The following is a 143,712-nucleotide window of genomic DNA, read 5'->3' as shown; positions in this document are numbered from 1 at the left end:
GGGCCCTACCTGCTTCCCTGAGGGACAGCACCCCTCAGCCTTCACGGCATTTGTCTCCACCCTCTGGAGTGCCTGCGTCCCACACTCTGGCCACCTTTCCTCACCTTGTTTGGGTCAACATGACGCCATCCACGTAGGAGACTGGCGTGACGTGCTACGGCTGGGCCAGGCCCTCCAGGCTTAGCATGAGAGTGGGAAGAAGAGCTAACTCAGGGCTGGGGCAGGACATAAGGGAGTATTGCCCATTCCACAAGCATGAGAACTCTTTCCAATCTTTTTTTTCTGCTCAGAATAGAAAAGAAAGCATCCGCCAAATCAACGGCTGGGTACCATTCACCCAAGGCCTTATTCGTCAACAATGCAGTGCTTGGCTCAGACTGGTCAATCCTTGCAACACTCTCCCATTCTCTAGGACCCATTCAATTTCTGCAGGGACCACAGTGGTCAGCTGCATGGACACCACTCCTATGTCCGTCAGGACTTTGGAAATGGCACTAATCTCTCCCTCCCCCTGATCCAGCAGGCCTACTTCCCTTAATCTTCCTTTTCCTCCCTCTTCCAAGTGCCAGGACACTCAGGCATCTTCCCACCACTCAACCTGGCCATCACTTCCCCCAGACTCCTCAAAGTCATCCTAGGAATGAGTCTGCCTGTTCCCTTGGGTCTTTTCAGGGTGCTAAATCCTGAAAACACCTGCAATTCAATGAATTCTTACTTACCTAGTCTTGACTTCCTTGCTCATGCACCTTCAAAATTCAACCCCAGGAGACTTCTTTGGCTCTGGCCAATATTTGCTGACTAATTCAACCTTTGGGGTATGTACTGGGTGCATAGCGCCTACCCCAAATGCATGTCCAAGCAGACTTTCAGAATGTGACTTACATGAAAATGAGCCCTTGCTGATGCAATTGGTCAAGATGAGCCACATTAGATTAGGGTGGGCTCTAAATCCACAGGGACGCACCCCCAGAAGGCCGCAGGAAGACACACAGAATAAGACGGTGGAGCCAGAGATTGGAGTGACGGATGCCAAGGAATGCCAGAGACTGCTGGAAGCCAGCACTGAAAGTTGCAAGTATCAAGTAGGAGCCCGTCTTAGAAGGTACGAGGGCACACGGCCGTGCCGACAGCTTCGTGTCAGACTTGAGGCCTCCAGAACTGAGAGACAGTACACTTTGATCGTTTGAAGTCACAGAGTTTTGGAAATGCGCTCTGACAGCTTTCAGAAACAACCCCCTTACCTGGCCTGGCGTGTCCCAGGCCGGGCTAAGCTGGGATTTGGGCCTCGTTATTTCCCTGCAGCCAGGAGGGGGGTCCTTTCCAGAGGGGCCCACCATCCTTGCGGGCATCCCCCCAAAGGTCCTTTTCCCATATTTCAGTGACCCAGATTGTCCAAATCAGGGCAGTAACCCAATCACAGGCCTGACGAGGCCAACCAGCTCCGATTTTCGGAAGCATGACAAGCCCGGCCATTGGCTCCCCTGTGGGCCCCTCAGCTGGACTGGCTTTTCCACGGCAGGAGGTGAGGGCCTGCAAGAGAGGATCAAGGATAAAAGGGGCCCTCGCCCACTCCTGCTTGGCCAGCCTCGCTTGCAGACAGCTCTCAGCTTTTCATTATCCCCACACAGGATGCTAACACAGCATAGTAATCAACAGCCCAGCCCCTGCCCTGCTGTTCCGGCTCATAAGTTCAAATGGCAACCCCATGGCGGCCCCTCCACATGCACACGTTCCCAGCTCAGCTCCAGGAACCCTTCGGCACGGGGCCTCACATATGCCAGGGATGGTGTGTGCCCCAGTTCTGCTCAGTGTGGCGGTCCCCTCCGCTGTAGGTGGTAGGGAGCCAGTACCCAAACTGACTGGCTGCCTGTTTGTTTGGGCCACTTGTGGCACCACCTGTACCAGTCAAAATCTTCTAAGATGTGGATGCCCAGCTGGGACTGGACAAGCCAGAGGCTCACTGGGGCACTGCCTGTGAAGGAGAAAGGGGCTGGTGCAGAAGCACTGGGAATTGCTTTATAGACTGAAAAACAGGTCTGACAGCTGGGACAGGGCAGGGGAGGGAGGATTGGGTGGGACGAGTCTTGGGCTGCCCTGCAGCTCTGGGAATGCTCAGGCCAGGCCAGTGGGGAGTTAGGGGTACACCAAGAAGGAACAGGCAGGCAGCTGCAGCGTCCCCCGCCCCGTTCCGACACTGGCTGGGAGCTCTGTGATCACAGGCTGCGTAGAAATGAATTTGGCCTCGAAAAAGAGGCATTGGAATTTCCTGAGATAGGAATGGCTTTGGTATATGTGGTGGGACCCTAACCCTAACCCTAACCCTAACCCTAACCCTAACCCTAACCCTAACCCCTAACCCTAACCCTGACCCTGACCCTGACCCTGACCCTGACCCTGACCCTGACCCTAACCCTAACCCTAGCCCTAGCCCTAACCCTAACCCTAACCCTAACCCTAACCCTAACCCTAACCCTAAGCCTAACCTAACCCTAACCCTAACCCTAACCCTAACCCTAACCCTAACCCTAACCCTGACCCTGACCCTGACCCTGACCCTGACCCTGACCCTGACCCTGACCCTGACCCTAACCCTAACCCTAACCCTAACCCTAACCCTAACCCTAACCCTAAGCCTAAGCCTAACCCTAACCCTAACCCTAACCCTAACCCTAACCCTAAGCCTAACCCTAACCCTAACCCTAACCCTAACCCTAACCCTAAGCCTAACCCTAACCCTAAGAGTTCTCGCTAAGCAGCTGAGTGAGGGTGGGTGGTGCTGACCACAGCAGAAGGACCAGTCATGTGTTGACGGGGTAGGGCTTTGAGCCAGGGCTCGTCGGCCCGACCTCTAGAGAGGGGACAGGGCTGAAGGCTGAGTTCTGCTCTGTGGGCATTGCTTTGATCAGTCATGCCTACCCAGCAAAACCCCAGAAAAACTCTGGACACCAACGCTCAGGTGACCTCCCAGGATTGATAACATATTGATGTGCCGGGAGGTGACGCACCCCACGTGGAGAGGACGAGGAAGCCTGCATTTGAGTCCCTCCCCAAACTTGCTCTATGGCTCTCTTCCTTTGGCTTCTGATTTGTGTATTTTTTCTGTAATAAAACTATAATCATAAATCATAACGCTTTCTTGAGATCTATGAGTCATTCTAGCGAATAATTGAATCAGAAAGCCCTGAATTTGCAGCCAGTTGGTCAGAATTGTGGGTGGCCCGGGAACCCCAAAGTTGGTGGCTGGCGTCTGAAGGGCAGCCTCATGGAGATGGCCCTTCCCCTGTGAGCCTGGCCTGCCTGTGCTGTTGAACTTATCAACGCAATTTGCACAGGGCAGCCCAGGGCTCCCAGTCAGCATGCCCCTTGCAGCAGGTCCCTGGAAGGAATCTCAGTGGCACCCATCCACGGTTGCCATAGTGATGGGCTTCTACATCTGAGATGAGAGTATATTTATAATCTGGCTTCTTTGGGGTCTGTTCTTACGGTGCAGTACATTGATTCATTTTCAAAAGTTACATAATCTTTCATTCCTGGGATGAACGCTTCCCAGTTATAATGTATAATACTTTTTATATAATGCTGGATTTGATTTAACAAAATTTTAAGGAAGTTTGCCTCTATCTTCCTAAAGGTAAACTGGTTGTAGTTTTCTTTTCTTGTGAAGTCTTTTTCTGGTTTTAATATCAAGGTAATGTTGGCTTCTTAAAATGAAATGAGAAATATTTTCCCCTCTTCTACATTCTAGAAGGCATAGAATAATATTATTTCTTCCTTAACTTATTGGCAGAATTCACCAGTGAAGTCATTCGGGCCTCGAGTTTTCTTTGTGGGAAAGATTCAAGTTAGAAATTCAATTTTTGAAATAGATGTAGGGCTGTTCAGGATATCTGTTTCTTCCTGAATGATTTTGGTAGTTTATGTCTTTCAAGAAATGTGACAACTTTATTGAAGTTTTTAATGTATTGGCCTAAAGTTCTTCATAATATTGTATTATATTTTAATGTCTGAGGACCTGCAGTTGTATGCTTTATTTTATTTTTGATATTAGTAATTTGCATCTGCTTGCTTTTTCTTCAATTACTGTCACTTGATGTTTATCAAGCTTTTCTATTTTCTCAAAGAACAAGCTCTTGACTTCATAAATCTTCTCTATTGTTTTCCTGTTTATTATCTCATTGATTTCAATTCTTATCTTTACATACTTCTGCTTATTTTGAGTTTGGCTTGCCTTGTTTTTCTAGTTGCTTAATATGGAAGATTACATCATAGATCTGAGGCCTTTTTCTTTTGCAATATAAGCATTTAAGACGATGCATCTTATATGCATTCAATGAATTTTGATATGCAGTGTTTTCATTTATTCATCCAAATATTTTGCAATTTCTCTCTGCTTTTTTCCTTTGATCTATGGGTTATTTAGAAGTATGTGGTTTAATTTCTGAACATTTGGGGAAATGATCCGGTTATCTTTTTATTAGTGATTTCATTGTGGCCAGAGAATACAGTCTTTATAAGCATGATTATTACCTGCCCTGGGATAGCTATTATTATGGTTATTCTGATTGGGATTTTAGAGATTCTTAGATTTGTGAGCTTATAATTTTTTTTATCCAATTTGGTTTTTTTGTCATTATTCCTTCAAGTATTTTTTTTAAGCGCTTTATCCTTCTGGTACTTCACCTACATGCATATTAGATATGGTGATATTGTCCTATAAGTCACTGAACCTCTTTTATTTTTTTATTTGTGTATGTTTTCTCTCTTTGCTTCATTTTAGATAGTTTCAATTTTTAGTCTTCAAGTTTACTGATGTTTTCTTCTGCATTACCAAACTTACAGTTAATCCCCTCTTGTGTTTTATTTCAGATATGTATTTTTTTCTTTTAGAAGTTTCTGCATCTTCCATTTCTTTCTTCATTATGTTCATGTTCCTTTACATCCTTGAATCTATCTACAATATGTATAACACCTATTTTTAGGTCTGTGTTTGCTATTTTTATCACTTTTCATTTTGGAGTCTGTTTCTATTGTTTTTTTTTATTTACTGTACATGCTTGGTATGTATTTTTCTCTTTTTTCTTTATTAGAGAAGTTATAGGTTTACAGAATGGTCATGCCCAAAATACAGGATTCCCATGAGCACCCCATCATTAACAACCTGCATTGGTGTGGAACGTGTGTTACAACTGACGGCAGCCATTTCTGTAAATTACCACTGACGATAGTTTATGGCTTAACTTAGTGCTCACTGTATAGTAGAGTTCCATGATATTTTTAAATTTTTTATTCTGTTACCATATGAACAATTGAACATTTCCCCTTTTCATCACATTCAGGTATATACTCAGTGCTGTCAATTACATTCACAGAGTCGTGCTACCATCACTTACCATCCATTACCAAAATATTTTCATCATTCCAAATAGGAACTGTGTACATTTTATGCCTTAACTTCCCACTTTCTATCCCCATCCCACCCTCTCTGTAACCTACACTCTAGGTTCTGACTCTACATGCTTGCGTATTCTAATTGTCCCAAATCAGTGAGATCATACAATATTTGTCCCTTTGGGTCAGACTCATTTCACTCTTCGAGGTTCATCCCCATCGCCACATGTCAGGATTTCATCCATTTTTATGGCTGAATAATATTCCATATACGTATACACCTCATTTTGTTTATCCATTCTTTGGTTGATGGACACTTGGGCTATTTCCAGCTTTTGGCAATTGTGAAAAAAGCTGTTATGAAAATCAGTGCACAAATACCTAAGTCCCTGCTGTTAATACTTTAGGATATATACTGAGTAGTGTGCTTTCCAGCTCATATCACGTTTTCATAGTTAGCTTTCTGAGGAACCCCCAAACTATCCTCTATTGCAGTTGCATCATGTTATATTGCTTACGTGAATGAAGGTTTCTGTTTCTCCACAACCTCTCTAACACCATTATTTTCAAATTTTTAATAGCAGCCATTCTAATGGGTGTGAAATGATACCTTATTGTGGTTTTGATTTGCATTTTTGCTAATGGCTAATAATATTGAGCATATTTTATGTGCTTTTTAACCATTTCTTTATCTTGTTTGGAGAGACGTCTTTTCAAGTCTTTTGCCCATTTTTAAGTTATGTTGTTTGTCTTTTGGTTGTTAAGTTAAAGGATTTCTTTATGTAGCCTGGATACTGGATATTAAATCTTTGTTGGATATATGATTACTAAATATTTTTTCCCATTATGTAAGTTGTATTTTACTTTCATGATAAAATTCTTTGAGGCACAAAACTTTTTTAATTTTTATGAGGTCCCATTGATGTATTTTGTCCTTGTTTTTGCTTGTGCTTTGGGTATGGAATTTAAGAAACCAGTGCTTAACACAAAGTCTGAAAAGTTTCTCTACATTCCTTCTAGGAGTTTGGTAGGTCTAGCTCTTATGTTTAGGTCTTTAATCTGCTTTGAGTTGCTTTCTCTATACGGTGTGAAGTAAGGGTCCTCTTTCTTTCTAAAACAAAGGGAGAACCAGCTGTCCCAGCACAATTTGCTGAAGAGAATACTCTTCCCCAGTGGAGTGGTCTTTGCCCCCCCTTGTCAAAACTAATTTGGCTTTTTCTGAAGGCTGATTTCTGGCCTCTCAATTTGATTCCATTCATTTATATGTCTGTCATTGGACCAGTACCATGCTATTTTGATTCCTCTGGCTTTGTAATAGGCTTTAATTAGGAAGTGTGAGTCTTCCAGCTTCATTCTTCTTTTTAAGATGACTTGAGCTATTTGGGGCTCCTTGCCATTTCATATAAATTTGATGATTGGCTTTTCCATTTATGTAAGGAAGGCTGTTGGAATTTTGATTGGGACCTATAAACAGCTTTGAGTAAAACTGATATCTTAATGATATTTAGTCTTCCAATCCATGAACATGGAATGTCCTTCTAGTTATTAGGTCTATTAGATTTACTTCTTTTAGTAATGTTTTATAGTTTGCGTGTATAAGCCTTGATATCCTTGATTAGATTTATTCCTAGATATTTGATAGTTTTAGTTTCTATTGTAATTGGAATTTTTTCTTGATTTCTTCTTCTGACTGTTCAGAAAACTGTTAAAACACTATTAATTTGGGGGTGTTGATCTTATACCCTGCCAATTTGCTGAATTCATTTTCAGCTCTAAGAGCTTTGTCGTAGATTTTCCAGTAGTTTCTGTATGTAGAATCATGTGATCTATAAATAGGGAAAGTTTTACTTCTTCCTTTCCAATTTGGATGACTTGTATTTGTTTTTCTTGCCTAATTCTTCCGGCAAGAACTATGAGTTCAATGTTGAATAATAGTGGTGACAGTGGACATTCTTTTCTTGTTCCTGATCTTAGAAGGAAGGCTTTCAGACTTATACTGTTAAGCAGAATGTTAGTTGTGGGCTTTTCTTACGTGCCCTTAATCATGCTGAGGAGGCTTCCTTGTATTCCTAGTTTCCTAAGTGTTTTTATCAAGAAGGGGTGCTGCACTCTGCCGAATGCCTTTTTTGCATCAATTGAGATGATCATGTCTGTTTTTCCCCTTTATTGTATTAACATGGTATATTATATTAATTGATTTTCTTACGTTGAACAAACACTTGATCATGGTGTATAATTCTTTTAGTATGCTATTTGATCCTATTTGCTAGAGTTTTGTAGAGGATTTTCGCATCTATGTTCATAAGAGATATTATTTGTAGTTTTCTTTTCTTGTGGTTTCTTTATCTATCTTTGGTGTGAGGGTGATGTTGGATTCATAGAATGAATTAGAGAGTGTTTCTAACTTTTTGGAAGAGTTTGAACAAAACCAGAGTTAGGTCTAGTTTGGGAGACTTTCCCTGTGAAGCCATCTGGTCCTGAGCTTTTTGTTGTTGGGAGGTTTTTGATGACTGGTTTAACTTCTTTACTAATGATTGGTTTGCTGAGATCTATTTCTTCTTGTGTCAATTAAGCACTTTGCATATTTCTAAGAACTTGTCCATTTCATGTAGGTTATCTTATTTTTTGGTGTACAGTATTCCATAGTATCTTCTTATAGTCCTTTTTATTTCAGCAGTGTCAGTAGTAATACTCCATTTCCATTTTTTGTTTTGTGCCCGCTCTTTTTATCTTTGTCAGTTTAGCTAAAGCTTGATCAATTTTATTGATCTGTTCAAAGAATCAACTTTTGGTTTTGTTGATTCTCTCTATTGTTTTTGTTTTGTGTTGTTGTTGTTGTTCTCTGTTTCATTTATCTCTGGCTAATCCTTATTTCCTTCTTTCTGCTTGCTTTTGGTTTTGTTTCCTCTTTTTCCATTTCTTCCAGTTTTGAGGGTAGGTCTCTGATTTGAAGTCATTCTTCTTTTTTAATAAAAGCATAAAGAGCTGTACATTTCTTTCTCAGGACTGCCTTTGCTGCATTCCATAAATTTTGATATGTTGAATATTCGTTTTCATTGACCTCAAGATATTTCCTAATTTTGTTTCTGATTCCCTCCTTAACCTATTGGTTGTTTAAGAACATGGTGTTTAATTTCACATATTTGTGAATTTTCCATTTCTCTCTCTGTTATTGATTTCTAGCTTCATTCTGTTGTGGTCAGAGAATACACATTGGATGATTTCAATATTTAAAACAATTTATTGAGACATGTTTGTGAGCTAAGATATGGCCTGTCCCTGAGAATGACTCATGTGGGCATTAGAAGAATGTGTGACCTGTCTTTGCTGGAGGAAATGTTAGGTCTAGTTGGTTTATAGTGTCGTTTAAGACTTGCATTTCCTTCTGCTTTTCTGACTAGATGTTCTATTCCTCATTTAAAATTGTGTAGTAAAGTCTCCTACTATTAATATGAAACCACCGATTTCTTCTTTCAAATCCGTCAGTATTTGCTTCATATATTTTGGGACTCTGCTATTAGGTGCATATATATTTATAATCGTTACATCTTCCTGTTGAATTGCACCTTTATCGGTGGAACGACCATCTGTGACCCTCATAACTATTTTTGACGTGAAGCCTTGTTTACCCGTTATTAGTATACATACCCCAACTCTTTTCTTGGCTACTATTTGCAGGATATATTTTTCCTATTTTTTCCACCTCAATCTACTTGTGTCTTTGACTTTAAGGTCAATCTCTTTCAGATAGCACATAGTTGGGTCATGCTTTTGTATCTGTTCTACCAATCTCTGCCTTTTGACTGGAGAATTTAATCCATTTGCATTTAAAGTCACTATTGATAATGTAGGACTTTCTTCTGTCATTTTGCTATTTAGCCTTTGTAAGTCATAAACTTTTTCCCCCTCACTTCTGTTAATGTCTACTTTTATATTTGACTTATTAGTTCTATTTGGATATATTTTCCACGTATTTTCCTTGTGATTACTATGGGGTTAAAATTTAACATCCTAAATATATGACAATAATATTTGGTTTGATACCAGCTTAACTTCAGTAGCATGCTTATATGCTTTCCTGTACCCCTTTGTCCCTCGCCATATTTTTGGTACTTGTTACCACTTGTATCTTTGTACATTGTTCAAAGATGGATTCATCATTACTTTTTATACATTTGTCTTTTAGAACCTGTAGGAAGTAAGAAATGGAATTACATACCAAATAAATCACTATAGTACTACTGGCATTTACAATTACATAAATGATTACCCTTACTGCAGGTCTTTACTTCTTCATTTGCTTTGAACCACTCTCTAGTGTCCTTTCCTTTCAGTCTGAAGAATTTCCTTGAGCACTGCTTGTAGGGAAGGGCTGCAGTAGTGAACTCCCAGCTTTTGTTTATCTGAGAATGTCTTAATCTCGCCTGCATTTTTGAAAGGAAGACTTGCTGGATATAAAATTCTTAGCTGGCAATGGCTTTCTCTCAGCACTTTAAGCATTTCAACCTACTGCCTTCTTGCCTCCAATGTTTCTGACGAGAAATCGGCACTCAACCTAATTGAGACTCCCTTGTATGTAACACAGCTTTTCCCTGGTAGCTTTCAGAAATCTCTCCTTGTCCTTTCCATACAAAAGTGTGATCAATAGATCAATATATTCTTCATATTTACCCTGTTGTTCTCTCTGCTTCTTGGTTGTACATGTTCAGATCTTTTTAAGTTTGGGAAGTTCTCTGTCATTATTTCTTTGAATATTCCTTCTGCCCCCTTCCTTCTTCTCCTTTTGAAGGTTTTCATAATGCATATTATTGGCATACTTGCTGGTGTCCCAGAGGTGTTCTTGGCTATTTTTGGTTTTTATAATTCATTTTCTTTCTGCTCCTCAGCATGACTCATTTCAAGTGTTTTTTTCTTTGAGCTCACTAGTTCTTTCTTCTGCCAGCTTCAATCTGCTGTTGAAATTACCTCCAGGGCATTTTTCATTTCACTTATTGTGGTCTTCAACTCCAGTGGCTCTGTTTGGTTCCTTTTTAAATTTTCTATCTCTTTACTAAGATTCTTCTATTGCTTATTCATTGTTTCCCTGATATCCTTCGGTTCGTTCTCTGTACTTCCCTTTATCTCCGTGAGCATTTTTATGGTCCTTTGTTAAAGCTTTGCTATGTCCACATTCTGGTCTTCTTTGCTGGTGTCTGGTGGATTTTTATCCTCTTCCCTCGGATGGGCCATCACGCCCTCTTTCTCTGTCTTCACTTTCTCGTTGTGCCCTACACGTTTAATGCTCTAAAATGCTCACTTTGGGATCGACGCCCTGAGATGCCTGTTTCTTGATTTTGTGACCAGCTGGTGATAGGACTGAGGTTTTCTTGATCCTCTAGCCTTCTGTCCGCTTGGGCCAGTGCAGTGAGCAGGTTCTCCTGACCTTTTGAGCCTCTGCCTTGTCCCGGGCCTTTACTTGTTGCTTGTTTTGGAGATCCCTTGCTTCCAGGAGCTTGGCTGTCCCCTGTGGTTCCCAGGAGACAAAACGCCGTCTCCCGGGTGCTTGGAGCTGCCAGGCCTTTGTCCCAGACCCTCTCTCTGCTTCTACACTTTCTTATACTCCTTTCATTGTCTCAAGCTGTGTTTTCCTTGAGGGTAAATTCTGGGACATGGGTCACCCCAGAGAGGACTTTTCCAAATCAGACTTTCCAGCTGAAACAGGGGTGGGGACCCAGGAAGGGGCACAGACTCACTCCAAATACCCTGGGGAAGGGTCAGGGAGGGCCTCCGCCCTTGACCCCTGCACCCCTGTACCCATGGCCTGGGTTCTCAGCACTGTCTTGTGATTCCCCGGCCATGCGGCTGCCTGGTGGACGGAGGCTGATGGCCCTTGTCCCTGGAGCACAGCAGCTCTCGGGACCTGGGCCTGCTGGAGGGGACGATAAACCTGAGGGCAGGTTGGGTAAACCCTGCATGGGGCAGAGGCTGGCCAGAGCTGAGTCCCCAGGCCCACGCCACGGCCCTCCTTCCCCAAAGGGCCACAGATGTGCAGGCAGCAGCTGGCCGTGAGTGCGCGGACTCGCTGCGCCTCCATTTCTGTCCGGCAGAGAGCCTCGTGGGGGACACAAGATTCACCCAAATCACAGAAGGGCGCCCTAGTGAGGTTGGCTGGCTGAGGAGGAGTTGAGGGGGCTGGTGCCGTGACCTCCTTAGGGAGAAGATGGGGGGTGCTGGCCCTGTCTCCAGCTGCCCAAGATGCCTATACCGGCAGTGGGCAGTAGAGGCCTGCCCCATGCAGGCACCTCTGCTGTCCAGGGGGCTGCAGAGCCCAGAGCTCCAGGGCCTTCCGCCTCTGCCCTCGACTCCCGGCTCGCCCTGCCCTCCACGGTGGCTCTGGTCTCCGTGGTGCAGGACTCTCCCCGGGCCTGCCTTCCACGCGGGTGGGGAGTGTCTCCTTGCCTGCTCCTCTAGGAGTCTGGCCTGTGACGCTATGGGATTGGGAGCCGATAAAACTGCAGCAGGTGTGGTCTGGGGAGCAGGTCTTCGGCCACCCGGGGCAGCACGGGGTGGGGGTGGGGCAGAGAGGGGCAGGGTCAGCGCGGGGCGGGGCAGCGCGACGCTGCTATGGCCCAGGAAGCCTTTAGTTCCGCGCTGAGCAGACTCGCCCCGGCCCTGGATGGCGGATGAGGTGCCGGAGACCCGGCATCTGCCCGCAGAGGAAGGATCTGCTTAAGGTCACAGCGCCGTCGGAGGCATCGAGCCCACGCCGCGGTCAGGGCTCTGGGGTGGGGGGATGGACGGAAGGTGAGACCTGGGAGGCGCACTGAGGTGGGCTGGCCGGTAGCAAGGACTCGAGTTCAGACCCTAGATGGAGACCAGGATCTTTGCTCACGCGTGCACTCTTCCCTTCTGCCCGCTAGCGTGCACTGGGTGCCAGCTGTACTTAGGACGCTGGCCCAGGGCCAGGTATGCAGCAGGCAGGAAGCCCGGACAGGCAAGCCTGTGCCTCCCCGCCTCGAGGGATTTCATCTTCTCAGAAAACCGAGCAAAGTGGGTGGCGCCCGTGGGGGACGTTCAGCTCCTGGGGCTGGAGCGGGCGCTGCCTGGTCAAAGCCTCTGTCAACACCAAGGAACCCACAACCGAGTTTTAAATTGGATTTCAACATCAAAGAGACAAACAAGCAGCTTTCATCTCATTGGCAAGCTATTTTTAAAGTAATTTACTCACCCGAAAGCACGCCTGCGCGCTCGCGGGCCCAGCACGCCGCGGTCCCCGGGGCTTTGAGTTCATCCCCGTCGCCGCAGAAGGTCCTTGAGCTTCCTTCACCCGCATCTTCAAATGCGGCGCGCGTTGTCTTGCTTAACGAGCTCACAGAGGAGAGTTAGAAACAAGGACAGAGGCGGCCGCGCGCCGGCACCTGCGTCGGGTGGACTCTGCGTGGGGACAGTGACCTTCCTGGCCATGAGCTGACCCAGCAGGGGCCTGGTGGCTCCCTGGGGGTTTTGGGCCACCGGGCTGTATTATTGGGGGTCACCTGGCCCCCAGCTCCCGCCAGCCTCCAGGTGACCAGGGCCAGGGGAAGGAGGAGGCTTCCAGGGCCGGGAGTGACCTTCTCCCTGCCGGAGCTGCTGAGTCTCCACCAGCTCTTCTTGGGCCGCAGCGGGCAGCTCTGTCCACAGCTCTGCCCAGCCCTGGGTGAAGAGGTCGCCCCATCACTGCCAGGCTGCAGCAGGACAGGCCGAACACAGCGGCCTCCTTGCTGCAGGCTTTTCTGAAAATCGCTGCCAGAGACCTCTCACACGTCTTGTCCTCAAGAGGTCCTGTGTGTCGCTGTGGGTCTCTGTGCTGATGTGCCAGGGCCGGCTGAGGTGGAGGGCTGGCCAGGGAGCCGTGTGGGCAGGGTGGGTTGCGCAGCGCGGCTGCAGGGACCCCAAGGGGCTTTGGGTGTGCTTGTCTCTCCTCTCACCCAAATCCACTTTGAGAAGCCTCATGGCACTTTCTAGGTTCTCTATTTCGAGCTCAGAATGACCATTTCTTGCAACATTTACCTTCTAATTTTGGTGCCAATGATGCTGAAGCTGGGAATTGGAACACGCCACGTGTCTCTGCCCACTTGCCTCTCCTTCTCTGAAGCAGCTATGTTCTGCTGCATCTGACAACTGCTAGAAGTGGTTGCTTAGAGGAGCCAACGATGTGGAAGATAAAGTGAGCGGGGCCTCGTGTTCATTCACACACATGTGCATGTGGTATGCAGGGTTCCATGGTGGCCCTGCACATCTGTGTAATCCCGACCCTTGAGGGGGGGGGGGACCTGGGAGGGTGACAGTGCCATTCCTGTGACTAGATTATGCTCAACAGAAAGGGGAAGGCATTTTGCAGATGTCAGTAAGGTCCCTATTTGGTTGACTTTGAGTTAATCTAATAGGAGGTTGTGCTGTTTGAGCCTGACCTAATCAAGCGAGGACATTACCCTAAGACTCTCCAGCTGATCTTTAAAAAAATTAAATAACAATATTAGGAGCTGACAATAGAGGGAGCACATCGCCGAGACTGGAGACTAACCACCAGGAGTTTGGAGAGGTTTCTACTGACAGCCTGCAAGAAAATGGGGACTTCAGACCTATAACTGCCAACAATCCAGCTCAGACAACAGTAACTCTTTGGAAGAGGGAGGCTAACCTTAGAGGAGATGGCAGCCTGGGTCAATGGCTTGGGTTCAGCCTGGTGAGCTCTGAGCAGAGGCTCCCACAACCCTGGACTCCTGATCCTCTGAGACCATGGGTAATAACATGTCCATGCTTTATTTGTATTAGTTTTCTGGAATTGAGCTTTTCCAGTGAGCATAATTCTCTGGAGAGTCGTCCAAGTTGTTGCATGTATCAGCAGTTTGCTCTTTGCTATTGCTGCACAGTATTCTATGGTATGGAGGAATTTGTTGATTCATTCAGTTAGATTCCTGTTTCTGAATATTATAAATAAAGCTGCTATGAACATTCATGGACATAGCATTTTTTCCAGAATAAATGCCTAAGAATGCAATGGCTGGGTTGTACAATAATTGCATATTTGGTTTAATAAGAAACTGCCAAACTGTCCTACTGAGATGCTATACCATCTTGCTTTCCCACCAGCAATGTCTGAATGACCCCATTTCTCTACATCCTCACCAGCATTTGGTATTGTCACTATTTTTTATTTTAGTGATTTTAATAGGTGGGTAGTGGTATCTCATTGTGATTTTACTTGTACTTCCCTAATTGCTAATGTTGTTTGATGTTGAATCTTTTCGTATTCTTATTTGCCATCTGCATATCCTCTTCAGTAAAATGTATTTTTTTTAATGTTGAGTTTTGAGAATTTTTTTTCTTTGTATGCTGTATGGTGGGGGTCATATTTCATTCTTTTCCCATGTGAGTATCCCTTTATTGCAGCACCATTTGTTGAATTTTTTTTTTGTTTTTGTTTGGTTTTTCATTAGTTTGTTTTGCTTGCTTGTTTGTTTTTGGGGAAGGGCATGGGCCAGGAATCGAACCCAGGTCTCCCGCATGGCAGGTGGAAATTCTACCACTAAACTATCCTTGCATCCCCGAGAAGTTTTTATATACTTAGATGTTAATCCGTTTTGGATATATGGTTTCTTTCATTTTGTAGCTTGTCTTTTTCATTTCCTTAACAGAGTCTGTTGAGAGCAAAATTTTAAATCTTGATGGAGTCCAATTTATCAAGTTTTTATTTTATATGTCATGTTTTCGAGTAGACCTAGATCCCAAGATTTTCTCCAATTTTTTTCTAAAAGTGTAATGGTTTTACATTCTGCATTTGAATACAGGATGCATTTTGTTAATTTTTGTATAAGTTCTGGAGTTATAGGTGGAGGTTTTTGTTTTTGTTTTTGTTTTTGCCCACGTATATCTAATTGCTTTAGCATCATTTGTTGAAAAGATCATCTTTCTTCCATTAAATTGCTTTTGCACGGTCGTCAAAGAGCAGTTTGGATGCAGTTTTCTCTGCTACTCCTGGGTTTTCTGGTCTGTTCTGACAAGCTTTGTGCCCCTATCCTTCTACTAATACCTCACAGTCGTCATTGCTGCAGCTGCATGATATGTTTTCATATTGAATAGATTGATTCCTGCTGCTTGATTCTTTTTCAAAATTGTTTTAGCTATTTTAGTTCCTTTGAGTTTCCATATAAATTTTAGAATAGTTTGCTATCTATAAAAAACTCGATTTTTGATAGAATTATTTTAAACCTGTATATCAACTTGGGGAGAACTGGCAACTTTACTATTTTGAGTCTTTGAATTCATGGATATGGTATGTCTCTCCATTTATTTAGATCTTTTATTTGTTTCATTGCCATTTTTTAGTTTTCAGCACACAAAATGTGCACATATTTTGATAGATCTACTACTGAACATTTCATTTTTTTGGAGCAATTTTAAATGGTGCTGCATTTTTAAGTGAACATCTATGTATTCCTGCTTTCATATAGAAATGCAGTTGGCTTTTCTATGTTTATCTCGTATCCTGTGACTTTAATGAACTCAGCTATTAGTACCGGCTTTTTTTTTTAATCTTGGGATTTCCTGCATAGAAAGCCATGCCATCTGCAAATGGAGATAGATTAATGTCTTTTATTATTCTCTTCCCTTTTTAAGCTTTAAATTACTTACCTTGTCGTGGTGGGTAGGACCTCCACCACTACGGCAGATGGCAGCAGTGGAGGAGGACGCGCTTCTGCTTCGTGATCTTAGGAGGAAAGCAAGCCGTCTCTCACCATCGGGTAGGATGCAGGTTTTTAAAATGCATGCTCTTTATCAATTTTGGCTAATTGCTCCCCTGTGTCTAACTTTGTGAGAATTTTTATCATGAATAGGAGTTGAATTTGTCAAATGCTTTTTCTTCCTCAATTTATGTAATTGTATGAATTTCCTTCTTTAGCTTATTGCTGTGGTAAGTTACTTGATCAATTTCATTACGGAACTTGACTTAATCTCACGTGGCCATGACATGTAATTCCTTTTATACAATGCTGGTTTGTTTTGCCAACATTTTTTTTTTTTTTTTTTTTTTTAACATTTTCTTGTTTTATTGTATTCTGTTTCTCCGTTTTTGTTACATGGGCTGGGGCCGGGAATCGAACCGAGGTCCTCCGGCATAGCAGGCAAGCACTTTGCCCGCTGAGCCACCGCGGCCCGCCCTGTTTTGCCAACATTTTGATGAGAATATTTACATCCAGGTTCATAAGAAACTTGACCTGTAATTTTCCTGTTTTGTACTGTTTTTGTCTGGTTTTGGTGTCAGGGTAATAGTGTCATAAAATGAATTGGAAATTGTCTCCTCCTCTTCCATTTCCTGGAATATACTGTGCAGAATGAATGCTAATTTTTTCTTTAAACATTTGATAGAATTCTCCAGGGAACCATCTTGACTGAAGGAAAGTTTTTAAATAATGAATTAAATGTCCAGAATAGTCTCAGGGTTGTGCAAATGATCTATTTCATAGATTGGGTGAGTTGTGATAGTTTGCATTTCTCAAGCACTTGGCTCGCTTCACGAACTAAGTGGTCAGATTTGTGCTTATATTGCCACTCTGTGTCGCCTTATCCTTTTGGTGTCTGCAGTGACATCTCTTGCCATTCGTGATATGGGTAGCTTGTGTCTCTTTCTTTTTTCATTTGTCCGTCTTCCTAAAGATTGATTGATTTTATTGGTCTTTCCACAGATCTAGAACATTATCCATTGATATTCTCTTTTGTTTTTCTGCCTTCAGTTGCATTGATATCTACTTTTGTCTCTCCTTTCTTCTTCCTTCTTTTTGCTTTGGGTTTATTCTGCTCCTTGTCTTCTAGATTCTGGAGGTGGAAGTTTAGATGATTGATTTGAAATTTTTCACCTTTTCCAACATATGTGTTTAATGCAGTTGACTTTCTTCTCACAACCACTGTAGTAATATATCACAGATTTGATACGTTGTATTTCATTTTCATTCAGTTAAATGCAGTTTATGATTTCCCTTGAGACCCCCTTTTGTAACTATGGGTTACTGAGAAATGTGTTATTTAGTTTTCAAGAGTTTGGATATTTCCTTCTCTTTTCATTGTTGATTTCTAGTTTGATTCCATGCTGTCAGAAAACACGCTCTGATTTCAATTCTTTTCAATGTGCTGAGGTTTGTTTTATGGCCCGCATGTGGTCTGTCTTGGGATATCTCCTGTGAGCATTTGAGAAGTGCACTCGGCAGTTTTGTGCGGATTGCTTTGCAGACGCAGTAGTTTTGCCGGTGCTGCCACAGCAAAGCACCACAAATGGTGTTGAAATTCACGTCGACAGAAACGCGTCGTTTCACAGTTCTGAGGCCGCAGGTCTGAAATGAAGGCGTTGGCAGGGCGTGCTCCTCTGAGGGTGAAGCAGAGAACCCGCTCTGCGCTCCTCTCCTGGCTTTTTGGGTGGCAGCAGCGTGATCCCAGTCTCCCCTCCATCCTCCTATGGCATCTTCTCCCCCTTCCCTCGTCTGCTCTTCTCCTTTCTTACAGGACACTTGTCATATTGCATTAGCTTCCTGCTCCTCCAGGATGATTTTGTTTCCACTGATTCAACTGCAACGGCTCTAATTCGAAAGAAGGTCATATTCGGAGGCTCAGAGGGTGAGGATTCCAAGATGGCTTTTGGGGGACACATTTCAGCTGATGAAGTCGTCCATTAGATCCGGCATTGGTAGAAGATGTTGTTGAGTCCCATAGCCTGCCTGCTTTTCTGCCTTCTTCTCTCAGTTATTGGAGAAGGATGTGGAGGTTTCTGACAGCATCGCGCCTTTGTCCAGGTCTTCTCTCCATTTTACTCGTTTGGGCTTCGCAGTTAGAAAATTCTGCTGTGTGGTGCCCAGGCTCTCAGGATTGCTATGTCTGTCTGGTGGACTGAGCTTTTCTGTCATTATATAATGTCCTTCTCTGTCTCTGACAACTTTTGTTGCTCCAAAGTCAACTTTAGATGATAATAATCTAGCCTCTCTGTTTTTTTTAATTAATGTTTGTTACATCTTTTTCCATCCCTTTACTGTAAATCTGACCATACTGTCAATATTTAAGGTATGTTTCCTGTAAAAACATTTACTTGGATCATGTGTTTTAATCTACTCTGGCAATCTTTATTTTTCATTTGATGCATTTATATAATTTTCATTTAATGTGATTATTGATACATTAGGACTTATAGCTGCCATTTTATAATTTGTTTTCTGGGTTTCTTTCTGATTTTCATTTCCCCATTTTCCTTTTCCTTCCTTTCATTTTTAAGGTCTCTGTGCTGAGTTACTTGTTTTGCATTTGAGTGTCTCTCTTGGTGCATCCCCTGTGCTGAGTCCAGGCTGCCCTGGCTCTCCGCTGGACCTCCAGCTCTCCCTGGGGTGGTGTCACTGCTGGCGTGGCAGGACCCCAGCCCCCCCAGTCCCCGCAGCCCTCCAGCCCCCGCAGACCCCCAGCCCCCCCAGCCCCCGCAGACCCCCAGCCCCCCCAGCCCCCGCAGACCCCCAGCCCCCCAGTCCCCGCAGACCCCCAGCCCCCCCAGCCCCCCAGCCCCCGCAGCCCCCCCAGTCCCCGCAGCCCCCCAGCCCCCCCAGTCCCCGAAGCCCCCCAGTCCCCGCAGCCCCCCAGTCCCCGCAGCGCCCCCAGCCCCCCCAGTCCCCACAGCCCCCCAGCCCCCCCAGCCCCCGCAGCCCCCCAGTCCCCGCAGCCCCCCAGCCCCCCAATCCCCGCAGCCCCCCAGTCCCCCCAGTCCCCGCAGTCCCCCAGCCCCCCCAGTCCCCGCAGCCCCCCAGCCCCCGCTGCCCCCCAACCCCCCCAACCCCCCCAGTCCCCGCAGCCCCCCAGCCCCCGCAGACCCCCAGCCCCCCCAGTCCCCGCATCCCCCAGCCCCCCAGTCCCCGCAGCCCCCCAGCCCCCCAGCCCCCCCAGTCCCCGCAGCCCCCCAGCCCCCCCAGTCCCCGCTGCCCCCCAGCCCCCCCAGCCCCCCCAGTCCCCGCAGCCCCCCAGCCCCCGCAGACCCCCAGCCCCCCAGCCCCCCAGTCCCCGCATCCCCCCAGCCCCCCCAGTCCCCGCAGACCCCCAGCCCCCCCAGCCCCCCCAGTCCCCGCAGCCCCCCAGCCCCCGCAGCCCCCCCAGCCCCCCCAGCCCCCCAGTCCCCGCAGCCCCCAGCCCCCCGCAGCCCCCCCTGCCCCCCCCGGCCCTGACTGTGGTTGCTGGAGCTGGTGTATTCCTGGTTCTCCGCGGTGTCTGGCTGGAGTTGAGCAGCTCTGGTGGAAAGTTTTCTGTGACGTGGCTGGAGCTCTTCTGGCTCTTGGGCTAGAGAAGACAGGCTTCTTTTGGGGCTTGTTTTGTCCTGTGCCTTTTGGCTTCTTCGTTGCCAGCTTCTTCGGCTCCACGCTTGGGATGCACGGGGTGAAGGGGACCTCCCAGCCAAGCTGTTCCCTGCGTCCCCTGGTCCCAACCGGCTGCTCCTCTCAGACTCTTCTTGCGTCTGCCTCAGGTGCAGTGTTGGGGGCTCTGAGCTGCACTTTGTGAGAGGAACAAGGGAAGTATCTCCATCCTCCTGGGGCAGAAGTACCCGCTTCTGCTTTTGTAGGACCCTGGATTGTGGCCATTTGTCATGCAGCAATAGAAAACTGATGCCCTAAAATGCTTTTAATTGGGATACTTTATTAATTGTGATTTTATTTGAAGCAGGAAAGCAGCAAAAACCCCAACATTATGACTGTTTGAAAAATGGTGTTTTCCAGAAAATGTTTCTTGTCTACATAAAAAGGGACAGTCCCATGCCTGCATCTGGAGGTTGGTGTTACTTCGAAGTGAGGGCGCATTTGCCTGAACTCGGCACTACAGCGGGATTCAAGCACGGGCCCCGCCCGGTTGAAGGGCATGTGTGCTGGTTTGAAAAGGGTTATGTACCTTGCACAAACTATGTTTTAATCCTAATCAGATTTGTGGGAGCAACAGTTTCTTCTAATCCCTATTCAGTACTGTATGTTGGAAACTTTAATTGTCATATCTCCATGGAGATGTGACTCAATCAGTGTGTGTATTAAACTTGATAGGTGGAGATGTGTCTCCACCCATTACAGGTGGGTCTTGATTGGTTTTACTGGAATCCTTTAAAAGAAGAAGCATTTTGGAAAAGCTAGAGAATGACAAGAGAGAAAGACAGGAGAACAGAGAAGGACGACAGAACACTGCAGAACCATGAAGCAGAGAGTGCACCAGCCAGCGACTTCTAGAGATGAAGAAGGAAAATGTCTTCTGGAGAGCTGGAGAGTGGAGAGAAAGCTAGCAGATGAGGCCGTGTTCACCATGTGCCCTTCCAGATGAGAGAGAAACCCTGAACTTCACCAGCCTTCTTGAACAGGTATCTTTCCCTGGATGCCTTTCTTTGACTGGACATTTTTATAGACTTGTTTTAATTGGGACATTTCCACTTAAAAACTGTAAACCTGCAACTTATTAAATTCCCCCTTTAAAAAGCCATTCCGATTCTGGTATATTGTGTTCCAGCAGCGAGCAAACGAGAACAGTGCGTGTCTGTGGATGTGCTTCTGTGGGGCCGGGGCACTGCAGGAGGGCTGGAGGTGCGCCCTGGAGGCCCAGTGTGAGGGACCCACGCATGAGGTGAGGTGCGGGGCATGGCGTGGCTGGGAGGAGGCCACCTGGGCATTCCAGGCCGGCGAGGTGACTTGGACAGGAGCCACTTCTTCCACTTGCAGACGGGGGTGTGGGGTCCGACGTCCCCTTCCGCCCATCCGGGAGCGGTGGGCAGTGCCTCCCGCACACAAGTCCACCTCCTTGAGGTGTGGAGCGCATCAGCCCCGCAGTCAAGGCTGTCCTTCTAGAGGCGTCTTTCTCCCTCACCACTCCGCTGGTTAGCAGGCTGCTCACAGATGCCCCGAGTGCACACTTACTGATTGGAAAGCCTTTTCTTCACGTGAGCAGGGACGTCACAGAGAGGCTGAGCCAGGGGCCTGGGACTCAGGTCACTTTGGGCTGGGAGTTGAGTCAGCTCTAACTGCAGCTGACCCGAGGGGAACTGGCACTCCCGAATCTCGGAGGCTTCCTGGGGCCTGGGACCCCAAACTTTGTCCCAGAAGCCGGATGGATTATTTCCTCAGCAGCCAGCCCAGAGCGGGTTGGCTGGGTGAGTAGGCCAGGGCCTGGGTGAGTGGGCATCCAGAGGTCCCTGCCCTCCGAGGGACCAGGTGCTGCAGGCGGTGGGGGGCATTGGCCTGTAAGCAGCGGCCTGCAATGGCACAAAGGAAGGAGGGGCCGGTGGCGGGGACAGGTGAATCCTGGGGGGCAGTGGGTCAGCCCCACGCAGGAACTTTCAATGGCCACGCAGCCCTCGGTTTTCCCCAGAGTGGCCCAGGCAGGAAGGGGACGGAAGCCAGAGTGAGTGGGGCCTGGTGGCCAGAGGGAGGCCGGGTTGGGCCCTTCTCCACCTTGCCCCAGGCTGGCCTAGGACAGGAGCTCGGCCCCCGGAGCTGCTGGGCTTTTCTGGGGTGCAGCGGTGGGTGCTGCCGCCGTGCCTGCTGGGAGGGTGGGAGGGGCAGTGGGGCAGCTGCTCCCGGGCCTTGAGCTGTGGGGTGACCTGCGGGCGCTCAGCTCGCCCTGCTGCCCGGGGAGGACGCCCTGTCGCCCCCTCACGCTGCAGGACCGAGGGCCCAAAGACTCTTCCAAGGACCCCGTGTCCCTGCGCTGCCCCTCCGGGCTCGCTGACCCCTTCCTGGACGTTTCTGGGTCCCAGAGTCAGCGGGTCTTCCCTGCGGCACTGGTGCAGCCTGGCTGACGTGGTGCGCCCCACGCCTGTCCCGGGGGCTCCCTCCTGCACGGCGAGCAGAGCTGGGGTGGGGACCAGGCCCCCGGCACCCCCTGACTCACCCCCCGACTTTCCAGGGCAGGACCCCCCTCACCCGTACACCTGTCCACGTTGATGCATGACCATTTCCCAGCCTGGTGCCGGCTCGGACAGGCCCCCGGAGTACACAGCACTGGAGTCTGCAAAGGTGGGGGTGGGGGTTACAGCAGGTGTAGGTGGGAGAAAGGTGTGCATCCGGCACCCCCAAGGGCAGGTGGGAGCAAGCCTCCCGACTCCTCCCCTACCCCTTCCTGCAGGATGCTGGAGTGGATCAGGCGATCCACATTGGGGAAGCCGGGAGGGACCCTGTCCCCTGCCCAGGCCACAGCTCCTTTCTGGGCTCCGCTGCTCAGTGCAGAGAAGATGCCAGAACTGGGCTTGATCTCTAATCCCCCCGACGAGCCGTCCATGTCCAGACCTGGGCAGCTGTGAGCGTGGCTTTATCGGAGAAAGGGTCTCAGGATGAGGCTGTGCTGTCCTGGGGCCCCAAGTACAATGTCCTTAAAGTGGGCGATGATGAGATGGAGATGAGGTGGAGGGAGAGGCAGAGGGAGCCCTGTGGCAGCTGGGCTGGGAGAGAGGGGATGGTCCCCACTGCAGCCAGGCCTGCCAACGCCTTGACATGGGCTCCAGAACCGGGCGAGGGTGAATCCCGATGCCGTCCGCCCCCCAGGGTCTGATACTTGTGGCTGCACTGCAAGACCCTGAGGACCCCTGTCCCGCAGCCCTGGGGTACCTGGTCCCCAGCCTGAGGGCAGCTGGCAGGGGTGGGGGTGGCGGGGGTCCAGGCAGACACAAAGGGGACACCAGAAGGGCCCCGGCTTCTGGGGCGCCATCGAGGGCGCAGAAGGGAGGGGGGCAGAGGCCGTGACCCTCCCCTGCTCACAGTCCGGTAACACACAGAGATGGTGGTCCTGGGCCCCCTCCTGGGTGGACGTCGGCACCTCCTGCCTGGCGCCCTTGGCATGAGCCCCGGCGTCCACTGGCTGTCCCTGGCCCCGAGGTTCTTGGCTGCCGCCCTGTGAAGCACAACCGTGTCCACTTGCCCTGGGGGAGCTCATGCCTGCAGAATCCTCCCTCCATTGTGTTTCCTTCAATCCAAAGGGATTTGGGGCCTTTTCATCTCCAGCAAAGAAAAGCAAAAGTGTTAAGAACAGCCACCGACAGCCGGCAGGTCCCACCTCGTTAGGGGCTCCAGCCGCAGCTGTCCTGCCGCCTGATGACAGGCTCCCTGGTTCTTCCCACGGCACCAGGCGCTCTCGTCCCCCCAACCAGAAACTCAGCCCAACAGAACCCCACGGGATCCGCCAGTGCCCGAGGGGCGCTTGCAGCAGCTGGGAAAGCGCTTCCAGTCAGGGGGTATTGGGTGTTGGGGTCGGCATCCCAGTCTCCTTGGGGAGAGGGGCCTGGAAGATGTGCGGAGAGGCGTCCCCCTCCTGCCCCACTGAACCCCCGTGGGCACGGGCGCCCCGCGCCTGCTTCCTGAACTCCGGTCCTAGCTTTGGGGTGTTGGGTCACCCTGGGCCTTCCCCGCCCCCCTTGCCTGGTGAGCCCCTGGGACCCCGGCGCTGAGCCGGCCTGCGGGTGCCGGGAATGGCCTTGCCTGCTGTTGGGCTGCCCCTGGGCCCAGGAGGCTGACACCTGCCGACCTGTGATTTCAGGTGTGCCGCGTCCGCCCTCCTTCTGGCTGCAGAAATTACAGTGTCATTTTGACAGAACAATCGAGGGCAAAGCAGAATAGGAGTTTCAGGGACACCTTAGAGAAAATGCTGTATTTTTAAAACGGGAGGTATCTTTTCCAAAGAAATCACCACCACTGGAGAGCAGGCAGTGTTCTTAAGAGACTGCAAAGTAATTGAACGACAAATTACACCTTCCAGATGGCGTTCATATTTAGTGAATTCAGAAACCGTTCCAGAAAAAGGGAGGGAGTATTTGCGGGCAGAAACCGCAAAAGCACAATTATCCTGGCAAGCGGGAACCGCCGCGGCTGCGCGGGTGGCCTAGCCCCTGCGTGGAGGGACAAGGGGCCGGGACACAACTTTCGCCCTTGGCCCAGGAGCTGAGTGTTCATGGGCAAACCAATTTGTTTCAAACTAGAGCATTTTCTTCAGTCACCAGGTGAATTCCAGAGAAACGTGGTTCTGCTGGTGCTAGAAATGGGCGTGTGTCCAGTGCCCGCTCTCTGCTCCCCTCCTTCCATTGGCTCAGTCCATCCTGGGGGAGCCCCGGGGGGAGCTGGGGGGGCGGGTTCGGGCTTCAGAGACAGGCACACTTGGTCCAATCTCCCAGTTTCACTTACCTTGATTAGGTAACTGCCTCAGTTTCCTCGTTTGTAAAATACAGAGAGCGAGTAACTCCTACAGGGCTTGTCAGGCTTGTGGCAAAAATGAAATGGGGTAGAGGGTGGGGGAGGGTGTGTGCGCTGACTGCCAGCTGTTCCCCTGCCTGCCGCTGCCCCAGCCCTTCCTGTGGACCCCCCTCCCCAGTCTCTGCCCCGCCCCGCCCCCCAATCACCATCCCCCAAACCCCCCGCTTGTATAAAGGTAAACTCCCATGGGGCCAAGGAAGGTCCTGCCCGGGGATCTGTGTAGCTGTTGATCCCCAGGGAGGGCACGCCCCTGGCCCCCTGCACAGTGGAGGTCAGTGCCTGCTGCCCTGACCCCAGGCCCCTCCGGGAGGAGGCGCTTCTGTCCACGAGGGGCTGCTGGCTATGGCACCTAGGGAGCCCCTCGCTGGACCCGACCCCAGATGGGGAGAACCTGGCCCCGTCCGGGGTGGTGGCCCCAAGGCTCATCGGTTGGGGCCAAAGGTCGGGGCCGCTTGAATGGCTTCCGGCCAACTTGGAAGGGTCATCCCGGCTCCAGTGCTTCTGGAAGGATCCGCCGAGACTTTGGGGCCTGCCTCGCCTCTCCTCTGCCCGCGTGTTGTCTGACCCCACGGAGGCTCCACGTGTCCCGAGGGCTGCCCTCTGGCCCCGCCTTCGCCGGGACAGCGTCTTCCTGCGTCCAGTGAAGGAAGGACGCTCTGCGCCCCGCGTCTCACCCATTTCAAAGAATTTGCTTTGTTTATTCTTCCATGTCCATGCACAGTTATTTATTATCAAGCATCGACAGGCGCCTGCGGTCATCTTAGTAACAATCAAGTTTGGTCATCAATTTACGAAGTTTGAACATGAATTTTCTAAAGCCTTGGAAGGAAAGCACTGAGGGGGGGACACATTTGGGGTGAGCAGAAGGGGCCGTTTGGGGTGAGCGGGGGGCCGTTTGGGGTGAGCAGAAGGGGCCGTTTGGGGTGAGCGGGGGGCCGTTTGGGGTGAGCGGGGGGCTGTTTGGGGTGAGCGGGGGGCCGTTTGGGGTGAGCGGGGGGCCGTTTGGGGTGAGTGGGGGGCCGTTTGGGGTGGCCCCCAGCTCCCATGGCCTTCCGTCCCCGCACCTGTGCCGCGTGCGCTCCGGAGTTGAGTGACAGATGACGCAGCGATGGGAGCAGATCCCATTTAGCCAAAAGTAATGGACGTCGGGCCACAATGGCTGGGAGACTGCAGACCGCTGCGGACAGGGTGATGTGAGGCGGAAGGCTCTGGGGCAGGCGCTGGCTGTGACCTGCGGTGGCGCCCCCGTGGGAAGTGTCTGCAGAGCAGAGTGACCACGGGAAGCCCCGGGCCTGGGTGGACAGGGCCGTGGGGGGAGCAAGGGCCCGTGTGTCCTGGGGGTGGGACCCCTGCATCGCCAACCCTGTCCTTCAGCCACGGCGACCGGTGGCCTCGTCTCCTCTGTGCACTGATGTCCACTCTCCCTGCTGAAAAATCAGATTCTAACCTTACCTTACGGATGGGTTGTTCTTGGCTCTCTAGAAGGACTGGCTGGCGGCTGGGTGACCTCGGACGGCGGTGCCGTGCCGGCCCATGGGTCGCCCGGGGCTCTTGGCCGGTTCTGGAACAACAGTTCTGGAACATTCCAGGGTCGGTGTGTGCGAGGTTGGTCCCGGGCCCCCGGGTAGGTGACGGGTGGACCGGCAGGGGCCCTTGGGGTGCGCGGTCTGTCTTGGGGTGCCCCATCATCTGCCCTGTGGCCGCCTGCAGGTGGGCGGAGAGCTCCCCACAGGGACAAAGGCGGAGACGCCGATGCCCGCAGCGCTGTCTCCTTCCAGGGCGGCGAGTCTGGGTGCGCGGGCAGCACCGGCTGTCCAGGCCCCTCGGCGTCTCCACCCCAGAGGGGAAAGAGGGGCCGTGGAAAGTAATCCCAGAACTTGAGGGATACATACTGACTTTAAAGAGAAGGTGCTGAAATTAAAAGAAAAAGTGACCTAATATTCTCCCTGTGGAAGGAAAATGCGGAAGCTACCGATAAACAGAAATAGATGAGTGACCTTCCCCAAGACCCGTCAGAAATGTTTCAAGTCCAAGCAGATGCTTTATGTTACTTCATATTTTAAAATAATCAGGGTTTTATTTTTTGTGGGGGGAGCATGGGCCGGGAATTAAACCCAGGCCTCCCACATGGCTTCTCCTACTGAGCTGCCCAGGCACCCTACACTCAGCTTTAAATGAGAGATTGAACGTCGACTCACAAAGAAGACTCTGTAGTTGCAAACAACCCTGTTAGTTTTGGATGGTGCTTTTGTTTCATTAAATCTGGAGGCCCCGTGGACTAGGGCCGTGTTTGTAGGTTTCCCTCGCAGATGCTCCAGCTCCTGGGAAGAGATTGGATTCAGGTGTCTTCGTGAGTGTTCCACACACTGAACTTATTAGCACAGACTCATGGGCCCCTCCGTCCCCCACCTTCCCTCTCTGAGCTCATTTGGCCATTCATTCCTTCGTCCTTCATTCATTCGGGAGTGTCTCAGCACAGTGTGAGACCCAGGGCCCCTGCTGGAGAACCCCCAGTTCCTGCACCAAGGGCTCGCAGTGCAGTGAGCCCATTTGGCTCTCTACACTCTGGAGAGACTTTCTCTAAGCCCCACAGGCCGAGGGGGGAGTCCCCCCCACACACCTCCACCTGGGAGCAAGCTTCTCTGCGATTGCCCGTGGACTCAGTGGGCGAACACGGACCCTGCCGAGGCTGCAGGCTGCCGTGGTTTGAGAGCCGCCGCCGTGGGAGCTCACAGCTTCTGTTCAGGGACAATCATCGTTGCAGGAACGTGGCGCTTACCAGCTTTCGCTGCAGAATTACCCAGTGACATTTCTGGGGTCTGTGGAACTTGGAGAAACGCAGCAGAGAGCCAGACCTGCGCCACCATCCCTTTGACACCTGTGGGCGACGTGCACTGTGACTCAAGGGCGGGACAGAAGCTGGCCACATGCTCTGGCAGGGCACCCGGGGGGAGCTGCCTGGAGCCACGGGGGGTGGTCCCAGGCTGCACCGTCTCTCCAGCCCCCCGGTGGCCACGAAGCCCACTTGAGCGAGGCAGGGTCCACGGCCCTCGGAGTGGCCGTCACCACGGAGGCTGGTGCACAGCAGGCCTTCCCGGGGCCGCGTGGAGGGCCAGGCACTGACCGGGGCTCCTCCTCAGTGCTTAGGGAACTGGTCAGCGAGCAGCCCCCGCACCCTCTCTTATAGCCAGGCCTGGACAGGGGGCTCTGGGCAGGGAGAGCAAGAGGTGGCCGGGAGCCGAGCCCCAGGGCAGGTGGGCAGGTGTCCTGGTACTGGTCTCCACGGGCCCTTCTTGTCTGACCTGTGCCGTCAGGGACGACTCTTTCCCAGCCTGCTGGTCTGGCTGCAGTGCCGTCCTCTGGGGAGGGGACAGGGTGGCCCTGTGTTAACCCCTGGACTCAGGGACAAAAGGGGCCACCGGTGTGACCACCCCACGTGCCAATAAGGTGCAAAACCATTTTCCCAAAGACCCTGAGCCAGGAGATGGCGAAGCCGGGGCTGCCCGCCGTGCGTCTGATCTAAGCCTGTGACTATTCACGCTTGGACACTGCCATCCCGCTGGCCAGGCACATGGGGCCCAGCTTCCAGGACAGTCAGAGCGTTGGCCATAGGACAGCTGCAGGGGTCGTGGCTGTGGCTGGCCGTGGCTCTGCCCCCTGCCTGGCCTTTCTCGGGCGTCTCTGGGGCTCACCAGAGGGGCCGCATTCACTTCCCCAGGTCTCTGGCCGTCGCGAAACCAATCCCTGCCGCACGTGCAAACCCTGCACCGCCTGGAAACCTTATTCCCAATGAGCGCCTTCGTAGGAACCCAGCAGACACGTTGTTCAGCCCTGCTCGGAACCTGCTCAGAGCAGATGCACGGCGAAGACTCGCCCCAACTCCCTGGGACACTTTTATGCTTCCAGCACGATGCGGTCGCTGTCTCCTCCGGCGCGACCAGCCCGGCCACCGCCCTCTCGCTCCCCTCCGCCGGCGCGGGCTGAGGCAGCCTGGATTTCTGTGTCCGTCCCGCGAGCCCGCGCTTCAGCACGAGGCTGTGTCTTGGGTTTGTTGGCCTTTCAGAGAGAAAGGGAAGCAGCGCCCAAACTGCAGGGCAACATCCGACTGAGGGCAGGCCGTCACCCTTCCAGGACACTTGGCTCAAGGAAGGGCCGGGGTCAAGATGGCGGGACAGTCCAGAGCCAGGATCCTGCCTTTTCGTCTCCTTTCCGCCTGCGGAAATAAACTCGCCTGCTCATCCTCGATGGTGGGGTCTGCAGGTGCCCCGGGCCCCTCCTGTGCCGGACGCCGCCTCCCAGCCGCGCTGACCCTGCCCTTCCCCCAGTGGCCCCTGCAGCCGGGCAGTTTCCAAAGCGTGGACTACAAAAGCAAAGAAATTAGAGCCACTCAGCAGTCAGAAAACAGCAAGGAGTGATGTCCCTTGGTTTTAGAGCGGGGATTCAAATTAGGCTGCAATTTACATGGCATCATATGAGATGCCAAAGCTCTAAATCAGCTCTAAAGGAAGAGCCGAGATTGATGCTCGCCCTCGAAATAAAGGTTGTTATTGGACAGCCGGAGAGCAAGCACTTCATCTTCTTTCTTGCAGGAAACTGCCCGCTAATAGGGAGCACTCACAGTCACTTCCCGAGGAGTGAAGATGTTAGAGGCTTGATGCTTAAATTAAGTTCCTGCCGTCTGCGGACGGGACAGGCATGCCCCATAAAAAAGCCCCTGCTGAGCGGGATTCAGAGCCTTTGGGCCTGGAGCCCGGGCCGGTGCCAGGTCCCTGCGGGGACAGGGTGGGGCCAGAGCGTGCCGGCCGGCTGCCCACCCGGGAGGATGCCGCTGTGTGCCTTCGCCCACTGACCGCCAGGCCTCAGCGCCCTGGAAGTGGACGGGCAGCTGTGGGCACCGGGCCTCCCCACGGCCAGTGGGTGGCTCGTCACCGGTGGAATCGGGGGACAGGAGCTGCACATTGGTGCCAGGCCAGCCGAGGCTCCAGAGGGCGGCTGGAGGGCGAGGCTTTGGCTAGCCCCTGTGGGTGTGCGACACACTCACGGCAGAGTGGGGACTGGTCGTGCTCTCCTTCTGCATCCCTCAAGTCTTAAGTGAGCAGAAGACAGCTGTGTGCAAGCAGGAGGCAGGGGCAGCGCAGCAGCCACTGTGACAGGCGCCAAGCAGGGCGCAGGGCGTCTCTCCAGCCCGTCCGGGCGGAACAAGCAGAGCCCTGCGTGGGGAGAAGCCGGCGAGGTGGGTCAGCCACGAGGGTGCCTGAGCACCATGACACAACTCTGTCCTCAAAGCATCCATGCGGTCAATTCTCCTGTGGCGTTTGTTTGTCCCTCCTTCCTCCCTCCTATCATTCCACCTCTCCCCCTCCCCCCATCCCCGTGCATCGGCTGAGCTTCTCGTGTAAGTGTGCCCCTCAGGGCTGAGACCACAGGGGAGACGGGCATGCAGCTCCAGGTGGAAGGACCTCAGACCCCCATGGACTGTTTCTGCCAGGCCAGAAGCCAGTCCTGCCCATTCCCTCATGGCTGGACAGAGGCAGGCATCCTACTGGGCACCCAGGACGCATGAGAGGGTCAAGCTGAGGGTTAGGCATGTGCCAATCTGGTGGCTGGACCTGCACACCCTTCCTCGGGCCCCACAGGTCCCCAGGGTGGCAGCTATCGAGGGGGGCCGAGGCAGACGCCGCCCAGACCCTGCTTTCTCTAAGGTCACGTGTGCCAGGGTTTCCCTGGCTTTGTGCGTCTTGGCCCTGGGGGCCTTGGGTGGGGGTGAGACCCAGCAAAGGCATCCGCCCCTGGGAGGGCCCGGCGGGGGTTCGCTGGGGTGACCGCCCAGGCCCTGACTGGGACCCACGAGCCTCCCGCTGTGCAGAGGGGACGCTCTTGCTGCCGCCTCCCCAGGAGGAAGGAGTCGGGTCCCGCAGCAGCCGTTCAGCCTTCACGCGGGCCTGCCCTGCCATTGCTGTGGGAACCCTGACTAGGAGGGCTTCTCCTCCACCTCCAGCTTCTCCTTCCCGCCGCCTCTGAACAGACCACCAGTCCACAGACTCCCCCCACCAGATCGGCTTCTCCTCCATGGCCAGCTTGTCCCAGATCTGTGGGAACATTTGCCTACTTTCCGTTTTGTATTTGTTTTACCTTATTGGCACTTAGATTAAGTTGCCTAACAAGCTTAAAATATTCCACTTTCAAGTGAGTTTCTGCTGATTTATGCAGTCTTGTTGAGCTCTGTCCACTGGCCGTATTGATCTTTCATTATTTTCTTTGCTGGGATGTTACATACTATCTTTGTGGTTAATAAAGGGCTTCCTGGTTACCCTCAATTACCTTAATTATTCGTCATTGCACACTTAGGATTACTCTTTAAATATTGTTTCATGTGAGGATTCAGGGAAAAGGTCAATAAATCTCACCAGGTGGTCCCAGAAGAACGAGAAATGAGAGCGGACGACAAGCAGCTCTTCTCTTTCAGCTGCCCCGATGGCTCTCTCTGGGCCCCTGCCCCACCCCCAGCTCCTCTGGCCCCCACCCCAACCCTGGCCAGGTCAGGAGCTGGCTGGGTTTCCGGGGTCAGTGCAATTCAGTCGCCCGTGTGCCCTCCTCTGGGCTCCCCTCTTCACTGGCCTGAGCCGTGATCTCTACCACAGAGTTTGCTCAGAGGCTGCGGGAAGGAGAAGCTGGAGGTGGAGGAGAAGCCCTTCTAGTCAGGGTTGTCTGTGGATTGGTGGTCTGCTCAGAGGCTGCGGGAAGGAGAAGCTGGAGGTGGAGGAGAAGCCCTTCTAGTCAGGGTTGTCTGTGGATTGGTGGTCTGCTCAGAGGCTGCAGGAAGGAGAAGCTGGAGGTGGAGGAGAAGCCCTTCTAGTGGGAGGTGTCTGTGGATTGGTGGTCTGCTCAGAGGCTGTGGGAAGGAGAAGCTGGAGGTGGAGGAGAAGCCCTTCTAGTCAGGGTTGTCTGTGGATTGGTGGTCTGCTCAGAAGCTGCAGGAAGGAGAAGCTGGAGGTGGAGGAGAAGCCCTTCTAGTGGGAGGTGTCTGTGGATTGGTGGTCTGCTCAGAGGCTGCGGGAAGGAGAAGCTGGTGATGGAGGAGAAGCCCTCCTAGTCAGGGTTGTCTGTGGATTGGTAGTCTGCTCAGAGGCTGCAGGAAGGAGAAGCTGGAGGTGGAGGAGAAGCCCTCCTAGTCAGGGTTGTCTGTGGATTGGTAGTCTGCTCAGAGGCTGCAGGAAGGAGAAGCTGGAGGTGGAGGAGAAGCCCTCCTAGTCAGGGTTGTCTGTGGATTGGTAGTCTGCTCAGAGGCTGCAGGAAGGAGAAGCTGGAGGTGGAGGAGAAGCCCTCCTAGTCAGGGTTGTCTGTGGATTGGTAGTCTGCTCAGAGGCTGCAGGAAGGAGAAGCTGGAGGTGGAGGAGAAGCCCTCCTAGTCAGGGTTGTCTGTGGATTGGTGGTCTGCTCAGAGGCTGCGGGAAGGAGAAGCTGGAGGTGGAGGAGAAGCCCTTCTAGTGGGAGGTGTCTGTGGATTGGTGGTCCACTCAGAGGCCACAGAAGTGGTCAGAAACGAAGAACTGTGAAAGTGTGTGGTGCAGACAGAGCCACCATCTGTCTTTGTCAGGATCCCAGGCTTCAAATAACAGTACATGGGGGATTGAAGTCCCCTCTGATTCTTAATATAAATCATTAATAATCAATGCTCGCTTAGGGATTTCAGACATGTTTTCATGTTCTTTGCAACATAATGTCAAGTGGCAATTATGTGAGCTCTGGGCCACGTGGCATACCACGGAATGTCATTCCATTGATCTATAGCTCATCATTACCACAATTAATTAATATTCCTAATACGAGGGCCAATGGGATATGGAAATTCTATTTTGTAAAGGGGGGAAAGGATGACCCAAAAGACACAGTCATGAGCCTTGTGCAGCACGTAAGGCCCCAGCAGGGAGCGTCACTCACACTACTGCACAGAGCTCAGGGCTGGGCATGGATTGTCCACGCAGAGAGGGCTTTGCTTGGATGCATTTGACTGAAACAGCAAATGCCAGGTCACGGGAGCCGGGGGCAGGTCATGGGAAAAAGTCACAGGGGCAGGGGCCAGGTCATGGGGGCAGGTCATGGGAGAAGGTCACGGGAGCAGACAGCAGGTTGTGGGGCAGGCAGCAGGTCACGGGAGCAGGGAGCAGGCAGTAAGTCAAGGGAACAGGTAGCAGGTCAAGGGAGTGACCTTCCTCAGTGGCGCAGGGCAGGGGTTCCCATCTCTGCGGGGGGCTGTTGCCCGGGGAGACTTCAGAGGAGCAGTGATGGCGTCCCGGATTTGGCCCAGCAGAAGCCGTTCAGCGGACGGGCATTCAGCATCATGTCTCCGGAGCGTGTTTTCTCCCTTTTCGAAAATCAGACACTCACAATAAATAAAGGCCTGGATTTTATTGATTGACTGAGCCCAAAATTGTTCGGCTGCCCCTCCTCTGTTTGGTCTCTCGATGAGTTCTCTTTTTCTCTGATTTCTGAAGGGTGTTAAAGCAGGAAAAGAAGACCCAAAAGGAGGGAATATGCCTGGTGCAGCTGCATTTTGCTGCCCTCATCTGCAGCTTGAGGCTGGGCGGAGGCTGGAGCAGGAGGTTGGGCAGAGGCCAGGGCTGACGGGAAGGGTGAGTGAGTGTGTGCGAGTATGTGCACACTCAGGTGTGTGGCTCCAGACATACAGGTGTGCAAGGGAACACGCATGTGTGTCGGTGCATGTTTATGTATCTCCTGCCTAGAAGTCCAAACTTACAAGAGCAGGGCACGAGGTTAGCGGCAAAGTTTGCCTCCTGCATGGTTCAAATGTGCCACCGTACTCAACTTGACACCAGGGCTCTGCCATGTCACACTGAAGACCAACAAACCCAGGCACAGTGTGTGGTTCTCAGGGTGAGACTGGCCAGTCGAAGTCCAGGAGAAAGGCAGGGGCAGCTCTCCTGGGATTCGGGGCTGGCAGTCGGTCATTAGGGCATGTCTGATGGATTGACTGAGGACGCAGGGTCAGGTGAGCCGGCTAAGCCGTGTGTCTGCTTGTTCTCCTACCTGCCCACCAGCCTTGCCATGGCAATGGTGCTGGCCCTGGAGAGTGAACATCACAGCAATGTTCCCTGGAGAGGAATGGAGCTTAACACAAGCCTGGGGGCTCCACTGGGCACTTGGGGTCAACACTGGGCAGGGCCCTGGAGGTAGAGCCACATCAGGGCAGAGATGGCACCTGCCCCCCAGGGGCTCACAGGTGGCAGGAAGACTGAGAGCCACCCACTACTGTGGAGCCCAGAAACAGAAACAGGGATACCTCGCCCAGGCGTGGGAGTCTGTGAAGGCTTCCTGGAAGAAGCAGCATCTAAGATGAGGCCTGACAGGATGAGACAGGAGCCAGGCAGCTGTGGGGGGGGACGGGGGGCTGACTTGGCAGCTTCTCCCTCGTCGAGGGCCGAGGGGAGCCCGGGGCCCAACTCCTGGGGTGCTGTGTGTGACCCCTGAAGGCTGAAGACAAGACCCACACTGCCAGTGACACCACAGGCCTGGGGGGCCCGCCGCCTGCCCCTCCCCGCTCCATTCACTGAGTCTTGGTGTCCTTTCAGGGCGAAGATCAAGAACTTGCAGGCCTGTCCTGGGCCTGGCAGCCCATGCTCACCCCTCGGGAGCTCCCGGGAGGATGGAGACACCCCACTGTGTCAGGGGTCTTCTCTGGAGCAGAGTGGGGCGTGGGGAACCCGGGCACCGGCCTCCAAGCAGTCTTGGCCACCCCGGGAGACGGCCACAGCAAGACGCCCTCCGCTGCCCCTGCGGGCCTCTGTGCCACAGGCGACAGGGCCACCACCTGAGATCCGGCTCCCCGGCCGGGCCCCCCACACCACAGAGGCCACTTGCTCTGCAGCCGCCCCGGAGTGTGATTTGTCCAAACCGCCTTTGGTTGGGAAAGGGCCCCCTGCTTTCTGCCTGGCCGTCGAGGCAGGCCGAGCGGCTTCTAGGGTGAGTGCCACGAGGCAGAGCCAGGCCGTGGCTGTCTGCCTCCGGGGGGCACATCTCCGGGCTCTGCGCCTGAGCCTGCGCCCCACAGACACCCACAGACACTGCCATGTGCTTCGGGCTTCGGAGCGACGTGGCATCCATGGGCCACGATGTGGGATCCCCTCAGGCACGTGGCGATGAACAGCCAATGCGTCAGGAAACAGAGAGCATGGCGGGCTCCGCCTTCCCGTGTCTGAGGGGGAGCGGGGCCAGAGGAGGGGCTCCAGGCATGGGCAGGGCCGCCCGCAGTGCAGGCCGAGTCCACCCTGGGTGCCACGCAGGGGAGGGCCTCGGGGACTCTAGTTCATGGCTGAGACCCCCAGCTGTCCCAGGACCACCCAGCCAGGCAGTGCTGACCCAGAAACCATGTTCAGGCTGCAGGACCCCAAAGCCGAGCTCCTGCTGCCCCGATGCTGCCAGGGCTGGCGCTGAGGACGGACAGAAGAGGCCGGGACAGGGGAGGGCAGGCGGGAGCAGCTCCCGGGGCAGGAGAGCGCCTCTCCCCGCAGGTTCTGCTTGAAGCTCTGTGTTGACCCTTGCGCCAGTGTGAAAGGAGGTATGGACCCTAGAAAAGTCACGTTTTAATCCTAATCCCGTTTTGTAAAGGCAGCCGTTTCTTCTAATCCCTACTCAGCACTGCAGTTTGGAAACCCGATGTGGTTATCCCTGTGGAGATGTGACTCACCCAATTGTGGGTGTCACCTCTGATTAGAGGGAGATGTGTCTCCACCCATCCCAGGTGGGTCTTGATTAGTTTACTGGAATCCTTTAAAAGGAGAAAGCTTCAGAACACGGCAGAGACATGAAGCAGAGTCCACCAGCCAGTGACCTTTGGAGATGAAGAAGGAAAACGCCCCCAGGGGATCCTCATGAAACAAGCCTGGAGAGGAAGCTAGCAGATGCCACCACGTGCCTTTCCAGTTGAGAGAGAAACCCTGAATGTCACTGGCCTTTCTTGAGTAAAGGTGACCTCTTGTTGGTGCCTTAATCTGGGCATTTTTATAGACTTGCTTTAATTGGGATGCTTCCATTGCCTCAGAACTGTAAACTAGCAATTTATTAAACTCCGCCTGTAAAAAAGACATTCCGTTTCTGGTAGCTAGCAAACTAGAACAACTCCCGAAGCTGAGGGGGTCCGATGGGGCGCAGATACGTGGCAGGCTGTGGACCCCTTTCTGGAGATCCTGTATCACTAAACACGCAGCCATTTACACAGCGTCACTTGAATTCTCACTGCACGATCAAACAAATAGTTAAATTAGCTTAAACACTCGCAAACATCTGTGGTGGAAAGGACTGAAGGCGGACCCTCTGAAGTGGGGCCACTGTGGCGCCCAATTGCAGTTGGAGCTCAGAAGCAAGGGGGACCTTGCCGAACAGGTGCCAGAGGCACCTCATGACCAGAGAGTGAGCAGGCAAAGGGGAAGCGGCCTGCAAGGTGAGGCCTCCCACCTGCTGAGTGCCAGGCCTGGGCACAGGTGCACAGCTGAGGACGAGGTGAGAGCCCGTGCCCCAGCGGTGGTGGCACGTCCTTCCGACAGAGGACGCAACACACCTGCGTCCTTTTGCCACTGGTCACAAGGAAGAGGAGCAGGTGGGACAGGTGGGTTGGCCAATGCCAGGCTTGTCTTTGATGGTGACCCAGGAGGGACAGCTCTGTCCCCGGTGGGCACCTGTGCTGTTGGCTCAGGGGGAGAAGGAACCTCAGGTTGACCCCTCATGTGGTCAAAAAGTGCTGGCCAGCCCTGCACTGCTGCTTGTCCTCTGACATGATCGGTGGCCCAGGGCGCTTGGCAGGGAGCCCCTCACCTGTCGCCGTGGGGAAGGGGCAGAGATGGGCTCTGGGCTCCAGGCCCTGCAGATGCAGGGGCCCTGGATGGAAGCACCTTGGGTGGCTGGGGCGGAAACAGGTGTGAGGAAGAGAAGGAGGAAAGGAGGGAGAGGAAGAAGAGGGAGGGGGAGAGGAAGGGGAGGGAGAGGGAGAGGAAGGGGAGGGAGGGGGAGAGGAAGGGGAGGGAGAGGGAGAGGAAGGGGAGGGAGGGGGAGAGGAAGGGGAAGGAGGAGAGGAAGAGGAAGGAAGGGGAGAGGAAGAGGAAGGAGAAAATCAAGAACCAGAACCGGAGCAGGAGCAAAATGGTCTTAGAGCAGCCAGTCTGGGTTTGGTGGCTTTGCTTTAGCAAGAGTCCTGGGCTGACCTGTGGTCCCTGGGCTGACCCCTGGCCGTCCAGCGGCCCCAGGAGCCTGGACCTGACGTGGCGCAGGGCAGGGCAGGGCATGCAGAGCCCTCTGGCCCGAGAAATCCGGCTGTGCCCTGAGGACGCGGAAGGCCTGGCCAGGGCTGAAGAGGTGCTTGGCCGCCAGCTGGGACCGGCTCATTGGTTCCGCCGTCAAGGGCTCTGCATGCCGGGGAACCGAGTGACAATCAAACTTGAGGAGCCCAGAGCATGCCCAGTGATTTCAGAGGCAAGAAATTGCTGGACAGGCCCAAGGGGACAGCTAAGACCAGGCCCATGACCTGGGCAGCCTGGGGGTCACGGGGGGGGGGGGGGGGGGTGTAAGGCCAGTGGTAGGAGGACAGAGTTCTCTTCTCTGTCCAGGAGAACAGCTTCCTCACCACCTCGCCGTATTTGCCACAGATCTCCTTTCAGCCTCCCCATTTAGCACCCCGGTCCTTCTGTCCTAACGTGAACGGCCAATTCTAACTAAGAACTTCCATTTGGCTCCTGATTCCTGGTGAAACAAGGAATTCTGATCTTCTGGCAAAACATGGGCTTCTGATTTTCCCTGTAAGGGTTGAAATGCTCCCATAATTTATAAACTGGAAAGAATAGGTGGTTTTTATTGATTCCAAGCTCAGGCATAATGAATGTCTTTGATTTTTTTTCAAACAAACTTACAAGTGGAGCCCTTGTGACTAACTAAAGATGGGGTGAAATGCACACCTTGAGAGAAACAGGCAGCCCAGCCCGGGACGAGCAGGAGCTGAGGCACGGAACGCCCTGAGCAGCTCAGGGCCAGCCCTGGACCCTGGAAAGCCAGCCCAGCCTGCCTCGGGCCCGCCGTCTCCCAGGCACCTCCCTGGCAGCTCTTCTCTCCTTGCTGGGTCTGCAGAGGTGAGTGTGCCTGAATGTAAACACCAGAGATGGGTGTGCAAAAGAACATCAGTGCACACACAAATCTCACGCACAGGGGGACACTGGGCTAAGCTGCCACATACAACATAAAGTTGGATTCCAGGCATTACCTTATAAAATGCAGACCTCTTTTACCTACAGGCATGGATCTTTCACTATGAACAAAATGCAGGTCCCGAACACGTCTGGCTGACCTTAAGGACCCCTGTGTGCAGACGACAGCAGACAGATGCACCTCCTGGTGAGAGCACTGGGTCATTGCAAGGAGCTTGGGCTGGCCTGGAAGGAGAGGGAGTGCCAAGCTGGGTCTGGAGTAGAGGCTGCAGCACTGTAGCTCCCTCCCTGGAGCTTGCTCTTGGCCTCCTTGGGGTCCGCCCTCAGGAGAGTGACCTTGTGAACGTAGGGGATAATGAGGATGCTTATCCCTGCAGCAATTCCAGCCTGCAATGCCCTTTCATGCCTCTGTGCCTGGTGACCCTCACAGCAACCCTGGACGTTAGAGCAGGGATGGTTTTCTTCCTGCAGTGGAGCAGACAGCACTCAGTGGGACAGGGGAAGAGAATCGCTCACCAGCAGCTGAGGCCAGCACTGTCATCACCGGAAGCTCTCCCATGGCCCAGTGGACGGAAAGCATGGAGGCCAGATGGAGGGCTGCGCCCCTGCCTCGTCCCTGCGCTGGCTTCTGATGGCTGTCCACGTGTACGGCACGCGCAGGTGAGTTTCCACACAGCCCTGCCTTTTCTTCACTCTCAGGGTGCAAAGGCGGGGGAGGACGCTCAGCAGAGCGCTGTTTGTCCCAGGAGCAGCCTGAGTGTCGGCCGGGAGAGGGTCAATTAGATGATGCATCACATAACTAACACTCTGACAGCGTTCTCAGCCCCTTCGGCACAATCTCTCCCACGTGCTGGTCCATATAGCCGGTGCTTGCTCTTGTCTTGAATTTACTATGCCAGACATAATTTTTGCAAGTAATAAATGGTGGTAGAAAATTCAGATATTGCCTATATTTCAATTTTTCTTTGCCAAGTTCTAATTTTTGTTTATTTTCATTTGGAAAACCTATTAGTTCCCTCATGGGGACAAATTTCTAGAAATTTCCAGCTCTTGCTTGTAAAGGATCTAAGCCTGTGTGGCCCATGCCTGTAAGTCAAGACCCCATGAGGGAATCTCTGATACTGTATGGAGTCATCCTTCAAAGCTGGCAGAAGATTTAACTCATCCCAGCAGAAAGCATGGACTTGGCTGCCTTCTTGCAGCCACCAGCTCATGTGCGCTCAGGAGTGGAGTCTCTGGAGCCTTCCCAGGCTCCCGGCACTTTGCTTTAGTCAACTGCAGGCAGGAGATTCACATTCGATCTGCTCTCTTTGAACATGCAACGTTACAGTGAGGGTCCAGGGAATGGGTGCGGCTTTGGGGAAATGGGCGCATCTGTTTGCACAGCTTCACACCCAGCTCACGCTTTTTCCTGCTCCGGCTCGGGAAACACTGGGAGGCGGCAGAACGGGGCTCGACGCGCTTTCTGGGAAATGAGTGGAGTAACTGCTGCCCCTTGGGTCACCCGCCATGGATTATTATCCGAGCGTGCCCGAGCTGATTAAAATGGAACATGATCTCGGCATGCACACACAAAACTGTAGGCTAGCTTCACGGAAGTCTGAGGAGCAGCGTTCACCATCTCAGCCTAGGGATTGTGAGTCCAGGCTCGCTCGCCACCTCTCCCAGGCTGTCCTCTGTCCTCTGGCGCTGTGGGAACAGAAGTGCTTGAGGAGCTTCATGTAGATAATCATGCTGTTGCTCTCACACTGGCCGTGAACTTGTCCAAAAGTAGTCACATAGTCTGTTGGCAACCGAGTGACCCATCGTTTTGGCTCAGATGAGCAGCTAAATGGCAAAATCACATGCAGTGTAATCACCAAGCTCAATTTCCCAATCAATCGGTCACTAACGTGAGCCTGGATGGTCAAAGGCCAGCCAAGAGCGGTCAGCTCAGCAGCCGCACCTAAACCCAGCTCCGCATGCAGGCGGATTGGATTCCTTCACTAGGCCTCCCTCATGGGCCCAACAACTGGACACTGAAGCTCCTGCTGGCCTGAGCAGTCTCCACCCATCTGCTGCAGTCCAAACCTGCTGGATTCCAGAAGGCGAGAGTGGGGAGATAGGCCAGAAAGCGTGAAAGAAAGTGTTTGCTTTCCACCTCCTTCTGCAAGGTCTGCTGTGGACAAAACACCAGAGTTGGCCCAGCTGGTCCCAGCACCTGGGTCTCACCCGGCCGGGACCTGCCTCCACTGTTGGCCCAGCAGTCCAGCACCCTGCCGCCCATCCTGCTTGGATGGCGTCTGTCCTTCCCACAGGTGTCCTTGTCTGCACACACTCTCTGCTTGTCCTCCGTCCCCCTCACGGTTGAACCGCGGGGCTTGCTCCACAAGGTAAATGGTTCCTGGGTCACGGAGATTTACTCTGTTTGACAACAGCCCAATCCAGGGTTGGATGGTCGCCTCAGCCGAACCAGCAACAAAACCCAAGTCACTCATGTAAGGCCAGGAAGGGCCGATGGGTGGGCTTTCTGTGCGTGTCTTTAGGCAGTTTGGAGCGAGTTCCGCTGGGTCGTCTTCCGGATTAATTCCCACCAACTGAGCATTCACACCCATCCCACAAGGCGCCCCGGGATACACTCCCCAGGCTCCTGGATGGTGCCGCCGTAGGGTGGCGGTGGTGGTGCTGCCTCCGAGCAAGACCACTAGACACTTCTGTTGTGGGATTGCAGTGGCCTCCCCTGACAGTGTCACCGAGGCAGTGAGCTCATCCAGGGCTGAGGCACGTGGATGCAAAACTTAATCTAAACAGCTGGCTTGCTCTCTGAACAACTTTCTTTCACAAGAGCTTTTCAAAGTTAGGACACAATGGTTTCAGATTTAACAAATTCATCCTAAGTTTAGTTAGATGTCTTAAAAGATATTTATTTTCAGCTATTTACACCTCCATAAGGAAAGAGTTACAAGCTTGGACAAATGCATTGGAACTGATGGGCTGATATCCAGTTGCAGGGCTATTCCTAATGTTAAGAGGGGAAGAAAACTTTGCTAAGATTAAATGCACGAATGCTTTTGAAGACCATATGCACATGTGAGTATCATACACTACACTCCGAAGAAAACACTCACAAGGAAATGTTCCAATTTCTTCTTGCATATAAGCTGTGAATATGTTTCTTAGACCAGTTCCCAAAACTTGGATGCAGGTAGATGCTGCAAACCATGGGTCAGTGACGTGTCACCAAGCCTGGGCAGAATTCTGGGGGAATCACGCAGGGTCCCTGCAGCTGGTGGGCACGGCGGCGGAGGCCACCCTGACTCCCACGGAACGTGTCTTCCCAGGGGGATCCGGCGCAGCCGCTGGAGTCGGCAGGCTGGGGTTGAAGGGCAGCTTCTCTGCACGGCGTCGGGCGTCTGACGGGCTCCTTATTGTGGCTTTGAGAACTGAAGGAGAAAACCTCAGGCTGGAAGCTATCCTGAAACGACCTATTCCTTTTGGATTTCCAGGACTGGAGAACGAACTTGTGACCCTGGTCTGCTGCTCCAGGCAAGGATTTGAACCGGGGTCTGCTGTGAGCCTCTGGGAATCACTGGCAAATCTGCCTGTGAGTGAATATTTGTGTCTCCCTGACCCCAAGAGAACATGTAGCTTTTGTCAGATTCTTGGTACAGCTCCCCACCAAAATGCTAAGAGCCACTCCTACAGAAGCAGGTTTGTCAGACTGTCAGGTGACATGTAGCAATAAATAATGCATTGAATTGTACCATCTAAAATAATTTTAAAAGTTTGTAGCAATGGGCAGAATTTAGCTATGTAACATTGTTTTAGTTTGTTAAAGCTTCCAGAATGAAATATACCAGAAATAGATCTAATTTTAATAAAAAGAATTTACAAGTTAGCAAGTTGACAGTTGCAAGGTCTTAAAAATGCCCAAACTAAGGCTCCAGAGGAAGCTACCCGACTCAAGGAGGGCTGACGGGTGTCAGTGGGGAGCCCATGCCGGCGCCTGCTGTCAGGTTCTGGTGCCTTTAGCTTCTGGTTCCAGCGGCCTCCTCCTTGGGCGCCTGTGGGTCCTGACTTAGCTGCTCTGGGAAAACTCTGGGTTCCAGCTCTGAGCTTAGCACCTCACGGAAGGTGCACGGCCGCTTCTGCCAGGCTCTGCTTCCTGTCGCCATGTCTCTCTCAGTTCCTGGCATCTCCTGGGGCTTCTGTGTCTCCAAACATCTGCGTATATGCTTTCTCCTCAGTGTTTGCCTGTTGGCTCTGTGAAGGACCCCAGGAAACTAATCAGGACCCACTCTGACTGGGCAGAGTCCTATTGCCATGCAATCAAAAGACCACACCCACAATCGGTGAGTCACATCTCCACGGAAACAACCGGATGAAAACTTCCCACTGTACAATACTGACTCAGGATTTGAAGAACAAGGCTTTTCTGGGGCACACAATAGTTCCAAACCAGCACAAACATTTAGAAGGGAGAAATGGAAACTCTTAATACAGACTTTTCCTTCTTACTAGTCAGCAAAGAAATTTAAACCATTATTTGCCTATCAGACTGGTTAAAAACACTGAGACTCATTGGGATTTGGAAAAGTGTAGAGAAATGAGGGCTCATATAAACTTCTGCTGGGAGCATAAACTGGTACAACTTTTGGAGGGTAGTTTGGTAAGCAACCCCTCCATGCTGTACAGTCACAGCCCCTCCACGCTGCACAGTCACAGCCCTTCCATGCTGTACAGTCACAGCCCTTCCACACTGTACAGTCACAGCCCCTCCATGCTGTACAGTCACAGCCCCTCCACGCTGCACAGTCACAGCCCCTCCACGCTGTACAGTCACAGCCCCTCCACGCTGTAGTCACAGCTCCTCCACGCTGCACAGTCACAGCCCCTCCACGCTGTAGTCACAGCTCCTCCACGCTGTACAGTCACAGCCCCTCCACGCTGCACAGTCACAGCCCCTCCATGCTGCACAGTCACAGCCCCTCCATGCTGTAGTCACAGCCCCTCCACGCTGCACAGTCACAGCCCTCTATGCTGCACAGTTACAGCCCCTCCATGCTGCACAGTCACAGCCCCTCCACGCTGCACAGTCACAGCCCCTCCACGCTGCACAGTCACAGCTCCTCCATGCTGTACAGTCACAGCCCCTCCACGCTGTAGTCACAGCTCCTCCACGCTGCACAGTCACAGCCCCTCCACGCTGTAGTCACAGCCCCTCCATGCTGTACAGTCACAGCCCCTCCACGCTGTATAATCACAATCCTTCCATGCTGTACAGTCACAGTCCCTCCACACTGTACAGTCACAGCCCCTCCACACTGTACAATCACAATCCTTCCACGCTGTACAGTCACAGCCCCTCCACGCTGTAGTCACAGCTCCTCCATGCTGTACAGTCACAGCCCCTCCACGCTGTAGTCACAGCCCCTCCACGCTGTAGTCACAGTCCCTCCACGCTGTACAGTCACAGCCCCTCCACGCTGTACAATCACAATCCTTCCACGCTGTACAGTCACAGCCCCTCCACGCTGCACAGTCACAGCCCCTCCACGCTGTACAGTCACAGCCCCTCCATGCTGTAGTCACAGCCCCTCCACACTGCGCAGTCACAGCCCCTCCATGCTGTAGTCACAGTCCCTCCATGCTGTACAGTCACAGCCCCTCCACACTGTACAATCACAATCCTTCCACGCTGCACAGTCACAGCCCCTCCACGCTGTAGTCACAGCTCCTCCACGCTGTACAGTCACAGCCCCTCCACGCTGCACAGTCACAGCCCCTCCATGCTGCACAGTCACAGCCCCTCCATGCTGTAGTCACAGCCCCTCCACACTGTACAATCACAGCCCCTCCACGCTGTACAATCACAGCCCCTCCACGCTGTACAATCACAATCTTTCCATGCTGTACAGTCACAGCCCCTCCATGCTGTATAGTCACAGCCCCTCCATGCTGTACGGTCACAACCCCTCCATGTTGGCCAGTCACAGCCCCTCATACTGTACAGTTACAACCTCTCCACACTGTACAGCCACAGCCCCTCCATGCTGTACAGTCACAATCTGTCCACATTGTACAGTCACAGACCCTCCATGCTGTAGAATCACAATCCCTCATGCTATACAGTCATAACCCCTCCACGTTGCACAGTCACAGCCCCTCCATGCTGCAGGGTGAACAAGTCCCAGGTGCTGCAGGCTGGGGGAGGGCACGGCCACCCAGGAAGGTGTCCTCACACTGCTTCTCACTGGTCCCCCATCCATGGCGGGTGATGCAAAGATGCTCGCAGGAACCCATCACTTCTTGAGACACATCAGTCTCTCCAGCATCTGCTCCAGGACATGGCTTCGACTTCCACAGTGAAAAAGAAGCATCAGGTCCCCCATGTGATGGACAAAATGCAACTATCCATGTCTCGGGTTTGTTATGAAGGATTTCTATAAATACTAAAACAGGGCTCCATATAGTACTTTTCAGAAAAGAAGTTATCTAAACACTTCATGGAATAAGGTTTATTTCCAAAAGAGCAGATGCATTTTCCAATAACAACAGATTTTTAAATGTAAATTCATTAAAAATTCAGACCTGTGCTGCTGTGGGTAAAAGCTTCCTCCAAGTCTGAGTTGACAATCCCCTAGTCGGGATGGGGGCAGGAGAGATGGGGGCAAACTGACAGGCCCCCCAATTTTAGCTTGGCTTTGAGTCAGTGGCCCCACTGTCTGGTCTCCTTTCCTGGTATTTTAACAAAATCTATCACTGTGGCAGCTCAAGGCTCCCCGTTAGCCACGAAGCTCACCTTCGCCTCAGCCAGCCCCATGTTTTGGTAGGATTACATGCTTGAATGTGATTCTGGAGCCTCACTTTCCCAGAGATGCCAGCCAGATGGCATGCCAGGACTCGATTTTAGAATTGACTGCCTTATGAAATGCACTCTGCCTGCCATCAAAACGTACAGCCCAGATAAATCAGTTCAGAGTGTTGAGTTGTGTGGATTTCCCACCTCCTGAGTTTACAGGTGCTCACAATTCATCAGGTGCTTTCCCCAAGCTTACCTGCCGATTCTCTCTTCTTCCTGGGCCTGCTGTGAGCTGAGCCCGTCCCTCCAGGGAGATAGACAGGGAGGGAGAGGGTGTACTCGGTGTGTGTCTCTGATACCATACAGCCACACTTTAACCTCAGCACTGCTCACAAAGCCCGCCTTGGTGTGGTGTGTCGAGAGTGATAGCAGTGAGATTGCTTCATTGCCCTATGAGATGACATGCTCCTTTATCATTTTATGACCGTAAAGAGAACTTGTAAGGTATAAGGAGAACAGGGTCAAAGTGTAGGAGAAACTCCAGATATTGTGCAAAATTAAAACAGTCTTGAAATTTTGAACATTCATCAACATATTATAACATTTATTGAAATGTTAATAACTATTTAAAAATAACATGACTCTTAACCGGTCATATTCAGCTGAGTTGAAATGACTAAATGCTAAAGGAGGAGCTGCCAGCATTTTCATACAGTGAGCAGTGCTCTTCTCCCTTTGGACATCTGTCCCGTGCCTAGGAATCTTGTTCTAGTGGTTCTCTGAACTTCGTAAACGGCCACCTGTGTCAGATGGACTCTAAAGCCATATTAGAGAAGCCCACACGTCAAGAAACAAGGAGGCCTCTAGGACCTGAGTGTGGCCTCCAGTAGCTGGCAGGGGTGGGTGGGGGGCAGTTCCCCAAACAACAATCTGCTAAAAGCCAGGGCCCTCAGTCCTACAACCAAAAGGACAGGATTTCTGTCAACTCAGTGAACTTGGGAACTGGTTTCCCCCGACTGATTGCAACCTTGTTAGATCCTAACAGAGGGCCTGGGAAAACCATGTCCAGATCCACGACCCATGGAAACCATGAGGTAATAAATATGTGTTGTTTTAAGCTGCTAAGTGTGTGGTGATTTGTTATGCAGCATAAAAAACTAACTCAGTCTGTAAAGGGAGGAGTTTGAAGTCTAATAAGGGTAGGGTGCAGTGTGACTTGGAGCCAGCAGGGGTCGCCATTGGACAAGACACAGGCCAGCCTGCGCTTGCCCAAAGGAACTGGAGACCTGGTCAAGCATTCTGGTGCTGGGCCCTCTCGTGCCAGCTCACGGGCATGAAAATCTCGGTCTGTGTCTCTTCTTTCACTGCCCTGTTTACCACCAGGGAAATGAAATCATCGCGGCCTTGAGGGATAGCGAGAGCAAAGGAGTGCTGGGAAGAAATCAGCCTGTGCTCAGCGGATACCAACATCTCAGTTTCATCTGGATCTGGGGTGAAGCCAGGCGTGGGCAGGGCGGAATTTCGCAGGCCGCACATGGGGGGCTCAGAGCCAAGCCCGGCTGCTCTGGCTCCCTCACAGCGGCGGCTTCCCCACAGACGGCCCAGAGACAGGGACAGGGATGGCCCCTCTGCATGTCACGTTCAGGCTCCCAGTTCCAGCTGCCTGCCCAGCACGCACTGCTGTTGGGGTCCACTGTCTGCAGGCTCAGAAACATGCTTCTCGGCCCCTCCTATGCAGAGTTCACCAGGACCTTTGGTTTACGTTCATTTTCATGGCCGAGAGAGACCAGTGTCCCTGCCCTCCCAGCACCGACCCTGCCCTCCCAGCACCGACACTGCCCTCCCCCTGTGCCTTCTGGTGCCAACCCAGAAAGATCCACCAAACTGTGGAAGGACATTTCTCATGGCACATTTGAATGTCAGCATTGTAGCCTGGGGGCCACCAGGCAGCAGTCCACAGTCTCTTCATTTTGGCAGGTGAAGTAAGAGCAGATGGACAGTGGCCCTGGGCTGTTTGTGTGGACCAGGAACTGGAGGTGCCTGGAGCTGTCACCCCATGTTCTGGGGACCAAAGAAGCAGGCCTCATGTGGTCAGAGCCAAGTGCCATGGAAACGGACGCTGGTCTAAGCTGCTTGGGCAGCCGCCGCTGCTGGCACACAGCCTAGGCAAAGCTGGGCAAATACCGCAGCATTTGTCAAATGTGATGCTTGTGTCACAGAGGCAAACAGCTGCGGGCTTGGGGTGGTCACTGCAAATCCTGTTATAGCCACTCATCCACTGCAGCCAGCGTGTGTCCCTGGGACTGAGGCTGGAGTGCTGGGACAGCAGGGTCACAGGAAACCACAGCCCCTGGGTTCCAGTAGGGGACTTCCCCCCAATTCCTCCTTGCTTTGCCACTGCTCTCCTGAGTGAGTGGAAACTCTGGTGTAGCTGCAATGAGCTGTCTACTTGGTCTTGCCAACACGTCACTCAGTTATCTTCAAGCTCACGGTGCTGGGGAAGTCAAAGCACAAAATACATTGCATGGGAGGGATCCTCAAGTATGCCTACATTTGCCTTTAAAGCCTGCTCGCTGGCTGGATAAATAGGGCTGGAGAGACAGAGAGGGCAGACTAGCTTGGCCGCAAACAGTGCAAGGTGCTGTGGATAGAGCTGTCCCGCCTGCTTTGTGGTGATGGCCTCAGCAGAGCAGAGTCCGGACAAACAGTTCAGACTGACATCACCCACGCAGGTGGCTGAGGGTCACAGAGTGGCTGTCTCCTGAACTAGGACCACCTTTGTCCTTATGGGGTCTCATGGTGGATGGACAGGGTTGGGATGGGGCCAGGGAAGGGGAGGGTCAGAGGGGATCTGCACACCTGCTCAGCACCTGCACCAGCAGACCCAGCATTCACAGACATTCTTGGGAGGATGGCAGTGAGGAGGGGGAACCCCAAAGCGGGGGCTTCCCCGTAGGGCAGCTGTTGAGTGCCCAGTTGGCTTCCACTCGGCAGCTAAGATGAGCCACGGATTCACCTACAGCCTAAAGAAGCCAGCTTTTACCTCACTGGGCCACGAGCTGAGATCACCTGGGAATGGGCAGAGAAGAGAGTGGCCAAGCCAGGGTGCTTCACCAGCAACCGCCTGCTGGTGATTCCTACACTGGCACATTTCAAAGAGAGAAGAGGGCAGAGAACAGTGGCAGGGCTGACGCAGGCACCCCTGAACGCCTTCCATGACTGCCCGAGGGTGGTGCGTTTACTTTTCCAGCTGCTTCTGAAGCAGCAAGAAGGCAGGCTGCAAAAGGCAGGAAGCCACAGGCCATGCTGCTCATCGGATGAGAAGGCTGTCCAGAGAATTATCAGCAGACTCTTGTCAGGGATTAGGAAACACGGTCTTCACAATGGGGCGGTTGGTGCAGTTACTGCCTCCTGGATTCATTGCCAGCTTTCGCCAACGTGTGAAGCCCAGCAGTGGGAACCAGCGGCTTCACGCTCATCCCTGCATGCTGGACTCACCCCTCTCTCTGAACTGACCCCCCTTGGAGTATGGAAGGTGACCCTCCAGCATTTTTAAAAGTTGGTTTTCAAGACACAAAACCTCAGGTAACAAAAGCCAGTGATTTCTGAGAAATGGGCAACTAATAAGTAAGCCCTACAATTTCTCCAGTTTGTTGCTTGGCAAAGCTCTCAAGCTCTGGTACAGGTGATGGGGAGCCCAGTTGGGACTTGCTAGTCTCCCAACTTAAAGAGTTAGAGCTGGGAACCTTGGGAGATGCACATCCATAGTTCACAAAGCAGAGTCCTAGAGAGGGGAGAACTTCACAGAGAGAACTTGGGAGATTTGCAGAGGGCTCCCGTGTGTCTAGCTGAAAACTGGTCAATGCACGCAGGTGAGGAAACTACCCAACGCTGGACAGAACCACCCAGAAGGATGAGGGATGATGCTGGAGCTCACAAAAGACAGTTCCTATTTTCATGAGACAGAGTGGACACTTCATAACTCATGTAGCACCTGGGAGAGTTCTCAGAGAGCTTCTCCTCAGCACTGTGGAAACAATTACCCATGAATGAAAGGTTACTCTGGTTCTGTCCGACAAACCTTAAAAGCAGGACTTGAAAGGATCAAACTATTTTCAGGTAACCACTGTATCCACAAACAAAGCTCATGAATATTTATAGAAATGCAAAAACATACAAAATGAATACAAAAATTCTGGTAGCCAATGAAAATGATCAGTCATGCAGAGAAGCAATTTAATATGGCTCCAAATGAGGGAAAAATAAAAATAGACCCAGAAATGACACAGATGATAGAATTAGTAACAAAGGCATTAAAATAGCCAATATAACCATTTTCCATGTCTTTAAGAAGCAAGAGAAAAGACTGAGCATGTTAATTCAAGACAGAGAGGATATAAGGAAGAATCCATTCAGATTTTTAAAGATTAAAGTGATAGCGTCTGAAGTGAAAAATAAACTGGATGTGATGATGGAGGATGAGACATTATATAAAGAAAGATTAGTGAAATTTGAAGTCATTGCAATAGACATTATCCAAAATGAAACTCAGGAAAAAGTAACTGAAAAAAATGAATAGAGAACTAGTGAGCTGTGATGAAACCTTAAGCAACATAGTAAACTTGTGTGAGAGTCCTAGACAGGTAGGTGGGACAGAAAAATAATTGAAGAAATGATGACTGGCAACTTTTTCAATTTATAGAAAGCTCACAAATCCAAGAAACAAATTAATGTAAGCACATGAAGCATGGCAAAAAACTAAACTAAGTCACATCATAATAAAATTGTTTAAAAACGATTCATGGATAGGAAGGTTGAATGTCATCAACATGTCAATTCTATCGTATTGATTTACAGATTCAATGTAATACCAATTACAATTCCAATAACCTATTTTGAAGACTTGGAAAAGCCAGTTATCAAATTTATTTGGAAGAGAAAGAGACCTCGAATAGTTAAACATCCCAAAAAAGAAGGGCAAAGTGGGAGGATTCAGAGTTCCTGACTTTAAAGCTATTATAAAGCCGCAGTGGTTAAAACCGCAAGGTACTGGCACAAAGAAGTAATGAGAGTGCAAAGATTGACCATCAATCTATTGTCACTTAATCTTCGACAAAGCCCCCAAATCCACTGAATTGGAACAGAGTAGTCTTTTCAATAAACGGGCTTGGGAGAACTGGATATCAATAGCCAAAAGAACAAGAGAGGACCCTTATCTTACACCTTATATAAAAATTAACTCAAAATGGATCAAAAACCTAAATATAAGAGCCAATACCATAAAACTCTTAGAAGAAAATTTAAGGAAAAATCTCTAAGACCTAGTAAAAGGAGGTAGCTTCTTGAACTTCACATTCAAAGCACAAACTATGAAATAAAAAACGGATAAATGGGAGCTCCTCAGAATCAAAAGCTTCTGTGCTTCAAAGGAGTTTACAAAAAAGGTGAAGAGGCAGCCAACTCAATGGGAGAGACTATTTGGTAACCATGTATTGGATAAAGGTTTACTATCATGTGTATATAAAGAACTTATACCATTTAACAACAACAAAAAACAGACAACCCAATTATAAAATGGGCTAAAGATATGAATAGACATTTTTCCAAAGAGCAAACACTAATGGCTGAAAAGCACCTGACGAGATGCTCATTTTCATTAGCTATAAGGGAAATGCAAATTAAGACCATTATACCAGTTTAAATCTGTTGTGTACCCCAGAAAAGCCAAGTTCTTTGATTGTTTTCAAGGAGATGTGACCCACCCATTCAAGGTGGGGTTGCTTACTGGAGTCTTTTAAGAGGGAATCATTTTGGTAAAAGTTTTAAAGGCACCAGAGCCAACACAAGAGGCACCAAAAATGTCCAAATAAACAGCCAGAGACTGATGGAGGTGCATAAGGAAAATGGCCCCCAGGGAAGCCGCTGAAGAAGCCTGGAGAGAAAGCTAGCAGATGTCGTTATGTGCCTTTCCTGCTGAGAGAGAAACCTTGAACATCATCTGCCTTCTTGAACCAAGGTATCTTTTCCTGGATGCCTTAATTTGGACTTTTTATAGACTTGCGTTAATTTGGACATTTTTTCATGGCTTTAGAACTGTAAACTTACAACTTAAGAAATTCCCCTTTAAGAAGCCATTCCATTTCTGGTATATCACATTCTAGCAACTTTTCCAAACTAATACAACCACAGTAAGATATCACCTCACGCCCAGAAGAACAGCTGCTCTCAAACAAACAGAAAACTGCAAATTTTGGAGAGGATGTGGAGAAACTGGGACACTTGTTCACTGTTGATGGGAATGTATAATGGTACAGCTGCTGTGGAGGACAGTTAGATAGTTCCTCAGAAAACTACATATTGCATTGCCCTATGATCGGCAATACCAACATTAGGTATATACCCAGAAGATCTGAAAGTAATGACATGAACAGATGTCATTTGAACACCAATGTTTATAGCAGCATCACTCACAAATACCAAGAGATAGAAACAATTCAAGTGCCCATCAACTGATGAGTGGATAAACTAATTGTGGTATATACGTATGATGGAATATTATGCAGCAGTGAGACAAAATGCAGTCCTGATGCATATGATAACACCGATGAATGTTGAGGACATAATGTTGAGTGAAATAAGTCAGACACAAAAGGACAAATATTGCATGATTTCACTGTTATGACTCTGGTAAAGAGAGCAAACCCCAAATCACATGGTCTGGGAAGAAAATCTGTACTCCCATATAGCAATGAACTAGATGTTGCATCTTTGCAGCTAGAGTGTGCAAATGACTTCACAAGCAATGGATTCCATATTTTTCACATTTTTAACACTGACCATCCATAATAAGGTTTTTAAAAAAGATATAGCAAAAGAAAAAATAAAATAAAAAAATGAACATTAAGACTTGGGCCTGGTTCTCCTTTGTCTCCCTCTTGCCATGTCATCTGGAGAAATTACACTTACCTAGCTGAACTTCACTTTTTCCAACTGTAAAATAGCCTGATGGTTTGATCTGCTCTCCCATTTCACATGTGAAAGAAGGTAAGGGGCAGTGTGGTCGCATCATTAAGCAATTCATTAATTTAATTTTTAATTCTCTAACAATTCTTGAACCCTGGGGACACAAAGCTGGCCCATACTCAAGCTTAGCCCCGGTGATGCCCCCCAACACTGTGGGGTGCAGACAGACATGGCCGCCTCTCATTCATTCACTGACTTGTCCCTTCACACTTTCAAAAACAACTGTTTAAAACCAGTGATGAACAGAAACTCTCACAGTCAGCCAGAGGAAAAGTACATCATGTTCAGAGGAACAAAGACAAGATGACAGAGATTTGTCACAGAAAATAACACAGGCTAAAAGACAGTGAAGGAAAACGTTAAAAATACTGAAACACACACACACACAAACCCTTTCGAACTAGAAGTCTTCACTAATGAAAATATCTCTCAAAAACATGTATAAATAAAGATTTAGCAGACATACAAAATCTGAAAGCTTATCACCAATAGAATTGAGCTACAAGAAATAGTAAAAGTTCTTTAGACAGAAAGAAAGTGATACCAGATGGAGATATGATCTATATAATGGAATGAAGAGCCTGGAAAGAGTAACTTCTTGGGTAAATATAAAAGACACTTTTTCTTTTGTTTTAGTCTCTTTGAAAGATAATTGATTGTTCTAACACAAAGATTTAAAAATGTATACTGGGAATTTATAACATATGTATTAGCAAAGTGTATGACAACAAAAGCACAAAAGCTGAGAAGGAGAAATGGAAGTACATTTTGTAAGATTCTTACATTAATATGAGCTGGTATATTATCACTTGAAGTAGACTGTGAGAAATTAAAGTTGTATATTAAAACCCCAAAGCAAACCCTAAATTAATAAGACAAAGAGTTATAAACAATAAGCCAAAAGAAGAGACAAAATGAAATAATAAAAGAACTTAATCTACAAGACAGAAAGAAAGAGGAAAAGGGGAAAGAGAGAATAAAAGGGAAATATAGGAAGCAAATAGCCAGATATAGACTCAAACTTTAACTTACCAATCATCACATTAAATGTAAATGGCTGAAATACCCCAGTTGAAAGGTAGAGATCGTCAGATTCAAGAGGAAAGTCAGATCCAACTACATGCTGCCTACAAGAAACACACAAATAGGCTAAAAATAAAAGGATGGGAAGATGCACTATGCTAACACTGATCAAAATAAAGCTGGAGTGGCTCTGTTAAAATTAAAGTAGATTTCAGAGCAAAGAATACTACTGAGGATAAAGGAGTTAATTTCAAAATGATAAAGAATCAATTCTTCAAGAGGACATACGAATCCTAAATATTTATGACCTGAGAACAGAGCTTCAAAATATGTGGAGAAAATCTGTTAGAATCGCAAAGAAAAATCATGTCATTTACAAAATTAAACTCAAAATGAATCATATACCTAAAAAAAAACCCCAAACCACAAAAATTTAGAAGAGAATAGAGGAGATAATTTTTGTGTCTTTGGGTTAGGTGGAGATTTCTCAGCTACAATAGTAAAAGCTCGATTCATACAAAAACTCGGACCTCATCAAAAGTAGGAATACTCATTGAAAGACTCTGTTACTAGAAGAAAAGACATGCCACAAACTGGGAAAACAGATTTTTCAGTCACATATCTTCTAAAAGACTTGTATCTTAAATACATAATGCTCAAAACTCCATAATAATAAAAAAACAGTATAAAATGGGCAGAAAATTTGGACACTTTAAAGTATATGGATGACAAATAAGCACATAAAACGATGCTCAATGTCGCTAATAATTAGGGAGCTTCTAATTGAAACCACGTGAGAATGTGCTCAGGTGGTTCAGCGGTAGAATGCTCACCTTTCATTCGGGAGACCCGGGTTCGATTCCTGGGCCATGCACCCAAAAAACAAAAACAAAAACAACAAACATGTGAGATACCAGTGCGTTTCAATTAGAACATTTAAAATTAAAAGACTCACTGCACGGACCGTTGGTAAGAACATGGAGGAAATTTTCCTGCTGGTGGGAGCACAAAATGGTACAACAGATACTTTGGAAACAGTTTGGCAATTTCTTCACTGAGGAGGGGAGGAGGGTTACAAGAGGAACAATCTGGGGAGATGGTGTATGTGTCCATCATCCTGTTTGGGGCGATGACGCCATGGGCATGCTTCAAAACCTCCCAAATCGTACATTTTATTATGGGCAGGTGACTGACTCAATCATCCTTCAAAGGAACTGCTAAAAAATGAGAATCTGTAAGAGCCATTTGTTAATTTGTTAAAACATTATAAACAGATGCTTCTTTCTGACACACAAGGAAACGTCCCCTAAAGCTGACTGCAAACTCCAGGAGGGCTCAAATAGGGGACAGTGAGTGGGTCACTCCCATGGCCTGGAGGAGTCGCGAGGCCCGGCTGGGAAGAAGGAGGGGCCGGGAGGAAAGGCCCTGGGAGACGCCCCACACTGGATGCCTGGGAGACCCACCCCCTGCCCCACGGGCTCCCGGCAGCCACCCCAGGGGCCTGGCACTGCCGTGCCTCAGGCCACCCAGCCGCACCTGCTCTCGCATCAATTACGAGTGAAAGTCACCTTCACCCCTCTGCTACCTGGCTGGCACTGCAAGCTGAGGGAAAACCACAGAGCCCTGTAAGACAATTTAGACAGAAATTGCCGCTTGTGATTTACGGTTTTAATTAAGAGCTTTTTAAGCTTTAATTAAAAAGGTACATGGACATTCAGTATTTAAGAAAAATGTCTTTGTGTTTGGGTCAATTGAATAACATAAAATAAAATGAGATACATATTTCTAGTCAGAATCTTCACATAAGAAAGCAATGTACATAATTAAAAAGTAAATTTAAACTGATGTGCGCATAAAGGCTTTATAATGGGGGAAGTTGGCAGAGGAATATTTTTTCCTTTTTTGCGATACAGCTGGACATCACATTCCACAGTCAGCGAGGCCGGGCGGTCCAGGCAAGATGCTACGGGCTGGGTCCTCTGCCGGCTCAGGCGCTGCTGCTCCACCTGTTCTGTCTTCCTCTTCGCCTTCCCCTGCTGCCTAGACGGGAGGCGCGCCCAGCAGCAGGCCGCGGCCCTGCCAGTGGCTCAGGAGCCCCGTGCGGGCTGGGGACCCGCGTCAGGACGCCGCGGCTCTGCTGCGGGAGGGTCAACCGCCGGGGGTGGCAGGGCAGCCCCGGCCCCGCGCCCGGAGCTCTGCCTCTGGACGCTCAGCCCGGGTGGAGCTGCAGAGTCCGAGGCTGTGCGCCCACGCGGGAGCCGGCCCTCCGCTGGAGCTCTGCGCTGCTGCACCTCTTCCTGACCGTGACCCCCCCTCCCCGAGGGACGGGGCTGACCCCCGGCTCCAGTCAGCGGGAAGACCCAGGGCCGGCGCTCACCCAGGCCTCCGGGACCACACGGCCCCGTGCGCCTCCAAGCCCGGGCAGGCCTGGCAGGTGTGCCCACCCCCACCCACCCCCACCCCCGCTCCCTGCTGGGGGGCTGACTCCTGAGGACGGCACGTGCCTGCTGGTCGTGCCTCCACCCTTCCCCAGGACCGGTGTCCCTGGCTGGCCAGGGGCCCCGTGTGACCTGGTGCCAAGGGGGAGCGTGCGTTTGGAAATGCGGGTGCTGGCAGCCGGGGCACAGGCTGCTTCATATACGAGCTGCTGCCCAGTACTGAGCCTGGCGTGACCCAGGGGGCTCTCCCGCCCCCAGACAAATGCCCACGCAGGTTTTCAGGCTCCGACCCCTTCACCAGGGGCTGAGGGGTGGACCCCTGCACTTCCTCCCCCCACTAACCAGCTTTCTAGGGCTTTATAATCCATAACCTTGAAACAATGGAGATGCCAGAGAGATGAAGGAGCAGAGCCAGGGAGGCTTCCCACGCGTGCCCAAGGTCCGTCTAGAACGTTCTCCCCAGACCGCCTTTTCCCATGCAAACCCTGCCTCCGGAGCCCCCCAAACAACCATCTCAGAACAGAGCGCGGTTCGTTCCAGCACCGTCGGCGCCCTGATTCGGCCCTGCAGCCTCGCTGGCTTCAGAGGGCCCCTGCCGCCCACCTTCCACCACCCCGTGGGCCTCGCTGGGCAGCGGCCGTGGTGGGGAACGCGGGACCCCACGCGCGTCTGGACCCCAAAGCAGACGCGGAGACGGAAATCGTGGAACATTTTAGTCACAGAACAACTGGAAATCAGTTTAGTTTTCAAACCACATTTGCGATAAGTGATAGAAGATAAACACCAACTGTTTGTCTCCTAAAGAGAAACATAATGTTTCCAAGACTTCAAAGAGGAAAACAAATCCTGCAAAGAATCCACTCACTGCCACTTGAAACTTCCGGGTAGGCGCCCCACCGCCCGCGGAGTTCTCGCAGATGCAGATTCGGCCGGAAGCCCTGGCGCCTCGCCTGGGTCTGGTCTGCAGCCCCCCCGCCCCCCCACCCCCTCCACCCCGTGCCTCAGCGTCCACGCGGGGTCTAGCTGTGCCGGCGGGGGTGGGGGTGGTGCCATCCCAACGCAGCCCCTAGACCTCCCGGGTCCCGGCGGGTGGCGGGGCCGCAACTGCATCCTCCCGGCCTGAGGGGTCGAGGGGTTCATGCGCGTGCAGCCCTCCCCCATGGAGGAACCAGCGGGCCAGGTGACCCCTTCCCCTTGGCCACATCTTGGCCACGTGGAGCGGCTTTGAGCGTGACGTGGGGGCAGGGGGCAGCGGCCGGGGAGTTCCGCAGCCCAGTTGCAGTCCGACCCCACCTCTCTCATCACTCACCCTCCCCGGGCGCCCCGACCTGTTAGCCTGAGATGGAATGATGACTGCGAACGGGCTTCCTGCCAAGACGGCAGCCCTGGGGTTGCGGGGCAGCAGACCTTCACTCCGGCCCTGCAGGGTCTCCCGCGCCCCGATCCCCAGCACTTCGGGGAGTTTCTGAATTACGGGGTCCTCTTAACATTGCCGTTGCTTGAACCGAATCGTGGCTCGCTTGGGGGTCCCCTGGTATCCGGGATCGCCGCCCGCCTTTCTGAGCCGGAGGAATTCACCTACGATCCCCCAAGGGCAGGCGCGGGGCGGGGCTGTGCTGGAGGGGTGGGGTGGGGCGGGGCGGGTGTGGTGCACCCTGTGCCCAGCGGGAGCCTGCCCGGTGGTGAATTTCCACGAGGCTGAACCACTGTCCATGCAGGCCCACCCCAGCACCCGGCCACCCTGCAGCGAACACCGTGAGAGCTGCACACATCGCGGACCCCAAACGTGCTACTGCAGGGACGGCTCTGTACGCCCCCCCGCCCCCACCGGCTTTTTCAGTTTTCCACAAAGGCCAGGCCCCTGGATGCTCTCAGGCGCGCTTAATTAACAAAATCCTTCTTAATGTATTTTAATTTGAATAATTGGTGTCCCAGGTTTCCTCTTTTACTGAATGGATCCTCCAGCTTGCTGGAGGGGTTAGCTGGTTATTCAAAACTGATCCTGTAGATGTGTTGTAAAGCCCACTTGGCCCCATGAGGGTGCAATTTCTGGTCCTGAGCCAGTCAGGTTCAAGGGAGGAGAGGGGAGCTGTGTGTCCTGGGCAGCTCTGCCTCTGGGGAGCTGATGGTGGGGGAGAGGATGCGCCCAGGGTGCAGAGGTGCTGCTGGGGGGCAGCCCAGGGTGGGGAAGTACCCGTCCTGGCTCCCCTCCAGCCTTCCTAACTGGGAAGGGAATGGGGCTCTGCCACTCCTTGCTACATTGGAATCCTTCATTTATTCATCCATTTGCTCACCCAGTAATTACTGGACACCCCCATACTGGACTCCCTCTGCTGCCCCTTCACATCCCCTATGCAGGCTTCTCCCCTGCCCTGGGTCTGCACCCACAGGCCCTCGCCCTCTGGCTTCCATTGGGGCGGGTGATGGGGAGCCCTGGCAGAAGGACAGGGTAGGGGTCAGGCATCATTCCCCTGGACCCTCGTTTCTGGCTGCCCCCTGCCCTGCCCCTGCCCTGCCCTGGCTCTTGGTGCAGCGCCTGCTTTTCTGACCCTTGGCTGTCACACTGCCCCACTGCTCCCTGCACTGATCTCTTTTCTTGTCATCCTTCTAGGTGACCAGATGCTCCTGGAACCTGGAGGTAACAGCTGGATCCGTGCTCCATCCATCGAGGGCGTGCAGTGCCTGGGCTGTGGGTGTCAGGGAAGGGTGGAGGGCCCCCTACATGGTGAGGAGGGCAGGACTCCAGGAACCCCTGGCTCTCCCCATACCTCCCCTTCCGTAGCCTGGGTGTGGCCCCATGGGTGGGAGAGATGGATCTGATGTGGGGACCTGGGACCAGGAAAACCCCAAGAGGTGCTGGAGGGAAGGTAGCCTGGCACTGGGAGGGCAGTGGTGCAGGAGGTGGAAGTGTTGGGACCAGTCACCATGGGGCCCGTGGGTGCGGCCAGCCTTCTTCCTGCAGGGCGGTGGGGGCCCTGTCCCCAGAGGGCGAGCCCTGTGCAGAGAAGTGGTGTCACCCACCAGCCACGGCCCCCCAGCCTCTCGATGAAGCCCCTGGGCTTCAGGCAGTTTGCACGGACAGGGCTTGGGACCAGAGGCTCGGGGACAGGAAGGAGGCTCCATGGGAGAGGGGGCAGCGGCCGAAGCTCCAGGATGTTTGTGGCAGCAATGGTGGTCACTGCCTGCACCAGAAAGGTCAAGTTTCCGAACAGGTGGTGCTGCAGTGGGGGCCACAGAGCCGCCCCCGGCGCTTAGGGTGCCTGTCTTGGCACTGCTCCCAAAGTCAGCTCACAGGGAGGCTGGAGAAGGGAAAGGGGGCAGGGAGCCCAGGGTGCTTGCAGACACCAGGGCTGGAACGGGGATTGACTCTGCTCCACCATGTCCTGCCGGGTGACCTGGGCAAGGGTTGGAGCAGTGTCCCCTGTGAACCGCGCGGGGGTGCTGCGGGCAGCCTCCGAGGACCAGGGCAGAGGACCCTGCAGGCGGAGGCCCAACTGCAGCAGCAGGGCTTCCTCCGGCCCCGGCAGCTGTGTGAGGGACCATCCCGCTTCCCTCACGGGACCAGGGCAGTTCTGGAGTCTTCTCTGCAGCTCCGCCTCCCCAGGTAGTGAATTCATTGAGCAGCTCGGAAAGTACATTAAGGGCTGCTGGTTCCCAGTCTCCTGCCCTCTGTGGGCCCGTCTGTGTGGCGGGAGCCAAACCTGGGGGTGGGACTGTATGGATGATGGATGTTCTGGAGCAGACCCAGAGTCGGGGGGCTCGCCAATAGTCGGGGGTTCTCAGGGTCCCACCGTCCCGGCTGCTGATCTACAGGCTCCCTGCAGTCCTGGGGGGAGCACCCAGGGAAAGAAAACTATCAGACAGCAAAGTAAACATAGCCTGACCGTCTGCACCCGTGTGAAGGATGTTGTGTGGTTTACTGCCGATCAGGGCAGACTCCGAGGTCTGATTAGTTTGGGAAATGCAGGGGGAGAAGGTGCACGGCCACCGCCCACCCTGGGGAAGGCTGGCCCTTCCTGTCCCCTGCGCGGCCACCCCCAGCCCCGCATGTCCTGAGCGGGACGGGTACGGGGAGGCTTGGGCAGGCCTGCGGGGCTCACCCTCACGGCCGGGCTGGGGAGAGCAGCTGTTCCCGGACACAGGCGCGCCGGTCAGGGGAAGGAGCGGGAAGCGCGCCACCAGCCGAATCAAGAACTTCTCTTTGGACAGCGTTAATAGGCAAGGCGGCGGGACCAGGAGGTTTTAGAGACGTGCGGTCAGCAGCACCAGGCACCCATCTGGTGGGGGGTTCCCTTCCAGCGGCCCGAAGGCAGACACCCCTTGAGGAACCCTGTCCGCTGCAGCCCCCCCACTGCACTTGGCGGGTCATCGGCTGAGGACTAGCTGTGCTCCAGCCACTTCACCCCGCGGACCCCGGCCGGGTGTGTGGACCTGGGGCAGGGGCCTCTCACCCCTAGGAAGTAGAGAAACAGGGACTCCCCGCACCCTGCCACGTGATGAGTGCCGCTCTTGGGCCCTCTGTACATGCGCAGCCGAAGTGACTTTTCACCGAGGAGCCCCTCGGCCCACGGAGGTCGGGGACCCCAAGTGGGGGTGGCAGGGAAGGGGCAGACGTCAGGAAAAGCATCCCTGGGAGGACTTGGCAGCCCGGGCCTTTGCTGCCTGCGGGCGAGGACGACCCCTCTGCATTCCCCCGTCCCGCGGGCAGGGAGGAGGCGACATGTGAACTGCGCGGCCCCAGCTCCGGCTGTACTCGGGACCCCTTGACCGGAAATCTCCAGGCGCCCCCATACCGCCCTGCTGAGGCAGCCACGAGCTGGGTCCCTGCGTGGGTTTCTCGGGGCCAGAGGTGTGTGGGGTCCAGGCGGGTGGGGGAGGATGTGGGTCCTGCAGCTCTGAGGGTTGTAACAGGTGGAGGAACAAGGGACAGTGGGCAGCTGCTGTACCCCAGGCCCTGCTGTGGCCAAGAGCTTGTCCAGACACTGTCCGGGTTGCAGAGTGCTGCCCGGCAGGGCCCGCCGGCCGTGAGCCCAGTGCCCACACGCAGCAGCACGAGCAGCTCTGCAGCTGGGGACCCCGCGGGACACGAGAGGGGTGGTCTCAGCCCACAGCCCGGGCCTAGTGAGCGGGGGCTAGGGCTGAGGTTGTACCCGTGCCCCATTGGCCAGCGCCTCGTGGCTGTGGGGGCTGCATCGTGACCCCTTCTCTAGCCCTGACCCCTGGGCCCTGTGAATGGCTCCTCTTGGAAATAGGGTCAGTGAAGTGTGACTGGTTAAGATGAGGCTGGATGGGGCAGGCCCTGACCCATTATGACCTGTGTCCTTATAAGGAGAAGGACTTTGGACCCAGAGACAGGAGCGGGGGGGGGGGGGGGGGGGGGGGGGGGGGGGCAGGGGAAGGAGAAAGGAGGGCAGAGGAAGAGGGAAGGAATGGAAAGAGGGAGGGAGTGCAGGAAGGTGGGAGCGAGGCGGGGCAGCAGGGAGCCGGGTCTCAGCAGGGATCCTGCTCTGCCAGCCCCGTGGCCTCACTCCCGACCCAGGTGTGGTTGAGGGGGTGGGGAGCCTGGGCCCCCGGAAGGACCCCTCGGAGTCATAAGGACTCACAAAAGTCAGGTCAGAGTTGGAGCTCTTCCCCGGCCTGTCCCTCCCTGGGCTCGGCACAGGGAGCCGATCCGGGCGGGGCCTTCAGGGGCATCTCCCCCATCCCGTGGAGGTGGTGTCCGAGCCTGTGGAGGTCACTCAGGCTCTGCTCTCCATGTAGTGCTTTGGTGGCTCCCCGTTTCCTGAGCCCCTCCCTTTCCTGGGGTGCGCACTGCTGGGGCCCCAGTGGACCACCCCTCTCCCCCCGCACATTTGCTCAGAGGCCGCTCCCTCCATGAAGCCACAGGGATTCAAGGGGAGGCCTGCTCCCTCCTCTGGAGCTGCACCATGGGTGGGGGTGGGGGAGGGAGCAGCTAAACCCTGTGGAGGGCACAGCCCTGGGGTGGGGGGTGGTCAGTGACCTGGCCAGGGCTGCAGGAAGGGTGGTCGCCCCACACTGGGGGCTCATGTGAGCCCCCTTCTGCTGACTATGCCTTGTACCCACTGTCCCTGGAGGCCCCTGGGGTCTGGGTGAGGGCTGAGCCCCTGGGTCTGCAGGGGGAGGGGTCCTCACAGCAGGATGGTGCTTGCCATGTGTGCTGAGTCCACTGCTGGCCTGGAGATGAGGCTCTGAAGAGTGTCTGCACCTGGGTCCAGCCCTGAGCTCAAGACCCCACACCAACCCTTCTACTCCCCAACCCACCACTCCCCGCCCCACTCCCCAGAGCCCCAACACTCCCTCACCTTTTTCTTCAAGTCTCGGCCTCGAGGTGACTACTTTTGGAGAAGGGCTTGTTACTCGGGGCCCCTCCTTGGGCCGAGGTCAGCACCGAGTGACTCATTCTGGCCACCCCCTGCCCTGTCTCCTGTCAGAGATGCTGTCCCACTGGGTTGGGTCTTCCCTCCCTACCTGCTTCCTTCCCCTTCTTGATGTGAATGTCATGAGGATTTCACTTCCCTCGTGCAGTCTTCCTGGACAACTGCCTCAGGCATTCACCATCCCTCTATCCCTCAGTCCATCCCTCAATTCGCCCATTTCTCCATCCATCCATCCTCATTGGCACCTACCATGCTCTATGTTGGCAGCACTAGACAAAATAGGCTTGGTCTGATGGCTAAGTCCATGTGTCACCTAGGCCAGTGATGGTGTCCAGTTGTTTGGTCCAGCAAGCACTGGTTTGCTGGTTACCATGAGGATATTTCACGGATTTAAACCACCAGTCAGTTGGTTTTATCTATGTCTGGTGATGTCTACAACCAACTGAGGAGATTGCCTTAGCAATGAGAGAATCTCCATCCAATCAGTTGAAGGCCTTAAAAGGAGAACTGAGGATTTCAGCAGTCAGAAGGGAGACTTTCCATCTCTACTTCAGCCAGTTTCTCCTGGGGAATTTATCAAAAATCTTCATCAGATAGGCATTGGAAAACAAAGTAAAGGAAGAAACATAAAGTGCCAAATCATGAAGGAAGGTGTTGTGTAGGTAGACGCGAGTGCTGAGGGATGAGCTGGGAGGGAGGTCTTGCAGGTGGGTGGGACCCCCATTAGGCCAGGACCTGCTTACAAGCGTGGCCCATGTTGTGCTTGGACAGACCTAGAGCGGGATTTGCAGGAGTGGAAAGGGGGTGGGTTAGATAAAGGATTCATGCCCCTGGTGACCTGGGCAGCGCGCCTTGCTCCTCATCGTTCCCCTGTACTGTGGCCCTGATGGTCTAACAGGGTACTGCAGGAGGGACCACAGGGCACTGGGCTTGGGGAAGTGGTGGGAACCAAACAGTTAGCATGTGTCATCTAACTGCAGAGACGCCATTTTGTTCCTTAAACCACAAGCAACTTCACACATGAAGGAGCCCTTCTCAGGGCCAGGCCTACACCGTGCATGCCCCTGAGTGTGTGCCCCCACAGCCCCTCTTTCTTCCTTTCTGGGCATCTGCTAGATGGAGATCAGCCCATCTTGTCCTGGCCTGCTAATCTCTGTTGTCTTTTCCATCCTTTTCTCCATCTCTCTTGCATTCTCTGCTACTTCTTCAGATCTTACAGAGTCATCGATTCTCTCTCCAGCTATGTCTACTGTATGGTTTAACTCATCCGGTGAATGTATTCATGCAATAACGATTTTTCACATCTGCAATTTTCACTTGATCTTTTCTTCAAACTTTTTTGGCTTTTTTTCCCCTCTCATTTGGCATTTTCTTGCCTCTCTTTGTCTCTGAACATTTAAAATAGCTATTGTAACTATTTTGTCTTCCCAGTTCTAATTTTGGCTGGCTGTTCAGTTGGCCCTCCCCAGAAGGCTGTGTCCTGTGGTGTTGGTGTGACTGGCCCTTCCTTGGTGGGGGCTGTGTGACAGGGGCTGGGCCTCGGGTCTTGGAGGCATTGCACAGGTGGTTTCATCTTTCCCTTCAGGTTACCTTGTGGCTTCCCTAGCCCCAGCACACACCCAAATCGCTGAGCCTGACTTGTTGTCCAGCATGCAGCCCTTGGGACACGGGTGCCCACAGCCATCCAGCAGCCCCCACCCTTGCCCCTTCTGCTCCGGAGGCTTCTGCTGGCCGTCCTCCCTGGGGAGCACATCCTGCCCACCACACTCCCGTCTCTTTGCCTCTTGCTGCTCTGCCCAGTAGGGTCCGAGCAGGGTGTGTGTGGGGGGGTTCTGTGGAGCTTCAGCAGCAGCCCCCTGTGCTGTGGGCCCACCTCGCCTTCCCGTCCCTGGTTCCTAGGTGAGCCCGCAGGGGGGCCTCCCTGGAAGCTCCTTGTGGGGGAGGTGCCCCTCCTTCCCCAGTGAACCGAGGTGCTGGTGGGGCGGGGGCAGGGCCGGTGCCTCCCGGGAGCACAGGTGAGGGCTCCTGAGCTTCAGAGAACACGGTTTATCTTCTTCCTTTCAGATTCTATTAATACAGTGTGTCTCCATTCCAGGCACCCTGCGTCCGAGTTGGGGCGAAGGCTCTGTTCCAGCTGCCATCAGGAGGGGGTCACTTCCCGGGGAGCGCAGGGCTGGCCCTGGCGGATCCCGTCTGTCACTAAGAGCAGCGATCACGGCTGAAGCGATATTATGGAAACCTCTCGCTAAGGTGCAGTAAATATTTCTATTCTGTGTACTTCATTTGTCTGAGAGTGGCATCTATGCATTTATGACCTAGGGAGCTCATATTTCAATTTTATCAGGTTTAATGGGTTGCAAACTAAGAACAGCAAATCTAATGCTATGTAAATGAGAAGAAATGACCCAGACAGTTGCATAATTGGCATCTGAATGTCTTTGAACTATTAACTCTTGTATAGAAAAACATTTTGTGGCTGTTTATATGTAGGAGTAGTCACAGGTATGACAGTCAGTTTTGCTCAAAGGACGTCCACTTAATAGGGTCGTTTCCTTAATTAGGGTAGACAGTCAGAAACTCATTTTCACCTAATGAAATACCGGGGGTCCCAAATCAATTTTATTAAAATGACTGTGATATCTTAAGTTTGGCAGAAGAATGGCCTGTAGAAAATAAAAGAGAGATGCAATTTATTGATGGAATTGCAAAACAGTTTTAAGGATCGAAACTTTGTTTTTCAAAGTCACAATCTGGACAACATGCTGCTGATAATTTCCTTATATAAATATGTGTATAAACACACAATTACCTGCCATCACGAGCCTATTAAAACGTACGAGGCTCTCAATCTAGCAGACTTTCAATCTTAAAGGAATTAGAAACTCCAGGGATGAGCCAGACGTTCCCTCTCCGAAGGAGCGTGAGGCTGCTTGGTGCGGGTGGCTGGCACCCAAGAGCCGAGGCTCCTGGCACCCCGCACTCAGGTGGAGGCTCTCCTCCTGCAGACAGCCCTGTGCCAGCGTCATCCTGCCCAGGGAAGGGCTGGTGGCATCGGGGCCGGGGGGCGGGCCGAGGGCATCATCTGCCAACAGGGGCAGGTCCAATCACAGTTTTCATTTTTCACATTTCTTTGTCACATCACTTTTTGTGTATGTCACTTTAAACACTGTATTCTGATGGCAGTGCATTCCAAAGTCAACACCGATTCCTTGTTTAAAATATGGTTTTATGACAGAAGTCAATGGAATATCTAACCAACTTAGCAAAATTTTGCTATGTAACCAAAAGTTTAATAATAATGGTTTGGCATTGGTTGTTTTTAAAATAAGTATCATTCATAATAATGCCTCTCCTTTTGTAGAAATCTGGCAGCTCTTTCTCCAGGACACTCTTTCCTCCCTAAGCCTAAAAGGCCTCTAGCGTGTCAGGACAACATCTGCTCCGCCACAGATGGTCGCTGTCCCGTGGCTGCTGGGACCCAGCCTGCAAGTGGGGACGCCCCGCTTCGCGGTGCCGGGGACGCAGGTGTGAAGGGGGGCGCTGCAGGGCCGCCCCCTCTGGAGCCCGCAGCAGGGCTTTCTGCCTCTCCCCGCCTCTGTGGGGTGACCAGCGCCTGGGGTATCCCTGGGCTTGTGGCCGCGGCCCCCTGCACCTTCCCTCGGCGGCTGTCTGAGCTCGGCTCTCCGCTCCTTTCAGGAACACCCGCCACGTGGGGTGGCCCCATTTTAACGAATCACGATTCCAAAGACCCACTTCTAAAGTGGGCTGCAGTCAGGGAAACTGGAGTTTTTTGGGGGGTGGGGGTGGGGAAGGGGGTGCAGTCCAACCTTAACATGCCCTGTGCTCCTGGGCCTAGAGACTTGCTCTGTCCCGGGGTTGCTTATTCGTCCTCAGTGGACGGCCCTGGGGAGAACAGGTGCAGTGGGCACCCAGCACGGGGCCGGGGGATGAGGAGGAGGATGGTGGGGTGGGTGCCAGGGGCCTGGTCAGTCTGAGGACTGGTACCACGTGAAGACCTGGGTTTCGTACTCGACGCAGGAGGAAGCTGCTGGAGGATTTGAGCTGAGAGTCACGTGGCCTGACGCTCTCTTTAACTAGTTTATTTTGGCAGCTGTGATGAAAGTGGATTGTAGAAGGGCAGAGTGACTTAACAGATTGTAGAAGTGAAGGGACTTTGTCCTCAGCTATTGGCAGAGAAACCACCAGCAAGGGAACTTTGCAGGGGGAGCAGAAAAACAGAATAAGATTGAATTTTCCTAACATCAGACAGAGGGAAGAGTCACCTCCAGCCGGGGAGGCTCCTTTGTGAGAGCAGGAAAGTGCCCTGCAGACCAGGGCCAGGCCAGGCATGGCTGGCAGAGGGTGACCTGCACCTGGGCCTCCACTTGCCCCCTCGGCCGGGCATCCTTGGGCCATAATCACTCTCACAACTGTCCATGTGCTTGCCCAGTGCTGGCTGTCCCGACATAGTTCACTAAAGAAGAAAGGTGAGGCAAGGGGCTCACGGTGCTTCCTCTGCTTGGGGGTGATCCTCCTGCCCCTGGGCTGTTCCAGGGAGATCTGTGCTATGGGACCTCGGGAGAGTTTCAGAGGCTGCCTCCCCCTGGGGCTTGCCCTCTGCAGCCTGGGGACAGCAGCTCCACAGCCAGGATTAAACAATGCTGTGGAGAAGCGAAGCTCCAAAGCAAGCTGTGAAGTCAGGAGTGGTTAGTATTGCAGAAGAGCTAGAACTTTTTTAAAATAATGCAACTCCTAGTGTTTTCCTTGTTAATTAAACTGCCTGGTCACCCATTTCTCCCTTCTGCTTTACCCTGGTAAACCTTTTTCTGCACCTGGGCATGGCAGGCAACAAAGTGACTCTGTGAAGGTGAGGTAGCTGCATGGCGTGGGCATGGCAGGAGGGAGGGACTCAGGTGTTCCAGATGTGCTCAGGTTGCTGGGATGGAAGCTTGGTGGATGCCCTGATTTATTATGATGTTTTTCTTGCTGACCCCAGGGCCAGCCTCAGAATCCCATTCAACCAGGACTCTGGGCAGCCATCCCACGTCAAACAGAATGGACCTCCTGCTCCTGTCACAGGTGGCTGGGGAAGCAAGGACACGTAGGTGTTGGGGTTATGCACCAGTGCAGCAGGAGGTGAGGCTGGACGGGTTCTCTGAGCCCAGATTGAGGCTGACCCTTTGTGAGCAGAGTGAGCAGACACGAGTCCAGTGGCAAGTGGAGATGCTGGCTCGAGCCTCAGGCCACAGTTAGAGCTGGAGACAGAGCAGGTAGAGCCAGCAGCGCTGGCCTGAGCTCTGAGGCCTTCCCACAGGACATGCGTGGAGGGTCAGCAAGATGGAGACAATGTTGATGGAGCAAGAGACAGCCACGCACAGGCCATGGGTTCACAGGACAAGCAGGAGGGGCTGGCTACAGTGGCTCCTGTTGCACCCAAACCTAGAGAAAGAGATGGAAAAGCCACCGGGTGTCTCTCCTTCAATCCACAGTGAGCTCGCTCATTTCTGGCCGTTTATTCAAAGTAGAATAGAAAGAGGAAGGTGGCAAGGCGGGCTCCTCTCCCCTCATCACTGCGTCCTGGGCACCTGTGTCCACCCGGCTTTCTGAGGACAGAGGCCCGAGGCAGGTTTGGGGGCTTCGGGCCCTAGTCCAGGGTCCTCCAGGCAGGCATCATTCTCAGTTTCCAGCTCTGACGGTGATGTGAATTGTATTTAGAAGGAAATATAGGACTCCTAAAACTCAGCAACAAAAAGGCAACAAGCCAATTAAAAATGAGCTCATGAAAAGAGGAGGACTTGAATAGGCATTTCTCTAAAGAAGATATGCAAATGGCCAATAAGCACATGAGGAGATGCTTAACAGCATGAGCAGTTAGGGGAATGCAAATCAAAGCCACAATGAGATACCATTTCACACTCACTAGAATGGCAACCTAAAAAAAACACCAGAAACTATAAGCAAGAAGCGGACATAGAGAAATAGGAGCACTCGTTCCTTGTTGGTGTGACGTGGAGCACGTGCTGTGGAAGCAGCTTGGTGGTCCTCAGTAAGCGACGTGGAGAATTCCATGGCCTGGCCGTGCACTCCTAGGGGTCTATCCAGAAAAATTGAAAGCAGGGACTCGAGCAGATATTTGCACACTGAGGTTCATAGCAGCATTACTCGTACTTGCTAAAGATGGAAGGAACCCAAGCACCCATCAGCCGATGAGTGGATAAAGAAAATGTGGTGTATGCATATAATGGAGTGTTAGTCAGCCCCAGAAAGGAATGGAGCTCTGACACATGCGACAACACGGAGGAACCTGAAGACATCATGCTGAGTGAAATAAACCAGACACAGATGGAACCATTTTGTGTGATTCTACTTACATGAACTATCTAGGACATGCAAATCCATAGAGTCATTAAATGAGGACACAGGTAAGCAGGGGAAGGGGTGCAGGTGGTGTGGGGAGTTGGTGTTTACTGGGGAGAGAGTTTCAGTTTGGGGCGATGGCAGAGTCTTGGTGATAGGTGGGGTGATGGTAGCAGCACGTTGCAAGCGTAATTATCCCCAATGAATTACATAACTGAAAGTGGCTAAAGCAGAACACTACACAATTTATGTTGTATATATGCTACCACAATAAAAACGTGAGGAAAACAAGTATTGTGACATTCCCCAAGCCAGCACTGCTGGCACCCCGAGACTAGGCTGGTGGGCAGTCCTCCCGCCCACATGTGAGCACCTGGCCCCACCCTGCAGAGGAGGCACGTCTGCAAAGGTGGGTGCTGAGGGGCCCGCACCCACCTGCCAGGGCACGCCTGAGGTCGGGGACTTGGCAGCTGCAAGAGGAGCAAACCAGAAATGACAAAATCTGAAGTCATGGCCCCGCGGAGACGACTGTCCTCTCCTCTCCTGGCCTGGGTGTGGAGTGGGGGGCACCGCCCGGCTTCCCGGGTAGAGAGGCCAGTGGCCAGGGGCCCTCGCGCCCACGCCAGCCCTGTCCGCTGGGGGCCCACATGTGAATCCTTCCTAATGCTGTCTGTCGGGCTGCTTCTCCCGACCATCGAGGAGAACCTCGTCCGGCTGTGAGGCTTGGAAGCTGCAGTCAAGAATGAATGCTCAGAATGGCCCAATAACTGAGTGTCTCCGTGACTCTGAAGGAAATACAGCTTTTAAGCTCTGTCTACAAGCTGAATCAAAATCCAGTAAAAACGTGGACCTTAACCAGTGAAGCTGAGAGAAATGGCCAAGGGTTTCCAGGCTAAGGAAGCAGAGTCAAGTTTGATGGCTCGTTCTCTTTCCTGCAGTACATAGGGGAGGGATTTTCAGAGAGTGTAATAAGCAAACACTCCAGGAAGTATAAATTTCCCCAGCAGCCACCAAAACCAAACAGCCCATCTCATGCTGGATTAGAAGTGGTGTCCCTGCCCGAGTTTGTCCCAGCTTGCCTCGGTTTGGCTGAGCCCCACCCCGTTCCTTGTGAACTGGTATAGAAGGAGCAAAATTCTGAGAACTCATATGAAAATCCTCCAGCTGGGAGAGAATCGGCTGAAGGGGTGGGAGCAGCCTGGGGGGGGGGGACCCCGGATCAGGAGGAGTGGCCGCACCTCTGGGCAGCAGCAAAACCCAGCCCTGGGTTCCCCTTTCCCGGCTCAAGCCCCAGGCCGTGGCTCACCCACCTCGTGTCCGGAAACCCATGCCATAGCTCACCTACCTCGCATCCAGAAGCTGCCCTGGAGGCCAGGCCCAGGGAAGGCCTGACTGGTGGTGACGACCCCTCCCTAGGCCATTCCTGCTGTCCCTTGCAGTCCTGGTCACCTCAGTATCCACCAGGCCAAGCCACTTTGCTTTGTCCAGTCTCCGACCTCGCCAGGGCTCCGGTCCTCCCTTCCCCAAATCCCTCCTCTGGACACTCAGCCACCGACACTCTAGGGAGCCAGCCTCTCCCACGCTCTTCCGTGAACATTCCTGCCGCTTCTCGCTGGCACCTGGCCGAGAGATGTCCCACCTGCCCAGACCACAGGGCCTAGCAGGGCTCCTGCCCTCCCTGCTCCCAGTGCCCCTTCCAGACCATCTCCCCCCCTGCTAGTACCTCTGCTCCCTGGAGCTCTGCTCCAACCACCCTGTCCTCGCCTCCCTGCCCACCCCTCCCCATCCCTGCCCCTCCAGGCCCTCCGGGTGGGCTGCAGAGCCTCCCACCTGCCCACTGCCTTCCCGGTCTCCTTCCTGGTACCCTCAGCACCTGCATAGGCAGCCGCTTATCTCCTCCCTCCTCCAATCCCCGGACCTTCCATGTCCAGCGGTCTCTCCCCTCCCCCTCCTAGCAGACCCCCTCATGTTTGCACCCTAGACCTTCTGCCTCAATGCCCACCTTAGCCCCACCCGGGGCTTTGCACCTCTCCTGCGCTAGGACCCAGCTCCAGTGGTCCTGAGTCCCTGAGACCCACCGATGGACACCCCCCAGCCTGGCGTGGCCTCTCCCCCTCCCGGCTTTGCTTCCCACCTGGTGCTGCCTTCTGCCAGCCTCTCTGTCTGCTCACCTGAGAGGCCCCCCGGGGTGAGACATGTGCTCAGTGCGGCTATAACTGTTCTGACATCCCTCCTTTCACGTCTTCATGGGGTCCTCAGGCCCCCCGAGGTGAGGACACCCCCACTCTGCCACCCCCTCACCGAACTCATGCGGAAGAATCGGGAGGGGGCGGGGGGGGGGGGGCGCACAGCGGGAGGCAGCGCGGCACGGGGCGGGGCGGGGAGACGGGACCCACCCAGCGGTGACCACAGCCCGGCCTCTGCGTGCTGGAACCAGCACTAGGAGGAGACCAGACCAGAGAACAAGGATTTAAAGAAAAACTTTAAACACCCTGGTTGGCTCAAGGAAAGTGCGCGTGCGCGGTTATTATTACTAGTGGACGAAGATTCCGAGGTCCGCAACGTTAAGCAAAGTTTTTATTTTGGTAAATGGGGCTTGGCTGACGTCAGGGGAGTCTTAGTCTGGGTTCCCCAGAAACCAGACCCCAATACCAGCCTTGGCGGCGCCTGGCTCGTGCTGGGGGTTCCTCGAGCAGAGTGGGGAGAGTGAGGCGGGACTAGAACGCCCCAGAGAAGGTGCGCCTCCCGGGGTTTCCTGAGCGCTGCAGGATCTCGCCCAGCTGCAGATGTGCAGACAGCTGCGGTGACCCGGGGCGTGAGAGCTCCCCCTCCGCGGGCACCGCCTGCAGCTGCCTCCACAGCTGGGGCCTGTCTGTGCCAAAGGGCAGGTGTGTTGACAGCGCGGAGCACCACCTTCCCGTGAGTTGGCGGGGCTGAGAACCACGTGCAACAACGCCCCTGGGTTGTGTAAGAGATGAAGCAGACACAACCAAATAGCCCAATATCCTTGGAACTTATTAAAATGATTTAGTGGCACCCATTGAGGTGTTGTAGGAAGGGATTTGTAACTAGACTGAGATTTGAACACTCTTCCCCGGGCTGAAGAGCAATTAAATGAAACAAGGAAATACATAGGAAGCTCAATGTTAACTCTTAGAGTTTAAGAGAGGTATTATAAAAACATCACAATGGTGACAGCTGTTATTATTAGATACTCCAAACATTTTATCCTATCATCAGAAATTATGCCTTCCTTTTCATGTTTCACTGAATTTTTTAAAATTTTGAAATAAAAGTATAGTCACATTCTCAGAATATGAAACACCAAAAGGAAATATCTCCACAAAAGCCTATTAAAGTAAGACATTCAAAATAAAGATTTAAATATCATTCTGAGATCTGCATTGATTAGGCCATATTTGTTTTAACTTATTATAATCATGTGTTGTAGATATTATAATCAGCTTATGATTATATATTTGATATACCCTTTGACGTACGTATTGAATAAAGAAGTTAGTGAATAAAATAGCCATAAATATAAATCACACAGAAAGGAAAAGATTAATAAAGATAAAAATAGAAATTAATATAGAAACATTAAAACCTTTGAATAGTTAAATAAATTCAAGATTATTTTTCTTGGTTTAAAAAGCATTGCATTATAGGGAAAAGACAGTAAACAAAATTAGAAATAAAGAAGTTGTGATAACAGAATTTGAGCAGGCTATTTTGCTTTTCTTTTTAAAAATAAGAACACTATGAAGAGGAACAGGCTATTAAAATTAAAAAGGGTGGAGTTTTTTGTGAAAAAGACTTTTAAAAATATATACTAAAAATTTAGAGAACATGAGAAAATAACTACTGATGAAATTGCTTTTAAAAACCTTATTGTGCAGTCACTTCCAAAAATGCCCTGGGTCCAGGTGACGACCCCAGGGCTATTTCTTTCAAAATCTCATGGAACCAATAGTTCACATACTGTATTCTCTGTCCCCGAGTGCAGAAAAAAATGGAAAGCTAGCCATTTCATCAAAGGAGGTGTATGTGATTCCGAAAAGCAAAATTTGAAAAACTGTACTAGTCAAAGAATTTGGATGTTGAATCCTAAATCTAAAACCAATAACAATAAAAATCCTAAAGCTGTATTGTTCACAGAATATTTTAACACATTAAAATTTTTTTTAATCTGAGATGCAAGGTTGTATTTATATTAGAAAACCTTTAAAAATATTATATTACTTCAGTGGTTTAAATGAAAGGCTTTGTAAAAGAACGTGAATGCCTGTGAAAGGTTCTCAGTGAAACCAAACTCCCATGATCTGATAAACAACTCATGGAGGGATATTTCCTTAATGCGCTGAAAATCACATTGATCTTAGCAATCAGGTCACACTTCGGCGGTGAGATATGGAGACCTTCCCATAAAGGGCAGAAAAAGGATGGGCCTACTTGCTACTCTTTCCACTGATCTGGAAATTTCAGCCAGCACAGCAAGGTTAAACATAGAAATGAGTGATACAAGCATTAGAAAGGAAAATCCAAAGTTATAATTATCTACAGATGATTGAATTTCTGCCGGAAAAGCCAAAGAATTTACCTGAAAATATATTTAGGAGCAATAAATATATTACTGTGGCAAATAAATGTATAAAAATGTATAACTTCTTTGCAAACCAGTTTTGGTGGTGTGAAACTATATGTACCCCAGAAAGCAATGCTCTTAACGTTAATCCATTCCTTTCGGTGTAAACCTATTGTAAGGAGGGGCTTTTGGTGAGGCTGCTTCATTTAAGGTGTGTCCCCGTCAATCAGGAATGTCTTAGGCCGCGTACTGGAGTACTTGATAAGAGAATGAAATTCAGACCAAAAGAGAGAAAGCCACAGAAGCAAGCAACTGAGGGCAAGGAAACCTGAAAGGGCGAGGCCGGCAGATGCTGCCATGACCTTCACCATGTGGCGGACCAGGGTTGCCGGCAGTTAGCCTTGGGGAAGAAAACATCATCTTGATGATGCCATGGTTTGGACATTTTCTCAGCTGCAGAACTGTAAGCTTGTAAGCCAGTAAATCCCCATTGCTAAAAGCCAACACATTTCTAGTCTTTTCTTTAAACAGCTTAGCAAACTAAAGCAGCAGTCTTGGCCAATTAGAAACACAGTGGATAAAATTTTATGTACAAGAACAACAGAAAAAGTAAAATACACATTCCAGTGGTTTGAATGGTGGATCTCCCCTGAAGATAGGCCCACCTCGGACCTGGGAATGTGATTTTATCAGGAAATAGTCTCTTTGCAGATGTAATTGAGGTTAGGATCTCAAGATGAGACCATCCTGGATAGGGTGTGGCCTGAATCCAAGGACAAGTGTCCTTAGGAGAAGAGAGAAGGACACAGATGCACAGGGGAGAAGGCCACATGAAGACAGGCAGGAGTGGAGCGAGGTGTGCTCTCAGGAGCTTGGCAGGGAACATACACCCTCAGAGTCTCCAAAGAAGCCATCCCTGCTGATGCCTTGGTTTCAAAGTCTGCCTCCAGAACTGCAAGAGAATACTTTTCTGTTTTAAGCTACCCAGGATGTGGAAATGCATTGTAGCAGCCACTGGAAACAAACAGACGATCATAGCTTTAATAAGAAATATGTGGGGTCCTGGAGAACGCCCTTGGACTCTCTGTCTGGATGGACTCCATGGACACTTGTTGGCCTCTCGGATAGGAAGACTGAGCCCGGAGTGTGAGACTGATTCCTGGGTGTGCCATGCTGTGCAAGACCCATGTTTCAGGGAGTTGACCGATTACAATGAAATTAATCTAGAGTATAAAAGTAAATGTAGCTAAGACATGTTTTCAAAAAATTAATAATAGGAATGGTCATGGCCAGCAGAGGTCAAAACATTACATGTCCCGGTAATTAAACTAGTGCAAAAGAGAGTGATTACACACCCACACACCCACATATGGTGCTGAGTCATAGTTAAATTTTTGTCCAAAGGAAGTTAGATCCTTACTTCATCCCATTCACCAAAATAAATTCCTGACATACTCAAGAGTTGAGTGTAAAAACAAAGGCTTAAATAACAAAAATGAAGAGAATAGAGATGGTTATTTTACTGGTCTCAGAGCAGGGTGGCGTTTGGGTGGAGTTTTTACTTTTCAAAGCAAAAAGTGATGGGAGAAAAGCAACAACAAAAGATCTCCAGACTCTATAATATCCAATCAGACCTCTACACCCAAGTTTTCTCATCTGTGAAGTGGGCTCACGACGTGGCCACCTGACATGGCTGTTGTGAAACAGCTGCTGTTTGAGGTGATGCCTGCAATGCGACTCACCGCCACTAAATGCCAGCCATTCTCAAGGCGGATAATCGAATATGGGACAAAATGTATGTATGAGACAAAAATATCATTGATGCTTTATTTAGAATAGTGAAATAATTAGAAATGAGCTATATGTCTAAAGTAGAGGAAGTGAGAAATAAACTATGTGACTTAATATAATCATTAAATCATGTATGAAGCATATTCAATAAAATAGGCAAAGCACATATGTTGTGTGAAAAAATAAAAATATTCAATTTTATGTTCTGACTTTATGAATATATTTAAAAACACAGCGACACAAGATTGGAAGGAATCATTTCTTAGGAATAGGATTACCAGGAATTTATGTTTTCTTCTTAAGCTTCTCAAACGTTCTGTAATGCCTACAATAGTATGGGATGTGTAAACTTGATTGATAGAAAAACACTCTTAATCTAGTAAAATGACACAGATATAGGTTTTATATAAAGACTACTTGAAAATTCTTATGTTAAAAATAAATACTTCACCATAAATTTGCATGCATTTACATAAAATATGAATTCACAATTGCATTTATATGTGCTAGCAAGTATATCTGAGGAAGATAAATTATTGTTTTCTAAGAATATTGATTTATTTGGGACTTTCTTGGTGGCATGTAACTTTAATCTACTTGACAGAGGCAATTTAATAAACCTGTGACATGTTCATGGGTTGGTAGATGAAATAGTGGTAAGATATCAATTCTACACAAGGCAATTTACAGAGTCAGCACATTTCCAATGAAATTCCAAACAGCTTTCTTTGTAGGAATAGAAAAGTCAACCATCGAACTTGCATGGCAGGGTTAGGGGCCCAGAATAGTCAAAAAAATCTTGTAAAAGAACTTTGTTAAGTTAGAGGACTTACACATCCTAATTTTAAAACATATTTCAAGGCTGCAGTAATCAAACAGCGTGGTGCTGGCACAAGGACAAGCATATAAACCAATGGAATCAAATTTAGAGCTCAGGAATAAATCATCATACCTAGGGCCAATAGATTTTCAACAAAAGTGCCAAGAACACTTAATTGGGAAATAATAGTCTCTTCAACAAATGGTGCTGGGAAAACTGGATATCCACATGCAAAAGAGTGAAGGTGGACCTCTACCTCACAGCATACAAAAATGTCAACTCAAATGCCTAAATATGAGAACAAACATTATAAAACTCCTAGAAGAAATCATAAGGAAACATCTTTAGGAGCTTGTGTTAGGCAGTGGTTTCTTAGACTTTACACCAAAAGCACAGGCAATAAAATAAAAAAATAGATAAGTGGAAATTAACCAAAATTAAAAATTTATCATGAAAATAAAAAGACCATTGACAGAATGGGAGAAAATATTTGGAGACCACATGTTTTGTTTTGTTAAAGCTGCTAGAATGCAATATACCAGAAATGGATTAGCTTTTACAGTGGGGATTTTTTAGTTTACAAATTTATAGTTCTAAGGCCATGAAAATGTTCAAATTAAGGCATGAAGAGGATGATACCTCATCTGAAGAAAGGCAGATGGCATCTGGGGTTCTTCTGACAGATAGCGACCAGTGTCTGCTGGGCCTCCTCTCCTGGGTTCCACTGCTTTCAGCTTTTGGTTCTAGTGGCTTTCTCTCTGAGTGTCGTATGTCCACTCTCTTGCATCTCTGGGGCATTTCTCTGTGAACTGTCGCTCGGTGTTTCTGCCTTTTATCCTTTCGTGCAGGGCACCAGTAAAGGATTAGGACCCATCTTGAATTGGGTAGGTCACATCTCAGTGGAAACAATGTAACCAAAGGTCTTACCTTCAATAGGTCTGCCTCACCAGAAGGGATTAAAGGACATGGTCTCTTCTGGAGTGTGCAACAGCTCTAGAATACCACTCTCCACCCTCCGGACCTCCCAAAGACATGTTCTTTCCATATGCAAAATACATTCATTCCATCACAATATCACAAAAGCCTCAAATCATTTCCTAGTAATAATATTAAGTACAAAGTCTCATCAAAGTCAGTTACAGGTATACTCTATCCTAAGGCAAAATTCTTCTCTGTCTGCAGACTTGTGAAGCTTAGAACAAATCATCTGCTTCCAATACTCAAAGGAGGGAAAATCAGGATAAATGTTCCCTTTTCCATAGGGATACATTGGAAGGAAAACAGGGTCAAAAGTCCCCAAACAATTCCAGAAACCTACAGGGCAAGCTTTGTTTGATTTCCAACTGAAAGCCATTCACAGAATGACATTGTATCTCACAGGGAATGGCAGTCTCTCCCTTTCCAAGGGTTTAAGCAGTGGTCTTACTTTCTCCACACTCTTGGATGAGGGTTCCACCATCTCCAGACATTGGGGAAAATGACATGGTTTTTGCTCCACCCTCTTCAAGCATCTGGGCAGCCAGACACTCAGCCATCTCCAGGACCCAGGTCCCATAGGACAGTGGGATGGTGGCCAGGCTTTCCCTTAGCTCATCCTTGGGGAATGTGCTCCACTCTCTCAGTGACCTGGGGTGGCAGCATTCTTCCTGAACAATGGGGTGGCCAAGGCCCCCCTCAATTCCCCAGGCACCTGAGAGCCCTGGTGATAACACTCTTTGTATAAAATGGGGCAGAAGGCCCAGCCTCTGCAAACACTGGGGCAAACTCATTCCCTCCACTTGCATGTGTGGGTCTGCTCTCCTGACCCCAAGTATCTTAGCTCCAGACCTTGACTTTCACAGTGCTGCCTTTGAAGTAATTTTTCCTTCAATCTGTCCCTTTTATGTCCTTTTACACTTCCCCCAAATGCTGGCAGTAATTCTGTTTATACAGATCCCACAAAAAACTTGTTGGTTTTGCATGCAGTACACAGGGGTCCTATTCCCATTTACAAGCTGCTGAAATACGATATACCAGGAACAGAACGGCTTTTAAAAAGAGGAATTTATTAATTTGCGAGTTTACAGTTCTAAAGCTGTGAAAATGTCCAAATTAAGGCAAGGCTATGAAAATGTCCAGATTAAAGCACCAACAAGAGCTTACCTTTACTCAAGAAAAGCTGATGAAGTTTGGGTGTCCTCTCTCAGCTGGAAAGGCACATAGCAATGTCTGCTAGCTTTCTCTCCCTGCTTCTTGCTTCATGAAGCTCCCTTAGGGACATTTTCCTTTTTCATCTCCAAAAATTTCTGGCTGCATGTGCGCTAAAGCTTTCTCTAAAACGATTCCTTCTTAAAGAGCTCCAGTAAAGCAACCCACCTTGAATAGGTGAAGACATATTTCCATGGAAACCATCTAATCAAAAGTTACCACCCGCAATTGGGTGGGTCACATCTCCATGGAAACAATCCAAAAGCTCTCACGCAGCAATATTAAATGATGATTAAATATTGGTTTTTCTGAGGTACACAACAAATTTAAACTTGCAAATTCCATACTTTGGACCCCCAAAAGACATGTTCTTTCCAAAAGCAAATTATATTCATTTCACAATCATATCAGAAAGCCTTAAACCATTTCAGTAACAATACAAAGTCAGAAACAATACAAAATCTCATCAAAGTCAGCTACAGGCATGTTCTGTCTTAAGGCAAAATTCTCCTCTGGCTCTGGACCTGTAAAACTTAGAACAAGTTATTTGCTGCCAATATACAAGGAGGAACAGTCATAGAATACATGTTTCCATTTTCACAGGGAGAAATTGGAAGGAACACAGAGTTTATCAGACCCAACCACTTATGAAAACCTGCAGGGAAAACTCCATTAGGTTTCAAAGTCTGAGAGCTATTTATCCTCGGGGCTTTAGAAAGCAGCAGTCCCACCCTTTCCAAAGCCTATGCAATGGCTCACCTCTCTCCAAATACAACCTTGGGGGGCACTGGGGAGACCACCTTTTTCTCAACTCCACCCTCTCTCCAGGCATTGGGGCTGCATCCTGGCTCTCTGCCATCTCTGGGGCACACACTCAACCCCTCCATGTGGTGGCAGCCAGGCTCTCCACAATCCTCAAGGAATGTGCTTCACCCTCTCCAAGGCCTGAAGTGGCACAACTCTTCCACTGCAAGAGGTGGAAGGCATACCCTCTGCCTTTGGGGCAAACTCACCTTCTCCAACTACTTGGGCAGGCCCACTTTCCTAGTCTGAGGTTTTGTGGCTTCAGACCTCAGCATCTGTTCTGCCTCTGAAAGCATTTTACATTCACTTTGTCCCTTTTCTGAGCCTTTTAGTCCAGACTGGCAGTGCTTCCATTTATACAGATCCTACAGCATCTTGTTGGCTTTCAGACATAAGGAATTTCTAACGTCCTTCCTGGATAACTGCATCTCCAATCCTGGCTTTTTCTGAAATGGCTGACTGATTCCATGTTTGGTTAAACCTTCACAAGGGGCACTATTCTCTGGGATCTCCCTTTCTGGAAGCCCAGAATTTTCCAGAATATTAATGTCCGTTTCTTTATACCCAAGAGACCGGCTCTCAGTTTGTCTCTTTCCTGTTGCATTTCACTATAAGCTTCAAGGAACAGGCGACTGCATTTTCCACATTCAGCTTGGGAATTTCTTCTGCTAAGTATCCAAGTTCATTACTCTAAAACTCTACTTTCCATCTACAAAGACTGTCTTCCTTCCAGTCGTCAACAACATGTCCAACATTTCTGTCTAAAGACTCATCAGAGGTACCTTTAGAGCCCACATTTCCACCATCAGTCTCTTTAAAGCATTCCAGGCTTTCTCTATCAAGCTTCTCAAACTCCACCAGCATCTTCCCCTCATCCATTTAAAAAGTTGTTCCAAACTGTAAAAAGTTGTTCCAAACTGTTTTATATTTTCAAACCACAGTGGCACCCCACTTCTCTGGCATCAAAATCTGTTCCAGTTTGCAAGCTGCTGGAATGTGATATACCAGAAACAGAATGGCTTTTAAAAAGAAGAATTTATTAAGTTGAAAGTTTACCATTCTAAGGCCATGTAAATGTCCAAATTAAGGCAAGTCTATGAAAATGTCCTAATTAAGGCATGAACAAGAGGGTACCTTCACTCATAAAAGGTTGATGAAGTTTGGGGTTTCTCTTTCAAACCCCAGACATGGTGAAATCAACAGATTTCTTTCCTTGCTTCTGGTTTCATGAAACTCCTCCAAGGATGTTTTCCTTCTTCATCTCCAAAGGTCTCTGACTGCATGGGTTTTAAAGCTTTTTCCGAAATGATTCCCTGTTGTGTACCCCAGAAAAGGGCTCCAGTAAGCAACCCCACCTTGAATGGGTGGAGACACATTTCCATGGAAACCATCTAATCAGAAGTTACCACCCACAATTGGGTGGGTCACATCTCCATGGAAACAATCAAAAACATTCAGAAATACTGAATGACAATGAAAGAACTTGGCTTTTCTGGGGTAAATAACAGATTCAAACTGGCTCAGGTCCCAGCCATCAAACGATAGGACTTTGCACGTATCCTTTCTGCTTAACTCCATCTCCTATACTGACTTTTCCTGAAATGGCTGACTGGTTCCATGCTTGGTTAAATTTTCACATGGAGAAGTGTTCTCTGGGGACTCACTTTCTGGAAACTCAGAATTTCCTAAACTATCAATTTCTGGTTTCTTTGTATCCAAGAGTTCAGTTCTCAGTTTATCCCTTTCCTTTCACATTTTTCTATAAGCTGCAAGGAGAAACAAGGTTGCATTTTCCACATTTAATTCAGAAATTTCCTCAACTAGATATCTAAATTCATTGCTTTCAAATTCTAACTTCCATCCAACACTGTGAAAAATGTTCAATGTAACTAGCTATTAAGAATAATGCAAATCAAAACTATAATGAGATACCATTTCACACTCACTAGAATGGTTACTTTTTAAAAAACGGAAAATAACAAGCATTGGAGAGGATGCAGCAAAATAGGAACACTCATTCATTGCTGGTGGGAATGTAAAATGGTCCAGTGGCTGTAGAAAACAGTTTGGCCAATTCTCAAAAAGTTAAGGACGTTTTGCCATATGCCCTGGCAATTGTACTTCTAGAGAATTATTCAAAAGAACTGAAAGTAGGGATTCAAAACAGATATTTGTACACTGATGTTCATAGCTGCTTTATTCACAATTGCTAAAAGATGGAAACAACCCAAGGGTCCATTAATAGACAAAGGGATAAACACAATGTGGTAAATACGTGCAGTGGAATATTACTCAGCTGTAAAAAAAGAATGAAGTTCGGATCCGTGCTACAGCACGGGTGAGCCTTGAACATAGCATATTGAATGAAATAAGCCAGACAAGGACAGATGCTTTATGATCGTTTTGATATGAAAGAATTAGAGTAAGCCAATTTCTAGGTCAGAAACTAGAATAGAGGTTACCAGGATCTGAGGTGGGAACACAGAATGGGGAATTCGTTCTTAATTGGCGCACAGTTTCTGTTTGAGGTGATGGAAACGTTTTGATAATGGTTGTGGTGATGGTAGCACAGCACTGTGAAGGTGACCAATACACTGACTTGTGTGTCTGAATGTGGTTTAAGGGGAGACATTTCAAGTTGCATCTATAATAACTTGTATACAGCTAGTGATATAACAGATTTTCTTGTGTGCCAGGAGTTAACAAAACCCATAAATGAACACAAAAGCACCTCTCACAGTCTTTGCTTTTTGGATCTGCTTTGGTGGTGATCTCCCTCAGAGTTTAGCCCTATCCAGGTGAGCCTGCAGTGACTGTGAAGTGCAGGGTCCTTGCTGTCTCATCTGAGCCTGGGTTGAGTCTACTTTTGGCCTGGCGCTTTCTGGTGGCCTTAGGAGTTACCCCGTTGACAGGAATTCAAATACTCCTTCTGCTTCCTATGAATTAGAATATCTCCTGCTCCACTCTTGAGGTTCTGTTTATGATTTAGAGCAGGTAATCTTTGCCCCAGGCTGCTTTGACCTAATTATTTCTTCCATTGCTTTATCAGTCCACAAGCTGCTTCTGCCTGTAGGACAAGTTTCTTGGAGGGCAAGTCAGAGTGCCTTGGACACTGAGCACCCCAGTTTATGCACAGGGGTTACACTGCTCCCCCAAGAACAGGGCCAGGGACCCACAATAGGAGCATAGGCTGGCTCCACAATGCATCGGTGATGGGTTTTGGGGGAGGCTGGCAAGGCTAATATGAGATACACCTACCTTATTTTTATTATGTAGATATTTCTTATTTTTTTAACTTTTTAATTGTGAAATATAATATGTATACACAAAAGAAATACATTTTCAAGTACATTTTAACAAGTAGTTTAAGGACAGATTTTAAAGGTTGGTATGGGTTATAGTTCCACGATTTTTCATTTTTTCTGAAATGAAAAAATACTCCACGACACTGGAGACCAACAGAAATATCAAAATAATGATTCAGCATCATACTCATTTATTAAATCCTATTTCTCTGTTATACCCCCTCTTCTCTTTAAATAACATGTATATATGAAAATAATACATTTCAAAGTACATCACAGCAATTAAGTGTAGAACAGTTTTCAGAGCACCGACCTGTTTTAAAGCTGTTTCCCTGTTCTGCCACACCCAAGCACTGCAATAGTTTAGTGCTTTTCCAGAGTTCTGAGATGATCATGATGATTTTAAGCTGTGATGCACCCCAGAAAAGGCCAAGTTCTTCTAATCTATTCCTGTCTGTGCAGACCTGTTGTGGATTGGACCTTTCGGTTATGTTGTTTCAATTGAAATGTGACCCCCCACCCCCTGTTCGAGGTAGGTATTAATCCTTTTACTGGAGTCCTTAATGAGAAGATGAAGGATAGAAAAAGCTGAGAGAGCGAAGAGAGAAACACCCAGAGAAGTGAAGAGAGGACACCCAGAAGCTCCAAGAGGAGGCCACTGGAACCAGGAGTTGAAAGCTGAAACCCAGGAACAAAGAGCAGGCAGATACAGCCATGTGCTTTGCTACCTGACAGAGGAACTCTGGATGTCAACAGCCTTTCTTCCGAGAGGGTATCTTCCTCTTATACCTTAATTGGACATTTTCATGACCTTAGAACTGTAAATTTGAATACTAATAAATCCCTATTGTAAAAGCCAACCCATTTCTGATATCTTGCATTCCAGCAGCCTTAGCAAACTAAAACAATGACTGCTAGTTTTTCAACTCTGGTAGCTGTTCAAAGATTCAGTGGGGGAACTGCGCCCTGGAGGGTCTTACGCTACTGTCTCAGTTGGCCAGAACCTTGCTGGGTTCTTTCTGAAGCAAAAATCTGATCCTATGGCTTAAACTGACTGAGGCAAGTTAGAATAGGACACCCAGGGGCCAGGGGCTTTGGTCAGTCCAGGCACAGAGTGAAGGAGTTAGGGTGGCTGTTCTAGTTTGCTAGCTGCCGGAATGCAACACACCAGAGATGGATTGGCTTTTAATAAAAGGGGATTTATTTTGTTAGTTCTTCAGAGGAAAGGCAGCTAACTTTCCACTGAGGCTCTTTCTTACGTGGAAGGCACAAGATGGCCTCTGCTGGTCTTCTCTCCAGGCCCCTGGGTTCCAACAACTTTCCCCGGGGTGACTTCCTTCTGCATTGCCAATAGCCTGGGCTGAGCTGCGAGTGCTGAGCTGCGAGTGCTGAGATGAGGTATGCTGAGCTGCTTGGGCTGTGCTACATTGCAGTCTCTCATTTAAGCACCAGCCAATTAAGTCAAATGTCACTCATTGCAGCAGACACGCCTCCTAGCCGACTGCAGATGTAATTAGCAACAGATGAGGTTCACGTACCATTGGCTTATGTCCGCAGCAACAAGATTAGGTGTGCTCACCTGGCCAAGTTGACAACTGAATCTAACTAACACAGTGGCTTTAGGACTATAGAAAAAAAGCTAGAGCACTATAGCAAGTGGCGTAACCGCAAGGCACCGAATATCAGGAGTTGGAGACTTTGACCCCACTTCTCAGAAATGTCTGAAACCAACAAGAAAGAAGAAAGAAGAGGGAAAGCAAGAATGGGGATTTGGAACTTTCCACACCTAGCTTTAGCCTGCAGGCACAGCAACAAGCCAGGTTAGCTTAATCAGGGAGCTCTTGAGCACGCCTGTGTTAATTTCTTTAACATGTGCTTTTCGTCAGTAAGCTTCGCTGTTTTCTACTACCTGCTTTCTCATCCTTGAATTCACTCCTGTGACTGGACCCCAGACTTGGAATGGGGCTCAGCCCTGGTGCCAGCAGAGTTTTGGGGGCACCTCTCTTTTTGCTGAGCCAGCCAGGAGGTCACTGCACTAAGGCGCTGGTCTCGGGGTCTGTGTTTTGTGAGTCCTGTCCCTTGACCTGTCTTGCTGCACTACTTGGCCCTTTCTCCCTGTCTTTCTTTTCTTGGCCACGTTTCTCCTTCAGTCCTGCAGTTGGCCCTTAGGCTCCCCCTGAGGATGCTCGTCCTTAGCCCTGCCCTCTCCCTTTCTCCCAGTTCCCCCCTTGATGGGCCCTTCTATTGAAAGTGCCGTGTTTGTGGTAGTAATTTGGCGGCTCTGCCGGGACCCCCATATTGCCCTGAGATGCGGCGTCCTGTCAGCTGTGGAGTTTTCCCGGATCCCTCTGCTCCACATCTAGCAGCTGCCTGGGCATTTCCCTGGAGGACTGAAGCTGGAGGTTCTGGACGAGGCCTCTGCCGTGGGTGGACACCAGGCGTATTTGTGTGATGGTGATCCTGAAGTAAGGCTTTCCCTGGATCACGTGTGCGTATATATATTTTTTCTTCTGCTCTGTGTTTGCTTTTGCCATGGCCAGTCTGCTTGTGAGGAGGAGACTGTTGAATGGGACTGGGTTCATAAATGTGGACTCTGTGGATTTGAGCCACACTACCCGTGACCCCAGATGTGTGGCTCCCCATTGGTTTTGTATTTTGCATTTTTGAATTGGGTACGAAGTTTGTATTGAGGAGCTCCTTGTCTGCATGTTTCGCCTTCACATTTTTTCTTTTAAGTTGGAAAACCTGTTAACTGAAAAGTCCTGTGTTAATGTTTTGTCTTTGTAATTTTTGTTGGCACTGCCTAGCCATGGGAAACTCTCAGGATGTCCGGTTATGCCTCCTTTGGGTTGTATCTTCAATAACTAATCTAAATTTGGAGGGGACCCCCTTAAGGAAAAGGAAATTAATTTTCTATTGTAATGCTGTCTAGCCACAATATAAGTTGGAAGACAACAAAAAAGAAGCCTAAAAGTAAGACCTTAAATTTCAATGCCATCTTGCAATCAAATTTGTTTCGTAAGAGAAGTCATAAATGAGATAAAGTTCAAACTTTTTAAGAATTATATAACATTCAAGAAATTTTGAAAATAGTGCAAATCCTTTTAAAGATTGTATATCACTGTTTCAAAAATATATTGACAAAAATGTTCTAAGTATTTAGCATTATTCTGACAGGTTTGATTTTGAATGGTAATTGTATGTTCTGATATGTTTGCTTGAAGACAGTTTCCACAATTATTTTGGTAACTTTAGTATATAAGGTAAAAAGGATGTGTTTTTATTAAAAAGAAAAAGAGAGTAATTTCGTCCTCAGGGACTGGTTGTTATAGAATGAGAAAGAAAGAAAATGTAATACGAGAAAACTAAATAGATACAGTAAATTGCTGAAGGTTCACAGAAAAGGAAATTATGGTCAAAGTTGGGAAAGATTTAATGAGTCTATCTATAACATTTTAAAAAACTTTCATACCAAATAATACACTGAAGAAAACTAAAATTTGGTTTTCTCTCAACTTTCCCTCCTGAGGACATTTTGAAGGATAAGCTTTGCCACCTCCTTCTCTGTGGAAGGCCAAGAGGCTGCTCTCCACGGCGGTTCCTTGCCGCTGTCCTCACGGTTGAACCCGGCTCCCAGGGGGATCTGGGATTAAGGACTGGGAGTGCGGGAATCCCTTCTGTCCAAGCTCGCGATGGTGGTTTTTAGACCGAGTCATGGGTGAGGCTTTCCACAGGACCTTCAAGCCCCATGTCTGGAAGGAGTTTAGAGGTTTGGCTCAGAGCTACAAGGGCTCGGGATGCTGACGGACCACCCATCTCCCGAGCGGTAGGTCTCCCGGGGGAGGGTGTGTGATAGGGCGCCTTCAGCTGATGGGCATGTGGGGTGCAGGGCCTCAGGCAGGGTGTACCCCTGTGTCTCTCCTCTTCCAGAGTGTGGGCAGTGCGCTCAGTTTTCCAGCTGCCAACCTCTAGGGCGCCTCTTGAAAAATTGGAATGACCTTCCAATCACTTGCTTGGCCTCAGTATAAGTTAAATTGTGGGGAGTAGTGGCCTCAAAACAGCAGACTTGGTGTTAGCACCGTTCTCCATTTAGATCTTTTTTCCAAAAGGGAGGGAGAGTGGTCTGAAATCCTGGTGTCCAGCTCTTCACGGCGTTCTGCGGGGACAAGGCTGTGAGGAAGGCTGGTAAAGGGCGCCATATTAAGGGGACAGCGAGATCGTAACTCTGGACGATATGCCTCCAAGCAGGGCACAGGAAGACAAGGAGAATCCTGCTTCGTTTCAGGGGAGACTGTGGAAACCACGAAAAAGCATACCAGTGTAGATCCAGCCTCAGAGGAGGGACAAATCATGCTGAAAAACCCTGTTTTATAGAACAGTCAGCTCTACTTGTAGGAGGAAGTTACGGAAAGTGCCCCCAGGGACCCTGTGAGTGGAGTCATGAACGCTGCCTCTTCTGTTTTTGACAATCACTAACAGGCAGCAGAGGAAAAGAGAGCAAGGAGAGGCTGGGATGCAGCGAGGCTGTTAGCTCCAGCTGTAAGTGGTAAGCAGACCCCTCGGGCCACCCTGGGCAAACGCTGGACGTTGGAGATGCCGTGTCCCTAAAGTGGGGGAGACCGCAGGTGTCTGGGTGCGGGGAGAGGTGTCTGGGTGCGGGGAGAGGTGTCTGGGTGCGGGAAGGCAGCTGAGTCTGAGGGTGTGAGCCCCACAGGGGCACAAGGCCTCTCTGCAAGCCATGCTGGCGGCCCCTGTCCCGAGCTGAAGGGGCCTGGGGCCAATAGCTCCCTGGACCTCACCGAAGGACATCAGTCTCGACGGGCTCTGGGTGACCCTTGATGTGACAGGTCAGTCGGCTATTTCTTAAGTGATATGGCGTATTCAGTCAACCTCTCGCTCCAGCCCCCTCTCCTCTGAAACTCGTCCCCTAGCGGGAGGAGATGGGAAGCCACAGGCTCGGGGCAGTGCTGGCCAGGGCGGGACACGTTGGCTCTCGGTGCACAGAGCCGGGCTTGGTGCTGCGGGGCCACCTGGGACACCCCATGGAATGAGCACGTGAGCCTGGTGCTCTGCGGTTGTTGTTTGGACAAATCTCAAGCCTCCTATGAAGGTCCCCCCTGAGCTGCCCACTGGTGCTTGGGTGGTGGACATGGACCAGCTTCGCCCACCTTCTCTCCAAGTGGAAAAAGCCTTTGCTGTCAAGGCATTGGAGGGAGGTGGGCGTGGTCTTCTTTCCTCTGACATCTCCTGCCTCGTGGTGACCTTCACTCGGCCGTGCGTATGTTCTCCTGCTCACGACGGTTCATCCAGGAACTTCCTTGAACTTCTCAGAACATAGCTTCATTATTCCCCAAAGTGGTTAAACCACTAGATGAGAGTGATGGTGCCTACAACATTTGATATCCTGTACCTTCTAACCTCTGACCTCCAGGCGCACTCCTTGCACTGACATGGGTGTGTTCAGGAGCTGAGGCGCGCTGAGGGTGTGAAGTTCCTGGTGCCTGGGCTGTGAGTCCCCGATGGCTGTGGCTGATCCCCTTGTCCCCCGCCCCCGCCTCATGTCTTGTTCTTACCTGAAAAAGGATGCAGCCAGGCAGTGTGGGGTGCCCAGAGGAATTACTCCTCTCAGCAGCCCCTCAGGACGGGGCGATGGGCAGAGTCTCCATCAGACGGCCATTCCCAGGCACCACCGCCCAAGGGCTCCTGCATTCTGGCTTCTTCCCTGCCCACCACGCTGGACGTGTGTCCCAGGGAGGGGCTGCGGCTGATGGGTCCGATGTGAAGAGCCTCTTCCTCTGGGTGTTTGTTGCCCCTTGGAGAAGGCCACGCAGATTCCCATCGACCGGGCAGCATGCCGTCCATTCCCTCCTCACTGGTCTACTCTACCGTGTACCTGTGGGGCCTGGTGCTTAGCTCTCGGAGTTGGAGTCGAAGCCCTGGGTGACCACTTGTGGAATTGCTACCTGTCCCCTTGTCTTGTGCACCATCCTCAGCTGGCCCTGACCCGGTGGCCTAGGCAAAGCCCAGCCCCCTTCCTCGTAGGTGTCCAACCAAGGCTGGACGGCTTGAGCCAGCTGACCTTGGTCTCTTCCTGGGCTGTCCCCCTGCTCCGATACCCTCGTCAGCACCATGTACCAGTAGGCTGAGGGCTCGGTGCCCCCAGCGAGCTGGAACCAAGCACACGTGTCCAGGTTCATATGGGGTGACCGCGTGTCTGCTGAGAGAATGCACCGGTGGGGCCCGGCCTTCCAGGTGGCTGAGCATGAAGTTGCAGCTCGCACTTCCAGCAGAGAGAAGGTTCTCATGCCCAACAGACCCCTCGGCCCACCCTGTGGGGAGCCGGGCTGGGAGGTTCCACTGTGCCAGGGGCCTTGTCAAGATGAGTCACCACTCGTGAGCCCGGAGCCTCCCGCAGCCACTACCGGGCTGTGACGGGTCCCCTGGAGAGGGGGTGCACGGCCGATTTCATGGGCCAACCTGGTGCAGCGCTTGTGTCCAGTTGTCTGGTCAGACACTGCTGTAGAAGCTGGGAGGTGATCTGCGGATGGGAGCAGCGTCTGGTTGGCAGCTCTTAGTGCAGGAGACGTGCCTGCCATGAGGGAGGGGGTCTTGTCTCATCAGGTGGACATCCTGAGAGAGAGAACTGGGGGTTCCGGGGATCAGAAGTGCTGCCTCGAGACCCCACCTTCCACCCCTTCCTGAGCTACCCGCCCGAGGAGTGTGGACTGGGGACTCCGGCCCCACTTTCTGGACTTCCCGATTCCAGCCTGCCCTACAGAATTCAGACTTTCAGCACCCATGATTGCGTACGCCCAGTCCTTATAATAAACCTTTTCACACACACACAGGCTTGCACTCCCGCACACACACACAGCCTATTGGCTCTGTTTCTCTGAGACCCAACTGAAACAGGGAGCTGCACCCTTGTTTGGGGGGCTGTGAATGGAAGGGTGACCTATAACCCCCCCTTCAGAAACCCAGGGCCACCCCAGTGCCACCCGGCCAGCTGGGCCAGCCTCCCCCTGGGCCCAAGTACCTGCTTTGGGAGGTGTGTCCCTGTCCATTTGCTCTGTGGCAGGGCCTCCCTGCACGGGGGGTCTGGCCCTCGGGCTTACAGGGACCCAGAATCTGCCCCAGACCCTGGATGGGTTCATCTCCTGAGCCCGCGCATGTATCCTGTGGGTGCTGAGTGACATGGCCTGAGGGTCCCACACAGCTGCCGTCAGAGACACCCCAAACGGTGCCTCCTCCACCCTGCCCCGAGAGAGCGAGGGACAGCCGTGTTGGGGTGAGGGCCCACTCGGGGGTCAGCTCGCAGAGGGGCTGGCAGGCACCAGATCCTGGGAGAAGGAAATCGTGGGGGGTGTGAAACGTCTTGGAGGAGGCAGACCACGCCTGGACTCCCGGCCACTTCCCGAGGCCACTTCCCAACAAATTCCCTTCCGGGGAACAGAGGCAGGACCTGTTCCCTGGTTCAAAAGGCCAGGGAGAGGTCCCTGTGCACACACAGAATGGAATTAGATGTTTAAAGGAATTAGGGGCTCCAGAGAGGTCCAGGGGGCTTATGCAGTGAGATTCTGCTGCATGACAGGGAGGAGACGGGAAGCGGCGAGGACACTGGGTGCCTTACACTCAGCACCACAGCGAGCGAGAGGAAGAAGACTTTTCCAGCCTCCAGCTTGCGTGGTAAAGGCCACTGACCCTCGCGCCGCTGGCCCTGCATGAGCCGCAGTGACGCTGCTCGGCCTTTGGGTGCAGCCGTGGTCAGCGGGCGAAGGCGTCCCCATGATTTAGGCTTTCTAAGGGACACACATGGTCCCGTGGGTTTACACCGAGAGGAGCTGTCTGTTCCCAGTTCATGTTTTGGAATCGTGCCTTATTTACATGAGAAATTGCGTTTGGGCTGTATTTGCATATAACATTGGCAAGTGCTATTTCCAGCAGCGGGGGTGACGTTGGCAGGGGCAGACTTCCCGCCTAGCACGTGTCTTCTGAGAAGACGTTAACTTTGAGCGTCCCCTCACCCAGAGGAAGAGGCTCTTCACATCGGACCCATCAGCCGCAGCCCCTCCCTGGGACAAACGTCCAACGTGGTGGGCAGGGAAGAAGCCAGAATGCAGGAGCCCCTTGGGCGGTGGTGCCTGGGAATGGCCGTCTGATGGAGACTCTGCCCATCGCCCCGTCCTGAGGGGCTGCTGAGAGGAGTAATTCCTCTGGGCACCCCACACTGCCTGGCTGCATCCTTTTTCAGGTAAGAACAAGACATGAGGCGGGGGCGGGGGGCAAGGGGATCAGCCCCAGCCATCGGGGACTCACAGCCCAGGCACCAGGAACTTCACACCCTCAGCGCGCCTCAGCTCCTCAGCTGACTTAGTGCTGACGTGTGCACACACATGCGATCCCTTAGGCCGTTTGGAAACCCTCTGCCCTCCTTGTCGTGTGATTCCTCTTTGGCCAAGACAGGGCAGCTTTGACGAGGTGCGGGAAGGGGCCCTGCCCGTGCGGCCTGCGCTCCCTCTAAGGGGCAGAACCCATACGCGTCTCAGTGCCCTGCGGGGACGCAGGCCGGCCCTGGCATTGCTGCTTCTCTTCTTGGTGCCCTGGGAAGCCCCAAGGGCCCGGGTCTCCCTGACCTGGCCCCTGCCCTGCATGTGGCGGAGAGGCACAGCGGGAGCTCCGAGGCTGGGAGCAGCTCACGGAAAGTGGGGGCGAAGGTGAGGGCGTGGGGAGCTGGGCCCCGGCTCTGCCCGCCCTCAAGGGGAGCCGGGAGGCTGGCTGCTGCCCCTTCCTGGCAGAGGAGTCAATGGGAACCCCCGCGGTCCCTCCGTGGCCTGAACCTCAGTGGCACTCTCTGTCATCCCCTCCAGAGAATGGGATTTCCCACCCAGGAAAATCCTGAGCTGGTAGTGCCTGGGACCCCTGTATCTGCAGAGAGAGGAGGGACGGTCCCCCTCCCTCCTCCTGCATTAGCTTGTCAAGGTCCGCAGGGCTGCAGCACACCACAACCCCAGCCTGGTCAGTGCGCCAGGACAGGGCCTTCCGTCCAAGCGAAGGGCCTTGGGGGCCGCAGGGCAGCAAGCACCACTGCAGCCCCGTCCCCAGGCTGCGCACACCCAGGATCCCTGTGACCCCTGTGACCCCGTGACCTGTGGCCACCGTAGGAGGTCAGTGCAGAGTAGGGTGGGATCCCAGGGCTGCGTCCTCATCCTCGTCAGATGCAGGGCGAGGAGGAGACCAAAGCGCAGGAAAGCGGAGCAGCCACGTCACGTCTTCCCTTCGCTGGAGCCCCTGTGCCCTCTACCCGCCCGCCTTCTCGTTGTTCTTCCGAGAGAACATCTTGACGCCTCCGCCAACCCACTGCCCACTTCTTGTCCGAGGAAGATGGACGCGTTTCTTTCTCGGGTGGAGTCCAGCAGGGACCGGCAGTTCCTCCTTGAGGTGGGGCCCTGCAGTGGCCGGTGGGGGTGGGGCCGAGCCCTCGAACTCGTCTTCCTGACCAGCTGCAGCGCCTCGTGCTGCTCTTGGCAGCCGTCCCGGCCGGCATTGCGCTGGGATGATGCTGCCCCGGGGCAGCTCTCCCTTGGGGCGCCCCATTAGAGCCACTACCTCTGGCTGCCCCCCGGGCCACCCCTGGCAGGGCGGGCGGAGACTCTGGGTGGGAAATGCAGGTCATACAGAACCTCCGCAACCCGTCCAGCTTGAGGCCTTGATGCGCAGATGGGAACCCACGGGGCAGGGGGAGTGGATCCTCAGGGCTCTTTAAAATGTGCTTGCTGGTCTTTTAGGGGCGTTTCTATCCAATTCAGCGCCAGGCTCAGGACCGTTTCCCTGGTAAGCGATGCATTTGCTTTTCATTTGCACGTTCTGCTGAGAGCATCTTTCAGGCCTCCTTGGCGATTCCCTCGGCTTCTCCATCATTGCTGTCCCCTGGGCCACAAGGCTGCTCCGGAGCCGCCCTAGAGCAGGGCTTGGCCAGCTGCAGGCTCTGGTCCTGTCAGCCCAGCAGACCTTCTGCCTCCTGGCCAGCTGCAGGGCACAGCTCCTGTGGTCTCGGGGCATGGTGCCCGGGTCCCAGCCGTGGGCTTTGCCCCCTGACCTCACTCCTGGGGGAACATGGACTGCTTCCCAGGGTGGCCGGCTATGGTGTAGGCACTGCTGGCTGCCAGTCAGCACTGCCGAGGGCAGGATGCCCTGGCCTGCTAGTGGGAGAGGTTAAGAGGCCTTTTGCCCTTGGCTCTGTACCCTAGAGCACAGTGTTAGGGTGTTGGAGTGTCAGCCCTAAATGCTTCTGAGCGGGAGCCCATGCTAGATGGGGGGCAGCTGCTGGTCTGCTCTGGGAAGGTGGGAGATGGCAGCCAGGGACCCCATCGGGGCATTGAGGGCATGTCTCAGGGCAGACACAGGCCACTTCTCGGTGCTGTTCCCGCATCTGCACCCCTTCTCCCGGAAGGCCCTCCTGCTCACCCCCTCTGCCACCTCCTCGGACACCTCTCCTCCTGCCTGGCGCAGCAGGCACGTCTGGGGGTTCCCTTCCTCCCATGCTCTCCTCGTTGGGCAGAAGCAGCTGCTCCTTCCCTGGTCTCCAGACACTTCTGTACCTGGTGCCAGCCACTAGGACTCTGGGTCCACCCATGGAGATGAATCATCTGTCTTGCCCCTCGGCACCTCTGAGCACACTGGCACAGAGAGGGGTCAGGCACGCTGGTCCTCTCAGCTGGTCTCAGGAGCCCACCATCCTGGTCTCTGCTGAAGACCAGAAACGTGTTTCCGACCTGCTCTTGGGGCCCCTCCTGCGTCCTTTCCCACTGGCACTGGGTGGCGGCGGCTGCCACCTCTGAGCATCGCTGTGCGACAAGCTCTGGGTCAGCCCTTTGTCCTTGAGAAGCAGCCCGATGAGGGAGCTCTCCTGTTGGTTTCCCATTTCAGGAAACAGTCTCCCGGAGCGTAAGGCGGGTGAGCAGGTGGCACGGCTCTGGGTCCCTCTATCCAGCAACTTCCTCCTTCTGGTCCCTCCACTCCGGGTGGAGATGGGCTCCTGGGACAGTGAGGGGCAGTGAGGTGGGGGGCGCAGGCTGCAGAGCTGGCTGGGTGCGCCCCTCGTTGCCAGGGCTACGACTGACTTGGGGTCTGTCTCCTCTGCGCCCTGTCTCCATTCCCCTGGCCAGCCTCTTGGTCTGATGTTGGGTGAGGACACGTGAGGGGACACCATGTCTTCCCTGGACACGTGAAGAGATGCCAGGCCTCCCCTGGACACATGAGGGGATGCTGGGCCTTCCCGGGCATGTGAGGGGACACAGTGTCTTCCCTAGACACGTGAGGGGACGCCAAGCCTTCCCTGGACATGTGAGCAGACGCCGGGCTTTCCTGGGCATGTGAGGGGACCCCGTGTCTTACCGGTGCCAGGGTGCTGCCGGGGTGGGTGGACGGTTCAGTCTGCCCTGCTCCCGCATCCGCTGCTGCTGAGCGGGCAGGTGGGTGGGGGTCCTGGGCCTCCACAGCCCCCGCCTGGGGTTCGCTGCCATCCCCCTTCTAACTCTGCAGCCCCAGACGCTGTGAGCGCCAGGCAGAGGCTCCTCTGCAGCAAGCCCCACGGCCCCTGCTGTGGCATCTCCGGCCAGCAGAAAGCGGGCGCGGCAGCCTGGGGGGCTTTCCGCCAGGCCGGGGTCCCTCCTGCCTCCTGCCGCGCGGGCAAGTAGTGGGGAGCGTTTCCCGTCAGTCTTGTTTGCATCAGATCACGGGCGTTGGCCAGGAAGTCCCGCCTGGCGGGTGCTCACTGGGTGTTTGGGAAGCGCAGACGGTGCCACCGCGGTTTTCTTCTCTCCCAAGTGCCTCCTGCATCCCACGTAAGCGCCGCGGTCGCGAGGAGCACTCATGTTCCTGCCCCTCTGCACCGGGGAGTCTCCGGCCGGCCAGCCCGGCCTCCGGGCGCCCTGTGAGTTCACCCCTCACTGGCCTCTGGGCACCGGCCTCTCCCAGCTGGCGATGGCAGGGGTGACCGGGGCACGGTCTGAGGGCAGTGGGGATTCCCTCCGTGCCCCTGAGTCCGCAGAGCTCGGGGCTCCTTACCGCACAGACACGCTGCTTTTGTGCTCTGCAGTTAAGAACAACAGGGAAAGAGTGATAAAAAGCTTTTTAATAATGCTAAAAAAAGATTCACAGAGGCAATTTTTCACTTTTGTCTACAAAAAAAAAAAATGGAAAGAAAAGAAACAAGTGATTTTGTAATATGGTGCTTACAGCACTGCAAAGAAGTGAAATTTCAGGGCTAGGGAGCGGAAGCAGTTTTAACGACCAAATATTTTTTTAAACCTTTACCCATTAAGCCTGTGGATTAAGTTGAAAAGAATTCAGATTCACAGATAGCTTGCTGATGTAGTGCCATTATTTCATCAGAATGGAGATATTCAAATGTGGACATTAATAGTTTATTGAAAGACAGACATAACGGGCCATTTCAATCACATCCTAAAATTAAAAATAAATCCTCAAGCACAATTCTCCTAATTCCAGCTTTATTGGATCTGGGGGTGGGGGCTTTTCTCCAGCAGAGTGATGGAAGGATTAGTCAAAGGTCTCCGCATCTCCTGTGCATTGCTGGATTTGGACGAGCTGCTGTCGTCTTCCCTGAGGCCAGTCCACATCTGAAGGACTTGGTTGGCATCTGGAGGGTCTGACTTCTAGGGTGGATGGTCTTTGCCAAGGGGGAGCTGGGACTTGGGGATCATGGGGCATCAAGTTCCCCAGCCCCCCATCTGGGGAGATCCTCCCTGCGCACCTGGGGGCTTCTCCAGGGCACGGGGTGTGAACTGAGCTCTGCCGGATCCCAGCAGGGTCCACCAGAGCCCCTGCCAGGCCCCAACCCCCCAAGAGACACGAGTGAGGTTCCCAGGCAGCTCGGAAAGCCGGCAGGTAAGCCAAGTATTTGCTTGACTTTCTACTTTCCCTCTTTTTTAACCCCCAGTGACCTTTGGATCTCAAAACACCAGAATTTTGTTGAAAACCCCCTCCCTGTCTTCTATTTTTCCCCCTTTTTATTTCTTCCTTTTTTATCTCTCCCTGTTCATGAGTGTTCTAGTTTGTTAGCTGTCAGAATGCAATATACTGGAAATGGAATGGCTTTTAAAAAGGGGAATTTAATGAGTTGCTAGTTTACAGTTTTAAGGCTGAGAAAATGTCCCAATTAAAACAAGTCTATAGAAATGTCCAATCAAAGGCATCCAGGGAAAGATACTTTGATTCAAGAAGGCCGATGAAGTTCAGGGTTTCTCTCTCAAGTGGAAGGGCACATGCGAACACAGTCAGAGTTTCTCTCTCATCTGGAAGGGCACGTGGCAAACATGGTGTCATCTGCTAGCTTCTTCTCCTGCCTTCCTGTTTCATGAAGCTCCCCGGGAGGCATTTTCCTTCTTCATCTCCAAAGGTCTCTGGCTGGTGGACTCCGTTTCTCGTGGCTATGTCGTTCTGCTCTGCTCTCTCTGACTCTCCCATTCTCCAAAATGTTTCCTCTTTTATAGGACTCCAGAAACTTATCAAAACCCACCCATCCAGTTTAACAACCACTAATCCAGTTTAACAATTCATCTTGATTAAGTCACCTAATCCAGTTTAACAACTACTCTTGATTAAATCACACCTCCAGAGAGATCTAATTACAGTTCCAAATTTACAATATTGAATAGGGATTAGAAGAAACGATTGCCTTCACAAAAAATGGGATTAGGATTAAAACATGGCTTTTCTAGGGTTCATAACATCATTTCAAACCAGCACAATGAGCTCCCCCTCTCCCCCTAAAGTGCTTGCTTTCAGGGAAGTGTTGGTCATCTCGGGGGTCACAGAAGCTGCCTGTGTCCCCTTGTGTCAGGGCTGGTGTATCCCCTGCAGAGCCATCCCGTTCCACTCCTCTAGAAGCCCTGCCGCTGCAGATGCCATGATAAGGGGTGACGGCGGAGGCAGTGGGGCGCTGGCTCAGCTCCTTCGGCCCCCTCTGTGTGTGACTCGCATGCTGTACCCTGGGGTTCATCTCAGAGGCTCCTCCATGCAAATGTGGTTCACAAATTATTTTTATAATGTGAAGTTTTCAAAGAAAAAGTAGATTTGATAGTTCTTTTCTTGATGGTAAAACACTGAGCTTCCAGCTTTGTGTGGGCCAATTGTGGTGATTTTCCAAGTGGGGAGAACGTGGGTGTGGAAGTCCTGTGGGCGTGGGTGTGCAGGTGGCCACGTGGGCCTGTCCTGCTGCCCCAGGGGCCGCGGCTGTCCCGAGGCCTAAAGCAGGGATGGCGTGTAACGCCGCTGCTCGGTGCTGGGCGCTTAGTGGGTTCCGCTGCAGCGAGGGGGCACGGGCTCAGAGAGGCATTGAGGAGCCCAGGGGTTTCTACGTACCTTCAGCCAAATGCCTAAGTCAGGGAGACTCGGAGCTCCCCTGAAGTACCCTCTTGGATTCTTGGTCGTTGAGCATTTCAGGAAATGGCAAGCTGCGGCTCTGTCCAGGTGGCAGCGCTTATCCATCCCTGCATCCCCCTCCTCCGTCCGTCATACAGCCGCCCATTTCCAGACTGGACACACAGCTGGAGTGCATGGCAGCGGGGCGTGCACGCATAGCTGGGCTGCCCGGTAGGAGAGAAGTGATGTCACAGCGTGTGGGATCGCTGCCAAGGGGGGCTGTGCCCCCTCGTCCTTCGTCCTTTCCCAGGCCTGCAGCGGTCACCTGAGGCCATGAAAGGAAGCCCCATGCTGAGGACTGGAGCCCGAGTCCTCTGTCCACCCTGGGGCTGTCTGTGGGTGAGGAGGGCGGGTTTCTGCCATGGGGGTTCCATAGCTCCCTGACATAGGGCCTTGCTGGTCAGGGCCTGTCCCCCCTTCTGGCGTCGTGCCCCTTTCCAGCCCCCGGCCTGACTCGCCCTTCCTCACGGGCACCCATGTCTCCCACAGGCCGCGCCCCTCTGGGGTCTTTCATGTGGCTGCTCTAGGGGGCGTGGGGTGGGCTGTCAGGACAAGGGGCCTTGGACCCAGCCCTCCCCAAGGCTGGCGCCCAGGGGGACAGGGGACTGGGCATGGTGGGGCCTGGAGCCGTGACGACCACAGGGCTGGCTTCCCGGCCACGCCCGACCCCAAGGCCCTGCGGCTGCCGTCTGTCCACTGACACCCGCGGAGTGGTCACCCCTGTGCGCTGCTGGACTGGCGCATTTGTGGAGTGTGGGCTGTGGCTGGACCTGTCCTGCGCTGGGGCTGGGAGTGGGGCCGACAGGACATCGCGCCCAGTGGTTGGGTGGCAGGCAGAGCCGGGTCCAGCTGCTGCCTCACTGGCTGTGTGGGGGCCGCCGGCCACACCCACACGCAAACTACACCCTCAAGCACACACAGATATACTCACACAGAGGTGGATCCACACACCCACACATAAACCACACCTACACCCGCAGGACACACAGATACACTCACACACACACGGAGCCACACATCCACGCATAAACCACACCCACAGACACACATGGCTACACTCACACACGCAGCTGCACACACCCACACACAGATACACTCACACGTGGAAGCACACAGCCACACCCACACATAAACCACACCCACAAGCACATATGGATTCACTCACACACACAGCTGCACAACTGAAGTACACAATCACACATACGTGTGTGCACAGATGCACACCCACTACCAGATACACCACTTACACACACAAACATACTCAGGCACACAAAATTGCCACAGACACACACATACATGCCATGGCACACACCCAGATGCACACAAGTGCACACATACACCAATTGAACTTGGGCCCCCTCCAGGGCACAGATAGACCTGCAGTGTCACACATACATGCCCCTTGCCTCCTGTGCCAGTTCTCCTCTCCACATGCTTGGGGGGACTGTACCCACTCCTTTCACCTGGACATTAGTGCGGCCACGCCACTCGCTTTGGCCAATAGCCTGTAAACAGAAATGGAGCGTGCCATTTGCAGGTGGGACGTGCACAAGTCAGGCTCCCCGTCCCTGCCCTGGTCATTGGGGCAGCCTTGGGTCCCAGAGGCGGAGAACAAGAGGGGGGCCTGAGTGAGTCGGTGCTGCAGAGCCCCCGTGGCCCTCCCTGAGCTGCTCCTGTGAGTGGAAAGTGGGCCTGTGCTAAGCCAGTGGCATCTGGGATTGCTCGTTACCTCAGAGAAACATGGCCCCTCCTGACTGCTGAATCTTCTGTCTTGGCAAATGCCATACCGTGGGCTCAGTGACAATGGGAATTTATGGGTTCACAGGTTTGAGGCTAAGAGAATTCCCAAATCAAGGCAACGCCAAGGCGGCGCTTTCTCCCTGAAGACCGTGTGTCCAGGCTGGGCTGCCGGTGGCCCTGGGACCTGGCATCTCCATCCATGGTGGCATCTTGGGGTGGGCTGGACTTCCAGTTCTCCTGCCGGACTCTCTCCCAGGAAGGACTCCAGGAATCTGCATTAAAACCGTCCTGAATCAGGTGGGCTGCAGCCGACCCCGAAGTCCCATTGAAGAGTTCACACGCACAGGGACGCGTGCTGCCCTGGGTACGGAGCTGCCCGCCATGCCGTCCTTGTGGTGATGACCCTACATCCTGTGTCGAAGCAGACGCTTCAATTTCTGCAAGTAGACATAGGGAGATACGGAGAGAAATCCTTCTCCTTCCTCTTAGAAAACTTTTCCTTGAATCCCTCATCTCCCCGCGAAGCGTCTTTCTGGGAAAATGGAGTCATCGCCACACCCAGGGAGGGGAGATGCCAGCCGCCTCTCCCGGAGGCAGCCCCAAGCGGATGTGGGGAGCAGGGTGTCTGCTTGGGGTCTGCTCCACAGGGCAAAACTTGGGGTGAGGTCTCCCTCTCAGGGCTCCTCCCAGGGAGATGCTGCCCCAGCATTTGGGGCCCACTCAGCCCTTTGTATAACTCAATCTTTTGGCCCTTAGGTTTTAGCTAATATTTAAAGCAAACCTAAGCTCAGATCAAGATGCCTTAAAAACCCTATGAAAGGGCGGCCGCAGTGGCTCAGCAGGCAGTGTTCTCGCATGCCATGACAGAGGACCCGGAGATCTGCCGTGTAAAAAAAAAAAACAAAAACCCTATGAAAATAAATATGACCTTTTAAGTCCTTTATAGGTTCTAGAAAGCCTGGATGTGTGTGTGGGCGTCGAGGACGCTTTAGGTTTGCTGTGGGATTCTGCACGTCCCTATCCTCTGACCCCTCCTGGCTGGCCAGAGGGACCCGGCAGCCTGGGTTTTGTTTGACGGGTTTTCTCAGGTCTCCTCAACCCCGGGTGGGACAGCCTCCTCTCGCAGGCCTTCTCTTACTGGTGTTGACACAGATGTAGCCCAGGGCCGGTAGGTGGGAATCTGCCTTCCTTTGTTTTAGGAAAGCTGCCTTTAAAGCAGTCCCGTCTATGCGGGGGGATGGACAAGGCGGTCAGCTCGGTTCTGGGCGCCACACCTCCCATGTTCGGGCTCTTTGGGGCTTGAGGGAGGCCTCGTTCTCTCCCCACGTGTCTCTGGGTGAAAAGTCAAACGGGGATGTCCTGGGAGGGGCCCCACGATGGCGGGCAGGGCAGGCCCCTGGGGCATTGGCAGAAGCTTCTCAGCTGACTGTGGCCTCACCAGACACACCAGCCACCTGTCACCTCCGGGATCCAGCCCTGTCCCTTCTCCAAGGCCCTCCGTGGAGGTGGCTGTCCATCTCTCACGACTGGCCACAGAGCACACTGGGCCGAGACCTCGTGGATATCCTGCGTCCGGCTCAGGGATAGAGCCTCAAGATGGCCGGGTGGTGGGTTTGCTTTCCCTCTGCTTTCCCAAAGGGAAGAGCCTCTGCAGCGGCAACGGTGGCCTTTCTTTGGGGCTCACCCCACAGCGTCACATTTTTGTCTGTTTGTTCCAAAAAATTAAAAATTCTTTATTATTGCAGGGGAGGGGGCACATTACCCCTGTGAAAATAATACAGGCACTAGTTGTGTTGGTTTTTGACATGCTTTCATTATTCAGCTCTGCTGTTCAGGCCCCGCAATTGATAATTCACTTTTCCGAATGTGAGTGAATGTTTACGGCTGAGGGTTCCTTCTAGGTCCCACTGTTACACCATTTGCTGTTTGCTAATACGATTGAGAAACCTCTTCCAGCTCACCTGGTTCTATGTGCTTTTACTATAATGGAATTCAACTAGGAAAGAGTCTCATCATTGGAATTCAATTTCCCGTTTACTTTGAGACAATCTCCTGAAGGTCAAAGGGGAACAGGGCTCATGAAAAACAAGATGTCTTAGGTATCATCTGAGGGTAAATGCAAAATATTTTCTTCCATACAAAAAAGGTAATTATAAGCACTGGCAGGTCAGACGTGGGAACCGTTTATTATATGTAAGATTTATTCTGCATTTTTGTTGCCATCTCTATTTCCTGTGTTGATTACCTTCCGGCATGGAAGCCTCCATTTGGGGCTTGTGTGTCATCAGGCCTGGCTGCAGCTCCTGAGCACATGCAGGTCTGCATGAGATACGCAGTTAAAAACCGACAGGAGCAGAGGAAACTGTGTGGCCCTGGTGAGTCACGGGGAGGAGCCTGTGTGGCCACAGACTGGGGGTAATTGCAGGGGCTGCCCAGGACATGGCCCACAGGGCAGCATCCCAAATACTTGGGTCATTTCTCACCCTCTGCAGCCCACCCACTCACTAGTTCCTTTGCCAGCAAGGACACTCTCAGTTTTAGCTGGAACAGATTATATGCAGCAGTGTATTTGAACACTCAGGACTCTATAAGTTTGGATTTAAATTGGACTTACTTAACGATGCAAGAAGCTTCTTTGATTGGAGCAGCAGAGACCTGCAGATGACTGCTTTTAGACAAAAAGAGCATCAGAATTGTAGAATTCCAGAGTGTGGGAGGGACTGTTCACGCTCTTTGTAGGGTCTCCTGTCCTTTGGAGATGGCAGCCCAGGAACGTGGCGGCCACCTGGCCAGGCTTGGAGATGCAGGGGGAAAAGGGTTCCTTCCTTCTGGGGCCCTCGGGTGGTGGGCAGTGAACTGGGAAATGACCACAACAGCACTGCTTTCAAATTTAGAAATTCATCAAATTAGGAGGGTCATAATGTCTGCTTGCCACATTTACTTTGAAAACCTTTAAATTGTAAAATAAAATATAATTCAGAAAATTATGCACATGTGCAAAAATGTACAACCCAAATAAATAAGACAGAACTCCGTGAATCCATCACCCAGCTCAAGGAACAGAAGTCCCTCTGTGTGTCCAGTCCTGGAGTCTCCCTCTTCCCTAAAATAAGCATTTTCCTGACTTTTACAGTCACCACCTCCTTGCCTTTCTTTATGAATTGTGACGAGCATGCATCCCTACACACCTTCGTTTAGTCCCACCACCCTTTGTCATCTGATGTCTTCTAAGACTCTGTCTACAGGCTCCCATCCCAACCCTTTCTTTTCCACTCAAACGGTTTTTGCAGAATTCAGGGCTTTCGGCTGTAGAGTTTCCCAGCCTGGCCTTTTGTGAGTGCAGTCCGAAGGGCAGAGCGACACGGTCCTCTGTCCTCAGCACTTCTTGCATGTGGGCGCATGTACACAGACGCCCAACCCTGTCGGTCCCTTTATGAGGTTAAAATCAGTGTTTTGGTCTTTTATCAGAAGGCATATGTCTGGTTTCCTCTCTTTGTGCTGTTAGCAGCTGTGGATGCTGCTAAATTTGTTAATCATCATGGATTACAAAATGGCTATAGTCCGATTCTGTCATAGCTTCATTTGTTAAATGGAGACACTTTATAAAGAGATTCTTCCCTCCACTGCCATTCGGCTGGCCACTGCTGTGGTTCACAGAGGAAACAGAGGTGAGCTGCTTGACTCTTTCTCTAATCAGTTTTCACCATAATGAATTAGGACCTTATTGTTTTCTCAGGGTGGCTGATTAGTTTTCTAAAAAAATGCTGTTATTAACTTGTGGTGTAGACTGACTTAATACGTCTCAGTCAACTGAAATTCATGTCTTTGTGAAACTCAGATTGTCCCTCTTCAAGTTTGTTCATGAAACCTTGTGCCCAACCCAGCGAGTTTTATTCATTTGTACTTTCCCTGCCTCACCCCTGAAATCGGTCATTTATCCAAGACATCCTATTTCCCTTTGTGGGAAGAGATTTCCCTTTTTTGGAAATGGTATTTCAGGATGATACTCAGGGAGGCCAGCAAAAAAGGCTGCGTAGGTAGCGCCAATGTCCTGTCTCTCCAGAGAAACATTGAAAAATCAAGCAAAGCATGTCAGAAACATTTTTTCCAAACTCTGGAAAACAGCCAAAAGTTCACAGTGACTTAGGAAATGTTGAATCAAGAAAAAAGGCAACATAAAATAGTAAGAATGCTTCACGGCATTTTCCCCTTCCTTGCCCCGTCTCTCTCTCCAGCTTGGTGGCCTGAAGATGATGCCATCTGCCCACAGTGGGGCCCTGGGTCCTGCTTCTGAGGGGGCAGAGCAGACCTTACTTGGTAAGACCTCTGTTTGTACGCTGTAAACTGTCTTGGGGCTACCTGAAGGACTGGCACAAGTCCCTTGCTTTTGTTTCACATTATTTGGTGCTCAGAGTGGAAAAGTGGCAGACAGTCCTTGAAAACAATGTAAGCAAAAGAACAACCTGCAGTTGCCTGGGAAAAATGACTACAATTGAGGCAATCAAGAGAATGCTGAAAGCGTGGGTGGAAACGCTCGAGAGATTCTTTGGTAATTTAAGTCATCCAAAAACACCCAGGTATACTGGAGAACTTAGAGCCCCTTGCTAAAGGCAGGGCACAAGCTTAGAAAAATCTGAGAAGTCCCTAAACTGTCACCTCTGGCTGATATATTGGCTTATTGCAAGCGGGAAGTGAAGGCTAAGACAGAGTTGTGAAAGACCTGGCTAAGCATTGGACAAATGCCCCAAAAAGAGCCAAAGTGAAAAGAATAGGCAAAGTTTTTTCCTTTTCCTTTTCTCTTTCTTTTCTTTTGCTTCTGGAATTCAAAGTAATTCCTGTCACACAAGCTAAGGAAGCAGAGACTGTACATGACAAAGATTAAGGAAGCAGAGACTGTACATGACAAAGATTAGAGACTTTAAAAAAGCAATTAGATTCCCATTTGGACAATTTCTGATATTCTCATAAGCAATGGAGACAACCAAATCAATAGGCTTGGCCCTTGATCTTGGGGTTCACCCCTATGAAACTTATTCCTGTAAAGGATAGGCTAAGCCTACTTAAAATTAAGCCCGGGTCACCCCCAGAGAACCTCTTTTGTTGCTCGGATGTGACCTCTCTCTTTAAGCTGATGTGGCAAGTGACCTCACTGCCCTCAACCCCACCCCTCATGTGGGACATGACTCCCAGGGTTGTAAATCTTCCTGGCACTATGGGACAGAAAACCCAGGATAAGCTGGGACCCAGCATCAAAAGATTGAGAAAGCTGTCTTGGCCAAAAGGGGGAAGAGAGAAATGAGACAAAATAAAGTTTCAGTGGCTGAGAGATTTCACACAGAGTCAAGAGGTTATCTTGGAGGTTATTATTATGTATTATGTAGATATCCATTTTTAGTTGATGGTATATTGTAGTGGCTAGAGGGAAATACCTGAAACTGTTGAGGTGTGTTCTGGTAGACTTGATTCTTGAAGATGACTGTATAATGATATAGATTTTACAATGGAACTGAACTGTATGATTGTGAAAACTCGTGTCTGATACTCCTTTTATCTAGGGTATGGACAGATGAGTAAAATATATGTATAAAAACAAGTGATAAGAGGACAAAGGTTAACATAAATAGGGTAGATGGAAACACTAAGGGTAAGGGGTATGGTATGTACGAGTTTTTTCTTTTTATTTTTTTTTCTGGAGCAATGCAAGTGTTCTAAAAAATGATCATTGTGATGAATCTACAACTATGTGATGATATTATGAGCCCTTGATTGTACACCATGTATGGAATGTTTGTATGATAAGGTTTATCAATAAAGGTGTTTTTTTAAAAAAAGTTAGAAAAGTCACTGAACAAACAGCTATAGTCTTTGCAACAAGTAACAACAAGAATACTTGGGGAAGAATTTTATTTCCGTGATTAGCACATTGTATTATTAAAAGCATCCAATTTTTCATAAAAATGGAGAAGTATGCAAAGAAACAGGAGAGTGTGGCCATTCACTGAAGAAATGAACAGAAATCTATGAAGAAGCATTGACATTGGACCAGCCAGACAACAACTTTAAATCAGTTGTCTTAAGTAAACTGGACAAAGAGGGAAAGTAAACTGGGAGAAGGAGGTATAAACAAATATAGAATATCAACAAAGAGATAAAAATTATAAGAAGTATCTTAATAGAAATTCTGGAGCTGGACAGAACACTAACTGAAACAAAAAACTCCTACAGGATTTCAAATGCATAAATGAGCAGAAATATACAAAAGAATCAGCAAATTAGGAGATAGGTCAATTGAAATTACCCAGTCTGAGGAGCAGAAAGAAAAATAGTGAATAAAAATGACAAAGAGACCTGTGGGACACCATCAAGTATACCAACATATGTATAATGGACATCCCTGAAGGAGAGGAGAGAAAAGGGCAGAAAGTGTATTGGGGGGAATAATGGCCAAAATCTTCCAAAGTTGATGAAAGACCTAGACTTGGGGCCCTTGGGACTTTTACTGCTGCTAGGTTGGTCATTGTTTCTCTTCAGGGGACACAAGTGGGAAAGCCTTGGTGATTTCATACTGATGATCCCAATTCAAATTCTGGACTAAATTCACTTCTGTGTTACCTCTCTGTCTCCTTCCTTCAGTACTCAAAACCCTAGAAGTTCTCAAAGACACATAGATGATTGAATTGGAATTTTCCACCAAATTACACATCTTTTTTATGGATGTCTTTATTTTAGTACTCATCTACCCATAATCTGGATGAAGAGAGTGTTCATTTACAATCACATGGTCACACAATGAAAGCTATATAGTTATACAATCATTTTCAAAGCTCAAGACTACTACTGGATTACAGTTCAACAGTTTCAGGTATTTCCTTCTGGCTGTTCCAATACACTAGAAACTAAAAAAATCATCCATATAATGATTCAGTGGTCATAATAATTAGCTAAATCCTAATTTCTCAGTTACACCTCCTCCCTCTACCTTGATCTTCCTCCTAATCTACAGGAATAACTGGACAATGACCATTCTTACTTTGTTCCAGAAAAGGGTGTTGACCTTATGGGATAGAGGAATGAACCTAGCTGATGTTCTTGGAGAGCCTGGTATCTTGGAGTTTCAAAGCTTATCTGATATGGGAACAAACTGGCGGCCTTAAGTTACTGATAAAATAAACTTACTAAGTAAAACTTCTGTAGCGTCTTAGATAGAGCCCAGGGTACTTTTTAGGGTTTTCAGGAACACCGTTGGTTGGGGCTTGGTATACTGTGGCAATTTGCAATATCTGGCTGAAGCTTGCATAAGAGTAACTTCCAGAATGACCTCTCAACTCTATTTGAAATCTCTTAGCCACTGTAACTTTATTTTGTTTAATTTCTTTTCCCACTTTTGGTCAAGAAGGTATACTTAATTCCATGAAGTCAGGACTAGTCTCATCCTTCAGAGTCCTGTCCCACATTGCCAGGGAAGACTTAAACCCCTGGGAGTCATGTCCGGCATAGGGGATGGGAAGTGTGTTTATTTGCAGAGTTTGCCTTAAAGAGAGAGGCCACATCTGAGCTATGAAAGAGGTTCTCTAGCGGTGACTCTTAGGTGTGTTTATAAGTAGACTTAGCTTCACCATTACATTTTAAATATTTGATTTTTTTTTTTATTTCTGAAATAAACATAATAGTTACCAACTTTTATTGAGCCCTTAGTATATGCCAAGCACAATATGAGGTTGCCTGTGAATTATCACAATTTAATCTTGTGAGTCAGTACTATTTTTAGCAAAATGATTGACAAATATTTCCCATGGGACAACTGCTTTCCCGGCACTGCTCTGGGAGTTCTGGTCAGAACAGTGAACAAAGAAAAGTACTTCCTCTTACGGGTTCTCTGTTTTCTAGTAAGGGAGACAAACAGCAAAGCATACAGTAGAGCATTATAACATAACATATATAATGTAATATAATACAATACAATATAATACATGATTTCATATTGGCTTTCCCAGGAAATAGACTCTGAAACTGTGGGGAAAGTGAATACAGCAGAACCTGGCAGAGGGAGAAATCAGGCTGTGATTTAGTTTAAACAAAGTCCTCAGCCAACCCCACCAGGAGCTCTGGAGCTGGGCAAGTCCTTCAGAGTTGCCCGAGTTGGACCAGACTCTGGATGCAGGCTGGGAATCCTGCGTATCTTTGGTGAGGTAGCTCACTCTTCAGCCAAAGACAATTCCCAAACAGAGCACACAGCTGAGGGGTGTCTGCTGGCAACACTCCCAGCCGCAGGGGGGAAGTCCCCCAGGCTTCATTATCATGCTTATGCCACCTTGTCTGTCTCTTGCCCACTAAAATATAAGCTAAGCAAAGACAAAATCTTTTTTTTTTTCTGATCCCAGGGTGCCTAGCACAGAGATTCTACACATGATAGGCATTTAATAAATGTTTGTTAAATTAATTAATGGTAATTGTATTATTATATTATAGAACATACACCTAAACCAAAAGTTTCTAGAGGATGAGATTGAGTTTCCAAGTAATTTGTGTTTATATTGATATGAAACTTTTTAAAAAATGCTTCTTCCTTTTAAAATTTTTGTTGAACACTGATCAGTGATTTGAAAGTCTAAGTTCATTTGTTTCCATATTTGATTTTTATGGGGGGAAGGTACACGGTCCAGGAATTAAACCCAGGTCTCCCGCATGTAAGGCAAGCATTCTACCATTGAACCACCCATGCACCCCATATTTGAATTTTTTTTTTTTTTTTTTTGCACGGGCAGACAAGGAGAATCGAACCCAGGTCTCTGGCATGGCAGGCAAGAACTCTGTCACTGAGTCACTGTGGCCCACCACCCATATTTGATGTTAATGGCTATCAGAGCTAAAAACAATTCCTTGCAAAGGGGACAACATCCCCAATATATATTATAAACTTGGGTGAGATCCATTATTAATGTAACGTATGGGTGTGGATACATAGTTTAAATAATATTCTTGGTAAATGAAAAAAGTAAGTGGACTTAATTCTTGATAGACCTGATTCGATTCCTGCTTTCGCCTCATCATGTGGCTCGTATGAGTAGGCAGACAGCCAGCTCTGTTTTGTTGTTGTTCGCTTGTGCTGCCACTGTTAGTTTTTGTCACTCCGTGGTTGCTCTGCAAGCTCCTTGTCTATTTGGTGAGCATTAGCTCAGGTAGAACAAGGTAATATAATCTGTTAACCCACTTGCCAGGCCCTACTACAGGTGCAATAGTCCGAAAGTGAATAAAGGAGTCGGGAGTAAGGCCCCATCCCCTCCCCCTCCCTGTGGGACTCAGGAGCGCTTCCCACTGTCCCAGGTCCAAGGTGGCCTGCAGGAGACTGAAGAAGGGTGCCAGGGGCAAACCATTCCACACATGCCAGCAGGAGTTCTAGTACCTTCTTCCCAGAGCCAAGTGACTGCTTTAGCCAACCTCTATAGGATGTGGGAGCTCCCACCTTGGAGACCAGGCTACCTGCCTTATTCCAGGGCACGCATGTCCTGTGGCCAGCACACACCTGATGGCTCTGAAGTGTACCCTCTCCAGCAGAGACAAAATTATGAAGCCACCCAGCACTCATTACTGTGGGAATTAGCAGGTCCAAATTCCATAGGGCAGGAGGCAAGTTGGAAACCTGCGAAGGTAACCTGGAATTCCCCAGGAGAAGCCTGGCTGGCTGAATTCCCCGGGAGAACTTGGCAGACTGAAGGAGAGATAGAAATTCTTTCTGGCTCAATATTTGATTTTTTTGAGCGTGCGGGTTTTACTGAGATATATTCACATACCATATATTCTATCTAAAGTATACAATCAATGTCTCACAGTGTCCTCCCTTAGTTGTGTAATCATCATGCTCAATTTTGGCAATTTTCATTGTTCCAAAGAGAAAAGTAATAGACACTGTTCTAGTTTGCTAGCTGCCAGAATGCAATATACCAGAAACAGAATGGCTTTTAAAAAGGGGAATTTAATTTAAACTAGTTGGCTAGTTTACAGTTCTAAGGCTGAGAAAATGTCCCAATTAAAACAAGTCTATAGAAATGTCCAATCAAAGGCATCCAGGGAAAGATACCTTGGTTCAAGAAGGCTGATGAAGTTCAGGGTTTCTATCTCAAGTGGAAGGGCACATGGCGAACACAGAGTTTCTCTCTCATCTGGAAAGGCACATGGTAAACACAGTCAGTGTTCCTCTCTCATCTGGAAGGGCACATTGCAAACACGGTGTCATCTGCTAGCTTCTTCTCCTGGCTTCTGGTTTCATGAAGCTCCCTGGGAGGCATTTTCCTTCTTCATCTCCAAAGGTCACTGTCTTGTGGACCATGTGCTTCGTGGTGCTGCAGCATTCTATGTGCTCCCTAAATCTCCTCCATTCTCCAAAATGTTCCCTCTTTTATAGGACTCCGGAAACTTATCAAGACCCACCCAAATGGGCAGAGACATGTCATCACCTAATTCAGCTTGATAATCACTCTTGATTGGGTTACATCTCCAAGGAGATGATCTAATTATAGATCCAAACTTACAGTATTGAATAGGCATTATTCTGCATTTATGAAATGGGATTTTCATTGAAGCATGACTTTTCTAGGGGACATACATCCTTTCAAACCAACACAGACACATACACACACACACACACACACACACACACACACATCAAAGAAAACACAAACTATCCCAAATTCCTTATCTCCCCCAATTATTTATCCCTAGTATCGGTGTGGTACACCTGTTACCATTTGTACTACCTAGGGTTTTCTAGAGAAACAGAATTAGCAGGAGATATCTGTAAATAAAAAATTTATGAAAGTGTCTCATGCAACTGAGGAGATGTAAGAAAAAGCGCAAGACCTGTAGGGCAGGTCACGAGCTGGAAGCTCCAATGAAGGTCCTCAATGACCTCTTAGGAGAGCGTGGAGTGATTGCCTCTTCTGAATCCTCCTTAAAGGCCTTCTGGTGGGGCAGGACGTGGTGGCTCAGTAGGCAGAGTTTTGCCTGCCATGCCGGAGACCTGGGTTTGATTCCTGGTGCCTGCCCATGCAAGAAAAAAGCCTTCCGGTGGTTAGATTAAGTGTCACTCATTGCAGAAGACACTCCAGCTGTGATTGCCAACATGGTCATGATTTAAGTCCATGAAATGTCCTCACAGCAACAGACAGGCCAGCACTTGCCTGACCAGACAACCGGGCACCACTACCTGGCCAAGTTGATATATGAACTGGACCATCACACCACTGATGAAAGAATATTGAAGTATTACTGTTAAATATAGTCCATAGCATGCACTAGGTACTTTCCCCCTATACTATTCTATTATTAACTCTCTGTACAAGTGTCATAGGTTTGTAGAAGTTCATGCATGAGCTTATTTATATGTAGTTTAATCAGTGACATACATGACTTTGAACAAGCCCTTTCAATCAAATTTACCTGCAATATGGCACTATTGCTGATAATCCCAATAACAAACTACCATTGCCTCTATCCCCATACATTTAAGTCCAACCTCGTCAACAATTCTGCACATATTTAGGTAACCACTTCTCCTTCTCTGTCTTCTCTCTATCTCAGGGTCTGATTTTACATTTTCTTGGTAGCTCATATTAATGAAATTATATAATGACTGTCCTTTTGTGCCTGGCTTACTTTACTCAGCATTATGTCTTCAAGGTTCATCCGAATGTTACATGCTTCAGAACCTCATTGCTTCTTACTGCAGCATAACACTCCATTGTGTGCATATAACACATTTTGTCCATCCACTCATCTGTTGTGAATGGAAGCTTGAGTTGTTTCCCTCTTTTAACAATAGTGAATAATGACACTATGAATGTTGGTGTGGAAATGTTTACTTGTTTAATACTTTCAGATCTTCTGGGTACATACAAAGTAGCAGAATTGCTGGGTCAAAGGGCAACTCAATATTTAGTTTTCTGAGGAGCCACCAAAATGTCTTCCACAGTGGCTGCACCATTTTATATTCCCACCAGCAGTGAATGAGTGCTGCTATTTCTCCACATCCTCTCTAATATTTGTAGTTTCCTGTTTGTTCATTCTTATACGTATGAGATGATATTTCATTGTGGTTTTGATTTGCATTTCCCTTATAGCTAATGAAGTGAGCATCTCTTCATGTGCTTTTAAGCCACTTGTATTTCCGCTTTGGAAAAATGTCTATTCTTATCTTTTGTCCATTTTATAAGTGGTTTATTTGTCCTTCTATTGTTGAGTTGTAGGATTTCTTTATATGTATTAGATATCAAAGCCTTATCAAATATGTGGTTTCCAAGTATTCGCTCCCATTGAGATGGATGCATCTTTACCTTTATGACAAATTCCCTTGGAAGCACAAAAGTGTCCAATCTTGAGGAAATCCCATTTATCGATCTTTTTTTTTATTAGTTGTGCTTCGGGTTTAAGGTCTAAGAAGCTACTCCTATCACTAGGTCTTGAAGATGTTTCCCTGTATTTTCTTCTAGAGATTTTATGGCACTGGCTCATATTTAGGCCTTTGATACATTTTGATTAAGTTTTGTAGAGGGAATGAGATGAGGGTCCTCTTTCATTCCTTTGGATATGGAGATGCAGTTCTCCCACCTCCATTTATTGCAGAGACTATTCTGTTCCAGTCCAGAGGATTTGGGGACCGTGTTAGTTTGCAAGCTGCTGGAACACAATGCACCAGAACTGGAATGGCTTTTAAAAAAGGGAATTCAATAAGTTACAAGTTTACAGTTCTAAGGAAATGAAAGTGTCCAAATTAAGGCACCAGCAAGAGGTTACCTGCATTCAAGAAAGGCCGATGGGTCTGGAGCACCTCTGTCAGCTGGAAATCACATGACTGGCATCTACTGGTCCCTTGTTCCTGGGCTCCATTGCTTTCAGCCTGTGTCCCTGTGGGGGTTCCTCCCTTGGCTTCTTCAGGGCCGGGTTTCATCTCTTGGCTTTCCTTGGCTGTCTCCAGGATCTGACTTGCTTAACATCTCATGGTGATGCCTGCTGGGCTCCGAGCATCTCCAAACATCTGTGTTTCTGTGTCAGCTCTGAGGCTTCTGTCATTTCTCCAAAATGCTTCCTCTTTTAAAAGATCCCAGTAAATCAATCAAGACCCACCTGGAATGGGTGAAGTCACATCTCCAACTAATCAAAAGTTCACACCCACAATTGGGTGTGTCACATCTTCATGTTGATAATCTAATCAAAACTTTCCAACCGACAATATTGAATCATGATGAAAAGAAATGGCTACTCTCACAAGATTGAATCAGGATTAAAACATAGCTTCTTTTGGATACATAATATTTTCAAACCAGCACAGGGGCCTTGTCAAAAATCAATTGACTGTAGACCTGAAGATCTATCCCCTAACTCTCAATTAGATTCCATGATCAATATGTCTATGTTTTTGCCTATACGACCACTGTGGATTTATAATAAGCTTTAATGTCAGCAGGTGTAAATCCTCTCACTTCATTCTTCTTTTTTTGGATGTTTTTGCCTATTTGAAGCATAGGCAAAATAAATTTGATAACTAGCTTTTCCAAGTCTGCAAAGCAGGTTGTTGGAATTTTGATCGGTATTGCATTGAATCTGCAGATCATGTTGGGCAGTATTGACATCTTAATGACACTTGCCTTCCTGTCCATGAACACAGAATATCCTTCCACCCATTTAGGTCTTTGATTTCTTTTAGCGAAGTTTTGCAATTTTCTGTGTATAAGTACCTTCTGTGTACCTTTACCTCTTTGGTTAAGTTTATTCCTCGATACTTAATTCTTTTGGTTACTATTGTGAATGGAATTTTTTTTCTTAATTGTTTCTTTGGTTAGGTCAGTACTATTGTATAGAAACTCTACAAATTTTTGTGCATTAACCCTGTATTTTGCCACTTTGATGAATTTGTTTATTAGCTCAGATAGCTTTGTCATAGATTTCTCAGGATTTTCCAAATATAGGATCATGCCATCTGCAAATAATTAGAGTTTTACTTCTTTCTTTCTGATTTGGGTGCGTTTTATTTCTTTTGTTGCCTAATTGCTCTGGCTAGAACTTCTAGCACAGGGTTGAGTGACAGCAGTGATAGTGGGAATCCTCGTCTCGTTCCTGACCTTAGGGGGAAGGCTGTCAGTCTCTCACCATCGAGTACAATGCTGACTGTGGGTTTTCCATACATGGCCTATACCATATTGAAGAAGTGTCCTTTGATTCCTATCTTTTGAAGTGTTTTTATCAGGAAAGTATGCTGAATTTTGTCAAATGCCTTTCAGTGTCAATCGAGATGATTATGTGATTTTTCCCTTCTGATTTGTTAATGTGTTAAATTACATTGATTGATGCTCATGTGTTGAACCACCCTTGCATGCCTGGAATAACTCCACTTAGCTGTGATGTCTGATTCCTTTAACGTGCTGTTAGATTTGCTTCCATGTATCTTGTTGAGAATTTTTGCATCTATATTCGTTAGGGATATTGGCCCATACTTTTCCTTTCTTGCAGTATCTTTATCAGGTTTGGTGTTGGAGTGACATTCACCTTGCAGAATGTCAGGTAGTGTTCCTTTTTCTTCGGTTGTTGGAAGAGTTTTAGTTCTTTTTGGAGTGTTTGGTAAAATTCCCTGTGAATCCATCTGGCCCTGGGCTTTTCTTTGCAGGAAGGTTTTTGTTGACTGATTGAATCTCTTTACTTGTGATTGATTTGTGGAGATCTTCTATTTCTTTTTGAGTCAGTACAGGTTGTTGGTATGTTTCTAGGAAATTGTCCATTTCATCTACATTGTCTAGTTTGTTGGCATACAGTTGTTCATAGTATCTTCTCATGATTTTTAAAATTTCTTCAGGGCTCATGGTAGTGACCCTCTCTTATTTATTTCTGACTTTGCTTATTTGCTCCTTCTCTGCTTTTGACTTTATCAGCTGTTTGTCAATCTTTTTGATTTTCTCCAAGAAACATCTTTTGTTTTTTGTTTTTTTTTTTTTAGAGGTATATATTGTTCTTTATTTAATTAACTGTACCTACTGGAAAACCTGAGAGATAGGGCCATGAGGCCTTGAACTGTACGTATTCAGTTCTTCATTTGTTTCACAGTCAAAGCATCCATGAAGTGTCTACAGAGAAACAACTACCTAAGCTGAATGGTTTTGCAATAACTCCCTGCAAAATGACAATAAAATCTTAAGTCATGACATTTGTAAGATCTTTAAGCACATAAAATTTCCTGACTTCTGCATATACAACTTTATACCATTTTGTATCTACCCTTTATAAGTCTTATTAAAAGGTGAAAATAATGGAATGCATTACTTCCTTGGTGTTGAAAGGCTGTGGTAGGTCTTTCTGCTTCACTGCTTTACTTCGTTGCTTTTGTTACTATGGATTCCACATTTCCTGTTCCAGGTGACTGATGCCATCTTTTGGTTTTATTGATCCTCTCTATTGTTTTTCTTTTTTTTTTCTTCTCCTGTTCATTTATTTCTATATTAATCTTTGTTATTTCTACTTGCTTTAGGATTAGTTTACTGCTCTTTCTCTAGTTTATTCAGTTGTTTGGTTAGGTCTTTGGTTTTAGCTCTTTCTTCCTTTTAGAGGTAGGCATTTAAAGCTATAAATTTCCCTCTCAGCACTGCTTTCACTGCATCCCATAGGTTTTGATATGTGGTATTCTCATTTTCATTCATCTCCAGATATTTAACAATTTCTTTTGCATTTTTCTTCTTCAATTCTCTGATTAAGAGTGTGTTTGAACAATCTATCTGGAGTTGGTTAGGCTTCTTTGATTTACATATTTATGTCTTTTATAAGGGTTGGGATATTTGTGATAATTGCAGTTCTTTGGTGCTTATTGATTTCCAGCATCATTCCATAATAGACAGAGAAAGTGCTTTATATATTTTCGATCTTTTAAAAATTATTAAGATCTATTTTATGTTCTAGCATATGATCTATCCTAGAGAATGTTCCATGAACAATTGAGAAGAATGTGTAGCCTGGTGTTTGGGGATGCAACAATCTATATATGTCTGCTGGGTCTAATTAATTTATCATATTGTTTAGACTCTTTATTTCCTTATTTTTCTTCTGTCTGGTTGTTTTACCTATAGAGGAGAATGGCGTATTAAAGTCTCCCTTTAGTTTGCCAATGTTTGCCTCCGGTACTCTGGAGCTCCTTGATTGGGAACATAAACATTTATGATTGCTTTCCTTCTTGGTGACATGTCCCTTTTATCAATATATAGTGTCCTTCCTTGTCTCTTGTGGCATTTTTTGCATTTTAAAGTCTATTTTGTCTGACATTAGTATAGCTACCCCTGCTTTCTTTTGTATTCAACTTGTGTAAATTATCTTTTTCCATTCTTTCACTTTCAACGTATTTGTACCTTTGGTTCTAAGATGAGGCTCTTGTAAACAGCATATAGATGGATCATATTTTTAATCCATCTGCCAACCTATATCTTTTAATTGGGAAGCTTAATCATTTAACATTAAAATTATTACTGATAAAGGCAGTTCTTGAATGTACCATTTATTCTTTGGTTTTTACTTGGCAGATCTATTTTTCTTTCTCTCTCTTTTTGTACTTTGTTACCCTTACTAATATTCTTCAATTCCCTGCCCTCCTCCAAACCTGTCTCTCCTTTTTGTCCAAGCTAACAGAAGTATTTCTTGCAGGGCAGGTGCTTGTTAACAAATTCTGTCAGCATTTGTTTCAATGTGAAAAGTTTAAACTCTCCCTCACTTTTGAAGGACAGCTTTGAGGGATAAAGATCTCTTGGCTGGTACTTTTTCTCTTTCAGAATCTTAAATATCTGAATAGTCAGCACTTAGGCTTATGTGGCTTCTCTTGAATGAGGTGATTCGCTTTTCTCTTACTGCTTTCAGGACTCTCTCCTCTTCAGCATTTGAAAGCCTGATTAGCATGTGACTTGGAGTGGGTCTATTTGGATTTACTCTATTTGGAGTTTGTTGGGCTTCTTTGATTTGCATATTTATGTCTTTTATAAGGGTTGGGAAGTTTTCCCCAAGTATCTCCTCAAATTATCTTCTTAGGCCTTTATTCTTCTCTCCTTCTGGGGCACCAATTTTTCTATTTGTGCACCGCATATTAATCAGTTCCATGAGATCCAATTCAAATTTTTCTATCTCCTTCACCATTTGTTCTTTTGTGCTTTCAAATTCAGCTGCCCTATCTTCTAGTTCACTTATTCTTTCTTTTGCCTCTCCAATTCTTCTTTTGTGTGACTCCAGTATATTTTTAATACGATCTGCAGTACCTTTCGTTTCTGTAGGACCTGCTATTTTACTAGTTATTCTCTCACATTCTTCTTTATGCTCTTCTAATGTCTTTTTTTTTTTTGAAAGGAAGGAAAGACAGAGAAGGAAGGAAGGACGGAAGGAAGGAAGGAAGGAAGAAAGGGAAACATTTTTAAACATTTTCTTGTTTTTATTATATTTTGTTTGTCCGTTTGTTTTTCACATGGGCTGGGGCCGGGAATCGAACCGGGGTCCTCCGGCACGGCAGGCAAGCACTCTTGCCCGCTGAGCCACCGCGGCCCGCCCTCTAATGTCTTTTTAATATCTTTTATCTCTTTAGCCAACTCAATGAAGGTATTTAGATCTGTATGTGCATATTTGCTTAGAAATTCCAAATCCTGTGCTTCCTTCAGCTTTTAAATTTTGTCATTTGGCTTGGTCATATCTTCTTGCATCTTCATGTGCTTTGTGATTTTTCTTGTTGCTTTCTTGGCATTTGATTATCTTGATAAGTTTATTTTTATTTTTGGCATGGGCAGGCTCTGGGAATCGAACCCTGGTCTCTGGCATGGCAGGTGAGAATTCTGCCACTGAACCACCATTGTCTCCTCAATATGTTTATGTTAAAGATGATTTCCCTCACTCATCTAAGATTTTGTAGTTGTTTGGGTTTACACTGAAGGTCTCCTTTGGCACTTGGTTTGTCAGTAATTCCTAGCCAAACCAGGGCTGGGAACTCACATAGGTGATAAAACCATTTTCAAAAGTCTGTTAGGGGCCGGGCAGAAAAGGAGTTTGCAAGATGCACTTCCCCTGTCTTCCCAGCGGGTGTTCTTGGGCCACCTCTTTCCCAAAACTTGCCTCTCCCTGACTGCGGCAGCCCACTGGGCAGAGACCTGAGCAGGTAACAGTCCAGTCAAGGCTGCCTTTCTCCTTGTAAGCTGGAACTGCCTACCCCAAGGATGGGGATGGACAGTGTGCACCTTACCTTGGGTGGACCCACATGTAAGTGCAATGCTGATTCCTGGGCTCCTGCGTGGAAAGATCTCAGGCCGAGGGACTATGGGGTTCAACTTCCCCTGCCAGCAGCTGGCCCAGGAGTGCGCTGCTCTGTGCTGGCTGGCAAGACTTGGGTTTATTTTAGCACACTACTTGAACAGTTTGGACATCCGTATTTCTCAGCCAAAACAGGTTCCCATGCCGGGGGTGGAGACCAGCTCCCACAGATACGGGAAGGGTCTGGAGAGGCTCAGAAAAAGCCCTGCAGTTCCTTACACTTTCCAGCCTTCCCAGCAGATGGTGCTGTTCAGTCACTTAATCCTCCTCGGAAGCTGTTTACCTGCTGGGGCCAAGCCACCTGCCGGGGCCAAAACACCTGCTGGGGCCCAGGCTGCGTCTGACCAGGTAGGGCTGTTTACCTGCTGGGGCCCAGGCTGCGTCTGACCAGGTAGGGCTGTTTACCTGCTGGGGCCCAGGCTGGGTCTGACCCGGTGGGGCTGAAACTGGGGGTTCTTGTACCCTCACTCCGCTCAGTATGGAGGACTCCCCAGCTGCCCCAGTGTGCAGCCATCCCCTAGGCTAAGATCAGGCCTTCAGCTACTATTTCCCTCGTGGGAGGTGGACACCGGGACCAGGGCTGAAAAGAGTCTCTGTCCACATTTTCTCAGACTCTTCATCCCTCACTGACCTGGGACTTGAGGTGTCTCCCCTGTCCCCCTGGTCCCCAAACAGTTGATTTGGGTAGTCTCTGCCTACTTGCTGCTTTGGGGGAAGAGTTTGTGTTCTTCCCTAGTCCCCCATTTCGGGAACTTCTCCTTGCTGCCCTTTTGTGTTCTGCCCTCCCCCATGGTTGTCGTGCTGGGGGTCGCTGGGGGCCTGGATCTGTCTGGATATAGGTGGGGATCTAGCGCACTGCTGGGAGGAGGGATTTACAGTCTGTGTGCCGGGGGTGGTGGGGAAGGTCCCGGCTGCTGCCTCTGGGCACTTCCCGAGGTGGTGGGACGAGTGAAGGGGAGGGGAGGGCCCCACGGGTCCCACACGGAAGTTTCCCACCTGACAGTCTTCTCTGTCTTCAATTCAGCGTCTGTGCGATCCTTCTTCAGTTCTTAGCTTCCCGAGTTCTGAACAAGAATTGTCCTCCTTTACACTGAATTGCTAGAGAAGTTTCCAGTAGCATTTACATTGCCATGTTGATTTACTCCTTTATTACATCTTATGCTGCACACATGACAGTCTCAGGATATTGCCACCAAAAGCTACCTCCATCAGTATAACTGCTAAAAAGACTTAAATCATTTCTGTCATCTGGTTTATCTGTTTCTACCCTCCGTTTAAAACTAAGGGGACTATGTCGACATTTTTAATCCTTACAGTAAATAGTGGAGCAGTATTCTCTCCTTTTAACCCTCACTTAGTCTTAGTTTCACAGGTAACTATGTAATGCTTTCCACTAGTCTTCAATTATTTTTATTTGAAGCTCATTCTCTATTTATATTCCTCAGGGACAACCTTACAAGAACAATATTCCCAAATTTTTAAATGTTAATGACACTTTGTATCTTTCATAGTTGTGTACTTAAAAGTCAGTTTTGCTGGATAGAAAATCCTTCATTCACACTATCTTTTCTTGAGCACGTTGAATATGTTATTCCAGTTTTCTTGGTGTAAAGCTCTGCTGTAAAGAATTGCAGTGGTAATCTAACCTTCCTTACCTTGAAAATCTCTGAGGAGTCTGGCTCCTGGCTGAAAACCTAGGACCTTAGGAAATTTCAAAGGCGTTACCTGCAGGGCTCCTGGGGAAAGCTCTCCTCCCTACACCAGACCTGGTACACAGTCAGGGCTTTGCAGCCTCTCCAGGGAGCTGCAGTCAAGAGCTCAGGCCCCTGGTCAGTCAGCTCTGACACACGTCTGCATTTTCGGCCCGAGACCTTCCTCAGGGGCGTCTGCTGAGATCCTTATCAGGGCAAGGAGGACAGGGAGACCTGAGACTCAGTCCGCAGTGCTGCTCCTCTCCTAGGCTTCCCTCTCTTCCTGCCCTGGTCTCTGCATCCATAAACCTGCAGAAGCCTTCTGCTTGGGCTCCCTTGGCAGTGAGATGACACCCACCTCTTCTCCGATACGTCTGCCCCTCATTTGGCCTTGTCATTGTCTGGGAGAAAATGGGATGGTGGGGGAGCTGGTACTTTCTCTGGGTCAGCCTCTTGCAGGTAGTATCACAGTTAGTGATTAAAGGCTCTTACTGCTACTTTCATTTTGGCTTGCTGTCTTAAATGGGTGCTTGCAACACCTGGCTACTCTGCTCAGCTGTGGTCCATATGGGTCTTCCCAGGGAAAGGGGAGAATTGTTTTACAATGTGCCAGCATGTGTATGCATCTATGCTCTAATGGGCACAGGCTAACACGGTGGTGCAGGGGAATGAATGAAATCGGTTTGTCAAATAGCTGTTGAAGTCGTGTGATGGGCCACCCAAGTTCAATATACTCTTCATAGCGTAGTTTAAAAATGAAAAAAGTCACCAGGAATCAAACCGTTCCAAAGGCCCAGATAGTTTAATGGAAAGCTCCTTCAAAATTTAAATTCCTGTGCTTTTTACATTATTTCAGAGGGTAAAGTAGGTGTATTCCCCAATTAATCTTACAAAGCCATCATAACACCAAACCAAAATCTGGGAAAGTTAGCACTTCCTTCTATCTCTTAAAAACCCCACTGTAGTCTAAACCCACACATAAATACTTAAGGCTAAAATTCTAAGTAAAATATTGGCACATTGGATCCTGCATTTTTATAAGATTAATATAATCTACCCAAGTATGGCTTATTTTAAGAATTAAGGGCTGGTTTAATATTAGGAGATATATTAATATAATTTATCATATTAATTGTTTGGAGGAGAAATGCTTCTAGGATCATCTTGTTAATGTGTAAAAGGCATTTGATTAAAGTTGTGGACTCAATCCACAGAAAAATGCACAAATGTATCTATCTACCTATATAGGAAATTTACCTTATGTTTGCCCATCTGAAATGCCAGAGAGTTTTCATCTGAAAACTATGAGAATGAACAAAAAAGAAAAACAATGGCTAATAAAAGAATGCACCAAAATCAATGCCTTTTTTGTCAATGCTAAACAGGAGAAATAGTTAGGAAATGACGACTAGTGATTTCCTAACAGCAGCCTGACATAAATTCCTGGACGTAAACTTAAGCAGCATGTAATCCTATATGAAGCAATCTATAAAACTTTACTGAGGGGTATAAAAGAAGACAAATGGGTGGAAGCTTTATTAACACCATATTATAAAGATGTTGTTTCTCACTTAATTAATCCATAAATGCAACCCCAGTTAAAATCCCCGGTTGAGTCTTAAGGCAATCAGGTGACTGGACGAGCAAATGGAAAAGTTTTGAAGATTTCACATTATTGAGGGGAACTTGCCCTATTAGATATTAAATTATTTTCTAGAGTCAGAATTAACACGGCAAGTGTTTTAGGTCAGATAGAAAATGAAAAATCAGCGGAACAGAACATAATGTCTCAGAGTATTACAGCTGATAATTTAATTTTTGCTCCAGGTGGCATAAACAACCAGCCTAGAAAAGCTGGGTATTCGACAAATAGCTGTGGGACAACCGATTCCTTTTGTGGGAAAGAAGGTAAATTCAATCCTTAGCTCAAGTGGCAAAACAAAAGAAATTCTGATTGATTAAATATTTAAAAGGGAAAAGCAGGCACGCTCCAAAGCACTAAGAACAAAATCAGGTGATCCAGGCCTCTCTAGGCAGCCCTGAAGCATCCCACGGAGCAAAGGTCTGTGGGTGGGATGACCAGGGCACATCCCTGCTGCCCCCGCGCCAGGCAGGTGGCCTTGGGCAAGGGACTGGTCTCGCAGTGCTCCGACCTTTCCATGGCTGAAGGGGGGAGCACGGATCCCTACCTCATGGAATGGCTGCAGAGAGTACATGAAGTACACATAACTTGCTAAGAACAGAACATTCGATGGATGTCAGCTTTGCTGCTGTCTACAGAAGAATAAGACATCGCGCCTGACAGGGAGTGCTGAGACCCGAGAGCAAACGTCAGGGAAAGAAACAGCAAAGCTCAGCAAGGTTCCCCATCCAGGTGATGGCACCTCGGAGCACGGGACCTTGAACGTTTGCACACTAGACCTTGAACATTTGCACACGGGACCTTGAACGTTTGCACACTAGACCTTGAACATTTGCACACGGGACCTTGAACGTTTGCACACTAGACCTTGAACATTTGCACACGGGACCTTGAACGTTTGCACACTAGACCTTGAACATTTGCACACGGGACCTTGAACGTTTGCACACTAGACCTTGAACATTTGCACACGGGACCTTGAACGTTTGCACACTAGACCTTGAACATTTGCACACGGGACCTTGAACATTTGCACACTAGACCTTGAACATTTGCACGTGGGACCTTGAATGTTTGCACACGGGACCTTGAATGTTTGCATGCCCACTTTTTGGGAACTGTCCCACGCACCGCCCTGTGCCCGCCTGTGCACAGCTTGTCGTAAGCAGGGTACTGGAGCATGCACACACGGGCTTCGGGCAGGACCCGGGGGCCAGCCTGCCGGGATTTGTGCCTTGGCTCTGCCCCAGGAAGCTTCCCCGTCTGTCCCTGGGGCTCATGCTTGTGGACACACGCTCCTAGGGCCTCAGGCTTTGTGTCTATGAAATGGGGGATGACAGAGCCGAGCACCCACTCGCAAAGGGCGTAGGTCGGCTCCGGGAACACAGTGAAGGCGGTACCAGCTTTTGGTGCTTTGCTAAATACAGAAGAGCTGTTTGCTTTTCAAATGTTCAGTTTTGCATTTCAGAGTAAGTGGCTTAGTGCTGCTTGGCCCGAAGCTTCCATCCTGGAGGAAGGAGAACTGGGGCTGAGGAGACGTGATGAAAAGAGAAAAACAGGCACTTCAGTAGGTCAGGGTGGGGGCGCCTTGGAAAGTCCTGTGGGTAAAGGTGTGGCCGGCCCCTGAACCTGGCTTTGGGGCCCTGGGTGACCTGCCCGAGGCAGGCTGGTCCTGAGGCTCCAGGCCTGTGGGAGAAGGGGAGAGGGGGAGCTCAGGGGCCCTTCCCCCGGGACGAGAGATTGCTGTCGGACGCAGGTCCCGGCTTCCCTTGTCCGAGCTTTGGCTGGGCTACCAGGAGCAATGGGCGGTCGAGCTCATGGCACTACCTTCCACGGGGCACGGAGAGGAGCCCCTCCTGGCTGCCTCCCAGCCCAGGTGCAGGCACGACAGACGTAGAGTTCCCCAGGCCCGGGAAGCAGCACAGGGGGCTCCGCTTTCCCAGGTGCCCTTGGGTCCCCGCTTTTGCAGACTGGTCAGTGGGACGGGAGACTGGACAGTCTGGGCTCAGAGGGCTTCAGTTCAGTTGGACCTATGGGGTCCAAGAATGCCTAGAGTTCGAGCTTACTGGGGGGGGTGGGCAGTCAGCCTCGTTAGTCCCGGCCAGCAGCTGTCGGGCCTGAGTGTCCCCTGAGTGTCCCCTCTGCCCCGGGGGTGTGCCTGCCGTCCTTCCCTGACGCGTGCCTGGACCCAGGAAGGAAACCCGGGGAGAGGAGGCTGAGCGGCAGAGCAAGGGCCCGTCCCAGGAGGGAGCTCCTAAAGCAGGCTGGACCTTCCTGACCAGCCCCTCCCTCGCTGCCGAGGGCCTCGGGGGGCCACTCAGGGGCAGTTGGAATGAAAGAGCCCGAGCTCTCTGAAAATCAGCAAGAGGTTCTTCAACCTTGTTGTGAAAACTGTAATGTATTAATATAAAGAGCTCTTCACATCAGTGGGAAAACAGGGCAAAACCCCAAGAGAAAAACAGGGAAAAGGACATGAAATGAAAATGTAAATACATTGGAAATAAAATATTAGCAGAGAAAGGATTTAGTAAAGTTCAGTGATGGCGGGGATGAGGAGAAGCAGCCGCTGAGAGTGTGAATTTGTGAATTGCTACAATGTTGCAGGGAGAACTGGGTCTACACTGTTTTCTGCAGCATTCCCCTCCCGGAACTTACCTTCTAGTGATGCCAGCAGGGCTTTCTGGATCAGGAGTAGAGATGGAAAATGCATCTCGAATTTTTCCTACCTAATAAATGAGGGAAAGAAATAGTCAAAAACAGCCAAAAAAGGAAAGAAAAAACAAAAGGATCATCAATAGCAACCAAACCTGGAAAGAAAAGCCCTTTAATGCAAGGAACTTCACAAATGGCCAGCCTAGGCGACAGCCCGGGTATGGCGCCCAGCCAGGCTGCCCTGAGGCAGGTCCAGATTCCTCCGGGGCCGGGGCCTGGCCTCCCGAGCATGCAGGGGACAGGGCCTGGGCAGCACCACTCCTGGGAAGGGGCTGTCCCTCTGGGGTGGTCCTGCCAGGCTCCTGGCCCCACCTGAGGGCCTGGGGGGCTGGTTCGCACAGAGGCGGGGGGGGGGGGCGGGGGTGGACACGCAGACCTGACCGTGCCTGCTGGAGCTGAGGCTGCTGCGCCCCCTGGACCCCCCACCCCGCTCCTCTGTGGACGAGGTGGAGGTTAGGGGTGGACACCAAGACCCTTGGGTGTAGAGGGTCTCACCTGGACTCAGGTTCCTCCTAGGAGGGCTCCCGTGGGGTGGGGTGGGGGCTCAGCCTCCAGGAGGGGAGCCTAAGGGGAGCTACCCAGGGAGCTTCTTCCCACGTCCCCGCTGCATTGCCAAGTCCGCACAGGAGATTCTCAAAGAGGTTGGGTTTCAGTACATAAAAATATTTACCTTCTTTATTCAAAACTTGGTTTTGCAACACCAGGACTTTTCCAAAGTCTTTTAATAAATAATTCATTCTCTCAACAAAGTTTTGGGACTTACCTGATGACATACAATGTGTCCCCTTCTCATAATTTCTTGTAGACGATCCGGTGTCACTGAATTTCACTCTCCCAAGGAGGGGACGTTTGAGGAAACCTTCCTGGAAATTGCATCTCAAGTCATTTTAACAAAAATTGTACTTTATTATATTAAAAGATCACTTATTCTATACATGTGCAGAGAAAAATGATCTGTAGACTCTCAGTTTTCTAGCCATCTGCAATTTAAATGAGTCTATTTTTATTGAATCATAGCATATTAGCTTACATTCCACTCCCTGTGCAAATCAGCTCCAGTTCAGATAAAGACAGCTTTTTTTTTTTAAACTGTCTCTCCCTCTCTTTTTTTGCCCCCCATATTCTGGTCTTTGAATTAGGAATTCTGCTTAATTTCTATGGTATATTGCAACGTTTTCTTACTTCAAAATGCATAACAAATTTGTTTTTGAAACAGCAAATGCCAGTGGAAGGGAAAGGCTGGGCGACCTCCCACGCCCCGCAGAGCGAGTAACGGCAGCTCCTGGGCTAGGAGGGAAGGAATGGAAACAGCCCTCATCTGCTGGCGTGCGGAGGAGACTGAGCTCACACCACACACACACACACACACACACACACACACACACACACACACACACACACACACACACACACAAGTTCATTAGCCTTGGGAGGGGGTCCGAGGGTCTGAGAGAGGAAAGCACGCCCTGTCTGCCCCGTCTCTGCGGCCGGCAGGCTCTGGGTGCTGAACCTGGTGTGCGGGCAGTGCCCATGGTCACATGGCGCCTGGCCATCGGAGAGGCCGCCTTGTGACGTGGCCGGTCCGGATGGAGCCAGCCCATCGGGGCTGCGCAGGGGCCGAACCTGCCATCCCGGCCGACAGGGGCGGCCGTGGCGGCAATGCGGGTCCCAGCCGAGCCTTGCTTCAAGCCTCCTCCCTCCGGATGTTGGGGTGACACAGTCACCCCCTTCCCAGCATCCCATCAGGGCAATGTCCTGTGTCCTTAAACCCCACAGGTCACCGACACGGGGCCAAATCCCACCTGGGCCCTTCTGAAGTCTCCTCGTCCCGCGACGTCCCCAGTTCCCCGCGGTGCGTGTTGCTCCAGCTGCGAAGTGCAGAAATGCCAGCGCGTCCGGCCGCAGGTGCGGTCCTGGAGGACCAGAGTAGAGGGACGCTGCAGATCTGAGGAGAGGGACACGCCAGAGAGAGAATTTGGAGTAGTTGTCTTGTGTTCTGTCCTTGCTGCTCTTTTCTCTCCTGGACCTCACCATCCTGCAGTAAGCGTCCTAGGGGCACTGTGCATGCACCCCTGCCTCCCCATCCCCGCACCTCGGCCTGCGACCTCGCTGCCTCTCACCCTCTAGGAAAGGGACAGGCCTTGTGGGTCCCGGGTGGGGCCCTCTCCATGGTCAAGTCCTCCCCGATCTGGTGTCCAGCGGCCTCTCCAGCCTCGTGGCATCCCCGCTGTGAGCCTGGTGTGCAGCCTTCCCTCTGGGCGCTGGCACCCCCACCCTCGCTGCCTCTCCGTCCTCCCGGAGCACTCCTGGCCACCTGGATTTATTTGCTTGCTTGTCTGTCTTCTGCTGCACCAAAGGGGAAGTTCCAGGAAACTGGGGCTGGCATTGAACTCCACTCGGGGCTTTTGGCAGGTATTTTAAATGATGAGTTCTCTGTGGCCCCCACCATTTCCCAGCAGGAGAAACCCCCAGACACTGCTCCTTCCCTTGCTGAAGTTTCTGGCTCTCCCCTGCTGATCTGCCGGCTACTCCCGCCTGTCCCTGAAGGGCCCTGAGAAACTTTGGTGCAAAGAGAGAATGTTGGGTCTGAGCAGTGCCGGGCAGTACGCGGTGGCCTGGGAACCCACCCGACTGCCCTCTGCCCGCAACTGCCCCTCAAATGCCAGGTGCCCAGTCCACCCAGGTCCACCTAGGCCTGTGCCTCCGTGCCTTTCAGAGTCTGCCCATCCTGTCGAGGCAGGACCTGGGCTGCTCTTGCTGGCAATGGCACCAGCCTGAAGACCCCACAGGATCCAGCAGAAGTGTCCACTGGGGCAGCCAGCGGGACAGAGGAGCTCTGCTCTGTGTGCACTGCCTTGGATGAGCTCGAAGAACAAGTCTGCCCTAAGAGGGTTACTGCAGAGCTGAGGACCACCCACCCCCACCCCAGGGTGCAGTGCAGGCCTTCTGTCCCCGGGTGGAGAAACTGGGTCTCCCAGTCCCCTTCTCAACCTGCCGCAGGGCCCTGGCACGTGCACAGCTGCGCTGCCTGGGCTGATGGTGTCTGAGACGCACCACAACGCCGCCATGCCGGAGACAGCGGTGCTGCCACTTCTCCTTCCACCTGGGACACTGCGCAGGCCTGGAGCAGTCGCTCCTTCTCTGCGTGGCCCTGGGCGCCCACTGTGGCTGCCGGGCCCCCATGCCCAGGTGGGCCCGCATGCAGCCGCCCTGACCTGCTTGCACTGTGGGCGTGCCCCGGGCTGCAGAGCCGCGTCCTTCCCCAGGGCCCTGCGCTTGCAGCGGGGACGGGACACCAGGAATGGGGGCGCCGTGGCTCCCTGCCTGCCGTGGGCCACCTGCTCACCAGCCTCTCGGAGCGGGAGGTGCGTCCCGGAGCGGGTCCTCTGCCCCGCCCGGCTGTCCCCACAGCCCCTGCACGGCGTGGGCCAGCCGAGCGCTCCCAGCTCTTCCCCTTCGTCCTGGCCTCGACCCGGGAAGCGCAGGACTCGGGACCCCGGTGGCCCCGGCTGTGTTCACTGACGAGACAGACCAGCTGGGAGCAGGCGGCGGCCAGGAGCTCCCCCAGTGTCCGCAGAGCCCGAGGCCCACGCCGAGGACTGTGTTTCCAGCCTCCTTTGCAGCTGCATGAGGCCCTCTCACAAACCACGGCCAAAGCGGAGTGAAGTGTTGAGGCCAAACAGTGGACATGAACCCCAGACCTGTGGAAGCTTCTGGATGGGTCTCAGTGGCCCTGAGGAGACAGAAGCAAGGTCAGGGCATGGAGGAAGGCCGAGCATAGAGACAAGAGGGTCAGCCCACAGGTGGAGCTGAGAGGGGCCCGAGAGCTGGGCGTGGGGTGCCTCCCCCGCCTCTGGGTGAGGCTGCCGGGACTCTAGGTTCTCAGCTTCTGAGGTCAGCCAGAGCCCCACAGGGCTCCGGGCAGTGAGACCTGCTCCTTCGTGGCCTGCCCAGCTGCGCCTTCTCTCTCTAGTCACCCTGGACTCACCACCACAAAAAACAGGCAGCTCCTAGCAGGACATGGCTGGGGTGGGCAGGGCCACGAACTGGCCCAGAGGCACGTGGTTCCGAGGGACCTGTCTCACCAGCCCTGGCTGACATCTGCCCTCAGCGCTCTCTGCCCCCCGATGCTGTGCCCGGACCTTCCATCTGCATCTGGGCACTAAAGTATAGTCTGCAGTGGATTACAAAGCGGTATCATTGCTCCCCTTTCACAGGAAAGAAAGCTGAGGCCCAAGGCTTCTGCTCACTTCCCACGGGGATAAAGCTGTCCCTACGGCTCCGCCCACTCAGTCTCCAGGGCACCGTGCTGACTCCGGTGCAGACACAAGGAACCAAGATTCCTCAGGCATCTGCCACCTCCATGCCACGGGGCGCCGTGAGGGCTTCACTGCCCCCACCACAGGTTTGCAAGTTGCACACATCACCAAGGACACCCAAGGGAGACCGCACCTAAAAGCTGACCTGTGCCGGCAACAGCAAACACCACACACCGCAACCGTGTGCACCGATTCATCCATCTTCAATGTTTCGTTGATGTCACGGGAATGATTTTAAATGAATCAAAGGCTGTTCTCACATTTGCCATTATGGATAATCCTTAATTTTGTGGTTTTATGAAGCTTTTACCCCCCATATTTCCTGGACTTTATTCAGCCTCTGCAGCAGTCTAGGAGAAGGCAGGGCAGTCTCATCTTATGGGTGCAGAGACAGAGCCTGCGCGCATTGGAAAGGGTCGCCCAGCTGGTCATGGACCAGTGCTGAGCACACACTCACAGTGGGTGAGCACACACACACACGCATGTCCCTTACAAGCACACATATGTGCACAGCTTTTTGTCAGATAAAACTGTTATAATTAGGCCATAATTTTTTTTCAAGAAAAAACAGGAAAGATACTCCATGCTCATGGATAGGAAGGTTGAGTGTTATTAAGATGTCAATTCTACCCCAACTGATCCACAGATTCAATGCACTACCAATCAAATCTCAACAACCTACTTTGAAGACTTGGAAAGCTGGTTGTCAAATTTATATGGAAGGGAAAGAGACCCTGAATAGCTAAAGATATCCTAAACAAGAGAGCGAAGTTGGAGGACTAGCACTTTCTGACTTTAAAGCTCACTATATAGCCACAGTGGTTAAAACAGCGTGGTACTGCCACAGGACAGAAGGATGGACCGGTGGAACAGACTTGACAGTACAGAGATAGGTCGCCAAATTTATGGACATTTGATCTTCGATAAGGCTCCCAAATCCACTGGACTGGGATGGAGTAGTCTTTTGAATAAATGGGCATGGGAGAATTAGATATTATAGCCAAAAGAATGAAAGAGGACCCCTACCTTACACTCTATACTAAAATTAATTCAAAATGGATTTAAAAACTTAAATGTAAGAGCCAGTACCGTAAACCTTCTAGAAGAAAATACAGGGAACCATCTTTAGGATCCAGTAGCAGGAGGTAACTTCTTAACTGTTATACCAAAAACATAAGCAGTAAAAGAAAAAATAGGCAAATGGGAACTTCTTAAGATCAAGAGCTTCTGTGCCTCAAAGGACTTTGTTAAAAAGGTGAAGAGGCGGCCAACTCAATGGAAGAAAATATTTGGGAACCACATACTGGATAAAGGTTTGCTGTCCTATGTACATAAATAAATTATATGGCTTAACAGTAAAAGAACAAACAACCCAATTATAAAATGGGCAGAGGAAATGAATAGATACTATTCTGAAGAGCAAGTACAGAGGGCTAAAAAGCACATGCAGAGATGCTCCTTTTCATTAGCTATATGGGAAATGCAAATTAAAACAACAATGAGATGCCACCTCACACCTGTAAGAACAGCTGCTATTAAAGAGACAACTACAAATGTTGGAGAGGGTGTGGAGAAATTGGAACACTTATTCACTGTTGATGGGAATGTATAATGGTACAGTCACTGTGGAAGACAGCTTGGCAGTTCCTTAGATAACTAAATATCAAGTTGCCCTATGACCTGGCAATACCGATACTCAGTATATTCCCAGAAGAGTTGAGGGCAGTGACACAAACAGACACCTACACACCAGTTTTTATAGCAGCACTATTCACAATTGCCAAGTGCCCATCAACAGACAAGTGGAGAAACAAAATGTGGTATGTGCATGTGATGGAATGTTACGCAGCTGAAAGATGAAATGATGTCCTGAGGCACATGACAATATGGGTGAACCTTAAGAACATAATGCTGAGTGAAATAAGTCAGTCACAAAAGGACAGATACTGTATGCTTTCATTAGTATGACTGTGGTAACTGAGTCTCAGAGGTTACACTGTAGAATACAGCAGACCTGGGGGTACACAGAAGCTAGAAGTGGAGGGAAAGCTGCCCAAAGAGGTTGATACTAAATGCAAGGGAGCGGATAGAAATGATGGTAAGTAATGAGCAGGTTTACAAGTAACATTGCCACACTGAAGGTGAATGTGATCGAAAGGGGAAGTATGGCACCATGCAACCCAAAAATTACATTTACGATTATAAATAAGTTCTCACATGAACTATTTCAATGGTTCGTTACTGGACAGAGTCAACAGTAGAGGGATATAGGGGGCAGACTAAAAATGCATGCTTTGGCCAAGAGTTAACAGGAAGACATCACAGTACCACAACACTGCTGGGGGCAACTTGGCCTTGGAGAGGAAAGTGATAAGGGCTAGTTTTGATTTGATGTTGGTTCTTTGTCATTATGGACCAATGAAAAATGTCTAAAGCTGAGCATGCTGCTGATTGTACAACCACGTGAGGATGCTGTAAGACATGGTTTGTTTATTTTGGACATTATCCATGATGCCCAATAGATGGAGGGAGCCAAAGCGTACAATGACTGAGAAGCAGAATGGTCAACTGTGATACATTTATATGATGGAATATGGTGCAGTTACAAAAAGGAAGGACAGCAGGATGCACACGACATACTGAATAACTTCAGGGACAATAGACTGTGAAGAATGGGACAGAAACAAACAAACAAATATGCTAAGGTCTCTCTCAGACGATACTTATTAAAAATGAGAGCCTGGATTGTAGGTCCTTGTAGCAGGCACATTTGGTCTGAAGTTGTGGATCGATTTCTGGATTCTGAGACCCTGAGCTATACGTGCATCAGCTGGGATTTCCCTGGAACTTTGAGTCTCTCAGTGACATTTGGGTTGCCGAAAAGGAATGCTGCAGCCCTGCAAGTTAATATGGCTATATATAATAACAGCTGAAGTGACACAGAAGAGATCAGGCCTCAATTAGAGTTTAAAACAAAGTCAATCTGGGTGGGCACAGGTAATGCAGAGTGAAAGACGGTAGTGTTTATACTCCAGACCTCCAGCTGTGGGACGAGATCAAAGGCACAGAGGTTTATGATGTCTAGAACCTGAATTTTCCGTAACACACAGGCTGGATCAGGCTGTCTGGAGACCTCATTTAGACGGCCTGGATTCCAGGAGTTCAGAGCGGAACGAGGCTTTCTCATTCTCTATGGCTAGGCGTGGTGCCAGGACACGTCTCAGAGTATGGTGGGCTTCGATAATTAAAGAGTATTGGTAGAGTCCCTTGAGGATCTGAAGGGGGGAAAGAAAAAATATATATGTATATATTGAACTATCTCATTTCCCCATCTGGGAAACTGTGGGTACACTCTCAACCATTGGAGACTACCAAGAAAATAAGCCAAGCCTTGGATTTTGAGGCCTGTTCTCATGAAACTTATCTCAGTAATGGAGAAACTAAGCCCACTGATAATTATGTCTAAGAGTTAATTCCAGAAGACCTCTTTTGTTGCTTAGATGTATCTTCCCTTTCTCTCTCTAAGCCCAACTCTGCAGGGAAAATCATTACCCTCCTGGCTACGTGGGGCAAGTAGGTGACAATGTGGACATGACTTCCAGAGAGGAGTTTGGCCCTGGCACTGTGGGATTGACAATGCCTTCCTGACCAAGAGGGGGCAAAGAAGAACAAAATAAGGCGTCAGTGGCCAGAAGAGATCTAATGGAATCAAGAGGCTGTTCTGGAGGTGACTCTTATGCCAGCTTAAATGAGAAAGTGCTAATTTCCATGGTTTTCCAAACCCAACATCATCTCTCCTGTGGACTCTTAAGAACACTTGGGGCTCAAACTGAGACGCTCTAAAGGTCTCATGCACTGGGTTTGCTTTCCTGAAACATATAACTCCCAGAGGGTTCCTAGGTCAGATAAATTCTGAAACCCAGAGGGACCAGCCTTTCCAGGATTATCAATTAATTACATCTTCCTATCCTTTAGTGTGGGCACGCTTTCTCAACATGAAAAAGTTAGAATAGGCATTCCCCAATGATCCCTATAGATTGGAAAAGGGATTAAAGGAGAAGGAGGCAGTTTAACAGAGAAAATGGGATTTGACAAAGGAGTATGGTTGCTGAATCACTATATTAATATTCCTTCGAGCCTCCAGTTTGGAGCACCTAGAAGGGAAAATCTGAGATAGTGAAATGGTTGCCACAAACTCTGGGATCTGTTCTGTACCTACCTGTTAAAGTGTGCTTTGGCAATTATTACTTTTTCTTTTTTTGCTTTTTGTATGTTATATTATACAATAAAAATTGTTAAAAAAATTAAATGTCCTATATACTAGACTGGATATGCACCTAATAACATATGCACACACTTTTAATTGTGATAAACTACAACTATTTTGACTTTACTAGGATTTATTGACATGTTCTCTATTAAAATAAATTATTCTTGGATCATAAAAAAAAAAAGAAAAGCCAACAATTTTCAAAATACTCTCCAATAAGCAGCTACAGAACAGAGTTCATAATTTGGTAGGGGCTACCGTTCCTCAGCCTGAGGTTTTTCCTTCTAGCTGCTCCAAAACACCAAAGGTTAAAAGAAATAACAATACAGGGATTCAGCAGTCATACTTGTTTGTAGAATCTTGTCTTCGCTGCTTTAACTCCTCTTTCTCCTTTGATTCTTCTCCCACTCTATAAGGAGTTTTATTATTTTTACTGTTTAAAATGTATGCCAACTTATTGTATGTCAATTAAATCTCAACCAAGCTGTTAAAAATCATAATGAAAGCAAAATTCTGGTTAGCTGAAACATCACCATTTACTTTCCCTTCCATTTGCATAACTGTAAACTCATTTTTGGAAGAGACTTATGCCCACACTTTTTTGTTGTCACTATTCAGTTAATATTGGTTACTCCATATTGACCAACTTTGGGATCTCCAACCCTGGGCATCTTCTAAAGGCAAAAGCAGACCCCAAGCGCAGCTGCCCCCACACTGGATGGCCACGTGCCGGTTCTCTCGGCAGTGCCACCAGCATCGTGTCGCCAGGCACTTGGGAGCTGGCGCTTTCCTCGCCACCCGATGGTACCTCTGTCATGGTTGGGGACGCACTTTAAGACTTTTGGGGGACATGTGGGCAGTCACCCCTGGAAGGGTTGTGCTCTTTCGTTTGCTTATAGCCAGTAGAGGAGCCATCCAAAAGCACATCTTTAGACCCGAAGATCATTCAAATGTGGCTGTGCAGGTAGGGAGCCCTTGCCTGCTGATCTGGTCCTCACCCGGGAGGCCTCGGGCCTTGCTGTGCCCTGTGCTCACAGGCCCTTCCTTTCCTGAGAAGCTCCGCCCCTCGAGTGGCCGCTCTCCGAGAGCCCGGGTCACCGTGCCAGTGACAGCCAGGGCTGCTAGCAACACAGGTGCCAGCTTCCACCCCCAACCCGGACGTGCTGTGCAGACTGTGGGGGGTGAGATCCTGAGCCCACACCGCGGGCCCGCAGGCTGCGAGCAGTGCGTTCCCGTAGCGCAGAGACCATCTCCACACTGGGCATTTTCTTTTACTTCCCTCTCAGCAGGTGTGTTTAACACATTTAGGCCAATCTCTCAAAGTTCAGCCCTTCAGTGTGCCCTCCTCAGCCGTTAAAGAGCACTGTAACCTGAAAAAAAACAGTTTCCTGGCTTCAAAAATTGGGAAAATGAGGGTTAAGTACATTTAAAAATGATTTTTTGCTGTGGGACTTCTCAGAGCTTTAATTGTGGTGCGGGTGATGAGAGGGGAATGTAATACCGATCCTCATGGACGTGTGCTTTGGGACAAGCTGCCATGGGAGCTGATTCTCGTCCTGCTCCGACTCTGCAAAGCTCACCCTCGCCCGGCTAAAGCCTTTCTCCACAAGCCGGACCCACGTGGCCTTGGCCACGACAATCAATGGCACATAATTAGGGCACTTAGACCGCGACTTGGTGCAATCTGGGAGGGGAAGTTCAATGACCCCCCCTGTTTTAGCCACAGGACAGTCATTAGTGGTCAGAGTCTAAGAGGCCCATAGGCCTGTAAGGATGTGACGTAGCTTTTTGGGGTAACTTTCCACAGCCTTACAATTTTCCCCGTTTCTTCAACTCAGGGGCCTTCGTTTCAACCCAGAGAAATGCCGTCTATGGTTGCCAGCTTCCTGGACGTTGCAGCAGGGACAGTGGTGGGAAAGCACTGAGCAGAACACCCGGGAAATCGGTGTCTGGTCCTGGTTTTCCCACTAATTAGTTCTGAGGCTTTGGTTATGTTTTGTCCTCTCTGTTAACGTTTCCACAGTTGAAAATAGGAATATTACTCTAGGTTTTCCTGGGGTGTTTCTTTGCCTTGAAGATGTTACTGCCCGTGGACAGTGGCAGCTCCGTGTCATCGTGTCATCACTCAGCCTTACAGGGCCCGAGCTCCCCTGGGACAGGAGGTGGCTCCATGGGCATGCAGTCCCGAAGTGTGGCCACCCAGCCCCGAGGTGTGGCCATGCAGCCCCGAAGCGTGACCATGCAGCCCCGAGGTGTGGCCACCCAGCCCCGAGGTGTGGCCATGCAGCCCCGAGGCGTGGCCACCCAGCCCCGAGGTGTGGCCATGCAGCCCCGAAGCGTGACCATGCAGCCCCGAGGTGTGGCCACCCAGCCCCGAGGTGTGGCCATGCAGCCCCGAAGCGTGGCCATGCAGCCCCGAAGCGTGGCCACCCAGCCCCGAAGTGTGGTCTGGCTCAGTGCTCAGACAGCAGGTTAAGCCGGCATGCCAAGATTCACGCTTTCTTGAAGGAGCCAACTGTAGTTTACTCTGGACCCTACCATTTGGTTCCCGAGCTCTATTCATTTATCAGGATAACTCAAGTGAGACACTGTTTTTCTTTTTCTCTTGATTAAAATAAACAAATGCAGGGAAGCTGCATCTGATGCAGACATTGTCTTGTAACTTTGAAGTACGTCTTTGCTAGTGTTTCTTTCCAGCAGGCTAAGCTTTGATTCCCATGCTAGAAAAAAATCACCCAGACAGCGACCGGGTGCTGCTCTCTGCCAGGAACGATCCCTTCCTTAAACGCATGGCGGTCACTGTCCACCTCACTTTCTAGATCTCACCCTCCCGCCCTCCCCCGTGTTACATGACTTCCGTGCATGCATTACTTCTCCACAGATCTCCCCTGGGAGCCAGGACAGTGCTCTTTCGTTTTTTGTCCCAGCTTCTAGTGCATGTGGTCCAAAGTATTTGTAAAATAAATGAATGAAGTAGCATGGACATCACAGATCCTACTCTACGAAGCACAGGCTAACGGTCTCAGTGGGGATGGATTTTAAAATCGCCTTTGGAAAATATACAGATTGCCTCATTTAGCACGTTATCAAGCCCCCATTGGGGGGAAGCTTCCTGTTCTCCAGAAGATAGAAGGCTAAACCTACATGAGACCAGACGTCCTGCCAGCCAGCCACACCATGCCATGCTTGGATGGAAAGGGTGAGCCACCAGACCCTTCCATCTCACCTGCAGCAGGTAGAGAAGAGTCTCCAGCGTCTGTGCTCCAGCCCAGGATGACAGGGGTGCAGCCCTGCAGGGCCCTGAGATTCCTGTGGGGACACTCTCTGGGTGTAGTTGGCTGGTTCTCCTGGTGCACAGCTCCCGAGCTCTAGCGCTTCTAAGCTGTGAAATATGCCTTCTGGAAACGTTGCAAGCTAGTAAATCCTCTACAGTTCGAACTTGTGGGAGTTGAATCTTATGTCTGCAACTAAAAGCCCTGATCCATCCCAAGGGCCCTAGCTCATGGATTCTTCTTCTCATGTCATGGAATTTCTGGCTTTTCAAGTTTATTTTGTGTAGGCTATTATGGAATTCTCCTTAGAGCCAGCTCACTGAGCTCTGAGCTAAATCCATTTCCAGACAATCAACCTAGCACATCAAGCCTGGAATCTCTAAGTTCCTCATTTTCATACACTAAACTTCACCTGAATGTATGTCCCTCCCTTCTAGGTCTGTTACCCTGGAATTCATGCTCATTTATAGTTTTCAAGTTTTTTTCCTGATGTAATGTAGTCAATCTTGGAATTCTTTTAGTAAATATATCTTCTTTTGGGTTTGACTTTGCCGTTAGTTCCCTGAGTCATAGACAGATTTTGCCTCTCATTATAGGTCTGAACAAAACGAGTGGTTGAGGGGTAGGACAAATCGGTTGGCATCCTGTTGCAGTATAACCATCTCTGAGGGACATTCAAGGTTTTCAGGGCAGGGACATCTCAGTACCTGGGAGAAGAGGATGCTCCTGCTGCAAGGGGTGCGCAGAGGATTGGGGCTGGGGGGTGTTGCCCCTGGATCCATCCAAATCCTCCTAAACACTCCTGTTCCTTGTTTCAGTACCCTTCTGTTTTCTAATCAATACCATAATTTCACTCACGAGATCTGGTGAGGTCTGGAATATAACACCCAACTCATGTTGCAATTTAACACGAGGAATCAGATTCTGCATCTGGTTTACAGCTACAAGGGTTAAGAGATTCATTTAAGGTATTCATAAAATCTTCCTGGTTCCTTGATCATGTCTAAAGCTGAGAAATTTCCACCTTGACCTTGATTGATTTTTCAGTTTCTCCATGTGGTTAGAAGCCATCAATCTGCCTAACAGTCTTTGAATTCCTCACGTCCCTCCTAATGGTTTATAAATAAAGCAAGTCGGTCTGGGAACCCAGCAGGAGAGACACCCAGCCGCAGGGGACTCGTGGAAGCCCCATTCCATGCCTCAGTGCCACCTGGGGCTCCGGCCCAGGGGCTGCAGCCTTCGGTGCCCAGGAGGAGCTGAGGAGCCTGCAGGAAGGCCCCAGCCCGGCTCCTTGGTCCCTGCTGCCCTGAGACTCAGCTCACCGCTGCTTGGCGAGTTGCGGTCTGCCGGCTGAGCCCAGGGCATGCAAACCCTTTCTCCAAGACGTGCTGGGGAAGCACCTTTTCTACCATCCGCAGCACAGGGCTGAGCCAGCCCTTCTGCAGTCGCCACACTTTCTGGTGAGCTCATCTTGCGTGTGTGAGCCTGTCAGAAGGTGGTTCTGTTGACTTTGGGAAAACGAATGAATGAATAAATAAATAAATGGCCCTGCCCTCGGCCTGTGGCAGCGGGCATCTCTGAGACACGTCAGTGATGCCCAGCCTTCCCCACGCCCGGTCAGGAAGCTGCTTGGGGGAGATTTATTTGGACTGGTGGAAGCATTCCGCTAATGGGGAATTCTTTCCCCAAGTCGATTTCCATACCTTCCTTTCCTCTCTGCTTTTGAATTACAAGACACAGAAGATTATTAGACATTTGAGGAAGTTTGGTGTATAAATAAGGACATTATCGTTCCCAGTCACTCATCTTAAGTGGGTAACACCCCCAGTTGACAAATTCTATCTTTCTGTCTTTGAGAAGCTAAAACATGTGTCTTTCCATGCACGTTTGGATGAGCCTTCTTTTAAACCACATGCTTCTGGGAAAAAAATGCAAACATGTTGTTATCACTAGAAATAGCCTTATGTATTTTAGCAATACAGTTACTTTAATAAATGGTGATTCTAAACTTCAGCTTACTTGTACAGGAGGTGGGAAATAAACTGGTGGGGGGGGATCAGATGGTTGGGGGGAGGTCCTCGCATAGCACAAGGCTGCTGCTGGTGTCAGCAAGGCGGGCTGCCAGGAATCCTGGCTGGCAGGTGCCAAGAGATTGCCTGCCCTCCCCTGCCTTCCTGCTCCCCTTGGCGCGGTGTGCTCTGGTGGTAGATGGGGTGGGCAGCTCTGCCACTCCAGTGGGGACCCACATGTGCTGCTGTTAGTACTTCTTTCTCCATGAACAGTGCCTTGGGAAGGGGGCCTGGGCCTGGGCCTGTGGGCTGCTTGGCTCCCTTCCCTCTCCTTGAATGGGGCTAGGTTCACCATGAGCTCTGGGCAAACTCCCTCCTCTCCAGCGCAGGCTGCCTCTGGGCTCAGGCAGAGCCATCTCCACGGCCATTTTTGCTTCCATCTTCTACGATTACCACTTCCATTTAAGAAACAGCCTCTCTGGGGGCGGGGCTGTCTCACTCTTCCTTCTCCCCGGGGCTCACAAGCGGCTGCGGCTGCCTCCTCTGGATGCCGAAGCTGACCTCTTCCACCTGACTTCAAAGCAGCAGGGGCCAGGACGCAGCATGCGGCATATGCTCAGCATTTGCTGAATGGTGTCTGGACCTGCAGCCAGGCTTCCAATTCCTGGGGCAGCTTCCCAGTGCGTGGCTGAGCCACTGCTGGAAAAGGACTAGAAACCTGAAATATTAAGGACTTGCCTCAAGTCTGCATGTGCGCAAAACAAGTTAAAATCCTGGAACATTCCAGAGAAAGAGAGTAGACAATTTGGAAATGCGTGGATGATCCCCTGGACAGCATGACCTGGCTGTGGTTAGTGGGTGCCTCTCGGGCCACCTGGGTCCACTCCAGCTCTAAGTGCGACTGGAAGTGGGGCCCACCGAGCCCAGGTGCACCTGCTGACACACCTGGTCGGGGGTTGCGCCCTTTCACCCACACGCTCAGCAAGTATCTGCCAGGCACCTGCTACCTGCTGGGGTGGAGCTCAGGGTGCATGGCCACGGCCGAGGGAGACAGGGCTCCTGTCCTCGTGGGGCTCACCAGGGACAACGGGCCGTGTTCTCATCACAGAGGGAGGGGGTTTCCTGCAGTGCCACATCCTAGGGTCTCGGTGCTGCTCCTCAGGGAGCCCGGGCTGCCTGGACAGAGTGACGCAGGTGGCCGGACCCAACTGGCCAAGAACCTGCCCTGGATGCTTGTCTGCCGGGTCGCCAGACGGCACAGCCTCGTTCCAGGGCGGGAGAGTGTACGTGTCCCCTCGGAGCCGGCCTCAGCCGCAGCCAAACGAGGGGAACCCTTCCCAAGGCAGCCGAAGCGCCTGTGAGTGGACGCGCAGCTGGAGTTATTGGAGGAAGGCGGCTTCCCCGGCTGCCATAAAAAGTGGACGGAGCTGGGGTTCGGTCTTCGTCGGACTTTGCTTAGTGCCCACGAATTTGAGTTGTTTTGGGGTGTGGTTTATTTGCAAGACCTGATTTGTGATACCAGATGAAAGAGATGAGACAACCCTGTGTCACCACACGTCCCCCAGCCTTTGGGGACATTGCCCAGGGCCATGCCCAGTTGGCGGCACCCCGGAGGAGGGTGGCGGGGCTGGCTGGCATACTTCCGGGGCGTGGTGGAGGTAGCTGTGTGATCACGCCTCTTCCTTACCTCTCTTTGCTCTCTGTGCGAGGGAGTCTGGGGAAGGAAGAGGGAGGCACGGAGCTCACCCCTCTGAGCTTGACTGCCATCCCTCCCAGGCCCCGGGCTCAGGCACACAAGTGGGCACCTCGGGGCACTGGGAGCGCCTGGGCTGGGGGGTCACCGTGGGGCGAGCGGGGGGCCCTGACTGAGTTCCTAGGGCCGCTGGGCTTGCCGGTGGGGAGGGGGCTTGCAGGGGGCGATGGTGGGAGGGCCCAGGCGGGAGGAGGGCGTGACCTCTGGGAGTGGGGGCGGGGCCAGGAGGAGGCTGGAAGGGGCCAGTGGGCATCACACCCCAGGCGGGGGCCGTGGACTCTGGGAAGGAAGGGCAGGGCGTCAGCCTGGGGTGGAAGAGAAGGCCTGGTGGCTCTGAGGAAGGCGGCCAGGCGGCCAGGCTGACGGGAGGACCCAGCACAGCGGGCACTGGGCTCAGGCTGGGAAAGACGTCCCGGGCCAGCTCAGGTGGGGACGAGGAGGGTGACCTCCAGTGCTCAGGAGCTGCAGGACCATCGACGGGTGGGACATGGGGATCACCTGGGCTCCGAGACTTCATGGGGGCCGCACGGCGGAGGGTGGGGCCACTGCAGAGCCACCACAGGGGCGCATCCGTCTGGAAGAAGGAGGCAGGTTCCGTTCCACACGCGCAGAAGTTGCGCTGAGTGAAGATTTCCGGGGACTACATGGGTCTGAAGCCCATGAGGGAGAGCATTTGGACTGGAATTCACAGATTTTTAAAACTATTACCTCCATTCTAGTTAATTTGGGTCCCTGATAAATTCTACTTCTTTTTATTTCTTTTCGTCAGAAAAAGAGAGATTTTTATCTTGAGGACTTCTCAGGCCCTTCCTTGTCATGGCCATTGGCACTTTTTAAAAAATTTTGTATTTTACGGGAACTGTCAGCTTCTGCCTCAGAGGAGAGATTTCATGTCCCATGTCACTTCTGTCGGCTCAGGGACCACTTTCGGTGCAGGCTTATTCGTTCCAAGTACACGATTCACCATTTGCAGGTTGAATATTTTGTTTGCAAGTTTTAAAGTTTTCTATTTTTCTTCCCAGTTGGGAATTCTTCACAATTCAGACACTAAAAATCAAACGGTCTGAAAGCAGAACTCTTTATGAGCCTTCACCTCCTTTTACTGTTTGCATGATCAATGTAAGTAAACCAACTGAGTCGTCACGGCTCGGCTGGCATTGTGGGAAGAGCCCCAGGCTCCAGCGGGCAATGGGGGGCCTGGCCGAGGGCTGTGTCTTGGATCCTGATTTTGCTTCTCTCTCTTTCTTCCACCTGTGATTCCAGATGAGATGTGGAAGTGACGACATCTAGCAGCAAACCAAAGCTGGGATGAAATTTCGGCCCCAACCGCAACTGGTCCACCAGCTGGACAATCACTCAGATTCCCAAGAGAAACTCTTTGCTTCCCCAGTCGGAAGAAGCTCATTTCCCAGCATCACCTGGACAATTACCCGGACACACTCCTGGCTGATGCAACAGGAAGAGGAGATGAAAGAGCTGCATGTCTCCTCAATGCCACATGAGTAGCCTCTCCCAGGAGCAGGGGCCCCTTTCCATTCCCACTGCAGTGTACACAGCATGATACAGCTGCAACCTCCACTGGAGCTTCCTTAAACACCCTGGGCTCCCCAATATCACGGGCAAGCCTGCTGTCCACGGAGCTTCTCTCCCTGACTCAGCTAATAATGTCAAATACGTCTTCACTTGTTTTTAAAAGTGGTTTGGTTTGAAGATGTTTACCAGGAGTGAAAGGGTGAACTGAGGGTAGGTGACAGCTGGGACACGGTGACTCTTCCACAGAGATTTATAGAATAGATGTTCCTGGAGAGTTTGCATAATTAGACCGTGGATGAAATGTCTCTTTTCTTCTTCCACACCCCAGAAGCATCCCATTTACAATATTCTTTGGCTTTCAGTTCTATTTCATGGCATCCCTTCAAATATCTCGATTTTTCCTCTGCTCACTATAGAAAATGACAAGACCAAATGGTTTTTTAAAGCAGTGAAGTTTCTAAAATCATTAACCTACTGGTTTTAAAAGGACCCATCTCGGAAGCCAAATGATATCGCATGACATTCCAAGACATCCTCATAGCACCCGTCCCCAGTAGGAATGCATTCTTGTTGACATCGAGGCAAAATTCAAGTATCATTATTGCTCAAAGACTTAAATTACTTTGCCAGCTGCATTTGCTGTATGCGTTTCTGTGCACGTGAGCTTTAGAATGACATTCCTTAAAGTGAACTCACCCAACTCGATTGTCCAGCCACTCATTCATGCATTTTCTACAATAAATTCCACAGTTGCAAAACCAAAAAGTCCAGTCTGTATTTGCTTTGGTGCATAGCAAATAGTCCAGTAAACCCCATTTTAGAGCAGCGGGTGGCTGGCTCTGTCTGCTGTCTACTTAACACTTCAGTCGCAGGGTAACTAAATCCGCTGTGCCTGAAATGCATCTGGTTGAGATAAGCATGTCCTTCCTGGGCATCTCCCCACACATGGCCTGTCCTTTAAGGGGTGGGTGAGAACCCAGCCTTCACAACCTTGTCTCAGATCACAGAAAGTGAGAGGAGTTTATCATCTCAGCTAGAATGCTAGAAGCAGCAGCAGTCCTCTGTTACCTTAGTAGGATTACCGTCTTGTGGCCTCCCAGATGCCAGGGTGCAACGTGTGGGACCCTCCTACCTTTTTGCACACGTGACTCATCTGCTTTAATCGGTTTGTCGTTTGGAGTGCAACCTCTAGGAATTTTGTTCAGGCTAAGTCAAAGTTTAGAAAATTAATCAGTGCAAGCTTGTTTCTATGGAGATCTGTTAATTTGTTTATGGCTCCTAAGATGTTTGTCCTTAAGGAAAATTATATGTATATTATATATATATATATTCTCTGCCAAGGAGTAAAAACTGACTTGATTTCATTTGGGGCAAAGTATGTCCTTGGGCAAACCTGAATGAGCCGTAACACTTAGCTCCTGATGCCTGGTGGGCACCCATATCGTGGCTAAATGAATGAATGCTTTCATTGCCCTTTTTATCTTGTCATGACCACCATTTAGCATTTTCAAAATAAACCCTTTATCCAGCCTTACCTAATTTACTGTAGCATTAAAATACAGTATTTTAATACAGACAACTGGCACTGAACATCTGCAAAGTCCGATAGTTTTGTGAGGTTCTCTTTTCTCAGAAGTCGGGGAGCTGTCGTGGGTTTTGGTTTTCCCCTCCTGTGGAATGCTTTCCAATGCCTGGAGCTCTCTCTACACGTAGCTCGCAGGAGACACAATGTCCTTCTATCCTTCTTCTCCAACATCCACAGAGTTTATTGATGGCAACCATGGACGTTAGGGCAAGCCTCGCCCTGGCACCATTTCAGCCCTCCTTCCTTGGTCTCCAGGTGGAGCTACCTTGACCAGGATGGGCCCTCGGGCAGGTGGAGGGGACGTCTGAGTTCCGGCTATGCAGAGTGAGAACTTCTCCAAATTCCAACCCACTTCCAAAATGAAAATCAACCAACCTCACCCCTGAGCCCTCAGGGTAGCCAGGACCCTCTTGAGGGGCTGATCCCCAACCTGAACTCTAGGGGTGCCCCTCACACACCCAGGGCTGCTGCCTGGGCATGAGGGGGTGGTGGTGGGGTGACATGAAGGTGCGTTTGCGGAGAAGCAGCAGGGAAGCCGGCTGCTCCTGAGCCTCTCGTCCCAAGTCCTTCATCTCGAGTGTGAATAGCGAAGCTCACCTGACTGAGCATGTGGCCTTAAGCAGAGCTCAGGGGACCCCGAGGCTTACCGCAATGTGGCAGAGCAGCATTACTCTGCTTCCCAAAGAATGTGGCATAAAGGAGCAGCCTCAGAGTAGCGCGGCTGGGTAAGATGGCTGCACCTGTGAGAAGTGGGGTGGAAGAGCACTTGGGGTGGCTAAGAGGCTGCCGTGAGTGGACAAGCTCGTGCTCAGACTCCCAGCAGGTAAGCGGAGAGCCGGGGTGTCTTTTCTGTGGAATAAGTGTCCCGAAGCCCGAAGGCGTGCCGTGACGATGAGGGGGCCTCAGCTCTCCCCACACCTGCCGATGCGGATCTGCTAGAAGCAAGACGCACACAAGGTACCCAGCCAGCGAGGCAGCAGAGGAAGCTGTCCTGTGGGATCCGAGCTCTCCAAGCTCCTGTCACTTCTCCTCAGTGTATTAATTGTTCCTTACAGATTGGAAACCGGCCTGTCACATGAGAGCGGGCAAGGCTAGGGCGATTTAAACAAAGTATGAAGACGCTCGGGGATGGACCTGGGCCTGCGGTCAGAGCCCCGGGTAGCTACAGCCCCTCAGAAACAGTACCTGCGGAGACCGCCCACTGGGGATGTCTCCAGAAGTGAGTGTCAAGCCTGGCTCAGGAAGGCACATGCCTGAGCCAGGAGGGGCCCCTGCCGGCAGAAGCCAGGCCCAGGAAACTGCTGCTGCGCTGGGGCTGAGGCTGGCAAATAAAAGCTGGAAAGCAAAGGGGGCCTGGAGTCCATTCAGAGGGGACGTGGGGAGCAAGGATGTGCTGCTCTGCCTGGGCCAAATCGACTGCAAAGCTGGGGGTCCCCATGGTACGCAGGGCAGGCCCTCCATGCCTGACAAGTTTGGAGGGATCAAAGGCGGCCAGTAAGCAGGCCAGAGTCTCTAGAGGCCCAGGTGACTGGATGACTTGGATAAAACATGATTAAAATAGGCCTCCCTACCGTGGTAGAGAACCCCAAGCTGCCTGAGGGGAGCCCTTGCTCCGGGCCTGTGCAATGGGGGTGCGGGCAGGAGCTGCATTCCCTACACTCCAGAGCTTGGGAACTGAGGGGTGTCGCTGAAATGTGAAGTGAATGCGTCTGTATGACACACACCCCAACACCATTTTTGTTTGACCCCAAACAGTGCTTGTATTGTATGCACAGTTTGGTACCCTGGGTTATTTTTTCCTCCTAGTATTGATACTTTTTTTAGTAGTCAAAAACTTTGCTGAAAACATCACAGACTTTTAGTTGATGGCTGTGCAGAAGTGGGGCGAAGTCCAGGGGACCCCTCGACTGTGGAAAGCCACCTGGAGAGAAGAGCAGCTCAGGGCGTCCTTTCTCCTCTGATTGGCAGGTTACTGGTGGCTTTAGGCAGACGTCCCCATGGTGCGAGGGCCCCTGCCTCTAGAGGTCCCGTCTGCAGAGAGGGCGAGCACGGGCGTGCTGGAAAGGAAAACCTCAGCAAGGAACCTCGACGTGGGGAGCGCGTGAGAAATTTCCCAAAATGACAGCGCTCCGGAGAGCGTTTTGCGTGACTCCTGTGGAATGTAGATGAGCGCTGGTTCCTTGACAGGAAATCAATTCTAAGCCTTCCACGCGCAGTTGAGTAATTGAGTTCTGTGGACGCAGGCTAACTGTGGGACAGTTTCTGACCCAGGGGAAACGATCACGCAGAACCGCGGGTTTTCAAGGGATGTATATGAGCCCGATGCTCCCCTTAACTCTATTTCGTGTATGTATTAAACAGCTTGCGCGTGTGGAGGAATGCGGACCCAAAACGAGCTCAGTGGTGGAGCTGAGCTGAGTTGAAGGCCCACTAACTCTTCTTGGCCCGTCAGGCAGCAGGTCACTGCTGCAGAGCTAAGCGCAGACAGGCACGTTTGCGGGAAAGGTGTGTGGGTGTGTTTTATGTCCCCCCAGCACCTTCCTGTTCAGACGCAGTGCCTTCCATTGTGGAAATCGGGCCTTCCTCACTGTTTAGGAATTAGTTTCACTTTCCAGTGCAGAGTTGAGAGAGCCTGTGGCAGTCCCTGGGGAGCAGGGTCTCGCCTCTTCGTTCTGCAGCCTCCGCCCGTCTCCCTGCCCCTCTCCACCCCCCGGGCAGCTGCTCGCCAGGGGCCGAAGAAAATGTCCTCTTCGCGGTTTGCTTCTCTGCTGCGGTTAAGCCCCAGCCTTATGCCCCTGACGCTGGGGAGACCCATGACCCCAGAAAACTTGCACAGGCTTCCTGCTCCAAGCCCACCCTGCCCCTGGGAAAGGCCTGGGGTGGCGGACACCTCTCATGCTGAAAGCTCCCACTGGGGGGGCTTGGAGCTATTTCCCCATGCCTGTACTTTTCTGATTCTTGGGTTTATCAGTTGATGCTTTGAAAAAATAGCAAATAAAATGTAAACATTTCCCTAACTGTTGCATGGCAGGTTTTCTAAAAGATACGGTGGACTAAACAGAAGTAAGCTGGTTTCT

The sequence above is a fragment of the Tamandua tetradactyla genome, chromosome 13, assembly GCF_023851605.1.
Source record: "Tamandua tetradactyla isolate mTamTet1 chromosome 13, mTamTet1.pri, whole genome shotgun sequence".
Taxonomy (NCBI): Eukaryota; Metazoa; Chordata; class Mammalia; order Pilosa; family Myrmecophagidae; genus Tamandua; species Tamandua tetradactyla.
Note: the sequence above shows the minus strand (reverse complement) of the source record.